Source organism: Diadema antillarum, unplaced genomic scaffold (genome assembly GCF_040938485.1).
Source record: "Diadema antillarum isolate AM-2024a unplaced genomic scaffold, OU_Dant_1.0 seq00000323_RagTag, whole genome shotgun sequence".
NCBI lineage: Eukaryota > Metazoa > Echinodermata > Echinoidea > Diadematoida > Diadematidae > Diadema > Diadema antillarum.
This window is the reverse complement of record NW_027271342.1, coordinates 436,375-580,553: the sequence shown is the minus strand read 5'-3', so window position 1 is coordinate 580,553 and position 144,179 is coordinate 436,375. Positions and strand designations below refer to the sequence as shown.

The window sequence follows — 144,179 nt, the reverse complement described above, 5'->3', positions numbered from 1 at the left end:
GATACCCTCTTTTTAGAGGTTGCCTGAAGATTTACTTTCACACTTTTCTTCCGTCTTCCAATGTCTTCCATCCATCTTACATTCATAATGTACTGTTTCACTGCCGAAAGTTGTGGACTCATTCATGTATGTGGTTTCTACCATTCAGACCGTTTTGAGTGTATATCATATTATATCGTAAAGTGTCATAATTACAGCCATACACTTCCCACTTCTTAATTTCATCACCAATTTAAGTTGAGAAAAGTCGGAAGTGTAAAATCTGCATGGCGCCTTCAGAGTTGTTATACTTGGGGCTTTTCTTTTTTGTTTGTCAGTGTTTTTGTCTCGCTAAATAAATCGATCTATATTGTATGACCGGAATGTTTCGTTCCTGTTGATCACGTACCCCATCCTGTGTTCCTAATGTATGATGTGTTTTTAGTAGAATGATTTTGACAACTATTAAAAAAAAACCTGTAAGTTGTTTGCCGTCGTGACATATAAAATACTGAGCTTAGAGTAGGTAATCGAGTTTGTCTTTTAAACCTTTCGAGGCAGTTAGACGTTTTGATGAAACTTGAAGGGTTGTTTACATAAAGAACAAGCAAAATTTTATAATGTACATTTTTGTATTCTGTTTTAAATACGGGGATGAACGTTGGGCGTTCCGTATCTGACTTGACGCCTACGTAGGCATAGGGCATAAATAAGATGGATCTAGTCCATGCAAAACTTACCATTATGTTATGTAATACTATTAAAGCAGTACTGATATTTTACAACTGAAATATTGCAAATACATGTTCACACAATGCAACAACAACAACAACAACAAGCAGGGCAGCATAGTTCATATACTCAGGTACTTTCAGACAAATGAAGTGAGATTTTCATCGTAAGGAAATGGGCTCTTCAAGCGGTATACGGCAAAATTAGATTTGTTTGTGACTCGAGCGTCAGGGGAGTAGGTTGGCGAATAATGCACAGGTCAGGTGTAGTGGCATGTGCAATAAGGCTTACTTAGAATCCAATATTAATAATGACGCCACCAAATATAAACTGACCAAAGCCTCCTTGTACAGATTCAACTAATTCGTCGAACGCCGCATGAAACACGCTGTAGCTGTGTTTAGTTACCATGATTGACATTTTATTGCACTAGAAAACTCATTTAAGTCACCAATGCTTACTGGTCAATTCTAATTGGCAAAATTCATCCTTAATGCTGAGGCATTTCCAGTTTACAATATCTATACATGTAAAAGTAAGACATAAAGAACGAACGAGCATATTCAAGCACCCAGCTGCCACAGCTTATTTGAAAAATTTATTTGAAAAATTACATAATTATGGCGTGAGAGGGATTACTTTGTCATGGTTTAGAAGTTATCTAAGTCATCGAAAACAATATGTTGCATTTAAATCCAGTCATTCGTTCCATTTGAACGTGTCATGTGGTGTCCCTCAGGGATCTATCCTCGGGCCCCTACTTTTTTTGATTTATATTAATGATATCATTAATTCCTCTCCTCGTTTAAACTTCATTTTATTTGCAGACGACACCAATGTTTTTTATTCCCACAAGGATATTGTAACATTGGTGGATACATTTAACATGGAATTGAGTAATATTTCGAAATGGTTTAGAAGTAATAAGCTTTCATTGAATATTGATAAAACATGTTTTATACATTTTCATACGCTTCAATCTCAACCCACCCTTCCTCAAAGTATTTCTATTGATGATATAAACATTGCTGAGAAACATTCAACCAAGTTCCTAGGAGTGACCCTAGATAACAATCTAACTTGGAATACTCATGTCCAGAATATTATAACAGCAATATCTAAGGCAACTGGTGTGTTAAGGAGAATAAAATACTTAATTAATGATCAAACTTTAATGATGTTATACAACACCTTATTTCTACCATATGTAATGTACTGTAATATTGTATGGGGCAACTGTAGCAAAACCAAATTGAACACAATTTTTCTTCTTCAGAAAAAGGCTCTTCGTATATGCACACATTCAAATTTTTTGGCTCACACTGATCCCATATTTTATCGCCTAAAAACCCTAAAGGCCCATGATATACATTCATATTTAACTGCTATATTTATGTACAAACACATTCGAAATTTATTACCATTTTTCCATAATGCCCTAGTTACTAATGATCATATTCACTCATACCCTACCCGTCGTTCCCATGATTTTCATTTAAGTAATCCAAAGCTTTTACTTGCTCAAAAGTCGATTAGATATCACGGTCCGGATACATGGAACACTCTTCCTGAAGAGTTGAAACAGTGTGCCTCCTTGTTTTCATTCAAAGCAAACTTAAAGAAGCATATTTTATCACAGTATACTTCAAATACGAATTAAGCCCGAATAATTTATATGACTTATGTTGGTCTCCCGATAGTAGCAACATCGTAAGTCATTCCCTCTTCCAGCAAACCAATTTTATCATTCCAAATCCCAGCCTATCTGCCCCTGTGCACTCTCAAGCACTCGCACGCACATTCACCACCTTCACACATCAGAGTTTATTTTCCCCTGCTATCCTCGCAGCAGAATTTGTATTGTTTACCAATTTACCTACCTACCTTTTCCTCGGGCCGGCCATCTTTTCAAGCAATGCTTACAATGGCGGCCCTCTGCATTATCATTTCCTAAATATAATATTGTTATTGTAATCCCAGCTGCATAGACATGCATACTGTAATATCATTAATTTCCTTTTATATCATTGTTTATGCAAGTCAAACGACTCTGTTTCAAATATACTTTGTATATTTCCCATGTTCACGATTATTCAGTTTATGTACAATGTATATTGATTTGCAGAAAATAAAGTATCTATCAAACATCAAACAGCATGAAAAAAAAATCAACAAACACGAAACAACTCTTTACCGACAATGCTCTTTTAATTGTCTATTTTTCCTGAGCCATTATTATTCTTCACTTATATCTGTATATCAACGAAATTCAAATGTCCTCAAACATAATCATTGCAGTTTTTACTATGAGCAGATAATTTCAATATACTTTTATCCCATTCCAGCCCTTCTGAACTTAAGAGAGAGTCCATTAATTTTGTATCCATCTACCCTTGAAGCATGCAGCCCTTTTTGCCCAAAACATCTTCACTTAACATGGACCCAAACTTTGGAACTCCCTTCTGGCTGAAATTATTCAGTAAGTCTTGCCGCATATGGGTTCTAAATGAGAGAAATCTATATAACCGTTATAGAAAGAGCGAATGTAACGGATCGCATTGCTTTCAAGACCTGTGATTACATAGGCCTAAACACTCCTCTTTCGTGGCTTTTACCTAAATAGTTATAATGTGCACTGCACTGACATGTTGAATTCAGCGTCTGTATCTTCGTCACAATGTAGTGACCCATTTGTTCTGTGCTGTTGGCTTTTATTTCCCCTGGTTTGTTTGTACATTTCTGTGTCTGTGTTCGTGGTGTGTGTGTGTGTGTGTGTGTGTGTGTGTGTGTCATTTTGTCCCGTTGGTTTAATTAAACTTTTTCCTCTTCTCTCTTCTGAATCGGAATGTCCATCAGATGGTGTATGCAAATACTTTGTAAATGATTGTGCACTACAAATAGGAAAGTAAATGTTTTGGTCTCATTTTGCTTAGGAAAATGCGAATTACACAAGTTTTCTTTTTTTTGTGTGTGCAAGTTCCCTGATCCATATTTCTTACAATTTGGTAGGCCTATATAATGCACTGATTTCACGAAGGTAAACATGATATTTGTATATTGTGTATGTATAGCGTGTTTCTGCCAGTGTAATACGTATACAGTTCAATTCATTTCAATCAAATTCATCTTATTTTTCATTCGTTTTGTTCCAACAAAACATAACGTTAAAGGGACTATTTGAAAAAATGAATGATAGTAAACAAATAAAGATGAAACATTTGTACGGCGAAAGTACAAAGTTATGTTTAGAGAAAAAAAAAAAGAACTGAGAGGTCTACTAAAAAGTATGCTTGTATATTGTGAACCACTTAAAGGATTTTTTGAAAATACTCGATTACAGATACTCAAATACAAAAATGATTTAAAACAGGACGGAAGAAAACAGGAGAAACAAAACAACATGAGATGATTTGACTGGGGGTATACAATTGGAAAGATTGAGAGCAAAACAGAAACAAGGGAAAAAGAACGAAAGGAAAGGAAGTGAACACGCTATACGCCCAACAAATCAAACCTTATATTTTGTTAAAATCTGTTAAAATCACGGCTAAGCGGCTTCATCCATCCACTACCTCTCGTCTTGTTATAATCTTCTATCTTTTTTTGTCCTTTATCTTCACTCCACGTAATAAGTTTCTCTCTCACCCTCACGCACCTCTCTCTTTCGGCATGACAGCGACTAAGTGTATAGGGATTTGTTCAGGGTGTTTGTTTAGGGTTAGTTAGGTTAGTTATAGGTCTCAATGTCTCAGTTGTTGTTGTTTTTTCTTCTACGTGTTATGTATATCAGACAATCAATCATATAATTTTTGTATTAAGTGGGGAAAATGCACCCTACAAGCACTGCTTTTTAGCATTCCTATATTTTGTAAGCTTATCCTTTATTTTGCATTATGATGAAATTTATGTATTCAATTTCTGTTAAATGTTTTTATGTTTCTATTGGAACTGGAAAAATGAATGAATGCGAATGGACACGCTGATCAAGGGAAACGAAATTAAGGGGGAATAAGCCAGTTTGCAGTTAGCTCGTGGGCAAATTGGTACAAATAACTTCTCTTTTTTTCTCAGTCAGTTAGGGAGCACTTCACTCGTTTTCAGACCGACATAATGCATACAATTTACGTAACAATTGTTGGATTCATCAACAGTTGTTCAAAGGAGGAAAGAACTTGCGTAGACCAGATGACCATAATTTTCAGTCAATTAGCACTTGGAAAAGCATCCGTTTTATTACTTTACATTGAATGTATTAACAAACTCTTTCTATCGACATTGTCAAATACCACTTTTGCTGTCAAGTGAACCTGCTCACAAGCAGCATTTATAAGGATTACATTTATTACATCATTACATCACAGATGCTTATCCCAGTGAATTTACAAACCAACATGCCTGTTGGTACGAGTGCCCTTTTTTCTACTTATGCGCAAAGTGCACGGAACTCCGAACTGGCTTATTAAAGGCCGTGTCACACCATAACACGGGCTTGTGGCGAGGAGGTAGTTTCCAGCACGTAGAAGATTTTCAGCGGGCGAACAAGAATGTTTGCAATTTTCATTCATGCCTTGTCATACCGTACGGGGGAACTTCTGCGGCTTGACTTGCGGGAAAACAAATTTACTCCAAGTAGCTCTCCGCAGTTGGTCCGCACCTGACAGTATCTAGCGCGTAGTTGCCCGGAGGTGCTCACGCAAGTCCGATTTAACCGCAGCCAAGTTTTGAGCATGACCAAAACTTTTTTCGGGTGAGTCGCGGGAATGCCCGTAGAGGTCCACGCAGAACGCCAGTAGGAGACCCGTAGCGGCAGTACTTCCCAGGCAATTCCCACGCAGGTACTTCGCAGTCCCGTATGCAGCCAAGATATTAGCCGGGTTCACACGTACAAATTAGCGGGATGACGATCGCGATGCTCATCCCGAGTTTTTTTGCGAGCGTCCACACGTACCAAATTAGCGGGATACCGATCGCGATCGCCATCCCGCTAATTTGGCGAGCGTCCACACGTACCGAATTATCCCGCTAATTGCCGATAGAGATAACAGCAAAGCCTGCAAACTGGGTCACACAGCGCCCTTCTCTATCACTGCCTGCGCGCACTTACCTTTGTCCATTGTCTTTTACGCGTCAGTGGTGTGGTTCGCGCGCTGTTGTTGTTGTGCTCCAAAGAGGTGAAGGACCTCTTCGCAGAGGCCTCGCTGTTGTCATGTGCGCATTGCATGATGGGATGTAAAAACTCGAGATTGTAATCCCGACCGTTCACACGTACCAGCGCGGGGCCAATTATCCCGCTAATTGACGAACCAGCGCAAGATTTCTTGGGATTAGCATCGCGATGCTTATCCCGCTAATTTTCGGGTTTTTTCTGTCCACACGTGCAAAAATCTCGGGATGACGATCGCGAAGCAAATCTCGAGATTTGTATCCCGCTAATTGCTGTACGTGTGAACCCGGCTAATGAAATTCTGTGAGATTTCAGCCATTCCATTAGAGGAATTCCTTCACTAAGTTGTCAGCCCCCACGCGACTGGTACAAAGGTCACACAGTATACTCGCAAGTATAACGCGTCCAGTAAGTAAGACACATGCGCTGACTCGCACAAATCCTTTTCCGCCCTCAGGAATGTCCGGTATGCTAGAAAATCCCTACACGTAACAAGCCCGAGTAGCTTGCCCGGAAAGGTGTGACAGGGCCTAAACACGGTTGCGGGTAAAAAAAAATATGCGTGCGCACCTCCGGGCGACTACTTTCGAGATACATGCTAGGTACTGTCATGTGCGGATATCTACGGGGACCTCCGGGTAGTCAAAATTGTTCTTTGCAAGTCGCACGCAAGGCTGATGTGACACGGCCTTGAGGAGGTGCTTCGGACGCAGTTATGGCAGCTGACCAAGGATTGCGCAGTGAAGATGACGTTTTTAATTACTTAATGATTTGATGATGTATTCAATGATGATGCCGAACCTTGAGATTGCTGTGACCCAGCTAATGATAATGAATAATATCTCAGCAGGAAATTACTCCCCATCAACCCTCCCCCCTCCCCCCCCCCCCCCCCCCCGACGGAGAGTATAAATTATTTCGCAGCTTAATGGATTGCAAAATATGGGCCGGTGTATATAAACGTGTTCAGAGCCAAGGTTCTCAGGAGGGGTAAATGAAATTCATAAGACCGCCTGGTGCGATAATTATAAAAAACAAAATGGTTTTGTGAAAACGTTGAATTGAAAATACGGGGAAGTGCACTTGCGTTATCATTGAACATAAACTGACCCAGCTTAAAGAAAAACAAATTTGTAATTTCTACTAAGATGTTTCAGGGCCGGCGCAGCCCAGGGGGCCGTGGGGGCTCGGGCCCCCACACTTTTTGTGCACCATACAAAGGAATACATAAGGTGTCATCACTTTGGGCCCCCACACTTTGTTCAACCCGGAAGTACGTAAGTGGCACTAAAATAGAAATAGATAGAGATCTTGAAGTATGGCGGCGGTAAGGTTATGTGTTTTCTCTGAAGACCTTGTTTTTATAACACCCGGAAATGGGAGGGGAGAGAATGAGCTGAGGACCTTTTTTTTCTTTCTTTTTTTTTTTTGCTTGTCAGCTGAAGAAACCCGGAAGTGGACGGGGAGAGATGAGCTGAAGACCTTTTTTTTTTTTGCTTGTTAGCTCATGAAACCCGAAAGTGGGCCCCCACACTTTTGAAAACACTGCGTCGGCCCTGTGTTATAGTTAGTAAAGAGTTGATCTGAATGGGAACGTGGCGGGACTCCACGTGCCTTTTTGTAAAAACAATAACTTATCTCGCATAATTTGATAAGCGCTATACCCCAAGCTAAAAGCTGTCATTGAGATAAGCTAATATAAAAAAAAAATACAACGTCAGCTAAGAGGAAAACGGAATTTTGAACTTAAGTCTGTTAATAATACCAATATTACGTGAAAGTGTAAATGATATGAGGCCTCCACGAAAGTTCATCGTCAAATAATTTCACAATAAAAGACAAAATAAAAGATGCAATCAAAGGTAAAGGTCCAAATAGACTACCCTGTGGAACGCGACATTTAATGTATTCAAGATTTAAGGGTTGATCTCGTTCAGAGATACTCCAAGCCCCCCCCCCCCCTTATACCCTAATGAGACAATTTGTGAAATAAAATTTCATGAATTGTACCGACGGCCTTGGAGAAGTCCAGGAAGATACCAATAAGGTGTGAATAATTTTCTATTGCGCGGCTTTATCAACAAACTTCAAAAGAGCATGAATGGTGCCCTGTTTCTGACGAAACCCAAATTGGAAACTTGTGAAAACATTATGTAAATTAAGACAGTTTATTGGCCTTTTGAATATTGATTTTTTCAGGAATTTTGGATTTAACCCTAGCTAGGCCGGGGGGGGGCCTTCGAGGCCCGCCCCCCCCCCCCCCTCGACGCTTCGCGCAATATATCGCTAACGCGAAAAGCTAACGCTGTGACGTTTCATGACTTTTTTCTTTAGAGTCTCCCGCATCTTTTGACACCAAATTTGCGATGCCCGGGCGCGCGGTTCCGAAGTTGCGCATTAATATGTACGTGCATGTCAGACCAAAAATTGCTCAAAAACGTGAATTCGTGTACAATTTCAATGCAAACTGTGCTTACAGGTAAATTTCATAAAAGCATGATTATTTTGGGGTTTTACTGATTAAAATCACTTAATAACATATTTTCTTGTTCGGAACAATGTTGCGAACAAATTTCATCGAAAAAACAATGAAAAACATAAAGTCGAAAAAACAACGAAATACATAAGAAATTCAAAAAACAATAAAATACTTAAGATTTTTTTTTTCAGATGACACAATCTTTTTCTCTTATATTTGCTCAGGACACTTAAAAGAATATTTACACAAAAAATGTGCTCATTTTGAGCTTTATTTAGTGATTCATACCAAATTGTCTGATTTCATGCATCATTATGCATGAATTAGCATAATTAAGCATAAATGATACTTTTTTAAAAATTTAACTTCATGGTACTTTAGATTACATCATAGGCAACGTGTGTGCGAATTTTCGTTGCGATCGTGCAGTCGACGGCCGAGATCTGGAGGGGGGGGGGGAGCTGGGAGCCCCCCCCCCCCCCGGGCTCTATGATCTACCTAAATAGCCCGTCCTAGTTAGGGTTAAGGTGAAAGCAAATAAATGAGTCTATAAACAATTACTTATATTAGAATTACGACTTGGCAACAACTGATGTACGGTATGCAAAGTGGATTCCATGATTGGAACGCAATTGTCGGGTAAAGGTGAAAAAAAAAACAGAAAAAAAAAGTTCGTTACCAGGTCTCAAGGGAAGAGTCATTCATAAAGTTGAATGAAAAAGTGAACCGGTCTATCATTCAAAGATAGAAAGGGAGAGAGAGAGAGAGAGATACAGTATAAGATATAGGTATCTCACCCTCCCCTGATTCAACCCTCCTGACATTGCCTGAAGTTCAACGCACGGGTTGTTTGGATTTAACTAATATGATTGAAAAGGTGATGTAACAACATCGGAATTTAAAGCGGTCACGTTGAGAACCAAAGTGCTTTGGATGAATAGGGCGAAGGTGAGGACTAAAGCTGTTTTAAATGTGATATCATAAAATGTTGAATAGATGGAGTGGGCTGCAGTTGCGTGCAACCAGTGCGAACAATTGACCTGCTCGGTAGAGCCTTACAGGGCATCGGTATACTAAAGAAGGGAAAAATGTGAAAACAGTTCACGTGTCATGTTACATAACAAATAGGGAAATATGATACAGATCGGATCAGAGTGCAGATTGATAATAAGTTTGACGAACTGACTCTGGTTGTTTGGCTACTGTGGCTATGGCGGCTGCCCTCGACTTGGGGGTGAGGAAGGAGAACATAGTCATTTCGCACTGGTCCTTTGGCTAAGGGTTGAAACAAGATAAACAAAACTTAAAAGAACGTTCCCATGGGTATTGTGAGAACGTACCACTTAAAGGACAAGTTCACCTTCTTAAACATAAGGATTGAGAGAATGCAACAATATTAGTAGATCACATCAGTGAAAGTTTGAGGAAAATTGGACAATCGATACAAAAGTTATGAATTTTTAACATTTTTGTGTTTGAACCGCTGGATGAGGAGACTACTACAACTTATGAGTCATATGCGTACAACAGTATAAAGAAAATGTAAAGAAAATTCAACATATTTTCACTTTTTTCGCATAATAAAAGAGCACTTGACTTGCCTCTTTTTAAAGGCAGGGGGAATAATATTACCCGTAACATAATGTCGGTAATGAGTCAGGGGAATGTGTACTTTTTTCAAAAGATGAAATTTTGTGAAATTTTCTTTATATTTTCCTTATATTGTTGTACGCATGTGACAGCTAAGTTATTCATACACTGCAGTAGTCTTCTCATCCAGCGGTTACTGCACAAAAACTTCAAAAATCCATAACTTTTGAATGGATTGTCCGATTTTCCTCAAACTTTCCATGATGTGTTCTACTAATATTACTACATTCTCTCAATCCTTATTTTTATGAAGGTGAACTTGTCCTTTAAAGGTTTATGTTGATTATAGGGAAAACGACATATTGATTTAATATCAAAGTACATATACATACAAACAAAAAGTAAGCAAAGAAATTGTTTTTTCCCATAAAACAAATGGCGCAGTCGACATATTCGCCTCTATAAGATGGGACACTTACGTTATTGATAGGACAAGCAAAATGTTCCAACAATGAACACCGTCGAACATCAATGGGTGTAAACCGTTGAAGTCATGATTTTCATTTGTTTACAGTTAGCTCCACTTTTACTCAAAGATCTGTCAGATTTAGCTTTCCTGTTGTCTGGATCTCATTACCAAATAACATTAGGTCATGTCAAATTTTAAGAGTGTTAAAAAAAAACCCTCAAAAGGTCTTTATTACTGAATTATTGAATGAGTCATGAAAAGATGATCTTTATTATTTGTATCTTTGTATCTTTGTTTCTTTGTATTTCGTGTGTGTGTTTTTAATGTGTTTCTTCATTAATCTATATGCCTGTAAAATACCTCATTAGAAGGACCAAGAGAACTTACCTTTTCACAAGGCTTTTAAGGCTTTCCTCCAAGTTCTCTTTTTGATTTCAAATTTAACTTTTACGAAAGGCTGTATTCCTCAGTGTAATATTTAAGTGTGTTATTTTGTTAATTTGTTAAATATGTCCATTATGTTATGCATTCTTATTGAATTGTGTGCTTTGTATTTATGTATGTATGAATAGCATTTTTTAATCTTAGAAATTAATGAGCGAGCTTGAACTTGAATACTTGAACCCCATAAAAGCAGCATGTATTATGGACGAGTTCTTCAAATGCAGAGGGGAAAAAAGTTTACACATCCGCACACGCATATCATACTGTATACATGGAAGTATACACTTATCAGTGTTATTATTTGTGTCTTCTAGTTTATGAGGTGTTTGCGTGAGAGGAACATCATAATAGATATCAATAGCACAGTCGAAAGACTTCACACTAAAAGTACATATTTGACAATAACTGGTAGGGTGTGTCCCCTTAAAAGCTTACAATGAACAAGATTATTTATTGTTTTTTTATATCGATATCATGTATATCTAATTACTTTATTGTATTATATCAATATGCCTTTTCACTTGCTTGTACAAAATTGATGATTAATGTTCCTCTGTAATAGATCTTTACTACTTTGGATTTGAAAAAAATTAAGAAATGAAATGGAAAATGAAATTTTGTGCAAGCTGAATGATTATTTATCACACAAGAGCACATGCTGGTATATAAAGTCCCTTCATCTTAAGAGCGTCAGAGTATTTTACTACAAATACGTGGAAGCAAACTTTGTTAAAGGCATTATTTACCCTTTGCAATTGAAACAAAAACCCTGCATTAGTGCTTTAAGATAGTTTTAAAATGTGAGTTAGGGCTTGAAACAACTATTGTGAAACTTAGAATCAGTATAATCAATGTTAAGTATTGTTAAACATACAAAATGTGAACAATAGTTATAATAAAATGTTTCCAGACTAAACCGTCAACAGTTATGGTTTATTGAGCAAAATACTGATATCTCCTTATATTTTAAGCTTTATTGCAAACATTTTGTATGATAGGATGTTTTGTAATACAACAGACCTACACATATGCATCAAATGAAATATCTTGAACATTTTTTAAAATCATTGCTCCTAAAGGTAAACAGGACCTTTAAGCGCCAATGCAATCATCGAAATCGGAACATAAACAAAGATAAGGGTCGTTATTCCGAAGGTTAACCAATCCGAAAATTGTATAAGGTCCGATAGTTCGAAAATGAAATAAGGATCGTTCATCAGAAAATGGGGGAGGAGCACATAATAACGAACCTTATTTCATTTTCGGTTTTACGAACCTTTGAATTGACGAATCTTTGGAATAACCTGTCTGTCATTACACACTGTACCTTACCTGTATCTGTACCTTACAAATGCCCCTATGACAGGCACCAGTAGCCGCGATACCATACAGTTGTTAAATTGAACATTACAAGAAAATACCATTTGGCACAAATCTATATGCTATGTGTATGCCAGAATCTTGGAAAGGACAAAATGTAAGACTTTTGCTCATTCCACAACAGGGAATGTAACAAGAGCAAAGAGAAAATTCATACGATGTCTGCAGTAATGCAAGCACTTCGGATGAATTCGGGAATGTTCGGTGAAGGTTTTACTGACGTTATAAGATGGACCAATCTTACAGCAACAGACGACGTGTTACAGCTAAAACACAAATTATAAATGTATTCATTGCTCCTGAAGAGGAGGTTGAATAACTTCGAATTTCGCTAATTGTGACAGTCTTCGAAAGAAAAAAGTGGCACAGAACGCTACTCTCACGGGACCAGTGTCCAGCTTAGAAACCATCCCTGGGAAGGCATATAGGTAGATTTTAGAATCCAGTTTTGAAAAGCCCGTCTAACAATGCTGAATGTGAATGAACAGCAAACCACCCGGCGGGGCAGTGCGGATGAATGCATGGCTCAAACATAGCAAGGCCGAGAGAATGCCAACAATGGCTTTTACCGAAGTCTTCGGGGCGGGCAAGTGCCTGAGAAACATGGAATTTTACCATGTATTTGAAAGATTGTCGTTCCTGTTAATGTTTTAAAGTAGATCATTCAAATGACACGAAAAGACGTTTGATTCACCTTGCATTGTTATGACATTTATGCAGGCCAAATACCAATAAAACGCTCACCGAAGAAAAACAGTTAAACCTTTGATCGTGTGCATTGTCTGTAGGACGTAGCCTGCTTTTGCTTGCTGATTCCATTTAGTGACGTCACAAATATCAGGCGTGTTCGGCGAGTTTCGGTAGGTTTTCTGAATACAAAGGAGAATGGGGACTCCTCGCATTATGTTGCACAAATCTTTCCCGAATTGGGAAACGGGAATTGTAATAACTGGGGCTGGCTTCTATGAAACTCTGTTTGCAATTTCATGAAATGTTATTCATGTTTAATATTTTTGAATTGGTAGTTTAAGCCCCTGAAGTACACTGTAAAAAATGCGACATGCGACATGTTTATGAACTAAACACAGTGTTAAAAATCTAAACACTTTGTTTAACATCTAAACACCCGGTGTGTATAGCACGTGTAAAGTATTGAGAGTTAAAGTGTTTAGCTTGGAGTGTTTAGTTGGAGTGTTTATTCTGGTCACGTTATGTTAATCTCAATATGTCCATATATATATATGGAGAAGTGTTGGAAATGGTGTGTAAATTGCAATTTCTAGTTTCCTTTTATCACGAGGAAGTGGAAACTGTTACGACATCAAGATGCACTATGAAATAATTCATGTTTTAGGCCTTTCATGGAAATGCCTAATCAATAAGGAAAAAGGATAACCTAAAAATATGTAATACAACTGTAATAAATTTATATTTTGGTTTCGCATGTACAGTCCTATATTTTAACTGCTAGAAAAAAATGGGAGTTGCCTTTGTTAATGATTTCGTTCATAGTTTAGGGCATTACCCAAATGTTTGTTGGTTAGGCCTAAACACTTCTACTGTCAGGATAAACAGGCGCGTTTACATTTAGAACGCCTCGTAAACACGTTCTAAACACCGCACATGTTTAACATAAACACTGTGATACTCGTACTCTACAAGTCAGCAGCGCATGTGACATGACGGCCGCGGCCACAACGCACGCAGTGGTGACCTGTGCGTGCGCTTCTAGCGCACACTCGTGCTGTGCATGATTATGACCATAATCAATGCACAATTGGCGGGAAAGGAGATGTGCGCGCGCGTACGTACCTGTACGGATGGATCTGTCTGATTGGCTGGCTGCTGGTGCATGCTGCGATTGCATGCCCCAGCAGCGTGATGTGCGTAGGCCTACAGTACGTGCGCATTCGTTCTAGGCTTGTCGTCCACTAGCACTACACTGCACTTACGACTCGATCGACTGCACTGTACTGCTGATAGCTGACTGCATGCACTTCATAAAGGAGCGGATCTAGCTAAGATGGCGTCGAAGGGATAAAGTTCTAGCCTGGCCGGCGCCTGCATGAAAGCGGTGAGTCTGCTAAGTCTGCTAAGTCGGTGAATAACAAGATTTATTGCAAAATCGCCCTCGTTTAATGTAAACCTGTAGTAGGCGTGGAAATAAGCTACGCCCTTGAAGATTTTGCTCGTTTGTTTTAGTTTTCTATTTCTAAATCTAACGACTAAGTTGTACATTAGAACGGGGAACGCTCTAGCGTTAAGTCTAACTGTAACGTGTTAGTGTTGTTTACGTTACAATATCTAACTTGCTAGGCCTACACTCTGCAAATTACCGGTACCGTAGTTATGGGTAAACTCGGCCTAGCGGGTCAACTCACTGTATCTTTATTTTACGAAGTTATGAAGTATCTTTCATGTGAATGACGATGGGTTAGTGACTATATTTTGAGTGAAATTCAGTTTTATTCCCTGTAAATTCTTCACTCAACAGGTGGTGAAAATTGAATGTACCTAAAGCCCATTAGGATGTCTTGGAAGGGGATGGCAATGGCACCAAAGTGGGTGACGATGATGTCCTGACGTGTACTGTATAAATCCTGCAAGACATTACCTCTGCTGGCAGAGAACGAGGCATGGTGCAGTCAGCAGAGTAAATCGACTGGGGATAGTATATCACTGTATACTACCCATGTGGAAAGTGGAAATCAAGTAAGTACATGTGTACTCAAAATTGCAGAGCCAAATCAATGAATATTATGCACTTAAAGGGCATGTAAATGAGTTTCTACAAAATGCAGATTTTAGATGCTTTAAGTTCTTCTGGGGTTTTTTTTTTGTGTGTGTTTTTGTTTTGTTTTTTTGTTTTTTTGTTTTGTTTTGTTTTGTTTTGTTTTGTTTTTTTTTTGTTTGTTTGTTTTTTTTTTTGGGGGGGGGGGATTACCTACTCCGGACTCCCGAATTCAATCCATTAGCTAAAATAAATACATGTATGGAAAATTGATTTATTGCAAATATTGTTGAAAGTGTAAATTACAGATGTGAAAATCTTCACCCAAGAGACAAAGGATACAGTATGGTCGTAACTCTGCTTGATAATGATGATGAATAAGAAAGAAGAAACAATAAAAAAGACTTGAATTATTTCCAGAAAATTCAGCAAAGTAAGTAAAAACCGACGCAAGACACTATGTGCTAATGTGATGAAGGGATTCTGTCATTCCTTTTAATTTGAACTTTGCTTATGGATTCAGTCAACTTCTTTGCTATCCATTCATTTTCAGAATCTATGGGAGCAGTTAAGTCCATTGTATTGCAAAGCCAACTGATTTATTTTCCTTGTGTAATCATTTCTTTTTACCAGCACCAGTACGTCATGGAAGAATTGATCAGGGATCACGCCAAACCTGTCTGGATTAGAATGAAAGATGCATGCGCTTACTTCTATACAACCCGTCTAAAAGTGCAAACATCTGAGGATTACAAGGACATCGCAAGATATACTGATATACAGTATATCTATAGGCCTACATGCCATATGAAGGAAATGAACCATGGATAATGATTTTGAATGTTAATAATCTTTTTCCCGCTAGCCATGTGATGTCTCACATCGTCATGATGCACTACAGACCTATTAGGAGGCATCCCACCTGTTAGAGCAACCTTTCTATTGTTTTTTTTTTTCTTCACTGACAGTGTGCATCTAAACCTGTATACATGTACTAGAATAAAGCAAATCATATAGGGGTTGATAGGGTTTTGTATGCGCTGGGGCTTCAGTTCTCCGTGTACGTGTATGCGTGTATTACATAATGACGAACCTCTAAAGAAATATGAAGGTAGGGGGCCTATATAATTCGAAGAGGAATTCAATGCTTATTTGATGAAAATTGGTTTTGAAATGGCAGGGATATCCAAAACAAAGCGATTCTATTGTCCTCTGTGCTTACGATAATGGTCACCTGTATTCTTATTGCTCATAGATATGGGTAATTGTCTTTTTTTAACAGCTGGTACGTAAAATTGTAATGTTATCTATTATGTAAAGACACTTGCTCGAAATCGTTTTGCACTAAGAAAAACAGTTTCATTCACTTCATTTTATTCATCAACCAATATCCTTGTAATTCACTGTTAAGATATTACTCAAGAATTTTGTTCGATTTGCTTTCTGTCATATTCTTGTGCAAAAAGGAATATAGAAATCAAAACAAATCAAATCAAAATATCAGCCATTTCATTTTTTTTCTCCCTCGGGTGCTTCAAATACAATCAGCAGATATTGGACGCAAATAAGAGGCCAGTAGTTGCATTTGTTTGGAATTCTTTGCAATTTTCTTGTAGACCTGATAGGAAATGCAGCATTCGGTAGTTAATATTTTCTTTCTGAGATATTCTTGAAATCGGTCACATGGAGAGAGGTATCAGAAATGTAGTACAACATGCATGGAGAATAGGGAGGAGTCTTGCGACTGACTGACAAATTGACAAGGGAGGAGTCTTGCTGATCACATCGCGTGTTCATGACAGCCTTGCATACCCTCCCGCCTCCAGTTGGAATGCATTATTTTTTCTTTGTTCATATCCTCTTGTCTTTACCAAAAATTCTGCTGTGTCGAGATTGAAAGTAGCCCTCCATACCATGATTATGTGGAGTGTGATGAGACTGATTAGACTCTAATAGACTATTCATGTATACCCATTGAGTTTGACTTCTTTCTCCAAGGTTCTAGCAAGGTAGAAGTTTTTTCTCACTCACCTTATGAAATCCGCTAACATTCTAAGATTTCTCTCGAAATAGCAAAAGTGAAAAATCAATACAGTACTGTTAGCCTACATGTACTTTCAGTGAATGTCGCAGTGAAAAGAACAATATCATGTATGTATTTAAGTTCCATTATTGGTACTGATCAGGGAGTGCAGATGTTCACCACAGGCTAAATACAGTAAAAACATTTTTTTTTTGGGGGGGGGGGGGTGGGGGGGGGGTCTCTTTATGATGAGTGCATCATCTACACTCCCTGATCAGTACCAATACGACCATAGTGTTGTGCATGGTATAATTTGCCGTGAGCCTAATTTGGTTCGGGTACACCCCAAAGCACTTTGCCAATAATTGATGCAATCTTCAAGGTCGGCATTGATTTGTTCACAGACTGCAGTTATGTTCCTGGAGGTGTTACATACATGTCAAGCTTCCGAAGCTTTGAGTTGCAATTCACAATCGACAAGTTTATTCGTTTGTTTTACAATACTAAGAATTAGTTACAGTAGAAAGACGGCAATTCTTGAAAGTAGGCTAAGAATTACATGTGACTGAAAAGTAATTGTTAAATGCAATATTTTTTTTTTCTCCAAAATGAGTTATGTGTCATTTCCTGCAAATACAAACTTTACTGTGTGTATAGGAGAGAATTCCATTTACGTCTTCGTGTACAGGCCAGTGACTCCCAGGTATCTTGCATTTAACTCAGTATGGTGTCGTATAGCAATAACATGGCAATATTTAAAGGGGAAATCCAGTCCAAATACAAGTTAGTCTGATAAGAAAGAATAAAATATTAAGAGTTCATTGGTAAAATTTTGATCGAAATCGGATGTAAAATAAGGAAGTTATGACATTTTGAAGTTTCGCTAATTTTTGAGGAAACAGTTCTTGAATGGTTGATATGAATATGCAAATGGCAACGTGGGCATGTCATTCCCTCACAACTTACTTAATTTCAAGTTTTTCATTCAAACGCAATTATTCCCGAGACTCAAGTCCTGATATATCTAACTGATCACTTTTCTGAAGTTATTCAACGAGCAATACCATAATGTTTCACATTTCATTAACATAAACATTGAATTTCATCATTTTTTTTTTTGGTACACGATCAATGGAAAATTGTGAGGTTATCGCATGGTCAACTCACTCATTTGCATATTCATATCCACTTTTAACTGCTTTGCAGAAATTAGCAAATCTTCACAATTTGATAACTTCCTTATTTTTCATCCGATTTCATTCAAATTTTTACTGTTAAACTGGTAAGGTTTTACTCTTTTTTATCAGACTTATTTATTGGACTCGATTTCCCCTTTAAAGGATTTTAACTTATTATTCATCAGATATTGCCCAAGCTTTGACTGATGTTTTGATAACTTGCATTCAGAGAATTGCCTTTAACTCTTGTAGCCAAAATATTTGTGAAAGCTAACGCAGGTCTTCCCTGGTATTATGCGATGTAAGTGTGCTGATGATTTGGTACATACTGGGTAAATTCTATATAATGTTATGCGTTTATCTTTTTTTCATGCAAAAAAGTGGAAACAATCCACTTTACATTAATAAATACATGGGAATTAACATGCATGATGATATGTCTCATTTAAATACGTAGAAAATAGCATGTATGAATGTATGATGTGTAAACATGTCTCATATAAACACGTGGAAATTACCATGTATGATGTGTAAACATGTCTCATATAAACACTCAGCATGTATAAGGTGTAAACATGTATCATATAAACACTGAGAAATTGCGATGTTTAGTATGTAAACATGTCACATGTTTAGTGTATGCAATTTTGTGATCGATCTAAAAATCAGACATGTGTTCTGAGAATAAACACTAAAATGGCAAATAAACATGTCGCAGTGTTTTTAATCTGTCACAGCGAATAAACATGTCGCAGTGTTTACAACGTAAACAGTGCGTCATGTTTATTTTTTGGTTCAGTGTTTAGATCTTAAACATTGTGGGTGATTATGTGAATGTGCGGTGTTTAGTATTTAAACACTGTGAGTGATTACGGTGTAAACGTTTGGTGTTTAGGCTATAAACACAGCAGGTGTTTAGTTTTTAAACATCAGAACCGTTTAAAACATAAACATGTGTGTGTGATAAACACCTAGGGTGTGCTGAAAATAAACACAGCATGTGTTTAGTTCATAAACATGTTTAATATATAAACACGTCGCAGTGTTTTTAAACTGTCACAGAAAAGTGTTTAGTTAGGTGTTTAGAAACTAAACAAATTTTTTACAGTGTAGTCCCCTTGAAAATATTCGCTACTGCCCGTACTTCACGCCTTGATGCTGCAACACTATCAAAGTGTGCATACAACTGGCTGTGTGTGTTTCTTGTGTGTGTGTGTGTGTGTGAGTGTGTGCGTGTGTGCGTGTGTGTGTGTGTGTGTGTGTGTGTGTATGTGTGTGTGTGTGTGTGTTTGGGGCTTTGTATTTGTGTTTGCTTTGCTTTGATTTTACTGAATCCGTGAATTAAAAGAGAGGAAAATAAAACAAACAACTACAAGTTACAACAAATTTATCCAAACAGCACATCTGTTCCCTGAAATTGTCATAATTGATAGGCGTTACCGGTACTTCACGGCTGCGCCTTTATGCCGGAACAGCTGACAATAAGGCTATTATTTATTTATTTATTAAATCTTCTTTAAAGGCAGGGTAGTCCCTTTCAGAGCCATAAAGTGTTGCTTTACACGGAAGCCCTGCGTTGATATACATTATATAACATGTGCACACAATAAAAAACGAGAACAAAACGAACATAGATATGGTTCGTAAGTAGACACATGAGAAAGAATATAAAACGAGCGAAAAAAAAAGAAATAAAACGAAAAAGATGATGCAATGGTATTTAACTGCATAGCTATAGTGTGAAGTGTTCATATCAAATGAGAGATTGATATTGTTGTACCCGATTCTAAATGTTTGTATTGAAAAGGCCGTTTAGAATAAAAATGGGTATAATTTAGAATGATTTCTTTTTGCAGCACAATTATAGAAGGGGCATTTCTTATATTCAGTTCTGGTTCGGGTATATGTAATTGGCAAGAAAGAGCATATCGAGTGGTATAAGTAGCAGAGCGTTTGATCACAAGTTTCACTTGTACCACGTACAGTGGGGCTAAATTGTGTAACAATTTGTACACCAGAAGACAAGTAATGGTATTGAATTCTCTGTACAATTGACTGCCATATTTTAGAGCATGAGTAAGAGATTGTGCTGACATGTAATAACCCCATTTATTATCAAACGATCATACTTATTTTGGCAACGTTGCAATCTGTTTAAATTTGTCTTTGTTAAAGACCCCCATACAGCACAATAGTAATCAATGTGTGGGAGTGTGGAAGAAAATACAACTGATTCATGACTTTACGTGTCAAACACGATTTGTATATACACAATAGAACGGGAAATTTTCATGACTACTTCATCGACATGGGAAGACCAGTCAAGAGTATGTTCAAAGATTACCCCAATGTTACCATAGTAACATCATAATTATTGGCTTTCAGGATCCCTGGTATAGTATGCCTTTCTGATGGCATCACGAACGCAAAACAAACACTTGTCACATATTTTGACTTTTTCTGCATGTCTTTTTTTCACATTAGTCAATGACTTTCGGACCAATTATGTACGTTTATACAGGGCCCCCAGGCCAAAGGCCGAATTAAAACACAAATACACAAAGATCTATCACACACACACACACACACACACACACACACACACACACACAAAGATTATCCCTCCATTTGTACTGCGAAGTTACTGATGAATACGATCACTGATGATGTATTGTCTGAATAAAACCTACGTGACGTAATAACCTCACACACTGCCCTCTGACATTCTATTAACGTACTCGACGCAATTTACGGCATGAGATGTTTTGAAAATTTAGCACTTGTGTATCTTTTTTTTTTTCTATTTCGGGGCATGCAAATTAAAAATCGATTTTTATCTGGAATCTTAAAATGTCAGCATACTCAAAAAGACTGGTAGGAGTTTACACAAGTCGGCACTTGCGTCATAAAGAGTAGCGCCAATTAGAGAGTGAAATTTGGAATAGAATAATATATCCAATAAGGGGTACACGTGATGAGAGACTGGCATCCTTTTTCGATTTTTTTTTTCAAATGCTCTACTCATTCGTTTGCTTCTTTTTTTTCCCCACACTTTGAGAAATACGTCATTAACTTCATGATTAATCAGTTATGAGGGAGAGTAATATTAGTCTCAATGTCAGTTTGCCACTGTTAATGTATTTCCTGTCACCTCATGTACTGTTGTGATACGTTTCCTTAAGTTAGTGTAAGTTAGTGTGGAAGGAATATCAAATCTGATGGAAAGCAACTTATATCATTGTGTCTTTTTTTTCATGAATAAGACTTTCAACGCAGAAACTGAAGATCATACATCAAATCTAACAAGACTAATATGATGGTACTTCTGAAACGCAGCTGAACATACAGCTGAACTGAACATACAGCTAAGTTGGACATGGATAGCAGCTTATGGACAAATAAAGCACGGAATCAAGTTCAATAAATTTAGTGCGTTTATCTCTTCCTTCTTTCAGTTAATGATCTATGCACGCATTATCTACCCAAGAAATTTCTTACGAATTTTTGTTTTAAAGTGAAACCTGACTTTAGAGGCTTAAATTTTCCTCTATGACATGATAAAGAGTAGACATTCTTGAAGAGCCCTGTATTGTTGGTCGGGAATTAATCAGTGAGAAACCCTGATAGGGTATTCATGAATAAAAACGGATATACAGTGAACACACAGTGCAAAGGTAAATCTTGGTTGGGTAAGTAACGCCAAACAATTTATTGTCAATCTTATGCATTATGCGGACTTATCTTATTTTTCATTTATATGTCGAAGACATGTGCATAAAATGTAACGCTGGTATGACATACGAATTTGACGTTGTAATTAAACATTTTATTGCATAAAAAACCGTGTATACAGTATATTAGTTGGATTCTCAATATATCACAGCCTAAGAAAACAAATTGTAATTGATGTCTACCCACCTGCATTGTAATGCAAATCCGTTGTACCACTGTATCTGTGTGTTGACAGTGTATGTGGGCGACACTTCGAGACAACACTGTGCGTCTAACTTGTGTCTGCATCCCTCGATCGTTATTACATTCTGTATTCTGGCTCGACAAAGATCTGATATTCTTTGACAGCCCAACCGTTATGTTACATAATGTTATGCTTCAAGAATATCAACACTACTTTCGTATTTGCTCTTATAGTGTCTGCAATTTTGTTCATTTTCATTTTGTGTATACTTCGTGGAGATAAACTTAAGTTAAGATTTAGATCAATTGTAGGTGACCACGTACGACACAAAAGGAAACTAAAATAGGCGTTGGCGATATTAAGTGGAATTACCAAATTCGTCATCTAGTTTATTTATCTTTTCGAAAAATTGTGTTTTTCTTGGTCCATGCACACCTACGCAACATTTCTGCGCTTTTGAAGGAAGAAATTCGTGATTTTATCATTTTCTTGTTTCCATTTGCATATATGAAGTCGTTGTCTTTAGCTGAATATGTCATTCCTACCAGGAGTGCCAAACATCATTTACACGTGGTCTTATCCAAACACGCGATGACACAACTGACAAGAAAGTAAGAGGAAAAATCGTTGTTTTTCAGAAATCGCCAAACCGCGTGTGGGCGAGTTTTTGGAGTGGAAAAAAAAACTGTATTCAGTTGCCATCTGCTATTCTCATCCCAAGGAGTATTTGACATTTATTCATACTCACACATATGACTCAGAAATGTAGGCCAGGTTATGTTGGAGGTCGAATAGAGTTCACTAGCACCAGAGAGCCAAGGTAGGATAGACAGATCGGTCCCCCGAGATATTGGTTGCGAGCGTGACATTTTGGAAATACAATATCCCGCAAAGCTTCGAACCTTTTAAGCCAGAATAAAAGATATAAACTGTGCACCCTTTATTTGGGGTATGGTGGCAGAGACAAAGAGAGAGGGAGTGTATCAAGAGAATGGAGTAGACAGCAAGAGAGCGCCCTTTCTCAGAACATCGTCATAACAAAATGCATCTATGTGATTTCACATGCAATGTGATAACTATTTTGCCAACGCGTTGAATAGGATTGTGACTGTTATGGAGAGGGGGCTCTGTTTACCAGCCTGCAAATGTCAGATAAATTTGATCATTGTTGTGATCGTTCTTCATCAAGAATGGCGTATTTACCTAACCAAACTACCCCATCCCCCCCCCAAAAAAAAAAAAAAAACAACAATAATCTCTCGAAATAATGCCACTATCTGCGATGTTGTCCTGTGCAATTAATTGAAAATTAATGCCTTGTTAAAACTAATGACAAGCAGACTTTATGATTTATAAACAAGAGAATGAATAAGGAGTATATAGAATTATAACATCCATTCTAGCCTGATTCCGTTTTGACAGTAAGAGACCCTTATTTTCATCATCATAGATTACAAGGTTGGGACAGAAGATGTATTTCAAGTTTCTATTATGCATTTATAGCAAGTATGCCAGTATTCACATGATTTGATTGATCCATTCAAATCAAACCGGCTGAATAGAGTCTAACAGTGTTTCTGATACTATAAAGGGAGCCACCGGTGTCAGTTTGACAGACAATTTCTCACTGAAGCGTCTCACGGTCTCTCAACTCTCATGAAGCCGCTAAATTTCAATTAAAGGATCTCGCAATAACTAGCTGGCAAAAGGATAGAGAGAATCGAGTGTCTGGACTGATTCTTAGGGCAAAGGAGAAACTCAGACAGTGGAATGTCTGGAGCAGGGCCTCATACCTACGCTAGAGGAGTCAGAAATGTACTGGTCCTCGTGGTGATAATATTTTCAAAATTTCCGTTCGCGTCATCGGCACCTCATCGACAATCGCACATGCCATGTCTAAAGTGCAAAGGCTTGGATATCCAACACGTCAGCTCACTTCCCAATAACGATACTATTTTTGCAGATTCGTCGTTCTCACTTTTGCCATCTCAATCGCAATCTGGAATATCCCCTAGTGGCAGCAACGCCGATCTGAACAGCACAGATATCTCCCCGAGGAATGTAGCCACGTATGTCAGCGCCAGGCCCGAACGGAGACAACTGCTCATTTCTCAAGATAGACATGCTCAGTACGAGATGGTGAGGAGGAAGATTCTTTCTCAACTGGGCATGGACAGGCCACCGACGGCTGAAGAGATAGCTCGTGCTAACATTTCCCAAGAACAGCTTCAGGAAATGTATCGTCTTTATTACAGGTCGGTACAGCAGTTGGCCACAAGAGACCACAATCAACGTGATCCGAATTTTGTTTCGCCTACGTATGTTAATCACATATATAGCTTCAAAAGCGCTGGTAAGTTACAGACCTATCTGATATTCTGTCTACCCAACACTCACGTCTCATATTTGATTGATCTTTTGTTTGTTTTACTTTCTTTCACAAAGTGAAATGTCATCATGCAGTCGAAGTTGCCCATGTAGAGAACTTCATTGTGTCAGCATTGACTTCTGTGAGGGCATAAAGTTTAATTTCAGGAATGTGAGCTATTCATTACATAATCATCATGCCATCAAAGAGCACAGGATTTTTTCTTTGTCATGGAAAATTAGCTCCTGTTTATCAATTCTGTATCTCAATCTAGGGGAAGTTCACTCTAAAATTCATACCTCCTCAGATCATCAACAATGAGAACCAGAATAGCTGGAGAATGATTCAGGAGTGTTTTCCTAATAATAACAAATTTGTTTTAACTTTACATCGATACATGGTCGACACCAACATTTCAGTAGAAGGAAACAGCACCTCCAAACATTGCAATTAGTGTTAGACCTACAGTGCGTATAAAAAAAAGGTAATCCAACTATTGTATGGAGGACTACTAAATCCTAATTGTCAGCAGTGGAGAGCGCAATGTTGGTTGTCAGGAAAGAACTCTTCTTCTTTCCTGTGATACCCTATGTTGACAAAATTATCATGTATGACTGAGCGTATGAACTTTAGAGAGAGAAAGACAACAATAACAAATTCCACTTTTTCCCAGTTTGAGTGTCACATGAAGGAACAATGAATGTCTCACTGAATGGATGAGGTCTTTCCATGAAAGTGGCCAAATAACTAGGCGAGCTTGCCCAACTGCAGGTTTGTGTTTAGGGTTTCTTCTAACATTTTATGGTCCATGACATCTTACATGACCACCTGTTCGATAACTTGGTCACTCCCACAAAGACCAACCCACACTCCATTTTCTCTTTTCATATTCAACACAGAGCTCTCAGCGACAAACCATTCTTGAATATAAAGAGAGAAAAAGGGATGCTGGGTTAGCCTTTGTGGGAGTAACCAAGTTATCGACAACGTGGTCATTTTGAAGGTTTAAATCTGCAGTCATGCAGGCTGGCCTGTTAATTTGACCACTTTCATTGACAGGTCTCATCCATTCATTGAGACATTCACTGTTCCTTCACGATAACGTTCAAACTTGGAAAAATGCCATTAGTCCTTGTTGTCATTAAAGTTCATGTGCTCAGTCATGCATGACATTTGCCAACATAATTACATATCAGTGGAAAGAGTTTCGTTTTCCTCACAATTTGCCCATTGGTTACAGTAAAAGTAGCCTTCCAAAGTTTTATTACCATTTTTTCTTTTCTTTTTTGATACGCACAATATAGTTTAGAATCAAGATGCATGGCTCGACAGCGACATTGAAATCTGATCACAAGTATACAACCTGGTGATTTCATTGTGAAGTGAAGTGATATATTTTTAAACATTGTGTTCACAACCCCGTTCATATCTATTCATCAATTCAGATAACCCTCCTATGAATGCTTCCACAAATGAGTGGTATTCATCAGGAAATCTTCGTGTCTACATTCCAATGCACTTTCCGACTATCATCCCACGTACTGTCTACAAGGCTACACTTCAGCTCTATCTCGTCCCTCCCAGCTTACCACCATCCGATGGAGGCGTTAACATTCGAATCTACCAGCTCTTGTCTCCCCTTCGGAAAGGAATCCGAACACCGCGAAGGCTCATTGCGAGCACCGAAGCACCGCTATCGCAGCAAGGCTGGCTGTTTTTCCCTGTTAAGGAAGCAGCCGTGATGTGGTTGTCGAACCCGAGCGTGAATTTTGGCTTTGAGGTCGTATGCGACGTTATGTTCTCCAAGACCCTGATCTTCAGCGGAAATGTCCACGGGCGCACTATCTATAGTAACGACGGTGAAGAATGGATACCACGCATAGATATCGTCGTTCGAGAAACCACTGTATCGACAATTGCTCAACGTCGCCGTCGTCGACGTCGAAGCGATGTCGACATTATTCAGCCAATCTGCGACCCAGAAGAACACGTTGAGGGGTGCTGCAAACGATACAATTTTACCATCTCATTTAGTGAGCTTGGATATGACTGGATTCTTGCTCCTCTCGAGTACAACGCATACTTTTGTGCTGGTGAATGTCCGCATCTGTACAACGTCGCTAATACTCACGCTATGATTCGTGCCTTGATGCGTAAAATCGATCCTGCATCATCACCCCAACCATGCTGTAACCCATCTGCCCTTAGTGTATTGCCTGTCCTACATTACCTGCGGACCAGAGATGGGCGAATCAGCGCCACTCTGACCCCGATGGAGGACATGGTTGTTGATCAATGCCGCTGTTCATGACATCTGATGCTTATCTCTGTCGTCACTACGTTGTAACTTGTAATTTATTTATTTGTAGAACAGTTAATTTTAATGTCCATTATATCTTTAAGATACACCAATCATATCATTGCTCTTTTTCAAGCTATACAATGTATGGAAAGCATGTCAGTCGAAGGTATAGCTCATTTCAGCTCAAACTCTGATATACTAGTAGTCCATTGCTTACGTGAACGTGGTGGTCGGGTCCGTCTCTACAACGGAAGATGGGATTATCGAATCTCATGAAAACGGGGAATTACTTTGGGTAATCATCGGATGTCAATACACTTCCCCTCAGAAGCAAACATATGCTATACAGCTGTAGGGAGACTCGGATGAAATCAAAGTTTTAAAATGGCAAAACGACTACCCTTGTTTCCCTTAAATAATAGATTTCTATAATATATCCACCTTTAATGACAAACATCAAATGGAATGACTGTAGAACAGTTGATAAAAGATGAGATCAATGAGATTCTCATCAATATGACATACCATAATTATAATGAAAGCGTATAAGAGTCTCTTAACAGTCCAAACAATCAAAATAAACCGTAAAACAAGTTATCATTGATACTTTTCGAACGCGGATGTCTGAGTGTTGAACCTTGTCACAGAATAGAGTGATACCGAGATGTGTGAAAAACACATTCAAGCATTGTGAAGCAGCTCTAGGATGACCTCTCAAAGGCATGAACGTTCATTCATAAATATGTGAGGTGGGTATTTCGAGCGTTGCGGCTTGTCGGCTCCTGGTAGGGGCCTACCTGGAAAGAAACTAGCCTAGAATTGAGGAGATGCATATTATGTAATATTGCATTTATGCACATCTTATTTATTCACCGTGTCACAGTTTATTCAGGAAAATGGATCAAAAATGAATTTGCAACCCGCGTAAAGAAACATTTTAGTGTCTTACCTTTCATCTGCTTTTCAAAACAAGAAGGATACAAAGAAGGTTTTTTTTTTAAACAAAATTCTTTGATCTCAATTATAATTATAATAATAATGATAATGATAATAATTGTATTTATATGGTACTTTATACTGGTGTTTCTAAGCGCACTGGTGCTATTCATACAAAAAGACTAGAAAATACAATAACATGGTTCTTTTTTTCGGGGGGGGGGTTGTTGTTAAGATTTGATGTTTATTACGATTTGTATATCGTTTTGAGGGTTATGGCTACCGAAAAAAGAGAAAAATAAATACAAACATTATTCTCTGTTCTGTCATTCCCTTTCCAACCGAGTAAAATGTTTCTTCTCCGTTCTCTTCCTATTCTTCACGGGAATATTTGCTGTCTTTTTTTCTGCACGTGGGGTTTAATTAACTACATGTACACAAAAGTAACTTTATTTCCATCTCTTACTTTGGGGATAGAACATCACAGACAATGAAGATACAGCATTCTTACCTCCATGTGACGAGCAACATGTAGCTCGATAAACATTACAGATGTTTATTATCGTGTTGTCGTTTGTCAACTGATCTTGAGAAAGAGTGTTCATTAGGGGCATGTCGGGTATACTAGTGCTCTGCCTCCATTACCTCGAATTCCAATCACCCATCAGTGTAATGTCAGTGTAATGCCAGAGTGAAATATGATGCGACTTGGCCCATTGTTTGACAATCTGTTTTCGATTTGTTTAGACAAAACATTTCAACGTTTGAAAAGTTAATCCTCGTTACAAGTTAACGTAACTGTTGTAGTCACTGGCTATAGGTGCCCAGGTGGGATTGAGGTGAACGAAAGAGGATCGAAAGTACATTTCATATCAACACGTACTTGATACTCATATTGGGAACAATGATAAAAAAATTAAGCACCTATAAAGCGTTGTATCCACTGTGAGTGTTCATTGCAAAAATGGAGTCTAATGTATCTCCACGCTTTTCTACAGGTTGCAGGTTAATGCGGGCTCTTTCTGTCTTGCAGATGATTCCCGTCATTTGGTGGGTGTGCAGACGGACTGATGCGCAGTCGACTTTATTCATTTCACTTGATACATGTATATATTTGCGTGTCACGCTGACTTAGAATAAAATTTGACCATAGATATATGTCAAAGTAAGTGAAAGTTAAATGCCTCGTGATTATGACTGCACGCCGTCGGGCTCACCCCAAGCGCAAAATGAACGATGTTTCACGAGAAATCTGCGGTCAGCGTCTTGTAGCGACAAAGATCTTCATTTACTTCAATAGGCATGACTTACACGGTAATCAAATTAGGATGATATTCTGATTCCTTTTTGCATAGTTGGGGTGAACTTCGGGACAACCCCTAGGCAAATGATTTCTGACGTGTTAGAGAAGACAGGAAAACCACTCAATTCTTAACAGCCATATGTTGAAACTATATCACTTGACAAAGGGCAGGGAGCCCGAAAATTTGTGTGTTCTTCAAATAAACTGTTGGTATTGCCAGCATGATGCATTACTTGAGTTCTGTTCTATTCTTCGTATAATTGTACCAACACACGGACTACGAATTACTTAACATTAATGCATATATATATATATATATATATATATATATATAGTAAAAGAAGTAGTAGAAAAACGCCGTATTTGAGAGCTATGCTCCGATCTTCAAGATCTATGATTTATTTTTTTACGGCGTTCTCCTTCTACTAATTCTTTTACCTATTATCATCAAGATGCCGAGCAGACCAATCTTCTTATATATATATATATATATATATATATATATATATATATATATATATATAGAATATAGAGGAATGTATTAAATGCCAGTTGTCTTGATTTTAATTAAAAATCCGAATTTTCTCGGGTCCTCCCCTTTCGTCAGGGATGACAGTGCGAATACTACTGCCAATACGCGGAGCAACTACAATATATATATATATATATATATATATATATATATATATATATATATATATACAATACCTGATATTCATACCTAGTACTTGACTCCAGACATTTTGCCTTTCTTTAGTAGTCATTTTTAAGAGCAAATCCCTATATGCTTGAGTTTACTCAAATGAATGAAGTAATGTGAAAGTACGTAAGGGTTGACGTTTTATTGAACTCATACATAATATAAGAGACGTAAGGGATCTTGAAGTTTTCTAGTTCAGAAAACAGTGACATTGGTCGCCAACATAAAACCAAATTAGATTTCATGATGCTGCCAACATCAAATTATTATGTTCATTCATATAAACCGTATATGACATCAATGGGGTTATTTTGAGTAGTTTGTATTAAGTCGTTCAGGTGCTGTGTTGCTATAACATTATGGCGATGATGGCCTCCAAGGGGGTGGGGGTGTTATTTGCTGAATCATCGATCATAAACTTAAAGTTCATGACGGCTCTTTGTGTTGTTGCTTTGGAATGGCTTGCGGCATCGTGCATGTGGCAGTCCTGAGAAAATTGTTTGATTTCTTTGTGGGTAGATCTAAAAAAAGATAAGCAAGCTTAACCGAAGTTCTACTGTTCTAGGAACTGAGTAACTGTTCATATGTTCGACGCTTCGGAGATTGTCTATTGTCAGGATTTAAGTGCATATTGTATTCCTTCTTAGGACTCTAACATGCTGACACCGCAAACTCTCTACACATCCTCATTTAACCGTGCGTACCCCTCCTTCAAACAACACAGGTGATTACATTATTAGCTAATCTACTTTGCGTACTTTTTCCCCTCATGGCTGTGACCGATATCACTGTTATGGGAAAATAAATGTGTAGAAATTTCATAACTCGTGTAAATTTTCTTATGACTCTAATCATTTTGTTGGTAGTAGTTTTGAATGGTATTTAACTTGCACTGAAACCCAAACTGCCGATTCGGTTTGATAGGCAACGTGTGTCATTTCATATCCGAAAACCGAACTGTGACCTACTCTCCTCGTGGAAGTGTTCAAGTGGGGACATGTGATAAATGTGTGCAAAAAAAAAAATGCTCAAAAATTGCTTTGACCAAGCGGAAATAATAGTACCCTACGCCATTACTGGACAGGTCCATCGACTCTGCATAATCACACTTTCACTAGCAAGGAAATATCCAGGGCAGATTACTATACACAATTATAGAAAAAGAAACCCCCCCCCCCCCCACAAATTTATACATTTGCTGGTGGAGGTCAGAAAGTCCCACAGTGAGAGTAGAGGCGTAATTATCGAGGTAATAACGTCCGCTGATGTAACCCTGGTATGATGGATGTGGAAATGGGTTCAGGAGAGGTTTACCCCTCCCCCTCACATTCTACAGCTTTTTCTTTATTAGAACTGAAATTCAACGATGTTGTGCACACTTTGGGTGGAATATTCAGGAAATTTTCAGTCAAAAAAGTAAGACGATACGATTCAAATTGCGGAAAAATAAAACAAAGAAATGCTTTTTTTTTTGTTAAACTGTTGATGTCATATTGTACATATCAAATTCCTTAAAATTCTAAAATCCAAACGCAGCGACCGAGCAGGGGAGGGTGTGGAGGGGGTTTCCCTCCTCCGACAAGAAGGAGCTTTTGCCCTTTTAGAAATTCAAATATTTGGGGCACATTTTTTCCCTTTAAATTATTTGGAAAATTTTAACTCAAAAGTGAAAGATGATAAGATGGTTATCTATTTAGATCGGAAAATGGGGACCCGAAAAGAAACATCATTCGTTATTGTTGCATATTATCTCATTTACCGATCAAATCATTTATACATCAAATATCTAAGCTACGGGGGGGGGGGGGGGGGGAGCTGGAAGGGGGAAATCCATCCTCCCACACTAGGGAACTTTTGCTTTAATTTACAATTGAATTTCAACGATCTGCTGTACACTTGGGGTGATTAATTTGAAACAAAATAACAAAAACATCGATTACATCAGACGATATACGGTGTTTATCTATTTCAGTTGCAGAAGTTTAAGTTGCTATTAACCGAGTTTAGAGTTCGAACCAGCGAATGAATGTCTGTATTAGTAGGGCCTATGAGACTTGTTCTATATGACGAGCACTCACCGAAATATGATAGAACCACCGCACCGAGGAGTGAGAGGGTGGGGGTGGATAATCGACGATAATTCATCACATAATTGGCTTGAGTATAAGCCCACACGCACACGCGCGCGATGTGCACGTATAAACATTAAATGAAATGAAGAAAATGAAATATTATTATGGACATTTATTTCATTTTGATAAACGCCTGGGACAATATTTTCATAGGGGAAGGGCAACTGCCCCTTTCAACTCGTAGGATCGACGTCCCTCATCATCCATGTGTATTCCCATCTGCATACCTATACACCATAGATGTATCCTAACTGGGTCATCATCGTTTGCTCAATGATTCAGGAAATGGAGACATACCTTGGGAAGGGGGAGGGGATATGGGGTTCACACCTGTAAATATAATGCAATATCCCTGACCCCATCACAAAATCGTACCAAAGATACTAGAATAGATGAAGAAAAATATTAATTAAAAATCAGAAATGCAATTTGGCAACAAAACAAAAAAAAAACCTGAATAGCTGCAGATTATTGAGTATGACTTTCTCTACAAACTGCCTTTTGGTTGGAAGATGAAAGCTTTTCTCATGGAATTTGAAGGGACTATATTTCATTGGGTGCATTTACAGAAAATAGGTGATTTTCTGATTGACAAGAATTCGTAGTCTGGCTTTGCGAACCCTTGGACAGAGTTTGAGCTGAAGACCCCCCCCCCCCCCCCTGGAAATTTGATGGATGAAAGGGTATATCTCACTTTTTAAGGTTACCAAAGACGAAATACCTCATTTCTCCCAGCTATTTAACAGAATTTTTTTTATTTTGAATTTTAACACACGTTTCTATGGGGAAATATTTGCCCTTGTGAGCCCTGACAGAGTATGCATGTAATGCACACAAGTCAATGGAAAATATTCATCCCATACAAGCTCGGCTGGTTTATGTTGATCTATTCTGTAAAATTCCTTCCTCCCCCCCCCCCCCCTCTCTCTCTCTCTCTCTCTCTCAAAATCTGCTTAACTACACTTTGTTTTCATATTATCTAGATATTTTATAAATCAAAGTCTTTTAAAGTACTTTGTAGACAATAAGGTGATGATGCTACCCCCTTACGCAAGGATAACTGTATGTATTCATATATTCATCTAATATAGAACTATATCAACACTGCAAGATTTATTTTTGAAAAAACCCAGTGGCATCAATTTCAAAAGTGTCCCTTTGAACAGGTCTACAACCCTTCAATGTGCAGTTTTGTTTTTTACATGATGTAGCCGGGGTAAATATCATCACAAACACATTTATTATTCTAAAAAATCATTTAATAAATGTGTCCTTTATCATAGGTCAGTGCGTACGGAGTACGTACATGTGGGAAGGGAAGGGAGTTCAATTCTGGCCCTTTTGTGTGTGTGTGTGTGTGTGTGTGTGTACGTTATTTGTAGATGGTCTCCAATGGTGCGCGTCATAGCAGGTATGTGGTATTTTACTGTTTCAACATCTGAATTATGCTCCAAGCTGATATTACTATTTGCGAACGAGCAAAGTGAGCGAGCACTTGAGAAAATTATGTCTAAAAATCCTGAAAGATAGAAGTGTACTGTTACGCTCTTAAGCTCTCACTAGGCGGGCGTGCGAACGTTATGCATTGTGTCGAAGTTAATACAATCACATTCTTCTTCATTTTTTTTTTGTGATTTCAGGGCGTGTTTGTACAGGCCACTACCCCCTCCCCCTTCCAATAGCGAGGGAATGCATCCCTCCACACCCCCCCCCCCTCCCGGGATTTACGCCCCTGAATAGAATCATATGTCATCTATAATTGTTGTTTAAGCCGCAAATATTAACCCACATGATTTTATGCCATATGTGACCGTGCACCTCAAAACGAACATAAAGTCGCACACACTGATTTTGCGTGAGGACTGAAAATAAGTGAAATGGGTCAACCTAACCGAACTTGACTTTTTCATATTTTCTGAAAGAGCGGGTCTTCTTTTACATTATGCTAAAATTTGGTATCATGAAACAAGCAGGAGAGCACAGCCAGCATGGTTTGGTAAAGATTAAACGCTTGAATAGACACTGTACTTCAGAGCCTCTTTTCTCAGTTCACACTTTTCCTGAGTTTGTGCATTCTTTCCAATATTTAGATAGGTTAGGAGAATCCATTTGATTTGAGTTATACATCATTTTAAAGCTTAAAGTCTGCTCTTTCAGAATATGGTCTTAACTAAAAATTCATGTCTGGCGACTTTTTGTTTGTTTTGAGGTGCAGGGTCACATATGCTCTCACACTGAATCAATACACTAAATGACACTCGCACCTGGACACAGACAAGGGAATCTGACTATTTCTACTTTCACAGCTGCCTCTATGCTAATTTTTCAACTTATAGATTTTTATCAGACTTACTCATGAATTACTTGTGTCCGTGTGTCATTATCTGCTGAATGGAATGCTGATTTACCAGGCAATAAAACGTGGACTTTTCTTGCATTCTTTTTCACTGAAGTGTATTGTGCTCATTGCTCATTACAAATTTCGTTCTCACGTTGAAATTTGTCATTTCCCTCCCCCCCCCCCCCCAAAAAAGGAAACTCACAAAACTTTCCAACAATCAGTCTCAATTTTCAGAATCGGCTCTTAAAGTTCAACCACAGTGTGATGGTCGCACCCTTAAGCAGACATGATAGGTCTAACCGAGGGATGATAAAAAGAGGAATTGGGAAAACCAAGATGTCAAATGTTTTATATCTTTCTTCAAAACTAAAGAAAACGAAACCGCAACACGCGAGTGGTTGCCCTAGGTTAGAGTAGTCTAGCAAACAAGAACACTTCGTGGAAAAATTATTGAACACATATTAAACTGGTCAGAGTGGATCACCTCCGATTCCCGGTGAAGATGAGTTCCATCAAATATGACACTTACTTGCAAAACTTGAACCTTGTGTGGTGCTTGAATGAATGTCAGTGGCATATTCACAGTTTGATAGGACGACATTGGATGTTTGCACCCTCAAACAAACACCTCTCATGAAAGGAAAATGGTCCAAAACCTACTTCACAATGAATAGTGAGTCTGTCAAAGTTTAGATATATCAAAAGTCGTGTGAATCAGATATGGGATTCGAAATGGTTTGTGAGTTATATAGTATAATTGTAGAAGTACGAAGACTTGTATTATGACAATACTGATATACTACTACTAGTACTTAACTTTCTTAATATCCTTATATTTGTTTTATCACTGTGAATTTCAGTACTGATATGCTTGATTTGCGGACCGGAAATATACCTGCTATAACAATCATCATTTTTTTTTTTTTTTTTTTTTTGCTTTGAACGGAAATTAACGGAGTGATGGTAAAGGAATGGATTTGGTTTAATCTGCCATTAAACAGTATCAATGCTCTTTGACGACGACAAAAAAAAAGTGGGTACAGAAATCAAAATTGAAACTTCTAGAGTCTCAGATCCGGTGATGTGAGCCACACACTTGTAAAATAATAGAATTTACTCTCCCGAACTATGTTATTTTTGTTTCGAATCTGGATTTCAGGAATGCAGTGAAAGTAGTCGTGTTCGTTGGTCATCATAATCATATGACAGAGTTTTTTTTTCCCTTTATCATCATTCTTTTCCACTTGTGTCTTCGGGAAATGCATGACAGCTATGATACCAATGCAGTATCTACAAATTTGAGAAGGTTATTTTGGAAAGACATTTACTATCATTTGTATAATGACCACTAACATTTTTTTTTCATTGGGGGATATAAGTTTTATTCTTTGAAAACAAATATTATCATACCGAACATTTTGGTAATTTAGCTGTCAAAGATAAACAGCATTTAGCATCTATACCTATTTTCTACGAGTTAGGCTGTCATTGTATTACCATTAACAATGCAGTGTTAAACATTCACTGACAAAATAGCAATGATGTCAGTCAGATTTGTTTTGTTTAAAGTTATCTTAATCCACCTATTCTCGGGGATGGGGTCTTCATTTTGGGAAGGTATCATTTTGTTATTGTTGTTCGTCCTTCATTTTTTCTTTGAAAAGTCGAACGTTTTGGTTAAATGTTCTTGAAAAGTCGAACGTTTTGGTTAAATGTTCAAGTTAACCTGTGTTCTCAAGTGAACAGCAGGTGAGGGGTGGTGAGAAGGATGGTAAAGGGAAGGGTCTGGAAGGAACTGAAGGTGACGTGGATTTCCATTCAATAACCACCTCCCTGTTTTCTACAATTTCTTTTAAAGCTACAGTAGTATAATTTATAAGCTGGACATAATCACTTCGATGCTTAACAACACTGGCAGTGACCATTGAACGTCTGCGGTCTTGTACAGAAGGGGCAACTAGACGAAGCTGTATAATCAATATTATTACTTACATTTTCAACGTGCAGTTTCAGGGTATACCTAAAGTAGATGCCGCCGTTTAACCAAAAAGGCAAAATGGCAGCTAATGTCTACAATGATTATTCCGCTAAATATCACAGCTGAAAAGGGGAAAATCCGGGCTTTTGAATTTTTATAAAACTATTCACCAAAAGAAAAGAGAGAATGTATGTCATTCCTTCAAGAACTACACTAAAAGTTTTGATAGTACACCTGAGTACTAAATTTCAGCAATATCCGTCTCGAAGCGCCACCTTTATACGGCACACACATGACCCCCACCAAACTTGTGACCCATGATCATTTGAAAGGTGGAATACTAGGGCAGCATTACCAGAGAGAAAAAAAAAAACCAAAAGGGGTCTGATTTTCACCATGATGCAGGTCCATACGATTTTTTGTAAACCAATAAATCAAGAAATGTGGATGGTACAGCACACACAAGAAATAATATGACATATAGCGGCCTTATAGCTCATAGGATACAGCCTTTTTTCTGCAATATATTGCCCCCCCCCCGCCCTTAGATTGTACCTTTAGATTATTTTCCTTTATCATTAATGTACCGTGTAATTTGGATCAAGCAATTGTCAGTATTTTGTATTCATCAAGTTTATCGATTCTTTTTCAAAAATCCTATGTGTCACGAGTGGAGTGACAGACGCTCTCCTTCACTGAGGTCAATTTGCATTGAATTTGTAAATAAGCACTTAAGCATATTACGCTTGTCGTGGAATTGCAGAAATAAATAAATATCAAAATCAAAATCAGATAAAGAGTGAACAAGCGAGGGCGCTACCACCAACAGCGATAGGTGGCGGAGGCGGCGTAGGCGGCGTAAAACACTGGTGATTCCAAAGCATCATCCGGTACACGTCACGTACTATGGAATACAATTAAAAAACAATTATGATTGCTTGGCATTTTGCAGCCTAGGCCTATGTTAATGAGACTGATACTGTAACGATTAGTTGACGAAGATGTCATCATGTAATTTCTTTTCTCACTGCAATTGTTAGAATACTCTCCAATATTAAGTAATATGTGATCATTCACAGACTTGTTAAGAATGGCACCATTGCTACCCGACGCCATATATTATTTGCGACATATTTGTGACTTAATTGCCTGTTTATTCGGGTTAGCCTATGTTCGTTGTTCCGAAGGTTCATTATCCCAAGACACACAAATGCCCATACCTATAGCCTTAAAAAAAACCAAAACACACACAAAAAATGAAATTGGAATAGGGTTCGTTAATCTCACCATTCGTGGCGTTATTTCAAAGGTTCGCTATTCCGAAGGTTTGTTTATCAGAAAATGCATCTCCGGAATTATGCGAACCTTTGATCGTGTAAAGATAACCCACTGTAGCCGTTTATTCAAGACTTGGGGAAATTTATTTCCAGAATTTTTTTTTTTTTTTTTTTACGTGCAACCTTCACTGATCTGTAAGTAAACTTACAAAGTTGTTCGAAATCAACTTGAAATATGCAGGAGTTTTTGTCTGTTTGTTTCTTGTTATTTGAATATTATTGTCAGTGCCCGATAGGCGTTATGAAATTAAAGGATCTGCCTACCGGTTGTTGAATGGGATCAGCGTTTGTGATAAATGTAATGGTGCAATCAAAGGCATTAAAACATATATAAGGTTTGTTGGGAACGTGACACATGTAACATGTTACCGTGCATCATAAAAACCAATAAGAAGTCTCTAGACCAGACTTTACGTGAGGACTCATAATTGATAAAATGGGCAAAGGTAATCAAATATTAGCTTTCTATATTTTCTTTTTAAAAAGCAATTCTTCTGATTCTAAAATTTGGGATCCTAAAATGACTTGGAAATCGTCTTTTTAGCAGTTCTGTTTTTTAAATCAAGCATTACTTTCTATTCTAAATCTGAGGGATTAGGTATACTTGAGGTTCCAGTTCATTTTCTTATTACATGTACTAAGATAACCTTTTACACAAGTACTCTTCACGTTCAACTCTCATAACTTTTGAAAAGATGATGCTTTTGCATACAGATGTGCAAAAATTTTAGTCTAATCCAGTATTCCCTCTTACGGTATAATGGTTGCTATAGGGTTTTGTATCCTGTTTTGTGTCCTATTCATTGCACAGGGGACTTTCTTTCCGATATTTAAATGAGTTAGGAAAATCTATTTGCATTGAGATAATGCTTTCAAATCACCAGTGTTTTACGCCGCCTCCGCCGCCTATCGCTGTTGGTGGTAGCGCCCTCGCTTGTTCCCTCTTTATTCGTAAGAATGGTTGATCTTTCGAGACTTTGCTCTTTCAGAATCTGCCATTTGACAACTAGAAGCCATTGTTTGGCGACTTCTTGTTGTTTTTATCTATGCAGGGTTACGTAAAGTAGCATAAAAACGCATATGAATGTGAATAGGATAATAGGAAAGGGTGAAACATTACTTAACTTAGCTTTTGGAAGCTGTATCCGCTGTATCCAGTGTCTATGTCCCCCATATTTGATTATTAAGGTTTTCAATCATATAAGTGTAGAATGTGCTCCACACTGTTTTCCTTCAAATACCCTGCTCATGACATGTGTATACAGCAGACATGCAACGGGGTAGGGTTCTTTCGGGGTCATTCCACTAGACCGACACACACGAGTCATACAGCCCACGAGTTCAACATTGAAAAAAGGGCCATGAGTTATACAGCTCACGAGTCACACAGCCCATGAGTTCGACACTAGGTTAACACAGCCCACGAGTTCGACAGATACAACACGGGGTTAATGTGTCGGTCTCGTAGGCCTTGTTAGCTCAGTGTCGAACTCATGGGCTGTATAACTCGTGAGCTGTATAACTCGTAGGCTGTATGACTCGTGGGTGTCGGTCTCGTGACGTGCACCCATTCTTTCAAGGGCTGTGCTAATTTTCTGTAAACTGATGATTTGAACAACAATCGCCTCGGTTCAAATTCATAAAATTCTTCCGTCAAGTTGTTTTTATTTCAACTGCTTAACAAATTGCCCTACATCGACGTAAACAAGCACTGAATTGATAAGTGGTCTAGTAGTATAATGACAAAAGAAATCATGGTCATACATACTTGGGCAGGATTCGAACCTAAGATATCCTGATCTAGTGGATAAGACGCCTGTCCGGATACCAGGAGGTCGTAGGTTCGAATCCTTGCCTAGTATGTATGCCCATGATTTCTTTTGTCATGTCTACACTGATTAATTCACTGCTTATTTGTTCGCTTAGAAACACCCATAAAAAGTGCCGTATAAATGCAATTATCATTGTAATCATCATTATTACAATTTTACGTCGATGTGGGCAATTGTTTAATCAGTTGCGTGCAACAATCGTCTCATTCAGCATTCCGAATCACAAGCTGGAGAATTTTGTTTTCAAATGTGTTGCAGTATCCTTCTTTTTTTTTTCAAACTGACGATAATGTTAAAATCATGAAATTTAATAATTACTAAAAGCTCATATTTAACCAAACATGGATGATAAGTGATACGTGTAACATGTATCATAATGCATAAGATAAGTTGACATTGATCCCCTGTCCGCAAACTGATATACCATCATGATGACGGCTGCACAAAACATGACTGTGTCTAGTAAATGATTGCATTCAAATTGCTTCGGTTCATTTCCATTTCTGTAAGTGAAAAAGAATGAGTTTGACCAATCACCATGTCACCTTGATGAAAAAGGAAATGTTAAAAGTCAAGCTATCGAACGATATTCTGCAAAAAAAGAAGAAGAAGAAGAAGAGAAAACAATGACACCAGTTCGTTTCAACGACGCACGGTGGTGCAGTGTGAATCTTTTAAAATTCATGCACGTTTGGCTGGATATAAGCTTCACAACTTCTCTTTTATAACCGTATGTTCTTATCCGGTTGCCATTTCGCTTACGATAGATGCATTACTCATAGTTTCATCTGTACTTGTGTAGTTTAGTCATTAGGTGATTGTGTTGACTCTGTACATATACTAGCCTCAAGGTAGAAAAGATATAGGGACTTAAAAGTTAATGTAGAGGGCGCTCCTCACTCATTGCTCATTGACTCGCCAATGCCGTTACCTCTCCGCAGAGTCTCAACGAAGATTCTCTCCCTCTCTCTCCCTCTCTTTCAAATCACCAGCAGTCAATTGTCTTTTTTTTTTCTCCAGGCTACTGTGGGCATTAGCGGTCATTAGATCATGCACATAATCTGACAGTAAATAGATTGATCTAAATTGAATACGCAGACCTTGACCATCGCATTGTGTAGTGATGTTTCCTATTTTGTTCTTTAAAGCAAGAATTTCTCTTCCGCCACTTTTCATGGTTTGCCATCGCCACCTTCTTCACCCATTTGTTTACATTTGTAACCTTAACTACCTTTTTAAAGGTCAATAAGCCAAAAGATTGACCATAATCCATAGTGTAAAACTGGCTTTCTCTTAACTCTTTTCATGCTGAGGCCTGATTATACATTAACCTGGTTTTTGTTCCCTTATTCTTTTTTAATCAAGGAAACTCAATCATACACCAGATGATAGTAGGTGTAAGGCCACTTTATCATGCTTTCGAGGTGGCATAATAGATGTGACAGTTGATGCAAATAGAGCACATCAAACAAACCGAACACTTAAAAAGGTTAATGCTTAGACACATTCACTCTTCACCAATCAAAAGTAAGTGCCAAACAAAAGGCAGGAAATGTAAATTAACAACAAACAAAGAGATCCCAGTTTCTTGCTGTCTTTCTACCCAAGGGATTTTGTGCATAAATCATAAATTTTCATGATGGCTACGATGCGTCAGATCACCATTAAGCGATAAGCCAAAATATAAAACAAAAGTGCTCCATCATGGAGTATTCATGTATATTCATTTCATCATAATAATAATATATCGTCTTTATCAAAAAAAAAGTTTTAGAAACAGTGTAAAGTCTGTGGTACAATAAAGGATAATGTCGACATGGAATACAAATATACGATCATAATAATAATTATCATCACGAAAAAGTTAAGTTCAGTGGCAGTTCGGTTATTTTTATTCAGTAACGGCATTTTGCTTCAGAAAAGCAGTTCTTGTGCAAAAGACCAGCAATACCTAACAAGTTGAATTAAGTCAAGTTACAAAATAAAACACCAAAGAGTAAAACAAAAACTATGTCAATTAACATTAGATAAGATAAAAGTAAAAGTACAACACATTCCAAGACAGTTGTTTAAACTAACACAGTAGTCAACACGCACTCACACTCTCACACTCACACACATGTACACACGGCAACACGTGATACTCCTGCGCTCTGAACCTTTAAATCAGAACATGAGCGTGCTGGCAGTTTGAGGATTTGTCATCATGTTGCATTAAACAATGTAGCAAAATTTATCCTACACTATATAAGCTCACTCTCTGATGACATATTAATCTATTATAAATAACATTCTTACATGTTTTTACATATCGACATTCGTAATCTCTAGTTGTTGTTTTTTTAATTTCACAGTTCTATGATAATGATGACATATAATTTGCATGAAATGAAAAAAGACGTAGAATTCGATGTCGCTTATATCATTTTGATAATAGTCCCAAAGTGATTTTTTTTTCAGGTGTAGGGTGGGGTGGCTGCTCGTAATATCTGGAGAAAACAGTCTTTAGAAGACATGATGTATGTAATATCCTTGGTCCTTGATCGTTTATTCTTTCTGCCATAATGTAACAAACTGAGGTACAGCCTCGTCAGAGCAGGCCTGGTCGAAGATATTCCAAGAAAACCAGTCACAGAAAGCGATTAAATTGTCTGCCTGTGAAGCTAGCTGTATTTAGGGTTACCCATCGGTGATGACGTGATATTCATATAGGAAATTCTTGATCTGAGGTTATCGGTTAAAGCTATAAATTGGAGGAGATGATGGGATCAAGTCGTCGGCCTCTTGCCAAAAGGGCCCTAATAGTGTACAAAGTCTAGGGTGTTAAGGCCCTTTTGGCATGAGGCCGACGAAGTGATACCAGTGACATCACTTTCTCCACGAACATTCATTAACGTTTTCTTTTCTTCTTTTTTTTTTTGGGGGGGGGGGGGGGGATATACAGAGTTTTATCTTTCCTTGTCCGAATATGAAACTACTTAATAGAGGCCATCATTCTGAAACTGAAATGCATAGATGCGCCTGTAATACACATTGTGAGAGTATGTGACACTGAACGGCAACACCCACGAAAAGTTGCGTGAATAGGTATTTCCAGTAGGAATATACTGTACTTCTCTCAAAATATCTCTCAACTGGAGTTGCCAGGAAGTAACCAATACACCAGACGCAATGAAGGCCCTTTTCAAAAAGTGGCACTTTGAATTGTCTGATTGCCAATCACTCATTCATTTTTATTCATTAATTCATTTTTTTTCCATTTCCAACAGAAACATATAGCTATTTTACAGAAATTGAATACATAGATTACGTCACAGTACATAATGAATATTCTAAGTATGTGGAAATGCGTACTATGGAGAGAAATGCTAAAAGGAAGTGCTTGTTGGGTGCATTTCCCCACACGTAATACAACAAATCATATGATTGATACTATGTTACCAGAAAAAACGGAAATACAAAAGAAACTAAGATATGGACACCTATAACTAAACCTACCCGATAAAAAGACACTGAACAAATCCATACACTAATTTGCTTTCATGCAAGAGGAGAAAGTAAAGAGAGAAAGTGCGTGTGTGAGAGAGAAACTTATTACATGTTGTGAAGATAGAAGATAAACAAGAAAGAATGATAGATCATTCTTTTGTTGAAATGAAGATTCCGAATTTTAATAAGTAACAAAGCCTTCTAAAGCTGAAAAATTTCCTCCATCTGACCTTATAGAATGCTATCCGATGATTTTTACATCTGATCATGTTATTATGCAGGGTTATTACACGCACACACACGGGCCCACACACGTGCTAATAATATAAAGTCTCTTGTGGCATATATATGTATATATATATATATATATATATATATATACACTCAGCAAAAAGAAAAGGAAAGAAAAGAAAGTGAACACTTTTTTCAAGTTAATATTTATTTTCTCATAGACTATTTGGCTAAAAGTTAATGTATTATACACGTATACCAGAGGAAAGGTAATAATTTGGCTATAAAAAGTCAAAGCATGAAAAAAAAAGAAACTTTACGCATGAGTGATCATCTTTGTTTTCTATTCTAAGGCACAAAAGTAAAAATTGCAAAAATGAACAATGTCATTCATGCGCAAGTGCTCTTCCACAAAACAATAGGAATAAAAGACAAATTTAACTCAATAAAAAACATGAATGAAATAGCAAAAACAAATCTGTGATCTTTATAATTATGTTTGAAGCCCAAAAGATCAAAATTAAAAGTAATGACGAAAAATGAAGAATCTTCTGTCAAATCCAATTTCAAATGAAAGTGAGAAAAGAGGCAATATTAACAAATATGGTAAGAATTTGAATTGGTTTCTCAAGTTAGGAAAATTATAAATAATATTTGGTTCTCGAATTTGTCTCATGAATTCTTGAATTACTAAATTAAAAGAACAAGATAAAGATAAAGTGTTCATTTAATCATTTTTGTGCCTTACTCCCTATGTCATGTGACGTTTGAGTTGATATAAAATTCGTATTATCCCCTTTAGTTTCCCACTTTAATTTGTGTTTGAGGTTATAAAGAGATAAAGAAAACGGAAACTTATTTTTGCTATGTCATTCATGTCTCTCATTGTTTTAAACAATATTGTTTAAACTTTTAAGATAAATTCTAAAAACTTTTGTTATCATTGTTATCTTTAAGGGTATTTGCACTTGAAAAAAAAAATCATGCTAATTTTTGCAATTTTTACTTCTGTGACTTGGAGGACAAAAATGAATGTGTTCACTCCAAGCATAAAGTTTTTCTTTGTATCAACCTATTAGGTTGATAGCCAAATAAATTATCTGTAATATGGTGTATTATGATACATTGATTTTCATCTGTAATATGGTATATTATAATACACTGACTTTAATCAAAACCTTCTATGAAAAATGTGAACACGTAAAAGTGTTTACTTTCTTCTTCTTCTTTTTTGCTGAATATATACTAATATGTGAAACGATTCAGCACTTTCCTATGTGAATGCGAATGATGCCAAGCTCGTGGTATTGTACGAAAATCGAGAACTCTGTATTCATGCCATGAGCCTGGGAAGGAACGCTTGTGTCAAAATAGTGATAAGGAACACGCTGAACCGTCGAGTCTAGCTTCAAAGGGAAGGGCCAAAATCCATAGAGATGTGTTTCCTCGCACAGCTGTATCGACTCATGAACAATTAGAAATCCTGCAGACATAAAAAGAGAGAAAAAAAGACAATGTAATCTTGTTTTTTTCAGTACACGTATCCGATTTTTATTTTATTTATTTATTTTTGTTTTTGCTGTCATAAATTTCACATAACTATTGTTATGCTCAAACATTATAAACTGCATTAAGGTCACATAGGCTGGAAAGGGGGTGTCATGTTGCAGAAATATTCATTTCTGATTTTTTTTTTTCATTTTGTATTGGTTTTCTGGGGTTGGGGTGGTTCGCGGGGAATTTGGGTCGAACTTAGAAATTAGGATTGGCTAGGAATTGAGGTGTGCCACTGGTTTCCCTGTTGAGTTTTGTTGGTTTGGTAATGACCTGCTTTAAATTGTCATTAATGTTCGTATAATTTTTGTTTTGTTTTCTTTTGTCTTGTCTTGTGTTGTTAATTTTCATTGGAGGGCGGGGCAGCATTGGAGACACACTGTTTTTTGGTCATTCTTGGGTTTTGGGATCGACTTGGCTTCTTTGTGAAGCAGGCCCCATATCTCCTTTCAAGTTTTATTTCATGGTTCATTTCAATTTCACAGACAGTGTATTTTACAGTGCCAGCTTGTGTTTTTGAATCACATCGAATATATATATATATATATATATGTGTGTATATATATATATATATATATATTTATTTTTTTTTCAATTATGAACTTTGGTTTGAGGTGTTTTGTGGGTTGAGAGAATTCCAGCTGGTATATTGTAGTGTTTTCCTAGTTGATAAATGATTTGGTACGTAGGTTTTATGGTGAATGTAATGGATTGTGTGTGTGTGTGTGGGGGGGGGGGGGAGGGGGTTGGGGGTTAGAGACACATACCCAGGGTTTTTTTTTTATGAATAGATATTTTTGTGAGGTATAATATGATTGGGGGGGGGGACTGGCGGTTAAATTCTTTTTGTGATCGGATTTTGAATTTGGAGGGCGTGAGGGGAGGATTGGGAGAGTAAAAGGATTTCTTTTTGTAACTGTGTCACCCTTTTATCGGAGTGATCATGAGTTTGTAAATTGTGATTTGATATTGTGAAATAAGCGCTTGTCGAGCCATTGATTTTACACGGGATCTGGGTGTGATCAAGTAGTTTGAGGTACACATGCGTCATCGAAGATGACAATCAGCGTCGTCATCCACAAAACATCATGATTTTCAATATATTTTGTGATTTATAGAATAAAAACAGTCAACAATATTCCTAAATAGAGTACACTTGTAAGTGATAAAAACAGCCTATGATTATTTACATCAAATTACATTCTACATTGAATAACATGTTGGATTAAAGAATTCGTTAAAGAAACAGAAATACATATCAACAAAAATTGCATAAATCCGTAGGTAAGGATATAAGCATGATCAAGTATTAGCACGATACTAACATTTGTATCTGTAATGATGATCACCTCAGTCATCATCGGGGGATACTCACCGATTAAAACAATGTTATTAAACAATAAACTACCTGCGTTACATTCAAAAATATGTGCTTTAGGAAATGGACTTGCTTGCTGAAATGGAACGACAAACCTGTTGAAGGTCTTTTGAGTGTCTTCATATTTTTCCAGTAATTCCACAAGTTGACAATTTCGCTTGGATGAGCAATGGTCAGCTTTGGATCAGTAAAGGTTCTGTGTTCCAGCGATTCAGCGCATGTGTTGAATGACTGTGCAGCCCCAAAGCAGGTCATCATGATAATACCGCTGTACTGCCTCATATCGCTATTAAATCTGTCCAAGTCATCCGTCTGTGATAAACTGTTATACCTGGGATGCAGGATTGTCAATAGGGGGTGGTTACTTGTGGACAGTGGATGGAAAAAAAAAAAAGATGTCAACATGACAGAAAGTCAGCGTTGCTTCGTCATCATTATTTGTTTATCTCTGTGTGACCAGTCTATGATGAGTCATCTTGTTGAACCAAAGTCGTCTTTTCAGGCATGATACTAGCATAATACTGTCTTAAATTACTTATCGCCTCACGACAGGAGCAATTGGTCGATCTCATTTCAAATGTCCTTTAAAGCAAAAATATTGACTACAGCCGAGGGACGACGAAATATTTGTGTGACAAAGCTCCGTTCAGGTTTCTACTTCATCTTCGTATTTAATTGATTTCTTTCAAAGAAATTACTTTAGCCTATCGCTCCTAACTTAATTTGGTCAGATCATTTCCAGATATCAACAAAGGAATGTGTACTTCACACCAATTTACGAACATAGCATATCAATACTCCATTGCGCGTCTCTACGTCTGAAAACGGAAAGCCAATTGTCGAAAAGCCTGAAAGTCAAATCCTTCTTGAATCTCACATTCCTTGGTCAGTGTTGGTGAAGAAAGCTTAGGTTTCTAGTTCAGGCTTCCAATTCATGTTTGTACAAGTTGAATTCTTTAAATTATATGAATTACGCTAAGCACTCCTAACTTTGGACAGATTATTTCAAGGTATCAATCAACGAATGCTTACTTCACACCAATTTTACCGTCATTGCATAACGTAACTTCATTGTACGTCTCTACGTTTAGAACAGAAAGTCAACTGCCGAAAGGCCTGAAAGTGGAACCCTTCTTTGGTCTTACATTCCTTGATCAAGATAGCTTATCTCGGATTTTCCCCTTGATCCAGCTTAAAGAGAGTGAATGCCTTGCAATCATCAATCCCGCAGTTCCTCTTTGAACTTTATTTTCAATGAAATAATGTTCTACTGTCGAAATAATAGTGTAACTGACAAAGTCAGACAAGTGTTGGTTGCAGAAGAAACAGTGCAAGTGCTAGAAGCAAAGTTTACCATTGGACAGACATTGATTCAAGAAAGTATCGACAAGATTAGACTAATATCTGGTTGGCTGTCGATTACATGTACATGTATTTTTCTCTTACCTGGTAACAAATATACTTGGGTTAAACGTTGTCAAGTTCGTTTTTCTCCCAGCGTCTTCAGCAAATTTTTCAATAGGGGCAGCATTACATCTGATGTCAAAACATAATACGGAGAAAGTGTTGGTGAAGGGATATAAGTCACCCTCATGAAGAAATGGAGTAGATAATAGGATATGAAATTTATTAGAAGTACCAATACTGAGGGAGTATGCCCTCCAAATCTGGAATCGACTTAAGAACGAATCTACTTCAATTATTCTTTTTGACATGATTTTCCACTTCTGGTGCATTTATGTATCGTCTTAGTTTCATTATTGTAGAATGATCTCTTCATTGAGGTGAGTGAGTCCAGACTACGTAGACATCTTATGGAAAAATACAAAAGTTATTCCTTTTGGAATTGATATTCTCTTTTGAAACAACCATGGGGTCGGATGGGGATATGCTTGATGGTGAAGCAGATTTGTGGACTTGCTTTCTCGTCAAATCTTTGACACGTTTTTGACAGTTTTACGTTGTCGTCTCGATTTTAACTCAGTTCCTACGCAGGCTGGATGTATCATATATCATGGTACGATTATTGAATTCGTGGCGCTGTCAGAATCAACTGTGTGTGAACGTTTTTTTGTTTGTTTGTTTGTTTGTTTGTTTGTTTCCTGCGCATCACATGATACTGTTTACAATCCCCTCTCTAGGTTTAATAGATAGAATAGAATAAAATCAATCTGTAACACACACACACACACACACAGTTTTTGTCATTAACTCTTTATGTGCCACGTTCGCACGCCTGAGTCAGTCGAGGTCGTGCAAACTTCGCATATTCTGCTCAAACGCACAAACCCGCCCAAACCGATCGTACACCCGCCCAAACCGATCGTTAAATCGCCAAATGTTGCTGTACAATGAATTCGTTTCTCGCGATTCAATTCCTACCACATGTAGTTTTCACTTTATGTGGTAATTGACTATCGAGGGGTATTCACTACTGGTCTGAGAGTAAATTCTTGGTTTCTGTCACTGTTTTGTGTGCAAAAGTCATTTCTCTACAATGTAGCTACTGGTCACCTGAAAGAAAAGCAACCATAGATTTGTCATACAATTATATATTCAAATCAAAGCAAAACTTGACATTTTCTGTACAACTTTATCATAACGTTACGTAGATTTTAAAAAACAGAACATTTTCCCAGAGCACGACTACGTTGCAAACTCAGAATAATGTGGCAAACAGATGGTTTACACAATGGCACATGAAGAGTTAACAACATCTTCGTTTGTCACAATATGGTTACCAAATAGGAATAAATCTTACCTAAAGACCATGTCAAATGAATCAATTTCTTTCCCACATCTGCTATTTCGAAGAATTCCACTGTTTCCAACTACCGCACATTTTCTGTACCTTTGTCCTTTAAACGGTGATACCTGACAGATAAAAATGAGAATGCAAGAAGAAAAAAAAAAGGAATCAAGTCATTTGTGAAAACACATTGGACTTGATTATAATCATTTGTCTGAAAGAGGAATGGGGAGAAAAATAGAGACATGATGACAGACACACACGAGCTCAAATAAAGAAAATCATTTATTTACGTTCAACTTGAAAAGTGTTATTACAATAGAATCAAATAAAGCGTCTGACTAAGTTACCCTGAATTCAACTCAACTTTCATCGGCTGTTAAAAAAGATAGAGGAATAATCATATCGCCAGCTCATCCAACATCATTCGAGTTCCATGCAAGTTTTGATTCCTTCCAACGAGACTCAACATTTTCTAGAAAGATGGGGGGACCCATCATAAAGAAAAAATGGCAGGTAAGAAAAAATAGTAATCCCAACGCAGATGGTTTAAAGCAAAAAGTAAATCTAATACATTAGCTATACGCAACACCGTGGACTTTCAAAACAGGTAGGTCCTGCATCGAGCATTAAAAAGAGATTCAATATGACGTAAATACTAATAAACCATCTATGAAAACAGGTTTACAATTAAAAAAAAAGCATACTTTCCCTTACCGAAAGTTGTTCATTTGACGTTACACATAATACACACACATGCATATATGTGTCATAATATTATATGGAACTTCGAATGTTTTTATTATAAGAAGAAGGAGTCTCGAATACGCCATCTGTAGTTCCAACAAGAAGGTTTTGTATACTACACTGACAAAGGCCCAAGGTGTATTAAAATAAAAACCTTCTTGTTGGCGCTGCACAGCATGGCGTTTTCGAGACCAACCCATCTTTGGTGGTAACGAGAAAAACCCAGATTGTTTTTTTTTTTTTTTTTTTTGCATGCATGCTTTTAAGAGTTTTCATGCAATTACGTTGTGTCCTATGATAGCACCCTATAATGGCAAAAATAAAATGTGCCTGGGAAAAATCTATGTGACTGTACTGAATTTTATTTTTTTTTAAAGAATTGATGTTGTTTAGATTCTTAGGACTTAGCACCTTCTGGAAAAAAAATTAACAAAGTGATGTACAACAAGTACATGTTGTTGTAATGATTAATTATGTGACTTTTTGTATTTTTTCTTGGTTGCTTTGGTGTCTCTCTACATTTTCCTCCTGTTCCCCCCCCCTCTCCAAATAAGTCATTTTATGCATAAAAATGAATCATTTCGCAGCAAATAATAAAGTATTACGTGGGTCGTCTGGACAGCTACACATAAGCTATAGCCAGCTTGGCCTTACTCTGGGATCTGTCTAGATCTTGCTAGATTTAGCGCCTTTTGGAACAAAAAGAAATAGATTTTCCCCTTTTGTCACCTTTTCCCCAAAAACTTCTTTTTCATTGCCTGAATTCTTCATTTTCTTGCGAGAATTGCAATACTTTGAAGAGTGTACCGTATGGGGCTACTGCAAATGAATACATTTCCGTCAAACAGTCTAATTTGATTAAAAATGGATCTAGTACCTTTTGGAAAGGAACTCTTCTACATATTTTATAATAAAAAATATGTGTGCAACCACATATTTATGTTCGACATACACGCACACACACACACCACAAATACAATCTGTCTATGATGTGTATATATGTATGTATGTGGTAGGCCTATGGTTACAGTTCGATAGTCTGAAGGTTCGCATGACTATGATAATCCAGGAAACACTGGGTAACGGAACATCATTTTGCGGAGTAACACAGTACGGATTTTATTCGAAGATTGTGCATTTGCCATATCCGTGTCTTCGTCCGGAGTGGCAGCTGCAGAATCATACTGGCCACAGCAATGCGTCAAACGAATTATATCATTGGAATGGTAAAAGCGCAGAACGAATCTTCATACGCTTCCTAATTCCATAGAAGGACTTACATCTGGAAGATGTCGTCTAAATGTTTCTGTCGCATTAAAGTATGGCACACGTCGCTTCGTTTTGTTCACTACGACCTTTGTTGAAATGTAGAAGGGGAGGCCAATATTTGGCGGAGTATTTTGACGTGTTGCCAGCAGGTTCTCTTCTGCATTCATTCCTATCCCTCTCAGCTCTTCCCTGTGGGAGGAAAATAATGGAAAAAAGCTTGAAGTACATAGATGTGAAAGATGTATATGTAAGTAGGAATGCATTACACCAGGCTCTTGAGAAGTTCTCACGGAGTAGGTCAAGATGTAAAAGTTTTCCATCATTCAAAATGAACTGAGACGCTCTTGCTCATGATTGTTATTCAGAAGTTAAAGAAATAGAACAAGCTTGAATAAGATTGAATAAAGGTATGCATGATGTCCATAATTTTAGTTAACTGCTCATGAGACCTTGATTCGTCATACATGAATTTATTCAAATTGGGTTTGAAAAATGTTCTCCAGTAAAGTTATACGTTTTCACAATTAGAATCAATTTCAAACAGTCCGATGATCCGGAGTGGTCTACAATGATACAGTACGATTCTCGTGTTTTTGTTTGTTTGTTTGTGTGTTTGTTTGTTCGTTTTTTGTTCTTCCGAGTATCAATTGTTTTTAAAGTATATACTGAAATTCTACGTTAAAAAAAAAACGGATTTGCAATGCCATGCAAAGGATATTGTCATAATCACTTTAATCTGTCTTTTTTAAATTCTCCATCATTTTCGTGGACAGTGTTATTGGCAAATAAAGTGTATACCTTAGTACAGCCTAAATCATTTTCCGGTGATGACCCGGAGTGCTCCTTGAAACTAGGATTCAGTGATACAGGTACGATGCCTGTTTTTTTCGAGTATTCAATGTTTTGAAAACATATATTTATAAGCATTTTTAATGTTATGTGAAAAATAATGTCTAATTACTTTCTTCTGCCTGTTTTGTAAGTCTCCACCATTTTCGTGGAGAGTATTATTGACAAATGAACTGTAGGCATCTATGTTAGTCCAGGTTAAATCAATTACTGGCTATACCACGAGGATTCGACATGTCATAGCAAAGTTTCAAGCTGTGAACTCACCGGAGACGTCTAGTATTGGTCTTGTTCTGTTGCCAATTATGCTGAAATAGTTTGCCATACAGGAACAATCTCTCCGACGTTTGGTCTGCGAATTCCCACAGGTCGTCTGTAAGAATAAGGCTGGAACAAATTTTATGGACAAAAAGTATACAAACTTTAACACGATGACGCTCATAGACCGAAGACGTACGCATGGTTTCAGCCTCTTAGTGGTTTGAAGACTAAGGTTTGTTCGGGTTTTTTTAATGTAATTTCGTGATTACCACCGCTTAGTCTTGGTACCTAAGGCTGAAGCTTGTAGGCCTACTAGGGTCCGCCGAATATTTAGTTTTACCCTTTTTTGAACGTGCTGAATCCAAATCTGGATGATGTAACTTGCATACTTGAGGGTTTTGTGATGTTCAAGACATTCAAGATATTCAGAATATTCAAGTAGTGCAAATTGTGTGACCTGTTGATATAAACATTGTCGCATATTCTGATAAGGTAATTAGAAATTTCTGCAACTATAATGACTACTATCGTAAAAATGCAAGTGATATCTTAAACATTCTGATTGATCATAACACTCGTGAGTACTGGATCATTAACTGTACTTGTTCTTGTTTTGTTTCGTAACCGCACGTTACTTGTATTTATTTTCTTTAAATAATACAGAAATATTCAAGGACAAAGAAAAAAACATACAAATAAAAGTACCAAACTGGTTTCTTAAGCAATGTCTATAAGACCATCAACATTAGCAGAATGACCAGTTTTATTTTTTTATCGTATCATAAAGACGATTCATTCTCAGTAATCTCAGTATTCCCTTCTTCTCAGCACTGTTATCGTTATAACTGAGGTCAACATTATTAGTGTTTAGCACTACTGCATGCAGAGAAAACAGTAGATGATGATCATGAAATCATTGAACCACATATGGTGGTCTTGCAAGGTTTATTGCTGGCGCACGCCTTATCGTATCATCTCCAAGATATCTGTTGGAGTTGGCAGTTCGTGTACAATTTCAAACTGGGGTTGAATACCTACAGTACTCCTCTGTGTTCCTGCGGAGGGGAGTTAGGTATATATCATAAAAGTTTTCATTTTTGCAGTGTTCCGAGCATACCAGCTCAGATTAGGACACGTCTGAATTTTTCTCCTTGTTCCTAGTTTATCCGCCAATCACATATGAAACGGGCAACGTGGTACCTTCCCAAAACAAGCTTGTATAACTTCCTAAACCTACTGTAGAAATTGGAAGATATCACACTAAAACTGTATTTGTTTGCAAAAACGTGTCCTCCCCAGTAACATCTTTCAAATGCGATTTAATTCGCATGGATAGATAGTTGTACAAATTAGCTTGGTCGATGAATACAAGCTGTGCTGTTTCCTTGTTATGACTTCTGCACATAATTACTATTAATTAGATCGGAAACCGACAGACATAGCAGTTTGAGAAAGCGCTCTCAAACTGCTATGTTTGTCATGTTATTTCATCATAACTACGTATAATAGTGGAATATGGATATTTTTATATCAGAGAGTTTATCTTTCGAAAAACTTATACAATTTGAAATTTGTACTTAAAATCCATCTTTACAAAATGCTTTAAGCTAGAGATGTAATGGAATTAAATTGCTACATTTCTGAATGTGAGCCTCCTATTTCATCATCCTTGTTCAGTGTAATTTGTTTTGGGGTTTCAGAGTATTGGTCTTTAAGCTAAAGGACCACAATAAATTCCAAAAATCTATACATAGAGTTGTCAATCTATATAGTATATGATAGTGGGATTCACACGTACGTGAAATAGCGGGATACAAATCTCGATATTTGCGTCGCGTGTTCGAAATCTCGACATTTTTGCCCGTGTGGACAAAAAAAACCAACAATCTCACTTATTATCGCGATCAGCATCGCAATACAAATCCCGAGAAATACTGCGCTTGTCCAGCGGTAACCGCGTGAACGCTGGATCAAATAATTTCGAGATTTAAAGCCCCGGTCAAACAGCACTCCGCGTCTAAATTACGTACAAAAAGTTATCTGGTGGACGTGGTCGTAAGTGGTAATTTTTTTGGTCAATTTTGGTTTGGCCGTGCTTTGTACGGGGTATGGCCGTTGGCGGCTGTTCCACTGCTGAAGCACTGCCTAAGCACAGCTAACCACGTCCAGCCACGTGTATGTACGCGGAAAATCCATTTGTCAGTGATAAGCCGCTAAACACACGCTATTTCCCGTGATACCAACGCGTAACACGCGTCAGATGACCGTGCTCAGCCCGTGACAGATCGCTAAACTTTCGCGTCTTTGCTCACGTCTTACCACGTCTCCCCACGTTTTAATCACTGCCGGAACACGGATTATCAGGTGTGTTTCACGTGTTTTGCACGTCTTTACCAAATGTGCCGCCCGTGGTTGTCCGCGGAATAAAGTTTTGAGCAGTTCAAAACTTTTTACCGCGTCCGACGCCGTTTCGATTTTTCCCCGCGTCCTGCCATGTCTATAAATCGACCGTATAACCGGGGGGCCAAAAGCTAAAAACAGAGGTCGAGTTGCACTCTCTCTACAAACTAAGTAGACCATTTTCAAGTTTTTATTGTAACAAACAACATTCCACTGGTCTACCTCAAAAAAATTTGTTGCGAAAGCCTCCAAATCCAAGATGGCGTCCAAGATGGCCGCCATATTTACTGAATTTCAGTTCAAATTCAGTTCAAATTTATTTCATATTTCCATTTTCTCAATGATGGCATTACAAAATTATTGACAACAAAACAAGAGTACAAAATATATACAATCATGTCTTTTGATTGTAGAAGAAAAAGAAAAAGAAAATATACTTGACACAAATGTACATGGTCACATCGTATGAAAATGTCACTAGTAAGTATAAGAAATATGATGGGGCCTACATAAAAGCTTAAAGCTTGTAAAACTGTAGGTTTCCGAGTTCATAGGCATATAATTTTACACGGAGAACGGATATGTTTGTCTTGACCAACTAAAATTACACCAGTTCAAAAAAATAGATGAGTAATAAACTAATGAACCACATAGATATCGCACAAACCAGACTGCATACAAATCTCGCAGTGTTTGAATAACAACAATGCTGTATTATTAAAAGATGTATCGGTACCATGAAATAACTTAAGTAACTTGGTGCTGCGGACAAGGACAAAAGACTGGGAGCATAAAAAGGTTGCTAAAGGCTTGGTAGTGTGTATCCACTAAGTAATAACTGTTTTAATTTGCGTTTGAAGGTGAATAAAGATAAGGAAGAAGTGATATCTAGAGGGAGATCATTCCAATATCTGGGTCCAGTAAATATAATTGTCTTCTTTGCAAAAATAGTGCGAGTACGGGGAAGGTGATAGGCGTCACTCTGGCGAGTGGGATAACAGTGGATAGAACGATTCCTTTTGAACATGTGGATAAAAACAGATGGTAATTCATTAGTTGTTAGTTTATACATGAAAATTCCGAGATTATAATGAAATAAGTCTGAAATTTTCAGAATTCTGTTTTGATGGAAAAAACAATTGGTATGGGCAAAATATCCGGCGTGGTTTATGATTCTTATTGCACGCTTTTGAATACGGAGAAGGGAATCTAGTAATGAGTGAATTGCATTTCCCCACGCCAAAAATTCCATAATTGAGGTGTGGAGATATTAAACAAGAATATATACTCTGCAAAATATGAACAGGAAAAAAAATGTTTTAGCTTATTCAAAATCCCAATATTTCTAGACAAAATTTTACTTACAAAATTAACATGAGTTTTCCAGGATAATTCTTGGTCAATCCAAAGCCCTAAAAACTTTTGTGTTATTAACCTGCTTTAAACATAAATCATTTATTTTGATATCATATGGAACAACATTCAAAGAATTACTAAATACCATATAATGAGTTTTTTCTATGTTCAAGGACAATTTGTTCGCATAAATCCAGGATTGCACGGACCTGAGCTCAGTATTCATCATATTTATTAATGCATTAGGGTCTCGATGTGAAAAAACAAGCTTGTGTCATCGGCGAAACAAATGAATGACAAAATTTGCGATGATTTTGGAAGATCGTTTATGTATACTATAAATAAAAGTGGGCCCAAGAGGGAGCCCTGCGGGACTCCACATGAAATAGGCTTTAATTGCGAATCATGGCTATTGATATTAACAAATTGCTTTCTTTCTGTTAAATAACTCTTAAACCATTCTAAGGGGGGTACCGCGGATTCCATAGTGACACAATTTATAAAACAAGATTTCATGATCTATCGTGTCGAAAGCTTTAGAAAAATCAAGAAAAACTCCAATTGTATGTTCAAAACTATCTATAGCATGAGCTACCTTGTCTATAAAAGTAAGTAAAGCACGGGTTGTGTTGTAATGTTTTCTAAAACCAAACTGAGAATCCGACAGAATGTTATGATTTGTGAGAAATTTTAATAATCGTGTGTAAACCACCCTTTCGAGAATTTTAGAGATTGAAGTCAACAAAGAAATTGGTCGGTAATTATTCACCAAATCTTTCTGTCCCTTCTTAAAGATAGGGACAACTTTTGCGACCTTCATCTTATTGGGGACTTTGCCATTAAATAAGGATTGATTGAAAATGTATGTAAGAGGAGTAATGATTTCGTTTAAAACATTTTTTAAAAGAAAATTTGTAATTCCATCATATCCTGAACTTTTTTTATCGTTCAAATTCTTAATAATATCTATAATTTCTTCTTCAGCAATAGGTTCAAAAAATATTGATTGAGAATTCCTATTACCTAAGTATCTATAAAATTCAGTTGATGATTTCGGGATTTTACTGGCAAGATGTGGACCAAGAGTTGCAAAATAATCATTGAAAGATTCCGCCATATTGACCGGGTCGTTAATCTGGCGGCCGTCCACTGAAATATATTTAGGAGGATCAGTATTGTTTTTATGTTTGAGCGCCTCATTAATCACCTTCCACGTACTCTTCACATCAGATTTATATTTAACAAACTGTCGGGAAAAATAATTTCGCTTGGCTATACGTATTATGGATGTCAATATATTCCGATAACGAACATATCTTAATTTGTTTAAAGGGGATGGATCTTTACGATACTTATGAAAAAAATTATTCTTGCGGTTAATGGACCTGAGAAGAGATTTTGTAACCCATGGTTGTCGTGGTACTTTTTTATAATTAGAATGGTGAGGTCTTCGGAGAGGAACACAAGAATCATAATTAGCAATCAAAATATTCATAAAATTTTCAAAGGCTAAATCAATGTCGCTTTGACTGTATACGGTGGACCAATCCTCTGAACTTAATTTCTCCCTAAGTTTATTAAGGTTGGATTCCGACATTACACGAATACCTGGGTTATGGGTGTGAGAAGCATTAGCAGTCATAAAACTGGACACAAGGGCGTAAATTGGGAAATGATCAGTAACGTCAGAAACTATTATGCCAGATGTAATGTCAGAAAATGAATCATTTACAAAAATGTTGTCAATAAGAGTAGATACATCATCAGTTATTCGAGTCGGTTTCCTTATAAGGGGAATAAATGATTTCGACAACATAAGATTAAGAAAATCTGCGCATAAGGGATTATCACTGTAATTAAGGAGATTGAGATTAAAATCACCCATGACAAAACATGTCTTACTGTCAAAGTAAGTGTTCGAGATAAGGCCGCAGAATAACTCTAAAAATTCAGCAGGGTTTGAGCTTGGGGGTCGATAAATCTCCCCAATTGTAATATTACCTTTGTTTGAAGTTTTGACCTCGATAAATACACTCTCAAATGTATCTGACATCACGCTGTATTTTTCTAAGAAGACACAGTCTAAATTCTGTGACACATAAAATCCGACTCCCCCACCTTTCTTCCATGTTCTATTATTTGTTATGAGTTTAAAACCGTCTATAGTAAGCAGCGAAGAGGGTGATGTCTCCTTCAACCAAGTTTCACTGAGCCCGATAATATTATATTTGGATTTTAATATACTCACAAAAGAAAGAAATTGATCAAAGTTTTTATTTAAGCTTCTGATATTAAAATGTGAAATAAACAGTTGATTTTCGTCGGTATGAGTGAGTGAAGTAAGCTAATCCTCTGTGTGGTAGTGAGTGAATACATTTTGGACTGCTGTATCGCTACAGTCAAAATCCAGTCTTAATTCAGGAGTTTGCATATTTAAGAAAGTGACGATGTCGGAATCCTCACCCTCTTCGCTGTCTACTGAAATTACTGGTGTCATATCAGCAAATGAGTGAGGATAAAGGGTGGCAACTGATGCGGCATTCGAGTTTACAGTAGTATTTGAATTCATCATTGTGACTGATACAAGGCAGGTGAATATGAAGACAGGCTGTAAACAGGAAATAACTTCTTAAAAACACATCTGCTGCTTGGTTTTATAGGGAGACAAGTGTGAGAACATTCACCCTGATAATATATGGGAAAAGAATGTCCAATGGCCATACATAAAACAATGCATGCCAAAAATTCAAAGGTAACTGCACCAGTATAGTAAGTATGGAATGAGGTTGTTGCTAGGCTATATGAGGCCAGAATTGCATTGAAGAGTTCAGAGAAGCGAATGCCAGAGCAAACAGACAACAAATAATTGGGGGTGAACAAAAACACCATAGCAACACATTTATGCCTACACAATGATAACAGTTTGCGGAGGGTAGAAGGCAAATTACGTAGAGGAGTCAGAAGCACCGGGATGACACATTTTTGCATAAACATTGATAACAAATCACTGAGAGGAGTCGGGAGTACCGTGGTAACACGTCTTTGCATGTACAATAACAAATAGCTGAGAACAGGTAGTGAATTGATTTGCGAGGTCAAAAACACCAGAATAATGCATTTTTGGATACACAAGGATGACAGATTGCTCAAAGCTGATGACAAATTGATAGCGGTCGAGAGCACCGGCATAACACATTTTTGCATACACAATAGGAAGTTCAATAACACTGTTATGTAAATTTTTGTGAATTTCGCCAGGAGAGAAAGCACTGTGAGCGTGCATAGAACAATGTAAAAAGGTATACCGAATACTGGTTCTTTACATAGTGGATATGGTAATACAGTTCTCAGTTCAAATCTAAACATACGAGTGGTTATACGTACGTTCATAAGTATGCACTTGGCACAATTGTGAAAAATCAAATTAATATATCCAGGTAAGACAGATTTTGATGTTGCGTACATGGAATGTATGTCAAGGCAAAATGCAAACACTGCTGAGCACATAACAAAATCTAAGTTGAAATGAAAATCAATTGCTGTGTCGTGTGCGTACTTAAAGCACACAGAAAGATACATAATCAATAAAAAATTACTTACATACATGTCTTCTTTAGACCGTTTTCTCCAGATGTTACCCGCAGCCACCCTCCCTCCCTCACCCTTGAAAAATCCCTTTGCAATCAAAGTACAGACATTATTGCGATTTACTTCTTTTCGCATCACGTGTAAATTATAATTTTGTTATCATTTTCATGGAATTGTGAAGAAAAAAGACAAAAGGTTATAATAGTTTCAGTCATAACACAGTACAGACTATTTCATGTCGGATATACTATAATCACAGATTGCGATAAAAAGCATATCACATTTTACATGTTTTTTCTCCAAAAGCCGAGTATTGGGACATAATGGGAAAAAAATAGAGGAATTAAGAAACATTCTTTCTACCAGTAAACAGACCAAATCTGTTGAACAGTAAATTAGATCATTACTTTTCAATCACATAATTTAAACGTGTTATGAAGTCAGAGGTTAAGTTCCAGTCGTAGCATAGTACAAGCCATCTCATGCTGGATATGGTAGTCTAAGATTACGAGAAAAACAATTTTCCATTTGCCGAATATTAGAGCAGATGTAGAAGAAAGAAAGAAAATGTAGAGGAAGACGCTTACTTCCAATCAATATATATACCAAATCTGTTCTGCAGTAAACTTCCGAGTTCAATCATTGCCATTCAATCCCATAAACGTATAATGAGCGCACTGTTTATATTTAAAATCAATTCAACCAAAATGAATAATTGACTGTGTGAGCCGCTGCATCGGCCTCATACACTTAGTATAATTGTTGAGTGCTTTGTTTGAATAACATGACACAAAAAAGAAGGAAAAGGAACGAACACAACTCGTGGTAGCTATTTGAAATTTGCGAGTGGTGCTATATCAGTGAGAATAAATTTACGTAGTTGGTAAAAGGATTCGGAATTGTAACTCAGAGGTGATAACAATAATAATGGGTAATAACGGGTACTTTGGAAGAAAGAAACACTAATGTAACTGATAAGAGCTTTGATGGGTACTAAAGCTTACCAATCAAGTCGCAAGAGGTATTTTAACTTAAAGGCGCACATAGGAGCTGAAGATCGCATGAGACTCGCGGCTTTCAGTTTCAGTCACGGTACAGATTCCAAGTCGCAGAGCCTTTTTCTTTCCATTTAAGGAGTACTTCTGTGCCAGCTAGGTGTATCTTGGTAGAAGCGTTTTTTTGCTTTCTGAGGTCGTAGGCCGTTTTCGCGAGAAAGCTTCTCCTGGCTTTGAGGGCAGGGGGCAGATCCGTGCGGACCGTGATCCGTCGAGATTCCTGACCGGGACCGGTGTTGGCTCGCGGCTGGCTGTTTTGGCGCTGGCGCTGGTCAAACGATTCAAGAACACGATCCCTGTCGCGAATGTAGACGAACTTTGCAATTATGGCTCGTGGAACACGGTCTCCAGATGGGGCTCCGTTGGCCTGGCCGGAAGCAGCGTTGGCGTTGTCGCGTCGGGGGAGCCGGTGAACGTTCACGAGGGCAATATTGGCGGCATCATCTGCGTTTATCCCGAGGTAGCAAAACGTGTCGCGAAGTGTGCGCTCAACATTTTCGTTTGGCGTTTCCTTTACTCCGTAAAAGAGCAGGTTTGCGCGACGGCAGTAAATCTCCATTGCCGTGAGCTTGTTATGGAGCTTGGTAATTTCGGCAGCCATCTTGCTTTCCATTTCTGGAAGTTTCTTGTTCTCAATCTCTATTATCTTGTCAGAGTTCATGCTTACGGAGTCTTCTAGCTCTGACAGTTTGGTGTTGATTGAAGCAACCTCTCGCGAAAGAACGTCAAGTTTTGCGCAAACTGTAGAGGAAGAACGAGTTATACTTTGTTGTATGTCCGCCAAGGTCAAGTCATCGCCGTCATTGCCGTCATCGCTCCTTGAGTGAGACTGACCGCCGTCGGCACGGCTGGGTTGCGGGGCGTGGGTGGGAACAGTCCGGTCTTTACTGGTAGCTCGGGTAAGGCGGGTCGCCATCTGCACTGATAATGCGCGTTCAGAAGTTGCAAATAAATTCCAGTTTTGGTGAATTTCAAAGCTTATGTTCAAAGCTTCGTCGAAACAGGTTGAAACCAAAGTTACTTTTCGGCTTAAGGTGAAAAGTTATGCAGGAAGAGTCAGAAAATAATCCATGAAGTGGTGGTGAGGGAAAAGGGCGGTGGCTGCAGAATCAAGAGAGCCATGGCGGCACGTCCGTCTCCATCGAGCGCTTTCGACTGTTATTCGACTGTTTCGATTTGTTATTTAAATGATAGAATTCGATAGAAACATTAGATTTCAACAAATGTGATGTCATATGAAAGAGAATAAAATTGTCTACAAGTTGATACCATTTTTGTGGGTTATTGTGATAACTGGATTGAGATTTTAAGGAAAAACACTCATTTTTTGATATTTTTTTTGAAAAAAGGAAAATCATGAAAATGCTTGATTCAGCATAAATCAAAGAGAGACAAAGGGATTATCTTGAAACGTTTCCAAAATTTTGTTTGACATATAATTAATATTTGGAGAAAATTAAGGGTCAGTACCATTTTCGGTTCAGGAGTTATAATGTCTCAAACTTGAAAACTCACTACGTAAAAACGGCCACTTTAGTTGTGACCAAGACCTTGTTGGTCATAAAAAATGTCTGCGCGCGCCAAGACTACTACACGCACCACTGGCACTGGCGCTTGTAGCAGTGCCAGTGGTGCGTGTCGTAGTCTTAGCAAATGCAGACTTTTTCTTTGACAAACAAGGGTTTGTGCCTGCAAACTAACTTTTCATACCAAGTGGTAGCTCAGGTGATACTGATCGCTATTACTTCAAAGTAGATTGTTCTGAAGCAGATGAGATGAAACCAAAAAAAAAATTCAAATAGAGGTAGTAGCTTGAAACTTGGCACCAATGTTGTTGTAGAGAGTTCAAGGCAGAATTTAGATCAACCGCTCAAAAAAAAAAATCATGATGACAGCCATCAAAGTTGACATAGTGTATTGCGCCAAATTAAATGTATTATTTCGATTTTGATACAATTTTGTCTGTTGCGCTATCTTAAACCGTCTAAGGTTTTTATGGACATATTTTTAAAACCATTGATATTCTACTCTCCGAAAAAGAAAAAAAAAACAAATCGAGTGGAAGTTTTTACTTTTGATGTGAGGAGTGAATAACAGAAAACGGTGAATTTAGAGTGAAATTGGAGTGACTTTTGAGTGAAAATGTTCATTTTCACTCATTTTAGAGTGACCTTAGGCAGGGCCCCACACTAACTTTTATTTTTGGTGGCCCAAAGGCAAATATCCGACCTTTTTCGGTGGCCCGATCAGGCAACCAAATTCTTCATTTCTGACATTTTAGTGTCGAGCCCTGCCTTAGGGATCACTCGTCACTCTTCGAGTAATCCCCGAGGTCACTCCAAAATGAATGAAAATGAACATTTTCACTCTCGAGAGATCCTTATATCTAATATGGGAAAGCATCTACCAATGGCATAAGTTCAGATCAATTGTGACACTATAACCCACATGAAATCAGCCTAAAAACAATGTAAGAAAATCTGATAACAGTATACAGTTTCAGCATGCTTACTTGTAAATGTGAATATAGAGCACGAATAATCAATTTTGACAATTTTATTCGAACAATATACTGAAAAGTAATTTCGCACAACACATTTAGGAGCAAATTTGAGAAATTGCCGCCATGTCGGATTCTTTTTTTCTTTTTTTTTTGGGGGGGGGGGTCGGATCAGAAGGGCTTTCAAGGACATCTGCGGATCAGACATTATTACACATATGCCATCATCATTCACGTTTCTACAACAGCAGAGTAACATACAAGTAAAAACGCATATCTTTGATACAGAAGCATTTCTTTTTTATCATAGATTGGGCCTTACCCAAACACTGAAATGAGCTCCACCCCCCCCCCCCCCAAAAAAAAAAGACTCTCAATATGGTTTTCACTAGTACAATATCGTTCGGATGTATAGAAACATGTAATAGACAGCAATATAAGAAGATTAAAAAATATATCAAATTATAAGTTACAGTGTATAAGTTGAGATTTAACTTTCACGCAACACACTAAAGGTATTGTTTACCATTGGGAGAGATATCACATTCGATTTATTTGTGCAGGTTAGTTGTATCACAAAACATTCTACCATGTAAAAAAAAATTACAATAAAGCCTAAAACATACGGAAATAACACCATTTCTTATCAAGAAACCATAACCATGATAACTGTTAACAATTTAGTGTATAAAAAACATTCTTATCAGATCTATTTAGTATATCTAACAATATTTAGCATTAATTATACTGATTTAAGTTTGTCCATTAGTTGTTCTATCCCTAACTCACAGGTTAGAACTAGTTTGTGGAATGAACTAAAGCTGGGTTTTTGTTTTACGTGCACTAATGGTAAATAATGCCTTGAACGACAACCTTGATTAATTACCGAGTGTGGATACTCTTTTTATCGCTAAATATTACACATTGGCAAAATTTGTGCCAAATTCCAAGCTCCTATCTCTTTTTGGAAATTACTTTCTGTTCAATCTTATCTGCCTCAGAATAATCTACGATGATGAAATGCTACAGTAATAGTGACACCTATATACCACTTGGCATGAAAAGTTAGTTTGCAGGTACTTGCAAGTCACTAGATCATAATAATATTGCATGTGACCATGTAAACACATTGTATGCAAAATTTATTATGCATAAATATAATTGTTTTCAAGTTTTAGATGTTAACTTGTCAACAGTGTATGATATTGCCTATAATTCCAGAAATATGAATTATGTCTCAATCTCAGTAAATTTCTATCTCAATCGCAGGTTTCAAAACAATTCTTCAGTTTTTCTTTAAAATTTATCACAATACACAGCAAAGTGGTATCAACTTTTATGAAGTTTTGCTCTCCTTCATATGACATCAAATTTGTTGCAATCCAATGTCTCTATCAAAATTTTATGTTTGAAATGTTAAATTCAATAAAAATGGCGGCCCTATTGGACCGCATCTGTACTTTGGAGGTTTTCGCAACAAATCTACTGAGGTGTACTTACGGAACATTGCTTAGTATACTTAATTATGGTCTTGTTTATAGAGAGAGTGGAACTCGAAAAGTAAGCACGATCTTGGATGTGACCCTCTGTGACGTCTTTGGGAACAGATGCGTGCAAATATATATCATGTAAAATTGGATATCAAGTTTGAGACATTATAACTCCTCAACCAAATACAATACTGACCCCTAATTTTCTCCAAATATTGATTATATTATGGGAAAGATGTTAATTTCTGCATGGTTTTCATAGCATTTTTAATTTAATCTTTTTTTTTTTTACTTTTTAGAGAAATATTCATGGTGCATTCTGAAAAATGTCTCCATAAAAACCTAAGATGGTGTTTGAAATACCATTAAAATGTTCAGAATATATAAAAACCATATAAATAGACAGCAAAACAGACAAAATTGTATCAAAATCAAAATGATACATTTACTTTGGCGCAATACACTATGTCAGCTCTGATGGCCTGCAATCTTGAATTTTTTGAGTGATTGATCAAAATTTTGTTTTAAACTTTCTATAGCAAGGTTAGTGTTTCAAGCTTCTACCTCTATATATATTTGAAAGATGTTTTTGCTTCATCTCATCTGCTTCAGAACAATCTGCTTTGAAATAATAGCAATCAGCGTCACCTGAGCTACCACTTGGTATGAAAAGTAAGTTTACAGGCACAAACCCTTGTTTGTCAAAGAAAAAGTCTGCGTTTGCCAAGACTACTACACTTTTTGAGGTAGACCAGTGGAATGTTGTTTGTTACAATAAAAACTTGAAAATAAGCATGGTCTACTTAGTTTGTAGAGAGAGTGCAACTCACTCGTTAAGGAAGCGACTTTTTGAGGTTTGGCCCTCCGGTTAGTAGCTCGTCTTAAACTCGCCATCAACGCGAACAACATCGTCTGCTTTACGGGAGACCACTTTTTGACGTGTTTTGGCCGTGATTATTAAAGTCGCAAAGCGCTGTGTGACCGAGCTTTTATATCCACAGTTCAAAGCGCCCATCACAACAGCGTGCGCCGCACCACGCCACTGTGACACGCAAGAACAAAGGGCAAATAGAAGCGCACGCAGTGAAGCGCACTGTGTGCGCCAATTGGCGGGATATTTCTGTCCGTGTGAACGCTCCCCCCCCCCCCTAAAAAAAAAAAGAAAAAAAAAGAAAAATCGAGATATGGATCACGATCGTTATGCTGCTATTTTGTACTTGTGAATACAGTTGATGTGAAATTTTGAAAATTTTCAATATACTTAATATATGTCAGTCCTTTTAAAATCTAATGACATTTTGGAATTCTCTTTTAATATCTTCCCTATATCGTTTTTCATACCTGACGTCACGAAGTCTTCTCAGTTTTTAAACAACAATTTTGCCATCAAATTCAATTAAAAATTTTGATTTAATTTTCCCATAGTCATTCCATTCCGCATTTTCGTACAAATTTTTCATTCCATTTGATTTTGAAGAAAAAAAATTCGTTTAACATAACAGTCAATTTGAGATATCAATCCAAATGTATAAGGACATAATAGATGATGTGTACTATGATGAACCTACTAAAAAGCAAAGCTTGTATAATGTAGGCTCCAAAGTTAATATTAGCGTTCAGAATGTAATACATGTATATCGAGAAAGTAACATAAACTTTACGGAATGTACAGAATACTATATAATGCTCTCAATCAATCTTAAGGAATTAATGCTGAATAAAGTAGAAATTTGATCCAAAAAAAAATATAGTCACCCGAACGAGGCATCATTGTGAGTACGCAGAAATATTTCAGGTGATCACGGCTAAATAATTAAACGTTGATATAGAAATAGAAACATTGTCTGGTGGTATATTTATTGAAATAATAATATAAATTTTGCCTGGTGATATATATACTTATTAATTTCATTTCTCTTGAGGAAGTCAATATAGGTTTTCCCATTTATTTTCAAACTTTTTCATTCAATTTCACAAATTTTTACTTCAATTTTATCCCGTGATTAAATAAAATAAAACAAACAAACAAACAAACAATTTCGTCGCGGAATGTCGGGAGTAGGCCAATCTTACTTTCAAATTCGTCTTTCGTCGTTCATTTTCAAATAAAGTCCATTCAATTTAGTCATTTGGCATACATTTTCGTTATTTACAGATCAAATTCTCACTCGCAGCACTCAAAACAGCAGAATCGATTTCGTCTATTGTCAGTCATTTTCGTTAAGGCCGTGCCACACCATAACGCGGGCTTGTGGCGAGGAGGTAATTTCCAGCACGTAGAAGATTTTCAGCGGGCGAACAAGAATGTTTGCAATTTTCATTCATGCTTTGTCATACCAAACGGGGAAACTTCTGCGGCTTGACTTGTGGGGAAACAAATTTACTCCAAGGAGCTCTCCGCAGTTGGTCCGCACCTGACAGTATCTAGCGCGTAGTTGCCCGGAGGTGCTCACGCAAGTCCGATTTAACCGCAGCCAAGTTTTGAGCATGACCAAAACTTTTTCCGGGTGAGTCGCGGGAATGCCCGTAGAGGTCCACGCAGAACGCCAGTAGGAGACCCTTAGCGGCAGTACTTCCCAGGCAATTCCCACGCAGGTACTTCGCAGTCCCGTATGCAGCCAAGATAATGAAATTCTGTGACATTTCAGCCATTCCATTAGAGGAATTCCTTCACTAAGTTGTCAGCCCCCACGCGACTGTTACAAAGGTCACACAGTATACTCGCAAGTATAACGCGTCCAGCAAGTAAGACACATGCGCTGACTCGCACAAATCCTTTTCCGCCCTCAGGAATGTCCGGTATGCTAGAAAATCCCTACACGTTACAAGCCCGAGTAGCTTGCCCGGAAAGGTGTGACAGGGCCTAAACACGGTTGCGGGTAAAAAAATATGCGTGCGCACCTCCGGGCGACTACTTTTGAGATACATGCTAGGTACTGTCATGTGCGGATATCTACGGGGACCTCCGGGTAGTCAAAATCCTTTTCCGCCCTTTAAATCCTTTTCCGCACAAATCCTTTTCCGCCCTCAGGAATGTCCGGTATGCTAGAAAATCCCTACACGTAACAAGCCCGAGTAGCTTGCCCGGAAAGGTGTGACAGGGCCTAAACACGGTTGCGGGTAAAAAAATAGGCGTGCGCACCTCCGGGCGACTACTTTTGAGATACATGCTAGGTACTGTCATGTGCGGATATCTACGGGGACCTCCGGGTAGTCAAAATTGTTCTTTGCAAGTCGCACGCACGGCTGGTGTGACACGGCCTTTAATTTTTCATTCATATTCGTCTCATATCTCTACCCGGTGTGATTTTCCAGTCATTCATGTATTGTTTTTTTTTTTCTGTAACCGTTCACATTTTACATTCAGGAGTTAACATGCACACAAGTGCCCCCCCCCCCCACACACACACAGAACCACAGATACAGACACACACACAAGCAATCCGAGTACATACTGATACAAACATACGTATACCGTCTCGCAAACGAAAACACTGACAAACGATTTCTAGGCAAACATGATTTAAGACAAAATTTAAGTGTAGAATTGTCGCCTGTTTAATGTCAAAAAATTAATAACATAATTATGTTTGCTGCTTTCAATGGTATAAAAATTTAAACTTTGCTTCATGCATTATGACGCGAAAACTTGAACATTACGAGTTAAAGTTCAAAATGTGACCTGACATACTGTCCTGGGTTATGACTTTTGACTGTCGTTTATCTTTCAATCATTTTCGTTGGCAGTGATTTTTTGTGTGTGTATTGTTAAAGCACATGCTAAGGGAATAGTGTGTAACTATACAGTTTACGAGAGAAACTAAAAATACGGCATCGAGACAAATAGGACAAATCTCGCCACATAATCCTCTACAAAGAATCCTTCATGATCAAGAAACGGAAAACACTGACCCCAATGGTATTTGGGTTGACCATTGAACCCTACACAACCCTTTTCCAAACTTCTTGACTTTAACACCATAATTGCAGAGAAATACGTAGTCCCTTGACCTTATTATAAAGGCCCTGTCACGCCTTTCCGGGGCAAGCCGTGCGTGCGACTTGCGAAGAACAATTTTTACTACCCGGAGGTCCCCGATGACAGGGGCAATCTCTGCGACTCACCCGGAAAAAGTTTTAGTCATGCTCAAAACTTGGCTGCGAGTAAATCGGACTTGCGTGCGCACCTCCGGGCAATTACAGGCGAGATACGCGCTAGGTACTGTGAGTTGCAGGCCAACTGCTGGGAGGTCCGGGTAGCAAAAATTTTTGCTACCCGGAATGAATAGATCAAATCAAATCAAATCAAATATGATTCCGTTATCTTTTTTAATGCGTATTATCCCAAATGTATAATGAACAATAACAGTGATGATTTCGCATTATACATTGTAACACCTTTGATTTCTTCGTAGGCCTTCATGCTTCACAATGAGACAGCGCATACGTTTCGGTCAAGATCGATATCTCTCATTACATAATAAAAAATGTATTTAAGTAAATATATATGCATATGTTTAATTTTCCCATATAAATTATAAATCATAAGTTTGTTTGTTCATTGTCCATCTGAGAAGATGGCTGGATAGCCCATATTCAGCTACGCTAAGCTGGTCTTCCATGGGGTCCAGTTGGATGGGAGGCGGGACCACTTCACCGGGTTAAACACCCTGCTCTTTGCGAAGCGGGATCTTTTACGTGCATGAGTTGTGACTTCCTCACACACGGGACCTCCATTTTATGACGCTAGAGGGGACGGTATGATTACACACAACATTGCTCAGTCCAGACTTCGAACCCGGGTCATATGGGTCGGAGGCAGCCGCGCTACCGACTGAGCCAGCTCACCGCCCTATGTGACCGTGCATCACAAAAACAACAAAATATCGCACGCCTTGATTTTACGTGAGGCCTCAAAAATGGTGAAACGGGTCAACCAAGTCAATCTTAAATTTTCTTAAGTTTGGTAGTAACATCATAAAATGAATGGGGAAGTGTTTGCAACAATTTTCTACAGCCCTTTTTTTGTAGAGTATAGTGTGATCTGGTATGTCTTAGAGGCCTCTTTCATTTCTTGAAAATTCTTTGTACACTCTTCCCTTTCAACTCTTATAAATTTTTTGAAGGAAAATGCTACTGCTTTGAAAATTGGTATTAATCATGGACAGAATGTGTTGACAGACCGTGTCAAATTTCAACTTAATCGGATAATCGCTTCATTGTTGTTGCTCCAAAGGTTTACATCCTGCTTTTTGTCCCATCCATTCCACAGCTTGTACGGCTTGTTAGAGATTAAAGCGCTTGAATAGACCCTGTACTTCAGAGCCTCTTTTCTATCGAAAGTTCACACTTTTCCAGAGTGTGTGCTTTCTTTCCAATCTTAGATAGGTTAGGAGAGTCCATTTGAATTAAGTTATGCATCATTTTAAAGCTGAGAGTTTTTTTTTTTCAGAATCAGCCCTTAACTAAAAATCCCTGTCTGGTGACTTTTTTATTGGTTTTGTGATGAAGGGTCACATATATCGTATATACATAATACATATATCATATATAATATATAGCGCATGAGTATGGAGGTTCAAGAGATGGAGTAACAACAGTGTTACTCCCTTTTGATCCAATATTTGATGCCGCCACTAAGAAATATTTGAAGTATGTGCTAAACTGGAGCTGCCTCACAGATAGGAAGAGAATTGATTCATGTGGCATTGCATCATGACTCGTCACTCTGAATGGAAGTTATGTCTTTATGATGGTAATTACTTTTCGCTGTCCCTTCTTATGAATCATGAGCGGTACATAAAGGTACAGACACAGGGATGTGCGAATAAAAATTCCACAAAAATTGATGAAATAAGAATTAAATTACCAGCATGTTTTTACACCAATCTAGCATATAAATGAATAAAGAACTACACTTGAAGATTATACCACATCAGTTTCATTTGTCGGAAGTAATCGGAAAGATGATAAAATCGACTTTCCAGTAAGGGAACAGTCTGAATATTTTCACAACGTACGGCTCAGATTTACACTCTATGACATAATCCTGAACAGGAGTTACTTTCTTTTTCATAAACCTTATCATAAGCTAAAATTTAATTCCTTTTAATACAAAAACAAACAAAATATAGCCGACATTATGTTAGTGTTCCAAATGAATCATCTCTTTGCTCGGAAAGATGGCGGCATCGAACCCCGATCATCAAAGTCACAAATGCACCTGTGTAATCCTTTTGTACGTTAAAAGAAAACCGACAGCTGTTTGAATGTTTACAGCTAGTTGGAACTCCCATTTCTAAAACATCCTTGGTTATACGGTCATATGAGTGAATGAAATGGCCGTTTCATTTCTTGTTAAAGCGAAAACACCACTGAATACAACGACATAAGTAATGTAGCTGCCTCCGGATTTCGAGCTCAATTTTTAAGTATTGCGATTACATCTGGTTTTATTATGTTTTCTTAAATGTCATTTTAGAAGTTTAAACAAGTGGGAGGGTCCCTTTCTCGTCATTCCTGCGGACGCTCAAATGAGGGGCCAAAGCCTTGTTTGGCCATAAAGCAAGTGAGTTCCTGAACTGCATTCTATTTTTTTTTTGTCTTATTCATGAATGTGCACAAAAAAAAAACATACATATAAGTGAAATAAAATTTCGTCTGAAGGAAAACAAAATGACTCAACTCTGATCTAGTATAAAAGAATATCTTCAGATAATATGTATGATTTTTACACACACACACACACACAAAATGTGTTTAGCCATAGGGAAAAAATGTTCTTCACCATAGATTTGCTATCTTGACTATTATTTTCTCTCCTTTTTTTCTGAATCATACATTGCGATCAAAGGTTGACTTCAGCACAACATTGTAATGTTTGTATTTTCATCTGGTATTTTTATGGGGAAATACAATTGTGGACGCAGCCAGTCGTGCTACTACTTTAGAACGTTGCTAGTCCAAAGGTCAAGGAAGCCAAATGAGTGGAAATACTCTTTGCATGACTTACTACACTTGCTTGGTTGCATATACACGGACTCAAAGCAGGGGCGGATCCAGGAATTCCGTAAAGAGGGGCGCGTTTACAAAATTTAAAGGGGGGGGGCGCACGCACCCCTCCCCCATTTTTTCTTTTTATTTCTTTTGTTTCAACAAAAAATAAAGGGGGCGTGCGCCGGTTGCGGTCCTCCCTGGATCCGCCCCTGCAAAGTATATGTTCCACGAACAAAAGGTAGAAATGTTAAACACATGACCTTTTTGAAAACGATAATTCAGACATAGTGAATTTGTCTGTATTTCTTCTTAATCCAATATTCTTAACGGGTGATATCTAGTTTGTACAATGTGTTCTCTTTTCAATCACTTCGGCACGAGTTTAAAAATTTGTCTCCGCCGGGAATAGAACTCGTAATATATATATATGTGACATCGAGGAAATTTGTTGTCACTAGAAAACTTTGAAATCCATTTTCTGGGTTTGTTTGTTGTTGTTGTTTTTTTCTTCTCCCTTTTCCTGTGAATAAAAATGGAGTACATGCTGATGTCATACGTCTGATTAAGTCCCGTTTGCAGGAATCTTAAAGACAGTAATCACTTTGTTTTGACTATTGCAGAAGGCTGTATAAAAACAATAGTGACCATGCGAATGAAAAGGTGCAAATACTGTTCTAGTAGATGTGTGGAATCAGAATGTAGATGATATAATACATCATTATGTGTAGAAAGTTTCTTGTTACGTGGCAACGTGCAGCACAGGGCCGTTGCTTCAATGGTGAACTCTAGCCAGAGGGGAAGCCAAGGTTTATTTTTCTATGATTACGATGTTTGTATAGTTTACTCTTTTCAAGCACCACACTCACCTTGATATTCGTCATATTTCCCATAATCATCCGCCAATATTTAAACATATCTTCAACCAAAATGAATGGCGCAAATATTAGGATAAGCAACTCAAACAGCAGACAGACATCTTTCAAGATGAACACAATGAATCTGCATTTTACGCCAGGCAATGAATAGCTCGATATATGTTACGTACGAGAAGCACGATAAAGTCATCTTCTCAATACTAAAGGTTTCAAATCGATATAATTTATGAAACGATGTATGTAATTCGTTTTCTCTTATTTTAAAATGGATTTGCTTCGTCAAAGTCCTGAAAAAAACCCAAAATAAATTCGATATGATGACAGAGCATACAATTAGTTATGCTGCCTGACAAGATATACTTGTCTGCATGAAAATCACACAGGAAACATATTCCTTACTAATTGAATATCATTTTATCCGTCAGTACCTGCACAGCTCATTGAAAATGTCCCTTGTATAAAGTAGTAGAAAGTTTATATTTCTTTTGTGCCAAAGGCATGTTAGTGCACGGGGCGATAATATTTTACACCATCTATTACATTACGAATGATCCGACAAGGCCTACCTTATTCTTTCAGAGTGTTTTTCTTTTTCACTTTGGTATTTCTTTTTTCTTGCTGACAAAATAATACTCCATATCTTGTGTCATCCGTAATTCAGATGCAGATTCAAGAGCAAATTATATGGTGTTAAAGAAAGGCGATAGCAATACAATGTAATCACTTAGCTTGGTCGCCAGTTATTGAATAATCAAAATAATGTCTGTTAAGAAGTCGTGACACAGTTATCACCACAACCAGATCTGTAGACGTAATTATGCAGGGCCTTTCAAGAAAATTTTATTGTTTACTTTCCAGCTAAAGGCGAAGTTTATCATGACCATTACCAGGAAACGTCCCTTCTGCCGTGACATTTGTCACGCCATTGTTGTCCAGAAGCAATCGCAAATGATTTTGAAAATACAGTACACCAACACCCATGAGACTTCCAGAAATCCCGTACATTATGACTTGTATAGTTTGATTCAGTTCATGACTTGTACAGCTCGACTCAAGTGAACTAAGTAACTTCCATGACAAAACCCTTCCTGTAATATCCCTTCAATTATGAAACAAGTGGGTCAACGATAAAAGAAAGTGCAACACCAGTCATTTTTTTCCCCTTTTGAAGCAGCAACCTTAACACCATTAAAACTATCTACAAAATTAATGACTGAAACTGGTTCGTGTTCTATTGGTAATTTTCATGAATGACTGCTACTTATCCTACTTATTCAGGGTTAATAATAATATCGTCATTTCATCATTGGCAACATCCCATCCCCCTTCCGAGTAAAAAGTCTATTTCGTTAATATATCTAAGCTGTGTTATTAAGCCGATATCGCCAGTAAGTTCTGATTTGATGCTCGTTCAGTCATACATTCTAGCCCTCATTTTCACGATTTAAAAAAAAAATAATAATCTGTCACAGAAATACAGCCCGGCCCGTGAAAACATGGAATGTCTTTGATTATTCCACAAATATATGCCCCAAAATGTAAACATTAGTTTCTTTCTGATTTAGCACGTACATACACACACACACACACACACACACACACACACACGCCAGATGTGACTGAATTCTATTACATAACACTTCGTACAAGCTTTCAGAGGGTTAGCATATTCCTGCGTGCTTTGGCAGAGAGATCACACCAAGGAAATTCAAAGTCTTTTGTTATGATAATGAGTTTGGCACCCCAGTCCCTATAATAGCAGGTATTCCCACTATTCGACATCTTTTCTTCGTGTGTTCGGCAGAGAGTTAGCTTGCACAGTGCAACTGTGCGTTATAAGCTTCGCTTACTGATCTTTTTCGACGTGTGACAAACCTGAGTGATACAGAAGACAACGGTTCACAGCCGCCGGTAACGGGGCTGTATATCAGGTAGAGCTGCGGTCTAATCTTTCGGCGCAGAAGAGTGAGATTCAACGTTTATCGGCCCAATTATCTCGCTTTATGGATGGACAGATGTCTGTCTCCAAAACCTCTGAGCCAGCCCGCCATGCGCTGCATGCGGGAGCACTTCAGACTGGCTCCTTCGCGGTGTGACCGCGAAGTTGATTTACTGAGCACTTTGTGGAGCCAATCAGCCAGAATTCTGCAACCACTCACCCGCTCAGCTCCGACCCGAAGGCGGAGTTCGAGAGCTTAGTGCAGGCAGCACAGCCCGTGGAAGGCAGTGCAAACGCCGCTTCGGCGACCAGCTCATATAGCTGGAAGCAGACAATTTGTATGAAGGCCCTGAGGAATTCGGCCTCGCAGTTTCTGATGGATTGACCGCTCAGCTGACAAGGCGGTCACATTGCCCCCGTGAAAGGAGAGCGTGGAAAAAAGAATCCATACACTACAGTACATGACGCCCTCGACGCCCCCTTTCGGTGTGTGCACCGAGAGTCGAGGAGCAAATGTGCACCTCGATCCCCGGGAAAACCGTCCAGCTGACAGAAGTGCAAAAGACGGTTATTCAGTGAATGTTCCCTTGTAATAGTAAATGCTAAAATCACCCGGGAGCTGCAGACAGCAGCTAGGGAGCAACGGTCAGTCCATTCAGCCCCCGTTGCTTGACTGGCGGTCAACGGAGTTACTCTGTGCGGTAACATCCTCGTATGAGATGAACATGAGACCCGAGAGGAGCTCAAACTTGTTTTCAATCAGAAGTACAGGGGCATAATAATTTATGCAGTAGATCGATCTCCATAGGGAAAACGCTATTTGAGAAAGACTTGCAAACAACATGAAAAATGCTGGCGAGTCGCCCCTCGTGCGTGGGCCAAAAAGTCACCTTCTCCGACCGACCGCGTCGTCGGTCGTTCGGTAGCACGCGGATAGAACATACCGTCATATTTTCCAGCATCGCACCATCTAATGTAGAAAAACTAGTAAGTCCCCGTTTACATGCGGGACGACTCAGATTTTTCAAAGAGACGTGGTCTCTCATTATTTCTGATCCCTGGATTTCAGACACTATTTGTTGTTACAAGATCTTATTTGACGGTTATCCCAACAAAAATTATTCCTCCTCAATTACTACTGTCGGAGGAAGGAAAATGCGGCAATTAATTTGGAATTTCTTTCGTTGTTAACCAGAAAGGGGCAACATCAGAAATTTCCCCAGGGGAAGTGTCATTTCTGTCCACTATATTCACAATTCCAAAGAAAACCGAGGATCTCAGATCCTTCATTGATTTGAAAAATCTGAACTCGTTCGTTCAGTATGAGCATTTCAAGATGGAAATTTTTCGAAATGTTAAAGAAATAATCAATGTAATCCGACTACTTAACGCCACTGGATCTCAAGGATGCATACTTTTCCATTCCTATTCATGAAGATTATCAAAGTAATTGTTCTACGTGGAATGGTCGTTTTTATTGTCTTACTTGCTTACCCTCTGGGTTAAGCTCAGCGCCAAGGGTATTTACTAAAGGAATGAAACCCGTTATTGCTTCTCTTAAAAGCACAGGCATGAGAATAATGATTTATTTGGACGATATTTTAATTGTTTGCCCGCTCTAAAGAGGAGAGTATTGCTAACACGAACTGTGTTTTGGATTTACTGGCATCATTGGGATTGTCATTAATTTTGGGAAGTCACAACATCTCCGACCTACTCAGGCTTTAATTTGGTGGCGAGCCATCTAGACAAAAAAAAATTGACAAGATAAGGAATCTTGGGCATCCCATTTTGTCGTCTCCCTCGACAAAAATTCGAGATTTAGCAAAGTTCATTGGTTTCTTTCTTCTCCATTTGACCCCGTACCGGCGGGTCGTTGGCATTATCGTGTTCTAGAGTCGTGCAGAACCAAAGCAGTGCAAGAATCAGGTGGTAATTTTGATGCATCTCTTTAATTCAATAAACAATAATGCCATTGAAGAAATTCGTTGGTGGCTTCCCTTGCCATGCAAGGAATTTGGGTCCTGCATCGACATTCCTGTCATCCATTGACAATATTCGTACAGATGCCAGCACCTCAAGATGGGGTACACTCTGTGTAAATGATAATTCCTTTGCTCAAGGTGTCTGGTCTCGAGAGGAAGCTAATCTGCATATCAATGCGCTAGAATTACTGGCTATTCATCGAGGCCTTGCCTCCCTGTGCGACACCTCCCATAAGCAACACATTCATATTAAGTCAGATAACAGTGCAGCTGTCAGTTACGTCAGGAAAATGAGTGGTAGTATTCCATTACTTAATAAGTTGTCATATGACATTTGGGCGTGGTCGCTGGGTCGCTACTCTTGGCTATCTGTTTCCCACTTGGCTGGTGTTGCTCATATAGAAGCAGATAATTAATCTATCTCGGAGAGATATGAAGAATTAAGTCTTCGTCCTGATATAAAACCTCGGATAAGTCGACGTCGAGTGAGTCGAAAATCACTTAACTCGAAGCAAAATAAAAAGTCCCGATTTTTCCCCATGTACTTTTCTCTAAGAAATATTCGGATAAGCCGAAGTACGAGAGTCGAATTTCGGCTGTGTCGAAGTAAAACATTCAGTCCCTTTAGTACGAAATACACATAGTTTACATCACTTGAGTCGAAGGAGATTTCTCTGGCATTCTCATTACATTTAGAGGAGAACAAAAAAATTGGCATGTCGCAGAACCCCGTCCCTGACCTGCTGCAGGTACGGTAAGCATGCACACTCACCGTACCGCTCGCACGCGCTGTCGAATACGTATACACGTACACATGTATACATGTATACACACAGCACATCGATCCATACTTTATCCATACACACAGCACATCCATACTAAATTTATCCATGTCAAGCCAGAACTCCTTGGTCAACCAATCGCTGCTTTAATATTTTAGTGACAGGCCAAGTGGGCGGAGTATTTTCGTTGCTCTTATCTATACCTTCCTTCAGACCCGAAATTGATCTTTTCGCGTCCAATGCCAATAGGAAATTGGTTACGTACTTGTCTTGGGAACAAGACCTCTAAGGCTATCGATGCCTTTTCAATATCATGGGAATTTTTACATCCCTCCTATGTTTTTCCTCCACTTTGTTTTTGCCTACTTTCCAGGGTCCTTCCCAAGTCCGCAGGGACAATATTAACTGCCAGAGAGCAGTCTCGATCACCCCCTTTGTGGAGGACACAATCGTGGCTCCCGCTCACCCGCGATCCTGGCAGCCCTACCCCTCCTACCAGGGGACTGCCTGGTTCCCCTTCCCATTCCAATGCCCGAGCTGAGGTTACTCGCCTGACCCAGGGAGATATCTCTTCCCACCTCCCTGCCTGACCTATCTCAGCAAACGTTGGCGAGCATTAGGAATTTCAGAGCACACTTCCGAGCTCATCGCAAATTCATGGCACAACACCAAAAAACATTATAACTCAGCTTGAAAGCAGCGGATTAGTTGATGCCGCAAACAATCGCTTGAGCCATTTAGTTCATCTATCACCAATATCGTGATGTTTGTCTGACCAGCATGTGTTAGGGAAAAATACAATAAGGTAGATTCGTATCGATCAGCCTTGTCATCTGTGTTGCCCTCTTCTGACGGGTTTTCCGTGGGAAAGCACCCGTTTGTAGTACCTGTGTTGAAAGGTAGAACTTCCCAAACCACGGTACAACACCACATTTCTTAAGTTTCTCAATTATGTTCATTAGGTAATGATGCAAGACTGTTACTTCTAAGCGAGAATTTGATTGCCCTGGCGACTCTTGTTTCAACACAGAGATTGCAGACTCTGAGTTTTTTGGACATTACATAAAGTCAATTCCTAATGACAGTACAGTCTTTCAAGTGGTTGAGTTATTGAAAACAACTACAGAAGAAGGGTACTGCCAGCCAATCTATTAAATTGTCTTCTTTCCTCACAAACGAGAAGTTGTGTGTTTTATCAGTGCTCATGGAGTACTTAAGTCGAAAAGAACCCTTGCGTCAGGTTCACGTTGTGACTAAACTTTTTATTTCTACTAGAAAACCTCACAAAGAAGTAATCACTTCTACCCTGTCTAGGTGCTAAAAGGGCACATTGAATAAGCAGGCATAAATACATCGGTTTTCTGCTCACATTTACCGCAGTGCCTCGAGTACTGCAGCTTTTAATCAAGGCGTTACCATGGAGGAGTGGCCAATGCCAAAACCTTTCGAGATTTTTATTCTAAGCCAGTTCAAGAAGCAAAATTCGCTTCAACCATTCTCAGCTCATCTTCACAAGTTATAAGGAAGATGGGGGACACGATACGTATGTAACTCAGTTACTATACTGTTACAAAACTATACTGTTCTTTCCTCCTTGTGATCATGTGTTCATACGGAACATACACCTTGTCATGGTACTACTCAGATTGCTCATGAATAAAATTTGACCTATCATGAACGCTCATGTGCAGCAGTTTTTTGTTTCATTTGCCTGAAACATATCTCAATTGACAGTTTCTGCGTATTACTTTGAAGATGCTAACCCTCTGAAAGCTTGTACGAAGTGTTATGTAATAGAATTCCTAAATTATGCGAATAATATTATGAAGTATAATTAGAATTCTATTAATAACAATGAAGTACAAGATGAAGAGGGTCCCACCCAACGCGTTGCGGGTTCATAACATATTGTTTGATAACCCCCCTCTCTCTTCTCGTCACAGAAACTGTCAACTCATTTGCCATACTATATTATACTATACTTCCGTAACCAGGCTCATTACTTTACTGTCTGGCTTCATGCCTGTAAGATATATATGACTGAGCCGGATGAATGATTGTTGATACGTATTCTGTTCAATGTTAGTGGAGACTGACGTTGAGTGATCGTGTGAATGTTTGGATACTGCCTCGTATACTTTAAAAAGATGTCGAATAGTGGGAATACCTGCTATTTATAGGGACTGGGGTGCCAAACTCATTATCATAACAAAAGACTTTGAATTTCCTTGGTGTGATCTCTCTGCCAAAGCACGCAGGAATATGCTAACCCTCTTCATCTTGTACTTCATTGTTATTAATAGAATTCTAATTATACTTCATAATATTATTCGCATAATTTAGGAATTGTAGACCTTGGATGAATGAAAATACCCCGCCGCCTGACTGCTGAATCTTTCTTCTTTTCTCCATTTCTAATGCAGTTTAAGAAGAACTGAACTGGCATACTATGTAAGGTAGAGATTCGTATCAGAGTGAAGGCCGTGTCACACCTTTCCGGGCAAGCTACGCGGGCTTGTGGCGAGGAGGGTTTTCCAGCGGGCGAACAAGAATGTTTGCAATTTTCGCATTTGTTTTTTACCTACTAGACGCGTGCTACTTAGCTTCTACTTGCGTGCATTCCGTGTGACCTGCGTGAGAGCCAACTCCTGCAAGGTGCTGCCGGTAAGAGTCTCCTACTGGTGTTCTGCGTGTACCTCTGCGAGCGAACCCCACGACTCACTCGGAACAAGATTTGAGCATGCTCAAGGCCTTGTTATACCGTGTCTCGGGAAGTTTTGCGGCTTGACTTGCGGGGAAACAAATTTGCTCCATGGAGCTCTCCGCAGTTGGTCCGCACCTGACAGTACCTAGCGCGTATCTCGCTTGTACTTGCCCAGAGGTGCTCACGCAAGTCCGATTTAACCGCAGCCAAGTTTTGAGCATGACCAAAACTTTTTCCGGGTGAGTCGCGGGGATGCCCGTAGAGGTCCACGCAGAACGCCAGTAGGAGGCCCTTAGCGGCAGCACTTCGCAGGCAACTCCCACGCAGGTACTTCGCAGTCCCCGTATGCAGCCAAGATAATGACATTCCATGGGACTTCAGTCATTCCTTCAGAAGAATTCCTTCACTGAGTTGTCAGGCCCCACGCGACTGGTACAAAGGTCACACAGTATGCCCGCAAGTAGAATTTAAGTAGAACGCTTCCAGCAAGTATTACACATGCACAGACTCGCCAAAATTCTTGTTCGCCCTCAGAAATTCCCGGTATGCTGGAAAATCTCTACACGCAACAGAATGCATAGCTTGCCCGGAAAGGTGTGACAGTTCCTAAACATGGTTTCGGGTAAAAAGATTTGCGTGCACACCTCCGGGTGGCTACGGGTGAGATACGTGCTAGGTACTGTCATGTGCGGTTCATTCCGGGGACCTCCGGGTAGTACAAATTGTTCTTTGCAAGTCGCACGCAAGGCTTGCCCGGAAAGGTGTGACACGGCCTTAACAAGACAATGAAACGACGTCATAATACAATGTAAGTATTAGGCTCATACATGCAGTGGCGTATCTAGGGGGTGGGGGGGGGGGGGGCAAGGGGGGAACGTGCCCCGGGCGCCACTCCTTGGGGGCGCCGAAAACGAGAAAACGAGAAAAAAAACGAAGAGGAAAAAGAAAAAAACGAAGAAAAAAGAAGAAGAAGAAGAAGAAGAAGAAAAAAACTCGCCCGGACCGGGAAGGGGGAGGGGGGGGGGGGGGGGGGAGGGAGAAAACCAAATCAAACAAGACACAAACACAAAATGACAATGTTTATTGTGTTCACACAAGAATTCCATGTTTTGTAAGCTGAAATTTCGGCTGGCTCGTTGCGCTCGCTTGCCAAAATGTATATACATAAAAAAGAAGATAAGAACAAAACGTGATGATGACGCGCACAAAATGACAAGGTGTTCAAACATGCCATCGTTAGAAAGCAAAATGTTACACCGAGCAGCGACTGCAATTTTATTTCTTTCGTTCTGAAGCGATTGCCCACTGGATCAAACGAGGGCGCCAAAGGTATCGAACATACGGGGGGGGGGGGGGCGCAGAAAACCCAAATCAAACAAGATAAGAACAAAACGTAATGATGACGCGGAAATATACAAATTTCAGCTCAATCGCGCGTACTAATTTAGAGTATTTTTTTCAAGTCCTCAGTCCTCAGGCCGTCACTATATTTTGATTAGATTTGTAAGATTTAATAAGCAAAAAATGACAAGAATTCCATGTTTTGTAAGCTGAAATACAGAAATTTTTAGCTCGCTCGCTGCGCTCGCTCGCTTAAATTTATCAACAAAAAAAAAAGAAGAAGAAGAAGATAAGAACAAAGCGCGATGATGGCGCGGAAATATACAATTTTCGGCTCACTCGTGCGTAGTAATTTGGAGTATTTTTCAAGTCCTCAGTTTGTTGGAATAAATCGTTATCTATAAGGCCGTCACTATATTTTAATTAGAATTGCACACTGCATACATGTATCTACTAGTCCCAATGCTTACGTCCTTCTACAAGATGTTTTTACCCACCATCTCCCTCTCGACCCTGGTGTATTAATGGGTACCTGGAAAAGCTGGGGTAATAATAATGGCAGGGTCTTCTAGAAGATCAGTGCATGGCAACCATGAAGAGTTGTTATTTATTGTTATTATTGTCATTATTATCTACTTATTTCGGTTATTATTATTATCTACTTATTTTGAATGCCTTCTCAATTTGATTGCCAATGGTAATGATGAATTAGAAAATAATATGTTAGAACATGTCTCCGTTTGCCTTATCGTGTATTTGGATTTTCGTATTTCTTTCCTTGGTTGCTTTTCCTGAGTTTTCTTTATGTTTGGTTTTTTTTTGTGCTCTAAGTACTATGAATTGGGCGACTTGGAAAAAAGAGTCTGACTTACCTATCACCAGGCGAAGTGTTCGTAAGTTGCAGTTTAGCTGCTGTCAGGCTACGGTTGACTCCATACCATGACTTAATGTAGGCGTTCTCGATGTCCACTTCCTGGTTGTGCATCGTGCGCACGCCGACCACTTCTTCTCGAATGGTTTTTCCTCGACGCATGATCCTTCTAATTATCTTCACCTTCCTTGTGCTCAGTGTTTTATTGCGGCTTTCCTGCCCCTTGTTTTCTGGCAACTTGACATGATTTCTTTTCCGAAAAGCACCATCAGGTGATTGGTTGTTTTTAGCGTTGGTCTGATTGGAATCTATTCCATTTAAAGTGTGATTCGCGGTATGTTCAAACAGTTGGGAATCATTGATTCCTAAAGTCAGCACTTTTTTTTCACTGTCCCGCTCTTTGTCAGACGGATTTTCGCGTGATGCTCTGTTCTTTACATTGTTTTGGCTTCTCCTGTGTCTAGCTTCAACACCATCAACTGAGATTGCATGATATTCAGACACGTCCATCACGTTACTATGGCATGAGCAAACAACATAACTTAAACATTATTAATGTTGCCAAACCGGTACTTGGACATGGCATATATACAGCGAACGCAAAAATGTATCTAATAGTAATTACGCTCAAGTTACAACAGTCACGCAATATGATAGATAGATCATGTCACATACATACGCAGAAATAATTATGTGTAACAACACTTCGTCAGGTACTCGTATTTTCAGCGAATCTTTATCATTATCATATCTGCATGTAGGTTATGATAATCAATCAATTAATGCAAAGAGTAAATCAGGTGTTATGACAATATTGCTGTCATTATTAATGAGTCATCATTAGATATTGTATATATGATTATTCACGTTCAAAAATCACTATTGAACAACGATTTTTTCTTCATGTTTGCTTGCAACTGTTAAAGTTGCAGGGTAAGCCTAATCAACCATCTCCTAACAGATGCAATGTGTTCGAAAGAGCTTGCAAGTAATTTCTTGTCCGAAGGACGACCATTGTGTTTTCACGTTATATACATGTAGTGTAAGTTACAGTTCGTTATTCAAAAGGTTCGTTAATCAGGAAATGAAACAAGGCTCGTTATTCCAAACGTTCGTTAGTCCGGAAATGAAATAAGTTTCATATCTCCGAAAATGAAAAAGGGTTCTTTCATCCTAAAATCAAGTGGGTTTTCTTATTCCAAAAATATGTTAGTCCGAAAATAAAAATGAAGGTCTTTTAATCCGAAGGTTCGTCAAATCAAAAATGAAAGGTTTATAGCGATTCCTAATGTTCGTTGATCAGGAAATGAAATAAGATTCATGATTCCGAAAATGGCATTTATTTAAGTTCCAAAATACGATGTTGTAGTAAAAAAAATGGTAGGATATTACACAATGAAAAGTGGGAATGGTGTCATGTGAGGATGATACAACATCGGACAAAGGGCGTGTGCAAGAAAGTGCAAGAAGTGGCGTAGATCAAGAATCTTCTCATGCCTGAATAGATTTAGATAATGACAAAATAATTATATATAATAGTGATAAGTCTGCTGATGAAAAGCAGTATAGGGGCTGATAGTGATCCGAACCGTGGTATGGGATTGAAGACTTCTTCACGCGCTGCTGGCTTCTGGATCGTCTTACGATTGTGCCTCCAGAATTTGGAATGCTTTGCGGCAGCAAACTCACTTGGCGTATTAACGTTCATCCATTGTATCATAGTAATCAGCAGTGAGAGAAAGACAACCAAGCAGCAGTACTTCACCAGTGACACGTGTCGCAGTAGAAAACGCCCCTTCAGTTGAGTACCTAAATCAACAGCAAAGGTCATGATATACAACCAAAACAATTGATGCAAACTTTCTCTATTAAAAAAAAAAACCCAAACATACAAACATTGCTATCATCTTATCACGTACTACAGGACAATATGAATTCCTATCTATGCCCTTTGAGTTTTCAGCAAGTGCCATGCAGCCTTTTAATCTGCCAGAGGCAGATCAATGTTAAAATTATGAAAAGAAGATAACAAGCGCCACTAAATGATTTCTGAACAGGCAAAATAGGGAACATGGCACACTAATAACTAACTATGGGAATAGACGATAGAGTTAATGTAGGTCCTAGTCAAGCTTCAAGAATCGATCACACACATACAGATTTCTCGCAGTATTTAGGCACGTCAAATGATAATTCATTATTTTTCTGACCAACAGATTTTAGTGAGATCCTTGATATTGTACATTCTTTAAAATCAAGTTATACAAATTGGCATGATGAAATGAGCACGTCTCTTTTATAAAACAAATTGTTTAGGGTATAATGACACCATTAGTACATATTTCCGAACGCATTTAAATTTGAAAAAAAAAGTTATCCCAATATACAAAGAAAAAGAAGATGACTCCTCTCTTGTCCTATCTGTATAATTACTAGTCTTTCTTAAGTCATAGAAAGGTTTGTTTATAACAGATTTTATGATTTTTTATACAAAATGAAATAGTGAATCAAGACCAGTACAGTTTCAGGAAATTTCATTCTATACAAATATGGCACTAGCCCAATTGTACGACGGAGTGTCGACTGCCTTAGCTGAATAAAAATATGTCATCGGTGTGTTCGTGGACCTAAGCAAGCCATTCGACGCTCTTGTCCACATTATCCTTTTACGCAGATTACATTATTATGGAGTTCGCAGCATTCCACTGGAATGGTTTGAAGATTACTTATCAAATAGAAAGCAGTACGTATACTATGAATCTGTAAACTCTGAAGGTTTACCTATACAATGTGACATCCCACAAGGATCTATATTAGGACCGCTACTACTTCTAGTGTATATAAATGATATTACAAATTCATCTTAGTTAATGCAATATATTCTGTTTACCGATGACAAAAATGTATTTTGTTCCAATTCTGATTCTCAGTCGCTTCTAAGAACTCTAATACTGAATTACAGAAATTATCTACATAGCTTAAGAGCAATAGATTATCACTCAACTCAATAAAGACACATTCCATTTATTTTCATAATAGGAAGCATAAAATAATAAAATCTAAATATTATGGTGGATAATAATAAATGGAGCAAAAAGAAAGTGCCAACTTTTTTTGGAATACATGTAAATGAAAATATGAAATGGAACGCCCATGTGCAATACATCTCTGATAAAGTGTCTCGTAACGTTGGCATACTCCACAAAGAATATTTAATAAAATAATATTTACGCATGATTTATAAGTAACTCGTTTTATCTCGTACATCTCATATTGTAACATTGTTTCGGCAAGTCACATTGATAGTTAATTGCTTCTACAAAGAAGGCTATACGTATGCACTAACTCAGGTTATCAGGACCATTCATATTCTTTTTTTTTTTGCAGAATTCAAAAAATACCCAAGGTAAGCGACATAATTGTTTTGCTGTTGTTGTTTTTTTTTGCAAAACTCACTCTTTATGTTTCGCTTATATAACGGTCAGTTGCCATCTTCTTCTTTTTTTTATTACTTAAGCTAAACAAGGACATACATTCTTATCTCACTAGACAATCTGATAAATGTCATTAACATTATCCTAAAACTGTGATGACTCTGAAATCTGTCAGACACACCGGACCCGATATTTTGAACTCTCTTCCTTCTGAAATTCGAACTTTAAGTCAATGTACTCGTATAAGAAAACTGTAAAAAAAAAAAAAAAAAACAATGCTGCTCTCTGGATGTCGGTGATCTCACAATGTCATTGTACTTGTATTGTATATGAAATTCCCTCGTGGAAATATCGCCCTTCTTGATTTATTACGTAATGTTATGTAACCGACCATGACCTAAAACTAGCATTGATACGAACAATAGCTGAATAGTGTACAGTTTTGTTGGAGGTAATTTGAAAATGAAAGCATGATTCAGTTTCGTTAAATTCAACATTAATATTACTCATTTTTCATTTGGTTTCAGTTTTTGCTCTATTTTCAACCCTCTGTACAAAACTTCAACTTTGCACAGGGGGTTATTGGTGTGTATAGGAGTGTGTTGTTGATACCCAGACAATGGTCCTGGACAATGGCCAGGATTGGAATGCTCTAATTTATGAGGAATTCCACTTTCCCAGCTAGTCTTTATTCATTCTAAAATGCGGTGTATGCATGCACATGGAAGCATGTGCTCACTTTTTTTTCATGTGCATGCATTTCACCCTGTGTCATGAATTAGTCCATGGGCCAGGCCAGATATTGGTACCATCTGAGGTGGCAAAACCTTTTTGGTGTCATTTTGTTTGTCGGGCATAGATATGCTTATCAAGCTATGATAGCATTTCCAAATGAGTAGCTTAGTCATAGTAAATGAATTTTTAACCAATTTGGTCTCGTTGTTATATCCCCATACTTCTGAATCGAAACTAACCGCCATACAAAGAAGAGCACAGTCTTCTGTATGTTCTATAGAGCTGTAAAATGCAGCTCTATGGTATGTTCACAGGTGTTCTGTTGTAAACGCGGTGCGCTTAGTCTTTATTCAAGGCAGCGAAGGGAATATCCAAAGGTTATGATGTCCACAGCGCTTAGTCTTTATTCTAGACGGCGAAGGGAATAACCAAAGCGTATGATACAGTGTATGAATCCTTTTATCTAAAAACAACAACAACAACAAAAGCAATTCCTTGTGAATTTTACCGTATTTTTTCAATCATTTATCATTTTCCTGTGAAAACGCTACGGTGAAAATGCTGATACCACGCCAATGTCGCTTTATTTCCCTCCAACAATATAAGATAATGCAAAAACAATGTACCGGTACACTACGATACATTATAATGAATGATATTGTAAATGAACAGAGTGATTTTTGTTTAAAACTGATGTATTTGTTGATAGGGTAGTATAAAAACAGTACAGATAATCCCTTTTATGAGGAACTTTAGATATGATAACGGTACATTGGTCTAGATAAAGAACTAAGCGCACCGCGTGACAGCTATGGACATCATAACCCTTTGGATATTCCCTTCGCTGCCTTGAATAAAGACTAAGCGCACCGCGTTTACAACAGAACACCTGTGGACATACAGAAGGCAGTGCTCTTCTTTGTATAGCGGTTTAGTTTCGATTCAGAAGTACAAGTTGTGTATAGGGATATAAATACGAGACCAAATTGGTTAAAAATTCATTTATTATGACTAAGCTACTCATTTGGAAATGCTATCATAGCTTGATAAGCATATCTATGCCCGACAAACAAAATGACACCAAAAAGGTTGTGCCACCTCAGATGGTACCAACAACCCATTTTTCGGGCCTTGGCCCATGGACTAAATTCAAACTAGCAGTGCTCAGGGCAATCCACATGAATAACCAATAAAACATTCATGTGCCTTGCAGCAGAGCTCTGAACAGGTGGTGGCCTGTCCATTGTTCAGGGTCATTGTAAGCACGCACTCACAAACACATCATTGGTTCCTGTGAAAAGTTCAATTTTTGTGCAGAGGGTTAAAATTTGCTCAAAATCTGGAACCTAACATCGGAATGAATCACTGATTTCATGAAACTAATATAGGCTTTCATATTCAAATCACCTAAAACTAAGTTGTACACTATTCAGCTAAAGTCTTATCAATGACAGTTTTATCTGAAATATAGTTTTTGAACTATTTTTAAGAATCAAAAGTGGGAAATGTTTTTGTGATACCTAGTATTTTTCATATATGCTATGTAAGTATAATATACGAGGGCTGCATGCAATCAAGGGACGCTTAAGCTGTAGCCCTCCTCTTTTATTCATTTTATCGCTGATATGTTTTGTTGTACATTGTAAAGGTTATGAAGAAATTGTATTGCTGTATATTGTAAAGTCAATGAAGAAACTTACTTTGTTAACAAGTAGTGTTTATGTATATTGTAATATAACCGGATTTCTCCAGTTATTGTGTGGGTTCTTTTTTGGGTAAGTTCGCGGACACCTCACGCAGACTCACAAGGATCACATCATATCGCATCATCACGTAGAGAAAGCATCAATAATTCACCGAGATGACAATCGAAGTGCGTGCGAAGAAGAACTTTATTACCGTACTCGCCAATCCGTCTACCCGTCAGGACCAGTCGCCCGACACGATGCACCACTGTATCGCCGCACGAATGGCCGATACACACAGCGTTACAAGACTTTAGTGTACAATACACTACGAAACCACGGGGGGACTCCGCGGACACGTCCGCCCCCGACGAGCGTCAGCTCACCACTCCTCGCTCCTTCTACCCGAGCGAGAGTATAACCACGTGCGACCCGTGACCCCCATCGAAACTCATACGGTCATGGGGTCACCGCACGCCCCCTACGTCCTAACCAGACGTACCAGAGACACCAACTTCAGTGCTCTAACCTCAGTTCATTACACAGCCCCTCCCTAAGACTAGTCAGTCCCTTGACTAGGGCAACTCGGGCTTTACATAAACAATGAAATGACCAAAACCGGATACTACAATCCCGTATCCCACACAAACAGAAAGATAAACAATAACGCGAGAACAACATTTTTACATAAACTTCACAGATTAGCAAGCACATTTACCTATTCTTACACGCTAAAACAACCAAGTGTATGACATACATACGCGAAACACTGGTTCGCAACTTTGCATTTACATAATATATTTACATAACTTAATAAACACAAAAAAGATGTGAAAACCGCATCATTACTGAACAAGCGAGGTATTTATCACTAGGCCTATGCATCATTGTCTCCCGCCTAGCTTAAACAACGAACGCAGAAGTTACCTTCCAAAAGTATAGCTTTTCCGATAGTTTACATTGTATTTACACGTATTTACACACACACACACACACAAAATAAACAAAGCTCTCTTAATAGCAGTCCACATTTTAAAGACAAATAGAACACTGGATAGCGTCATAAGTCGTTGCGCCTTCCGCTAGGGGTTCCCGTCCTGCACTCCAACCATAGCGTCTCCGGAGAATTCCTTGCGCCGTCCCACTTGGTGTACCAGATATCCTTATCGTAAGTCATCTCGCAGACCACATGACAGATATGACAATACGTCACTGCTGGTGTCAACCTGTCGAGGTAGCAATGGCGTTGCAGGTATGGTGCACCTATTGCAGGTATCCCGCAGTTTCCTACATTATATACATTAAGTTGCGGCTGTACACGAGTCACTACAATCACCTGGCGCTCTACCCAGCATCCCTGATACAAGTCATCGCATCGCTGAGGAGAGTTTCGCTTCCTTGGTTGATTGCGCCGGAGATCAGTATGGAAAACGTCGGAGAAATGGATTCATCTTTGCCGGTGTGCAAATCGATAGGGTCAGACTCTGGTCGAACGTCTGCAGCTTCGTTGAGGAACTTCCGAGGTGAATGGTGCCACGAGGACATGACGATCCGGCTCCTGTAAAGGAGCATCAATACCTCCACCAACCTCGATCCAAGACTGTAACAACGGCTCACCAAAGCACTGTTTCATTCGAGCCAGGTGCATAAAGCTTTTCTTTCCGATGTTTTCTCTTGTGTTCGGCAGGTCACGTCCGACAACCTTCCTACAACCAGGAACGGACCTTGTCATTTCCGTTGTCAGGATGTGTAGCAACGCAGAATTGCATTAAAATGCACCAGGAATAGAGTTTCGGTCTGATCCTGAAAACATGCATGTGCACGCATAGCAGGCATTCGATTTGAAGGCACTACTAACGACACTGCAGGCATGGCAGGCATTCAAGGTGAAGGCACCGCTGGCACTACAGGCGCTACTATTTCTTCTTGACGAGTAGGGTCCTACTGTATTTTCTTCCGGCGTAGACTTCTGCCTCTCAAACAACTTCAACTTCATGATGTCGGTATTGACAGATGAACTTGCAGGCATACTGGGCATTCAATTTAAAGGCACCGCTGACACTGCATGCGCTATAGGGTCCTCTTGACAGGCGCTATTCTCTCTTTATCTTCTCCAGGCTGCGTAAAGTCTAAAACAATACAGGCGCCTTCGCCGGCAAGCGCCTTTCCCCTGCAGGCGCCTTCGCTCGCAGGCGCCTTTCCCCTGCAGGCGCCTCCGCCTGCAGGCGTCCTTCACTGCAGGCGCCTTTCACCTGCAGGAGCCTTTCAACTTCAACTGCAGGCGCCTTTCACCTGCAAGCGTCTTTCACCTGCAGGACGAAATATACGCAAGATGAATTTACTGATCCAGACTCACCCTGCAGGCAATGAAAAGTATAGTAGGCATTCGTAACGAGGGCACTACTATAGCACTGCAGGATAAATCCTCTCTCCTCTAATTTATTAATGCAAAACAATTTTACATTAACATGATTTAGCAGTCACCTGGTCCACGAAACCCATCCCACCGCTGCCACCAATGTAATATAACCGGATTTCTCCAGTTATTGTGTGGGTTCTTTTTGGGTAAGTTCGCGGACACCTCACGCAGACTCACAAGGATCACATCATATCGCATCATCACGTAGAGAAAGCATCAATAATTCACCGAGATGACAATCGAAGTGCGTGCGAAGAAGAACTTTATTACCGTACTCGCCAATCCGTCTACCCGTCAGGACCAGTCGCCCGACACGATGCACCACTGTATCGCCGCACGAATGGCCGATACACACAGCGTTACAAGACTTTAGTGTACAATACACTACAAAACCACGGGGGGACTCCGCGGACACGTCCGCCCCCGACGAGCGTCAGCTCACCACTCCTCGCTCCTTCTACCCGAGCGAGAGTATAACCACGTGCGACCCGTGACCACAGAACTCTTACACATAGAAGAATCACACCCATTCACAACCCGCTGAGCTCGGTGTCGCCACCGCGCGCCCCGGATGTGACGCCTCAGTGCACACGCCGCCATGTTGCTTAGCGGAACCTCCGCAGCTCCTCGCGAGTACGGTACGGTCAACTCACTGATCGGGCAGTATGACAGCCGCTATAGCCCTTGATATTTACTTGAACTTGTAAACTGTCAAACTGGTACTTCTCAATCCAGCGTTGACCACAGATTCATGTACTCATTTATGTTATTTATTTCACACTCTGCCCTGAAAGTTGTCTGTATTGAAACAGGTGTTTTTTCCCCTTTTGGATAGATCTATTTGACTTCGGAGACGTGATCTGCTTTGGTATAAAATAATCTAAGACGCGCGCCTGTCCTTGTCTGTGTCCTGCCATTTTTCTGATACCCCTCTCAACCTATATGTCTTGCATTTTCCCCCCTCCAATGATATTGTAAGAAGATGTGTGTTCGTGCTTTTGATTTTTCTCCCATTAAACAGGTCAAATTAAATTTCCAGTCAGTCCAGTTGTAAAAATCAATGATTTGTGGATATGATCATGTAATACATCTTCCCCATCTGACATATACTCGTTCAACATTTTAGAAATTTGGAAGACAACATCACCTTAATTATATATATTCCTGCTGTTATCATTATCATTAGTAGTGTGTAGTACAATGTAGTTTTCACTATTGCACATATTGGTATAGGAAGCAATAGGCCTATAGGCATATATACACTTTATATCTGTATACATGAAATAAAACAGAAATCGAGTTCATGCTAATCACCGACAATTTATTTCACCACACCAATTTTTGAGCGATTTGCAACAACACTTGAGAAAGAGCGAATCGCTCAAATATTTTTGTGCTGTAAATAAATTGTTGGTGATCAACATGAACTTGGTTCCTGTTTTACTTTCGATATCATGATATTGCTGCACCAACATGTAGACTACCCAGTACTCAATCAATATATATATATATATATATATATATATACTCCTAGATGGGTCATTTGGAAGACATTTCCATTTGTTTTATATGCAAATTTTAAAATACATGTTCAATGGCAATTTACGCAATGGAGACACGAAAATTGTCTCCTTAATGACCAGTTGTCTCCCTAATGAAGACACTTCCCCCCAATATGTCTCCCTAAGGTGCCAACTAGGGATATATATATACATATATATAATTATCTATGTATATATATATATATATATATATATATACTAGTTACATATTATATATATACATATATATATATATGGATTCACACACTCACACACACACACACACATTACAAACATGAACTCCTTTCAAGATTGTCTTCCCACAAAAAAACAGGAAGTTAAGTTGGACAGAGTCAATTTTCCTGATTTTTTACAATTTATTTGACATTTATCAAGGTCAAAGTTGATTGCTGAGAATCAACCACAGTACAGTGATATACCATTTGCTTGAAGTACACGTACCATTATCATACCTAATACGGCGGCTATAATCACAGGCAGTACATGCGTCAGGAACATGTTATGCAAATGATAGGCAAGACCACCAGTGTCCCAAATTTGTGACAACTATTGTAATCACAAAAGCAAATGCATATATACATCTATAATGGACATGCACTAGGGCAACAACATAAAATTCATGAATAATGAACACTGTCTGGCAAGATTATCTAAGGCAATACATCAATATAGTGCACAATTTCACTTGCCCTTGATAGCTTCAAGCGTGATTCAAAAAGAAAATCCTAATGAGTGTAAAAACGCACTATGGTATAGTATGAAAACATATTGTGTTGATCCGCATGCACTATGGCAATATAAATCTACGAATTATGGACACTGAAAAGAACACCAAAGGCATTCCTGGTAACAGTATTAAAGGCAATACATTTGTAAATGTAAGATTTCACTTGTACTTGTTAGCTCAGCATGATTCAAAATTAAATCCTTAGTAATGAGTTTAACAAAAACTACCCCATACACTGTATAGTATGAAAATATAATTTGGTAACAACATGTAGGCAAAACAAGTATCACAGATATATACAACAAATGTTGTATATCACGAAAGCAAATGCCTGTATAATCAACTATCATGCAATATAGCAACAACATAAAATCCATAAATAATGAACACTGTCGGGCAAGAATATCAAATGCATTCTTGGCATAACAATATCAACTAAAGGCAATACGTGAACATCTGTATAATGCAAGATTTCACACACACCCGTTTGCTTCAAACGAAATTCAAAGTGAAATCTAAAGAGTGTGAAAACATACTACACTATATCTCAAAGTATGTACATGTAGGCAAAACAAGTGTCACAAATATGACAACTACATGTCTTGTATATCATAAAAGCAAATGCATGTACAATCACTTAGCATACAATATGGCAGCAAAATAAAACCATGAATAATGGACACTGGCAAGAATATAAAAAAAAAATCAAAGGCAATACTGTATAATCCATGATTTCACTTGCACTTGTTCGCTTCAAGCGCAATTCAAAGTGAAATCCTTATGAGTGTGAAAACATACCATGGTATAGTACGAAATGTTAACGTGGCAACAATATGTAGGCAAGACAAGTCTCGCAAATACATGTATGAAAAATATTGGATATTGCGAAAGCAATGTTTCATGAACATGCATTAAATTGGCAATGTGGCAACAACATAAAAATAAATCCATGAATAATGGACACTGTCTGGCAAGAATATGAAAGGCATTCTTGGCAATGATAACAAAGGCAATACATTCATATACACATGTAGTGCAAAATTGCACTTGCTCTTGTTAGGTTAAGCACCATTTAAAATGAAATCCTGCAATATAGTTTGAAAGAACAGAAGTGAATGTGATAAAAACCTAAAATGGCAATAGATCTCAAAACGCTTTATCCTGGCAAGGAAAGCGCATTATTTAGAAACAAGACACCAAACAGGTTAGTCATCGCATTCTTTATCAGCGACCAGGATGCGATGTGATGGTAGATTAAAATCCGTTTCTGAAGCAGACATACACAGAAGGGTATATGTCTGCTCCTGGTCGGACGGATTCCAAAACTAAAACTCAAATTTCAAACACCTAACATGCAAAATTAAAATTTGTTCTTTGGCATGTACCCTCATGAGATGTTGTGGAAAGTTGAATAAAGTTGGTACAGCATCTGCCCGCAGCCTTGTTATCTGGCCGGTGTGATCGAAGTACTTCTCTTCAAAGTGGTCAGAACACAAGGTAGAGTATGGTTTGGGAATCCAGTGGTCTCTTCTCATGTTCACAATCCATCTTTGGCGAAGAGCAACACCCCTTCTTGGAAATCTAGGATTTTTAACACACAGAGAACATATGATACATGTGAAAATTATTACCATATCAGATTTGTATAGACCTCATATTCATAATCATAAAACATGTGTCCCTACAATACAACTATGGCAAGCATGATGATGATTGCATGCATGGACATGGTCCATGGAAAGCTCCTGATAATACTAGAGTACACAGTCAGTCTAGACAATCTAGTATCTAAACGACTGCAGAGTGTTGTCACTGACACTGACCCACCACTACTGGCACTAGTACTGTGACTCTAGCTAGACAAGAATAAATCTACATGTAAAGTTTACACCTAAGCTCAAATTTACATAAATAGATTTTTTTTTTCCATGTACAAAGCTGCTTGCCCCAACACACAACGTACAGAGTATATAGCCCCAGGGCCTAAATTAGGCCTAAAGTACTTGATCTTTTTTATTTTGCATATTTTGGTAGTTGGTGGTAAACAGATATGTCGACGGCAAACACAAAATCCAGTGTCTGGGACTACCTTTGCTACTGCGCTCACAAGAAAGCCAACATACGACCGATCCGCCTAATTGTAACGTTACTTGGAAAATTAATTACTTGTTATTCTCATCATGGCTTGGTGTCAAACTTACCTGTTTCCAAATCCTTTTGTCAAGTGATTTGTGCAGTTTACAGCCGCACAATACGGCATTTTAATGCCTCGTTCAGGGTCTCGGAACGTCAGAAAAACACGGTGCAACATGCAGTCACTGTATGTGGATGGCGTCTGCTGGGATTTGCACGCAAAAAAGTTCCGCTAAGCAAAATGGCGGACGTCACGTGACAATGAGTCGAGCGACGGCGACAAAACGGGTGGCGAGTTATTCTTCTATGTGTAAGAGTTCTGTGCCCGTGACCCCCATCGAAACTCATACGGTCATGGGGTCACCGCACGCCCCCTACGTCCTAACCAGACGTACCAGAGACACCAACTTCAGTGCTCTAACCTCAGTTCATTACAATATGTATGGCACCAACAATGCTATATACATGTGTATGTACCTGCGTTTGCAATGATAATGCAGGAACTAATAAATCAAATCAAAATAATCAAATCAAATCAAATATTTCTATCAAACGTCCTTTTAAAATCCTGTATGTTCATTATGCACATGTATGAATAGCCTGATAATCATGATGTGTGAATTCAAACCGTAGATATGATGACTCTGCCCTATCATGTCATGACTTCCCTGATGCTCACTTGTTTGCGCAAGATAGTTGATATTGATATTTGATTTATATTACTGAGCATTGTCTACCTTTCCAGATTAATATTGTAATTCAAGCCACTGTATTATCTTGATATTGCGAGAAACTATTACCACCAGAACGCACTTGAGCAAGGTAGTACAGGAAATCAGTTGGATACACGAATTCTGAATATACTTTTGGAATATCTATAGACACGGAATCCTGCTAAAGAAGGGTCACCTCGCCAATGTGGGTTTGGGCACCGGTGGTTCCATAGTATCGTCAAAAATAATACGACTACTATTTTTTTTCCGTCGCTTACCTACAGACGAAATGAAACTTTTACCTTTCCGTTGATGTCACATTCAGGTTATGATTCCTAGAACAATCAATTCTTATACACCATAATTTTTTTTTCTAAATACAGCGTACTTCAAAAATATTCAAAAAAAGATATCACAGGGAACTATTCAACGGCCACTTGACTACAAAACCTTTGGACTTTGTCGTCTCTGAAACTGTCTCTCTACATCAAGGGATCCTTTTGAGTTGCACCTTTTTATTGTGGACTGCTACGTGTTGACGTAGTTTTTATGATTTGTAATTAATGCTCTCCGTTGCCCCGCTTGTCCAGTTCCTGAGTAAGTACACGCCCGTGGGACACAATAGTATTGCAAAATTCAGGAAAAACATTGCCTTTACACAAACAGCTGTCTTCACTTCTTTGATACTCTGATCAGAGGGTTTTACTCTCCGCACGCGACAGAAAAAAAAAAAATACAACTGCTGAACAAGGATTTTAATGATGCACGAACAGCCGGAAATTGCCGACCAGTGATCAGGTGGTCAGAGGTTTCATTTTGTACGTGTATCAGGAGAGTATAGAAGCCCCTTATTATCATGTAATGCACAATGCAAAACAAATGATTAATCGTTTAAAGTCTGCACAAGCAAACGCATTCCTCTACTAAATACGGGTTTCTACTCTGCAAGCACAATGTAAAACCACTGATTATCATTCTTTACGCTGCACGCGCCTAGAAAACAAACAAACAAACAAACTTCAATCAAAATAACTCTAGTAAATCGAGTAAAACAAAGTAAGGTTTCTTCAAATTCAACGAGAGCTATCACACTGATCTTCATGGGACATTTGATTCAGAAAAGCTATACAATCTTTAGAGGCTGGAAGTCACTGATGAAAGAAAAAATCGATTTCCTTTTTCGAAGGTGATTGTCATCTGGAGCATCGCATGCATCTGCAAGGCATGTGGGTGTAGCGGGTACGGAATAAGCACAGTCGTTGGGCGACCATTGTATACAGTTAAAGATAAAGAGGACCCGAGAGGGAAAGTAAATAAAAACAATTTATCGTCTTGGAAGGCAACAGTGACTGTATTTGTAGAGGACGGTCCGTTTGATTGATTATGACTTTGATAATGAAGGTGAGAAATTCCAATGTAGCCGTGTTCGATAAGAACATATTGGGTAGATAAAGGCGAAAAGATAATTCCTTACCAGTTCAGGAATCTATATTTCTGAAGATCTCGAAAAAAAAATGTATGTATAGTATGCAGAGCAAGGAAGTTCAAGAGAATGGAGTCACAACCGTCTTATTTCCTTTGCTAGATGTTCGATGCCGCCACTCGAAAATATGTGAAGCATGAGCCAAACTGGATCTGCCGAGCAGATTGGAAGACTACCCTAACCATAACCCTAGTACTCACCACAGCACAGTATTATAATAGAAAAAATGCCTATTGATATAAGATAAATAAAATCATAACTTTTTTTTTTGTTTTCCCCTCTATTCTTTCTGACATCACAAATTACTACGATATTTCCCCTCTATTCTTTCTGACATCACAAATTACGATATTTTGGAGTTGATTATTGATTCTATTTTGTAGCCACGTCCGTTTTACAGTTATGTAAGTCGAATTTAAGTTTCGAATTTTACCTCGAGGCCTCGATCCGTGTCAAGCTGCTGCTTATGGTCGCAGTCTCCTGATTTTCTGTGATTGCAATGTCTACACTGTAAAAACATCGGTGTTAGATTTAACACCATGGGTGTTAAATCTAACATCGATCAAACTTCAATAGAGGACCACACCCACAAATGTTGAAAATGTATTGTGACGGTGTTAAAAAGTGTTTGCCTGGCACTTCGTGGTGTTAATTTGACACTGTGACTGGTGATATTTTTGACACTGCGCTAGAGTTAATTCAATAATGACACCGCATGGTGTTGATTTGATATTGATGGTGTTAATTTCAATGGTATAACACCCGTCCAGCTTCAATAGAGGACCACACCAACTGGTGTTACTGTGGTGTAAATGTGTTTACACATTTTTTCAAAAATCAAGTACTTAATCGGATAATTCTTTATCGTCTTGTTGAAGTTCAAAATAAACAAGAAGTGCAGTAACTAAGAAACTATTAAAAAAAAAAAACAATTTTAAATTTTGAAATGACACCCGGAGGTGTAATCTAACACTATGAATGAGCACCGGAAATTTAACACCAGCTCGGTGTTTCATATCTTTAAGGCCCCCTCACACCTGAGCGAATTGCCTGAAATATGACTTGCGATGGCTGGCGAAAGGCATTTATGGAAAAATCGTTTTCAGTGGTAATTGATAGTAAGTCACATTTACCCTTCGTGTTTGGGTTCGTGCACCTTCTGAACTAACAGTTGCGATTATTCAAATTCGCACGGGATTTTTGAACGTATTTAAAATTTCCCGACGAATTGAAAAATCGTCTGTCATTTGCATCTCTTATTTAGTCTGCGGTAATCGTTCGTTTATCGTTCGTGTGCTATTGTCACGCATAGTCCCTCATCGCGCTTTTGCCAAGGTGGACCGATCTCGAAAGAACCCTAAACGAAGCAACACGATGACTAAATATGACTTGCGCATAGAAACGAAGATACTATGACAAACGTATTTTCGCTTGCCATCTTCTATGCGAAGGGAAACTAAGATTGACTTTTACTAAATTTGAAAGGCGATGCATACACGAAGGCAAGTCTAAGAGATACTATGACAAACTATGGATTGCGAAGTGATACGAATACGAGCGAATGACCTAAAGCAAAAAATGGCGAATGCTGAGCTGCTCTCTGTGACCAGCCACTCGCCACGCTACTCATATATGAACATTCCACCTGAAAGTTTCAAAGTTTCTTCAGAAAAATGGAAGATGCAGCCCGCCTCAGAGTCCAGTATTTACTGGCAATGGCTCAAAATGATATCATACATCAGCAGCTGAACCTACACCAGTTCATCAGAGGCCGATTGAGGACGTGGCTGAACCCTGCCAGAAGAAGGGCTTTTGGAATCTACGACCAGCTGTTGGTTGAGCTCCGAAGAGAAGACCCTTCGACTTTCAAGAAATTTTTCTGCATGCCCCTTGAACTCTACGATGAAATCCTGGAGAGGGTCAGAGGAAGAATCACGATGCAGTACACCTGGTACAGGGAGCCGCTGGAAGAAGGTCTCAAGTTGGTAGCTACTCTCCGTCATCTTGTGTCTGGCACCAAGTACTCCGACATGCAGTATGGGTGGAGGGTGCCTGAAAACACCCTATCTGTAGTGGCCAGGGAAGTGTGTCAGGCCATATGTGACGAGTATGCAGATGAAGTCATGACAGCTCCTTCAACCCCTGATGGATGGAAACAACTTGCTGGTGGATTGTACAAGCGGTGGAATCTTCCCCACTGTGTGGCAGCTATTGATGGCAAGTATGTGGCCGTCAGAGAGCCTCCTCTGTCCGGCTCGCTATGCTGCAACTACAAGGGCTTTTTTAGTATAATCCTGTTGGCTATTATAGTGGACAGAGACTACAAATGTATCTGGTGCGATGTTGGTGGTAGGCATGATACAATAGGGGAAAGGGGGTAGGTCGAGTCATTTTAGGGGTACGTCAGATTTGTTATCACTTCACCTCCATTGTTACTGTTTCAATATTTATTTTTTTGCTAAAATGATAGCAATGGGGGCAATTCATCTCAGTTTTTGCTTGATACCTTTTTCTTCTTCAAAAACGTGCTTTAAGAATAATTAATAATATTAGATATTCATTTCACACAAATGATCTTTTGTGTGGAACCAAAAATCTGAAATTGATTGATTTGTTTCATTTTAATGTTGGTATTTTTATGTATAAATTTTAAATTGATGAGCTTCCTGACATTTTTGCACATATATGTATTATGTTCATAAGAAATAACTCTCTTCATATCTACCCAACTCGTCATCGTGATGACTATCCCCTTCCACGTACTCGCACAATTTTTGCGAAAAATACTGGAATCTTCCGGCTGATTTTACTGTTTATCTTTGTCGTCCTTTAAATGTAAATGTTGCGTGGATGATTTCTCTGGCCGCACTGAAATCTGGACGGACCTGGTCGCTTTTATACTCCCCAAGGAGCGCACACACACGTACGAGAACGCCTGATCTATTCTTTCGTCTTCATTTCCAATCGCACGCCATATCAAACCATTGCTCATTGTTCGTTCGTCTTCTCGGGTCAAATCAACCCTTCGCTCGCCTTCGGACGCAATTTACTCAAAGAAGTGAACCGAAAAATCGTTATCCTTCGCATGTCATATTTATCCTTCGCTTACCGTTCGTTAATCATATTTGACTTCAGTTTATAATCGGATGATTAGAAGGCAATTTTACTTGAAATCGTTGAATTCGCGCGCATTTCTTGCGTTTTCCCCATTCGTCCCCCTTCGTCCCCCTACATTCGCTCAGGTGTGAGGGGGCTTTAACACCGAACTTTTTGCAGTGTAGAAATACACAATTCTAAAATCAATTCATCTAAATTCCCGGGTTTTTTTCTCTCTATATGTCGTCATGACATATTCTGAATTAACAATCAATCATAATTTAGATAATTTACAACAGTTATTTTCATGATTTCCTTCTGAACCTTTTTTTAGGTGATATTACACGTCTTATACATCGAACACTGTCATGTTCTTAGTGTATGTATGTACTAGGTGTTTCAAAAAAACATTTCCCACTTTTGATTCTTAATACTTCATAAACTATATATCAGATAACACTGCAATTGATATGAGTAATAGCTGAATAGTGTACAATTTGGTCGAAGGTGGTTCGAATATGAAAACATAAATCAGTTTCATGAAATTCATGATTAATTTCACAGTTAGGTTCCAGATTTTGCTCTATTTTCAACCCTCTGTACAAAATTTCACTTTGAACAGGGGTCTACATGGGAGTGTGTGGTTAACACCCTGACAATGGTCCTAAACAATGGTTAGGGTTTGAATGCTTCATTATTTATTCATGATAAATTCCACTATCACAACTAGTCTTTATTCAGCCTCTGGCAGTATCCGTGTCAAGTCAAACGCCTGCCGATACTGTCGTTGGGTCTCGACAGTGCTCTCCCTACTTCTGAAAAACGAAATTACAATGAATACCTTCTGTTCTATCGTACACATGGTGACAGGAGGCAAAGAAAATCAATTAGAGTATACACTTGTGTAAATGGAGCCTTAAATAAATCTACTGTGAAACATATCGCCCCAATGATAAATGCTGCTGAACTCTTTACCAAAAATGATTTTTTATCAAAAAGCGAAAAATTTGTCAGACTATTTAATTAGTAGACAGTTGTATTAAAATGAGGAACTTTAGATCATTTTTGCGTATTTATATCCCAAATTTAGTGATATGTGAGGCAAAAATTGAAAATGATTGCCAGCTGGAATGGAATGTGGTGTTTGCAAGCACATGGAAACGTGTGCTTCCTCTTTCCATGTGCATGCAATTTACCCTTTACCGTGCTTGAATCCAGACTAGCAGTGCCCAGGGCAATCCACATGAATTATTGATTAAGCATTCATATGCCTGGGAGCACGAGACTGACGCCTAGTCAACAGGTGGTTCAGGCATGTCCATTGTTAAGGGCCATTGTCAGCACACACTCACATACACATCATTGGTTCCTGTGCAAGGTTCAATTTTTGTACAGAGGGTTGAAAATTGACCACAATCTGAAATCTTTAATACTTCAAAATCAATCTTAAATTTAATGAAACTGATTTATGCCTTCAAATTCAAATTACCTTCAACCAAATTGTACACTATTAAGCTATTTTTTATATCAATGACAGTTTTATCGAATGAATAGTTTTTGAGCTATTAATGATCAAAAGTGGGAAATGTTTTTTGAAACACCTAGTACTTTTAATTTTGATTGTAAGACAGTATGCTAAGTTTATGCGTCGTTTAACGTTATTTTCTATATGCATGTTTTCTTTTGTTATGTGTGATTCTGATCTAAAAAAAAAGGCAGAAAATAAAACCAAATCAAACAAATGACTCGTGTCTTATTGCATAATCACCAGCCACTTTCCAAGGAAGATATGTCTTTGTGATGGTTATTACTTTTCGCCATGTTCGCTATCCCTTCTTATAAAAGGTAGGTGAAATATAATGATAAAGATACGGGGATGCGCGAATAGAATTTGCGCAAAAAAAAAATAATGAAAATAAAAATAAGAATTACTCAACTGGGGATGCCCGGGCAGCAATCTGATATACGTATCAATAATGAATGATACTTGAAGATTATTCCATATCATGTTTATTTGTGGGAATTAAGTGGAAAAATGATTAAACCGGCTTTCCAGGATGGAACAGCTTTAAACACTTTCACATGATACAGCTCAGATTTACACTTTTGCAAAAATTTCTGGACGAGATTGACTTATGTGATACATGTAGGCCTATATGCCTTATTAAGTTAGATTTCATCTTAATTTAGGAAATAAACAAGCAAAATATAGCCAACATTATGTTAAAGGAGTACGTAATTCAATGAGAAATTCAACGTTTATTTTGATGAAAATTGGTCTTGAAATGGCTGAAATACCCAAAACAGAGCAATTTTAATAAAAAGTGGGACCCACCTTTTATTCCGACTGCTTTGTTTTACTTTGTTTTTGGATGTCTCGGCCATTCCAAAACAGATTTTCATCAAATAAACTTTGAATTCCTCTTAGAATGGTATGCTCTGTACTATTTCACAAGTGGTTTTTTGATATCTCGCATAAAGTTAAAAGCCCATTTCTCATCTTCACCAATACCAAACCATCCCTTTGACGTTCACAATGAATCTTCAGACTGCTCAGCAAGACGGCGGAATCGAACATCCATCATCGACGGCTAATAATGCACCTGTAGAATTCTTTAGTACATCAATAGTAAACTGACAACTGTTAAACAATTACGGCTAGTAGGCCATGGGGTGAAGCTGAAAAAGAGGCTTAGAAAATGGGTTTCGTTCCAGCAACACTGGCACTACTTTCTGAATGCGGAAATGTGATGTTTTGTACATCCTAAATATACTGTAAAAAGTTCTCCTCGAAATATCCTGTAGTTTTTGCGAAAATCCATATTTTATAAACTGCGACCAGCAGCCCAATACACATATTGTAATGGGGCTGCGGATTGTAGCATTTAGAATTATGACAGAATAGTATCGCGGACAAATGTCAACCTTAAATCGAACAAAAATTCTTCAATTTGAAGACTTACAAGTAAGGTTGAAGTATTGACAACAGGGTTCGTGCAAGGTTTGGTTCTACAAATAGTCATTTTCTGTTCGAATTGATGACTTAATATGACTAGGTCGAGAGGAATCTGGGAGAGCTACGCAGAATTGACGGTCAGCGCAGGCGCACACATCACTGCGCACAAATTTCGAATCCATTGACTGGATGTAGATGTCTGTGTGTGCATGCGCTGGCCGTCAATTCAGTGTAGGTCTGCCAGTTTCCTCTCGACCGAGTCACATTTAGTCATCAATTTGAACAGAAAGGGACTATTTGCAGAAGCAAACCTTGCACGAACTCTGTTATCAACACTTCAAATTTATTAATAAGTCTTCAAATTGAAGATTTTTTCTCGATTTTAAGTTGATATTTGTCCGCGATAAAACATCCGTCATGATCCTGTATGCTACAGTTCACAGCCCCATGACGCTATGCGTGTGGGGCTGCTGGCCGCAGTTATGCGTATGGGGCTGCTAGCCGCAGTATAGTTCCCATAGTGTTTCTAAGCTGAAATACATATGCACATTTGTAAAGCACTGCTTTTAGCCATATACCTAGAAAAAAAGTGAAGTTTTGGTTTAATAGTTGCATTATATCTCATGTTTCAGTTTTTCCTGATGCTGGCTATGCAAAGGAGGACAAGAGCAAAGTGGTTCGAGACCGTATGAGAGAGAGCACTGACTGACCGTCAGAGGTCAAGGCAAATGCCTTATATTCTGTTCAAAGACATGTTATTAATCAAATGACTAATCATTCAAGGCAAAAAAAGAAAGAAAAAAAAATCAGTGCGTTTGTTTGTGTGTGTGTCCGCGTGCATGTGGGAGAATCTTATTGTACACACACACACACACACACACACACACCCTCACATGCACACACACATACGCACACACATAGTTATGAAGATTCAATATACCCAAGTGTATTAAAATATTATTCTACATGCCTTTGCCATTTATCACATCAGCATCATAAAAAAGATTATCATAAACATGAACACACACAATGATATAATACATGTATTGATCAGTGCATTACACATACACAGGTGCATAAAAACGCTGACATATTATATACACTCACACGCACACATACAAACTCATTTACACACATGAGACATTACTATTAAACAGATCACATTGTTTATCAGTAAACATGTTTTTATTTTCTTCTTCTTCTTCTTCTTAAGAAACTTTAATATACTTAGATCACATAGCAATCACGTTGTTCATGAAATATTATACAGTACTTTAGAAAATTTAATCTTCATAAAATTTCCTGAAGTTTTCATTGCTATTATTAGGTTACAACATGGTGGGACACTACCTCCTTTCATGTAAGATAGCTCAAAATGATAATCAGTCAAATTTTCTAGTTTTAATAAATTTCCTGGAACATTCCATGGTCCAAATATCCTTGAAAGGGTGTAAAAGTTTTGAAAAATGCCAATATACAAAATAAAGGCAAAATTATAGTTTACCCATTCATGAGTGAAACATGTTGGATTCTGTATTGGAGGCAATGTGTACCTGAAAATCTTGGAGAGAATAAAACAGGTTTGGCATTAAAAATTATGATAACATTGCAATTAACTTCCAATATCAGAGGATCTGTGCAAAATTGACTCAACTCATGCACAATTTTCATTTGGCTGGTATTAGTTTTAGCAAACTGATTTTGTACTCACACCTACATTGTACTGACCTTTCTACATGAACATTCTGTTTCAGTATTAATAATAGTTACATTTTTTTTCCCCAGAGTGGGAGAAACAAATTTTAATCGTAGTCATTCAGTTTTATGAAAAAAACCACACTTAGGAAAACATCTTTGTTCTTAGAATAATTCAACCCTAATCAAATCATAATAGTGGACAGAAATGTTTGCTAAAGGGCGAACAATCACATACTGAGGCAAGGAGTCAAAACATGTTGCATAAACATTGGCATTCAAAATACAGGAAGCAATCTGTATTACAAAGACATTTTATCATGCACAACTTTGGTAAGATGTCAATTCTTGAATATCAATCACATTGACCAAAGCATTGGTGCATATACAGTACATTCTGTTGTTTCTGAACTTTGCACTGAAGTTCTTTGTGTATGTGTGTGAATGTTTCAGTGGTGTATATATATATTGCTCCATTTTATCAAGGACAACTTATAGTAACATGGCAATGTTTTCATGCTTCAATATCAATCATATTAACCTATTTCCCTTGGCAAGTACCGGTAATGAGCAGGTTGACTCTGTTGCAAATGATGCATTTTACAGGCAACACAGCAGAACCTGAACAGCTTCCAGAGGAAAATCTTGATCTTGCTGTGAGCGTCTTAGGGGAGGAAACAGATGCTCCTGCTGACGGACCAGGCTCCTCCTTCAGCTTTCGTTTCCTAGCGAGATTCAGGCGTTTGCTATGTATAAACCTCTTGTAGCACGTTTCATGGAATCCTATTTAATACAATGGAGAAATGAACAGCAATGATTAGCCGTTGGATTTTGTTAGGGGGAAAAAAAGGCTAAACGCTAGAGGGAGGGGTTGAACATTACACTCAATATATCATTAAATGTACAGTAGACTATTGACTGCAAATATATTTGAATCTTGTAATTACCAATAAGCCCTAGTACTATGCCAGGTAATCATTAACACCTCATGATCATTGTCATCATCAACTACTTCAACTTGTACTTGCAGTGCAATTACTGATTTTAAATTACATCTACAGCTTTCAGCACCTGATCACATGCAATATCAATTATCATAATTATGAATACAACTGCCTTATCATCATTAATACTAGTAATCCTTGGCCTTTCACTATCACCACCACCCACTGCTTTATAGTTTGGCACAACATAATGGTAATCATATGTTTTAGGGAGTTTAATTGTTGAAATTATGTTATTGTCATTGTTGGTTTTTTAGACCTATTTATATCAAATATTAATAAGTTAATTTAATGAGATGCTAAATGTGTGTTTTGAGGGGAGATTCGCCAATTTCGGGGTGAGAGAAACAGGATAGATATTTAATATTAATACTCCATGGCCATGATTATGAAAATATAAATTTACATGCAGTTTAGACCTTTTTCAATCCAGTCCTGTGTGTCAAGGTTTTTACAAAACAATATCACCGATCAGCTACATCAACCTACAACCTGGGCTGTACATAGAACAACATGTAAAATTACATCTAGGCTACATTATAACGGGGCTATGCCAGCGCATGCCAAGGTGAAATTCAAGATAATTTATCTAAAATGTAACAGACACGCTAACGGCTAAGCTACTGCATTAGCGCCCATTATAACATACACAAGCAACGTTCATAACATAGCTAACGTTGTATTTGTAGTCATCATGGTCATTAACATTATGCATATGAGAGAGACTGCACTGCAGTGTCGACTGCTGCGACTGTACGCACGTAAACTAACCTGTAAATTATCCTACGTAGGTTGCAGTCAGTCCCCCTGAGCAGCTGAATCACTTCGTTCTGGTCTGCGATTTCACGGTCTCCCCCACTCAATTTGATCCACTCTTTGGCACACAAAATAGGTTTCGTCTATCTTAGGTTTGTCATAGCCGTGAAATTTTCAAACTTCATCGATGTTACATGCATAATAACGCATCTTAAAAAGTTTCGGCAGAGCAGACGACGTAGACGCGTCGACAGGCTCACAGGGGGCGGCCATTTTGACTCGTAAACAATAATTCTCGATTCGGATTGGATAACATACATCACATGATCGTTCGCGAATGAATATCGTACGCGGCAAAGTGTACATATTCAGCTCCTCAGTGACAAAAAAGTTCACTGTTTCCCCCTAAATTACCAAAATACTGCAGGAGGGTTTGTGTCGAACTTTTTCCTGTAGCCTTTTTGGTTATTTGTTTACATGTAGCTGTGGAGAAATTTTAGTGCCGCAATTGTCGGAACGAAACAAGCGAAAAAACCAGCTCACCCCATGGCCTATAGTTGGAATCCTAACTCTTAAAAATCCTTGTGCAGACTTAGCGACAGACAATTGAGCGACCAACGCAAAGTGTGTTGAAAGCGGCGTACACGCAATGGCGCGCTATTAAAATAAACAATGCTAGAGCCGTGCCTAGTAACGAAGCGGAGATTACAGTTTGTAACAGGCACGAGGAAATGACATTTTCTGTACCAGAATGTCGATACCGCAGGCGACAAAGGTTGATGTTTTCCGTGCAACAGTTTTCTATGACATGAATTGTAATAAAATGTGACCCTCCACCACAAAACAAACAAACAGTTGCCAGACATGGATTTTTAATTAAGGACAGATCCTGAAAGAACAGATTCTAAGCTCTGAAATGATGTATTACTCAAATTCAAATGAAATGGACTCTCCTAACCTATCTAAATATTGGAAAGAAAGCGCACACTCTGGAAAAGTGTGAACCGAGAAAAGAGGCTATGACGGTATGAAGCACAGGGTCTATTTGTCTATTCAAGCGCTTAATCTTAATACCAAACCGCGCTTGCTCTGTGATGAATGGGACAAAAAAAAAAACAGGATGTAAACCACTGGAGCAACAACAATTACGGGATTATCAGATTAAATTGAAATTGAGCATGCTCTATTAATTAACACATTCTGTCCATGATTAATGCCAACTTTCAAAGCTGTACATCAAAAGTTATGTGACTTGAAAGTGAAGAGTGTGCAAAGGGTTATAAAGAAATGAAAAGGGATCTCTATGACGTACCTGATCGCACTACTCTACAAAAAAAGGGTTGTAGAAAAACTATTGAAAATGCACTTTTCCATTCATTTTATGACCCCAAACTTAAGAATAATGTAGAAGAAGGGTAGCTCTTTAAGAAAATTTGACAAACTAAATATTGACTTGGTTGACCCGTTTCACCTTTTTTGTGTCCTCATGTGAAATCAAGGGGTGCAACTTTTTGATCGTTTTGTGATGCACGGTCACAAATATAAAATATATTGTTGTCTGTCCATCGACTGCAACAAAACGACATGGGTCTCCTTTAACTTCATAGTGACATGCAATGTTCGCAATGTACAGCGCAGCTTATAGTAGAGGCTACTATGTAATCCAGTGAGATTTTTGTGCCAAAATTGATTTTTAATTTTTTAGCTAACTTTGTCAATTTGGGGGTGCTGAATCCAAAAAACTTTAGTTCCATTTTTTCAAACCACATCTTCATCCGCCATTTTGAAATTCAAAATGGCCGCCATAGCAAACTGTATTTTGACCCATATTTCATAAAGTGAGCATTGTTGAAGCTTCAAATTTTGTGCAAAATGCATGAGTGTGATGTCTGACACTCTGATATATCTTCTTCTGATATTGTGGATTGTTTTGATACAATTTGTAGGCTGCCATCTTGAATTTCAAAATGGCCGCCATGGGAAACTGTAATTTGACCCATATCTCATAGAGTGCGCATTGTACAATCTTCAAATTTGGTTCAAAATGCCTCGTTGTGATGTCAGACACTCTGATATATCTATTTCTAATATTGTGGATTGTTTTGTACAGTTAGTAGGCTGCCATCTCGAATTTCAAAATGGCCGCCGTAGTGTTTTCACCCATATCTTAGGTTGCAATCATCAAATTTTCAAGAATGCGCGTGCTTGTGGTGTCCAACGTTCCAATACAGCTGTTTCCTAATATTATTGTGGATCATTAGACAGGTAACCATGTTGAAATTCAAGATGGCTGCTATATAGAAAACATATAATACTGTTGTAAGCGCTTATATAAATATGCCAAAATAGTTGAAGAGTTTGTTCGCAAAAAACCGATAAGTACATATTTGCCAAATGGAGATATTTGCGATTAATAAAGGTCAAGAAAAATAAAGAGAATAATACTAAAATTTTTCATTCTTTTGACCATAACTTAAAAAATGTACCTTTATATGTAGTGACCAATATATAATTTAAAAGGTATTATTTTGTACTTTATGACAGAGACCGTACTTTAAAATCTTCAAAAATGGACTTAATAATAATAATAATAATTGCATTTATATGGCGCTTCATACTGACGTTTCTAAGCGCACTTTGCTACTCATACAAATAGGCTAGAAAACACAATAACATTAACAAAATTAACGTTAACAGTAACAAAAGAAGAAGAAAGAAAAGAAAAGAAAAGAAAAATACATGTGATACAATGGTACAATAATTGATAACTGTGTGCGCCTCCAGAAAAAAAAATTACAGCTGATTAAACAGGTGAGTTTTAAGAAGAATTTTAAATGATTCGACAGATGAGGCATTCTGAATATAAAGAGGGAGTTTATTCCAAAGAGTGGGAGCAATGGAAGAGAAAGCTCGGTCACCATAACGGGTTTTTGTACGTGGGCCATGAAGTAATTGGAGAGAGGAAGATGAACGGAGGGGTCTGGCAGAAGAGGAGGAGCGGAGAGAGACTAGGTTTTGAAGATATATGGGTGCAAGATTACGTGTGATTTTGTACGTCAGAAGTAGGATCTTGAAAGTAATACGGGAATGTACTGGAAGCCAATGGAGTGAGCGGAGAACAGGAGATATATGGTCATGTCTCCTACTAAGGGAGACTAATCTAGCGGCTGAATTTTGGATACGTTGGAGAGGGGATATGTGAGAAAGAGGGAGGCCGGCAAGGAGGGAGTTGCAGTAGTCCAGATAGGAGGAGGCGAAGGCATGGACGAGCCGCTCAGCTGATGATTGATCAAGCAGACGCCTGATCTTCCCTATTTTGAAAATACCCCATGATGCAGACTTACAAATGTTTGTGATATGGTGTTTAAGAGTTAAGTGTTTGTCCAAAGTAAAGCCAAGGTCTCTAACACAGTCAGAGACCTTAATAATCCCATCCCGAGTAGTTAGATCTGGTAGAGGAACTGTGCTCCTAAACTGTGATGAGAAATGGATGAGTTCAGACTTGTCTTCATTCAGACGGAGTCTGTTGGCAGTGGACCAGGCTTTGATGTCGTTGAGACATTCTCTCAGTGAATTAACAGCAGCAATCCTATCGCCAGGTGACATAGTTATGTAAATTTGAGTGTCGTCAGCATACATAGCGTAGTTGACTCCATGATGACAATTGATGATTCTGGTGAGTGGACCTGTATAGAGGAGAAAAAGAAGGGGGCCGGCAACGTATCCTTGCGGAACTCCGCAGCTGATAGGACTAGGACGTGACCAGGTCCCATTGATTATCACCCTCTGCGTGCGATCTTGAAGATATGACTTGATCCATTGGATGGCAGTGCCTGTGATGGAATAGTCATTACTAAGTCGTTGTAGTAGCAATGTGTGGTCGAGCGTGTCAAACGCAGCCGAATAGTCAAGAAGAAGAAGAGCAGCCTCATTGCCCTTGTCGACAGCAAGAAGGAGATCGTTGAGCACTTTCAACAAGGCAGTTTCTGTTGAGTGGAGGTTGCGGTATGCCGACTGGTTTGTGGGAAGCAGATGATTACTGTCAACATAAGACATTAACTGTGTAGACACAATCCTTTCAAGAAGCTTACTCACAAATGGCAGATTGGCAATTGGTCGGAAATTGCTCAGGACATCGGGATCTAGGTTCGGTTTCTTCAACAGAGGGGAAACAAGAGATGTCTTGAAAGGTATTGGAACTATACCCGATGACAATGATGTGTTAATGATGTTTTTTACGAACAAACTCTTCAGTTCTAGTTAGACCGAATTCATTTCCAGGTCAAGCAGAATGACAGCCAACTCTCAATTCAAAATGACAGCCTTCTCTCAAAATGGTCGCCATAAATTCAAAATGTAAGGACGAGGTTCCAATGACGTCATCAAGCCATGCTGAGGGGCAAAAACTGAGCATTGGGGGGGGGGGGGGGGGTGGCATACCCCTGTCCCATACATGTGGGCAAGCAAGCATGTAAGCATTACATCCCATATAGCCAGGCGGGTATATGCGGTTCCCGAATTGCGCGCTAAAGCGGTTTGTTTTTGCCTCTCAGGGAACACATCACTTTGCATCGTAGAACCTCGTTAATGGTTACATTTAATCCCAGTCAGTTAGATATTTGTACAAAAGCAACCGTTGATACAATTGAAGGTGATCTTCAAAAACTTGATGCTGCCTCGAGAGACTGAAGACAAACAAGGAAAAGTCTCGCAATGGCAAGAAATGCCACGGTCACCCTACCAGGCATCCCATTCACAAGCTTGTTTGTTGGCCACAAACTGAAACAAGATTTGCTAGACACTACATATATTTCTGGACTAATGCAGAATGAATAAGCAATGTGTAGCCTCTTTCCTGATTGCCCTTGAGTGGGTCTAATTTGTGCCTCTACTACAGGGAAATATGATGTATTACATTGTAGCTATTTCCAGAGGGTATCCATAAACTGTTAAATTAAATACTTGGAGCTTCCTACACCAACGGTGGCCACAAAATTAATTATCATGCTCATAGCAAGAACTGCAAAAGTCGTTGTTTCTGGAAGAATTTTATAGAACCAGTCCTCCCCGTGTACAGCCTAAAAGTGTTGTGACTTCAAAAACTCATGCAAGGAATGAGCCTAGAAGACATTATATCTATTAAAGTGACTATATGCAAGGAATGAGCCTAGAAGACATATCTATCAAAGTGACTATCCCACAATTTTTTAGAATATAGGGCTAATATTGTAAACTCTACAACCAAATCGTCTAATTGGGGCATTTAGTCACTCAGACACAGTTATTAAAGGTTCTTTTGAAAGTCATTTGTTTTGACGTCAAAATCACATGATTTCCCATTCACAATTTTTACCTAAACGCTACGCTTAAAGGAATGTTTCTCATGGCAGCCATTTTGCATTTCAACATTGCAGTGTACCTACGGAACAGGAAGCAGTCCCGCCTACGCAATTCACTGAAGTAATTGACTTACACATGAATGTTCCAGCATGCTTGGGTTTGCAGTTTAATGATCTTACAGCACCAAATGGTCAGAATCCATCTTGAATTTCAAGAGTGGCGGCCAATGCGAATAATCCATTATTAGAGAATGTATAGGCCCTATGTGTGTGTCTTTAAAAGAATGTGTACGCCACCATAGACATTCATTGCTTGTAACCAGAGATATTAGCTGAAAAGCAGCCATTTTGAATGTTAAGATGATCGCCTCGAAAGTGATCTGCAATTTCAGGGAGGGGAAAGTGCATTTGAATGTTCAATATTATAAGCCTGGTTTATGCACGAAATGTGAATTTTCTTTATTGCTTACAACAGCCCCTAGCAACATGAGATATTGGTGAAAATATACGTATTTGTATGGCGTCCATTTTGAATTTCAAGATGGACACCTTCAATATCAAAATGAACCATCGTTTCAGAAAAAGATGTTTCAGAATGTCTGAGAGCATACGCATAGGGCACGCTCTTTGCCCCGAATTACAACCTTACTCAATGTATACGATATGAGATACAGGCCCGATTACATTTGTTATGGAGGCCATTATGAATTTCAAGATGGCCGCCAATAAAATGATCCATCATTTAAAAAAATATATATGTTAGTATGCCTGACATCACAAGCATGCTTTTTACCCCGAATTTATACTTTCCATAATGCTTACAACCTTAGATATGGGTAAAATATATTTAGCTATGGCGGCCATTTTGAATTTCAAGATGGCTCCCTAAAAAAATATTGAGCCTTCTATAATGCTCACATTATGAGAATTGGGTCAAAATACAGTTTGCTATGGCGGCCATTTTGAAATTCAAAATGGCGGCTGAAGACGTGGTCGGAAAAAATGGAACTAAAGTTTTTTGGATTCAGCACCCCCAAGTTGACCAAGTTAGCCAAAAAAAAAAATCAATTTTGGCACGAAAATCTCACGGGACCCAATATTTCGACATAGCAGACTGTACTATTACATCTATTGTTCGCTTATAAAAAAAAAAACAACAACCTTGAACACCTCTTTCGGGTATACGATACGGAACATTGGATAGTGCTAGCAAACTATGGTCGTGCAGCAAGAGATGACGCCAGTGCGGCTGTGATTATCAGCAGCAGCTTACTAACATTAACAAGTGATTAAAAAATCGCCGCTTTTTAAAATTGCTAATGAACTGTGATACACGTATCTGCCTATCAATGTCAAGCAATTCCCTCTTCCCTTATTTCTAAAGAATTTTCAACGCCCTACTCACCATACTGGTGACAATTGGCAAAACAGCTCGCAGACGAAGTACTTCTGGCACACACAAAAAAATAGATGAATAAGTATATAGATGAAAAAACTATTTCTATCATGTAGAATACAGAGAAAAAACTATTTCTATCATGTAGAATACAGAATTTTGCCTATTGCATTTTATACCCTCGCAGAGAGCAGACGCGTAAATCCTATCCTCATAGCCTCTCTTTGACAGCGCGGACTATGACGATATCGGTTAGAAATTCAGGACGTCCCGAATTTCTAATCGATATCCTCATAATACCTCACCAGGGATTCAGTTAGGTCTTGTCTTAAATTGAGTAATCTGATTTGACCAATATCTGTACTTAGCTAGCAGGCCTACATGCATTTATCGATGTGTTTGTACGTCTCTAACTTTCATCAAGCGACCTTTCATTATCTCATGACAGTCTCTAGACAGACTTAAATTATCCTCCATATCAAGATTGCAGATACTAGAGTAGAAAACAGTAAATAGGTGCCAACATTCTGTTTCTTATACGTGTACTTTTGGTACCTCATGGGGGGATTGATGGAAAATTGAATACGTGATAGCTATTGTTATAATTATGCATTCATGATGTACACGTCACTTTAAGCAGAGCAAGTTTGTGCCACAGAGAAAGCTGAAAAGCAGAGAGAAATCAAAGTAATCTTGCAGTCTGGGATTTCGGCGCACAGAGATGGAGGGTTCAGTCTTTAATAGCTGGCGTATTTTTCGATATGGACGAGCGCACATATCTTGCTTAATACTCTACTATACCCTTTATGAAAAAAAAATCCATAACTAAATTACGGTTTGAAATGATATGGTCAGCAGCGGGGAAGTTATCGCGACAAATATTCGAACAACTTGTTTCATTTGTCGCTAATGGTATATAGCATTGGAATTGTGGAGGTCAAAATAATCCGTTCCTTTTCATGGTGTTCATGTCAAAACACAATATCAAAACCTGTTCATGGATTTTACATTCTAGCTCTACACTCACACCGTGACATCCTTCATTCATTAAACTTGTTCATATGTGTATATTGCTCGCTGATTTTATATTCGCTATCAAAACCTGTAAATTGAATTTAATTGAATTTATTTGTTCAGCATAAAAACAACAACAGAGAAAGACATTGATGAACAATCATGACAGACAGAGTGAAAACAGAACTTTGGAATACATAAAGCTGAAGGGAAGTAGCCGACGAGGAATTAATAATTTCCTTATAATCTGGCCGACCCAGATACTCAATGAAAAAAAAATGCATTGGTGGAAAATTATTTCATGTTCATTAAAAAACGAGATGAACAAATATACAGTTGCAAGAGCAAAACAAAAATCAATATAGCATGATACACAAAACACTACATTTACATTATAAAGACAGTACAAACAAAGTGAGTTACAATCATTAGATATAATACCGTATGTACATGTAATGCCAGCCAAACATGTCAAGAACTTTACGTTTGAATACATTAAAAGAAGTAACTTTACGAATATCTTCTGGTATTGAATTCCATATAAGCGGACCTTGATAAAACACAGATTTCTGAAATAACGATGTTCTTATTTTTGGCATGTGATTTTTCTCAGCGTTTGTGGTATGATATGAATGAATATTGCAATTTAAGGTGAAATAATGCATCAGAGAATTGGGTAAAAGCTTTCTATGCCATAACAACGTAAGATTACCTAAAATATACTTATATCTATCATACAACGTTAGAATCTTTTGGGAATTAAGATTTGTGAAGTGTGAGCTAAATAAGTTGAATGGTTGACAACCCTTATTGCACGTTTTTGTAGTTTAAAAAGACTGTCTAAATACATTTTTGCAGCACAACCCCAAGCAGAAAGACCATTTCAAAGGGCGCAACAATTGCATTAAGAACAAATGCCTCTTTGTTTGCTTGCTTGTTTTTCATTTGCAGAAAAATAACTCGTAAACATTCATTATTCAAGAAAAATATTCCAAATAATATTGTGGAACTAAACTCACGTCCTTAAGGTTACTCATTATAGGCTTGAAGTTTTCACAGATCAGTTAAGCTGCATTTCCGGAACGCCATATTGGATTAGGTGCCTCATCACAGAAACCCTGCTTGATTTGTGCAACTGTATGCTAGCCAGTTGCTAAACCATTAGAAACATTCACACAATGTCTACAGGAAAAAATTCATGTACTTACCCATAGTTATTTAAGTGCTTCGAAGGAGCTTGCTTCCAGTACCTCTTTAATTTCTGATAACGGAATGACGAATAACGAATCTATTGGTGAAATTTGCTTCCTATCTACATGCATGTACATGCCTCTTCACTAACCTTCTCCGGATTGAGCGTTTAGTTGCTGGTGCAATCGTTATGAAAATTAATCTGTGTGAGGGGTATCCTCAATTCCAGTCGTTTTGCACTGTTTCAACATTTCGGGATGATAAGCTTCTGCTGAAGCCGAGCGACTCAAACTGTCGAAGACGCCTGTTACAGTCATGCACTGCGACATAGTTTAACGTCAAAGCTTCTGAAAGCACACTTCAAACGTGCTCGTCGATTACGTCCGCTCTTTCACGAGTATTAGGGAGCTTTAGATTTTAGACGCGCGGACGTTCAAAGGAAAAAAACATGATCTGAGCTTGCGCAGTAGCGCGCGTAAAGTCAATCTAATTTTAGCTTGCGTCGCCCGAGTTGTTTACTACGCGTACTGGGCTGTTTTCACGTCCGCACAGTTTGCGACGTAGAGAGCTTCTTCATGCACTGATCATATGGGGGCGTGATTTTATTTTTTATACGCTGCGTCCCAGCGGAATCTAAAGCTACTTTTCCACACGACGCAGGGAGAGGAGAACGTCCAGCGCAAGCGACGTCCGCGCGTCAAAATCTAAAGCTCCCTAATGCCGTAACATCTAAGCGTCGCCAGTCACTGACAAGATACATGTGTTGTCATTTCGATTTCATGTCAGCATCTTTGGGATAAAATTCCACTTTTCCAAATTTGGAAATCAAACGCCAGAATCGCAGGTTCTATCACGTAGTCAATCGGGGTTTTCTTTTACCCATATCCATTCAACATTCAACAACAACAACAACAGCAACAACAGCAACGACGACAACAACAACAACAACAACAAAAGTCATTTTCAATATCTTATGTTAGATTATGTCTAGTCATGTCTAGTTATGTCAGTGTTTTTTTTGTTTGTTTGTTTGTTTGTTTGTTTTTGTTTTTGTTTTTGTTTTTGTTTTTGTTTTTGCTTTTGCTTTTGCTTTTGCTTTTGCTTTTGCTTTTGCTTTTGTTTTTGTTTTTGTTTTTGTTTTTGTTTTGTTTGTTTGTTTGTTTGTTTGTTTGTTTTTTTGGGGGGGGGCTCTGCGTGTGAGACCATGCAAGCCACTATGTTCATTCAATATCACCAAACTTAAAAATGACTCGTACCAGTAACTCAGTATTTCATATTCCCCTAATGCAGTTATTCTATACACCAACATTTTCTTTGAATAACGTGAATAAACTATGATTGCTGCACTTTTTGTCTAACATGAGTTTTAGTGCCAATTTCTGAGGAGTATAAATGGGTCTAGCTGATTAGTGGATACAATTTTTTGTATATGATACATAATACACAATCATGTATATCACACAAGGCTCTACGATACTTTGTGTGTGTGTGTGTGTATGTGTACCCGAATCATAAAGGAAATATTTAAAGAAATAAGGACAATTTGATATCATGTCAACAGTACAATAAAACATGCTTATTATGTAAAAATTGTCAGGTATGATAAAATGCTTAAATTACCACATGTACTGTAACTTAAAAAAAGTATATTGAGCGCTTACAAAATTTTACAGCGGTATTATTCCATGGGCCAAGACCCGAAAAATGGGTTATTGGTACCACCTGAGGTGGCAAGTTCTAGTTTTGCATTTTGAAATGGCACATATCTAAGGACCCCTATTTGCTATGATAGCATTTCGTTCCGTGACCAAAGACAGGCACAGTTTTCCCCTTGATAATTTCCAGATTTTTTAACCAATCCCTCTGAAATTTGGCACATATGTACAGTATATGATGCTCTACGAAATGACACCATCAACATTTCACTAAAAGCACCGGATGGGGTGCACTCGGTCAAAATATGCTGAAAACAAAGAAAAAAATACAAGATAATATTCAATTGTTTTGTTGTAAATCCTGAATTGGACATGTGGAGTAAAATTGAATCAAATTGTGCTGTTGTTTTAAATCTACAAAGACAAAGGAACATATTTTTAGCCTTGTTTTGACAAATTTACTGCATTTAAAGGTCCATAGCTTATTGAAAACAGTGCTTACCACATTCGAAGTAAAGACAAAATTCAAGAGGGCGCTATAACCGTTTTAACAGTTAATGAATATTTCCTTAAAACAACCTTTGTTATGGTTACGATTCTACATATCATGTATTGTTTTGAAGCAAATTAGCAGGTGCTATCGCAATTTCTATGGAGAGGCTACTAAAAACTAGTATTAGGCCCAAAAAAAAATCGCTTAAAAAATATAAAACAAACACACAAAACTTATCAAATCATGTTTCTTATCTTACGTGAAGAAATTATATCGAGCCATGTTAGTGACTTTTCTCAACCATACATCATTGGGAAAGCACTTTAAAGTTGTATGCTGGTTGCAGTGATAACCAGAATGGGTTAAGAAACATATTTTGTTTGAAAAAAATTTTCAGGAAATTCACCACACTTGGAGGTCATCGGACAAGAAACTTAGCAAGGGACGTATGTATGGTAGAAAAGGAGCCCCTCATTTCGGTGCCATTGATTCGATAAGCATTTAAACGTTCTTTTAATTTCGCTTTTGAGCAAGTGACTGTCGTGATACAAGACTACATCTGATTATCTATCAATAAGTAAGAGTGATTATGTCCAAGTAATTATTGATTGAAACTTTTACTTTTCATCTTACAGATTTTCATCATCATGATCAGCAATAGTTGTTTTGAATATCCATTTTTTTTCTTTATCCAAAACACGTTATGTTATCTATAGTAATAATAGTCCCCATTACATATTATTATAAACTTCTTTATCTCTAATATTCATCTGTAATCGCATTATGAACTTCATATTGTGTTTATATTCTGAATTGACATCTTTAGTTTTGATCCGGATCACCAAAATTCCCTATTAGTGATATTCATTTAAAATACTTATTTGAATCATGTGTAATCCGCGTGTAGACTCTTCAACATTCAATTTAAGTTCATGTAAAGTACTTTTCTGATGGACAGGTTTAATTTGAATATTCTTTTTATAAAGTTTTTTTTTTATTCATTGAAATTGAATACTCAGAAAAAAATGGGGACAGGTGCAGAAGGAGTTGAATATCCTTTGCTGAAAATGTACGAGCATTCTGCCATCAATAATTCAGAGTGCGCAAATCGGTTAATTATTATTAGTTGATTTGAACAATGACAAACGGTTTTGAATGACACTATTTGATGCCTGAGCAAATGTAGCAACGTTGAATGCTCAGTCTAATATGAAGCTGAATGACAAAACAACGAAATTAGCCGAAAAACCTATAATATCATAAAGAACATTTACTATATCACTTCACTCATTCACAATACATTTACTCATTCACTTCACACAATACACAATACACAATACACAATACACAATACACAATACACAATACACAATACACAATACACAATACACACAACACAATACACACAACACAATACACACAACACAATACACACAACACAATACACACAACACAATACACACAACACAATACACACAACACAATACACACAACACAATACACACAACACAATACACACAACACAATACACACAACACAAAACAACCTCTAATTCTAAACAGATAAATATGGATACGATATTGGTGCAATGCTTTTTGAGTGGATCCACCCTTCACAAGCCTTGTTTTGCAGTAGATCAATCTTTCTACGTCACGATATTTATTTGCCATATAATTTAACATACTATATGTAAGGCCTGTTGTAGTGTGCATTGTATTTGTATTATCTTTCGTTGTTGGCTAGAAATAAAGCGAAATTGAATGACATGGAATTGGCGTTTTCGCCTGAAAATGATGACTAGTCGAAAAGTATCAAAATGCGGCAATATTTACATCAGAAGAAATTGTTCTTATTTTCTTTATTTTGTTTTGTTTTTTAGAGGCAGTGATAAACGTTGTTTCCTAACCTTTGAATATTCCCTTCGCTGTCTTGAATACAGACTAAGCGCACGGCGTTTACAGCAGAACACCTGTGGACAGGGATCTTCGTTGTATTGGATTAGTCTCGATTCAGAAGTATAGGGATATAAAAACGAGACCAAATTGGTAAAAAGTACTTATATCATGACTAAGCTACTCATTTGGAAATGCTATCATAACTTAATAAGCATAACTATGCCCAACAAACAAAATGACACCACCAAGGTTTTGCCACCTTAGGTGGTACCAATATCTGCCCTGGCCCATGGACTATATGAACAGGACAACGACGGCTGCAACTGAGCATATAAGGGGGCCAGTTGGAATGCCTTCTGAATCATTTCAGCGTGCTATATCCCGTCGTATGATTGCAGAATGGATAGGCTCCAGTGAAATCCTACTTATAGCCAAAAACTCACATTTCGGTTAATCATTAGTTGATCAAACATTATTTTGCAACATGAGCCTGCCAGAAAGCGTTAATGACACACGTCCTGAAGAAGTATACCTATGCTCTGTTTTCACATAGATACAATTTGGTCATGGAAAATTTATTGTTCAGCCGAATTTGGCCGTAAAGAGTAGTGGCCATCTGGCAACCCTGGGTGCGGCAGCTATGAAATGCATGCAGTTTGCAACACTGGTTAACAAGCCATGAGTTATTCTTCCCTTTTCTAAATGAGGATATATTGTATATGACATGTATATTAACAAAAAAATACATGTACTTACAAACTTTTCGAGTGGGGCCATCGAAACATATTTCTTTAAAACTTGTGGCCGACATCTATACCTGGTGGCACCAAGCAAATGGACCACCGTTATTATCGAGCCTTGTATGTACAACGGTATGCATGTATGTATGAATGTATGTAATACATTTGTACATACATAAATATGATTTATTGTCCATGCAAGTTCATGGCGTCAATTCATGCAAACAACTAGATGCCATTGCAAATAAAACTGAAGCACAAAATTCTTTGCTTCATGCCTTTGGCGATTTTAACCATTCTTGTTGATACATCTTGAGGTATTATATGGAGCGAATACATCTACATGTAATGTACCTTGTAACTTATGTACTAGAATCTAATTATGCAATACCCGCTGCATGTTATAAAGATAAGAACCTGTCTGGCGGAAACTCGGTGGTCTAGTGGATAGGATGCGTGTCCGTTGATCAGGAAGTCGTAGGTTCGAATCCTTCTCGAATATGTATGCCAATGACTTCTTTGTCATTGCCACTACTAAAACACTGCGTTGATGTAGCTACAATATGTCATTCAGTTGCCATAAAATCAAAATGGACTGATATTGATTGGACGAGCGCACTGTAAACTGATCAAACCATCTTTATGATGCCAAAGGGCGTGAAGCTGGAATATTTCATAATCATGACACAACCATTCTTTGGACTATAAGTTATAAATCGGTGATATTTAGATATAATGAGAGCCACATCTCACACGCGTTTCCACTTGTTTGAACCACAAGTCTTGCTTGAAACTAGCAAACATTGGCTTCTGTCTTGTAAATATTTTGTTCGCTGAATTAATTATAATAACTCTACGATTGGCGATTGCATTCGAAAGTTGTATCTAAAGATTCAAAATGGTTTTTTTTTTCTAACTTGGATAATTATCATAATGATAATCGTGAAAAAAAAATCCAGTTTTATGGCCCCTGTAATGATAACTTTTGTTTGATCATATACACAATGAACAATGAGAATTTGTTTTGTTTCTAATAGATGTTTTAGTTAGCTAAGTTTTACCATTTATACGGCAGTAAATTATAATTTCCCGTCTGATCTGCCGCATTATTGTCCAATAATTCCTATGAACACGGAATATAACCGAAATAAGTAATGCTGAAAGATTATCTTACCACAGTGTTGACAAATTGCAAGCTAGTGATCAATAGTAGCTTTGCTGTGCTTCTCAGAATAACGGCCAATTCGCAACTATTAGACCATCGGCCTTGTAAGGAGTATTTGGGGGGAGGCAAAAACATGTTCAATATTTTGGGAACATGCAAGTGAGGGAGCGCAGCGACCGAGTGGGGGGGGGGGGGGAGGGGGTGCAAAATGGGTACCCCCTCTTACACGAGGATGGTTTCGCACCTACAGAACTGATATTCTACGATTTAGTGTTTAGTTTTATGTGGGATGTTTGGAAGATTGTGAATTAGAAAACACGAGAATTGACTATTCAAGGGCAATGTGAATGGCTTCAGTGTGGTATCTGTCGCTTCTTTTTCTGAGTCTTCTGAGACTTCACTGTGTATAGATCTATGAATATGGACTTTCCCCCCTTCTACATGAGTGAGCTTTCCCATTTCTTGAGCTGAAATTCACTGATGTGGAACACTTTTAGGAGAAAATCGGGAGAATTACAAAAAAGGTAGAAATAATAATTGCGACCGTGCATCACAAAACCAACAAAAGTCGCATTCCTGAATTTTACGTTAGGACTGAAAATAAGTGGAATGGGTCAACCAAGTCAATCTGGAATTTTTCATATTTTCTGAAAGGGCGATTCTCCCTCTTCATTATTCCTTACGTTCTGACGATAAAACAAATAGGAACTTATGTTTGTATCAGTTTTTCTGCAACACTTCTCTTTTGTAGAATAGTGTGATTAGGTATGACTTAGAGGACCCTTAAAAAATCCGTTACACACTCTTTACTTTCACTTTCAATAACTTCTGAGGATGACGCTATACTGCTTGAAGAGTAAGTATTGGTAATAGGTTGAGCGTGTTAATATCATAGCATGCTTGATTTCAGCTTAATCTGAAAATCCCTTCATTGTTGTTGTTATAGTGTTAAACATATCTTCTTCTTTTTCATTCATTGCACAGCTATGCACGGCGTGGTATCATTAGGCACTTTAATACACCCTATACTTCGGAGCCTCTTTTCTTAGTACATACTTTTACAGAGTGTGTGCTTTGTTTCCAATATTTAGGTAGGTTAGGAGAGTCCATTTAGATTGAGTTATATATCATAACTTGAAGTCTGCTCTTTCATAATCTGCCTTTAACCCAAAATCTACTCCTAGCGACTTTTTTGTTGGTTTTGTGATGCAGGATCACAATTAATATGTAAGGGAAATGTGAATTCCTATTGAAATAGATGTATCTGTCACCACCTTTTCTTCGTGTGCGTCTCCACTGCGTATTAAAGTCTATGGAAATGGCGCACACCTTTGAGAGAATATCAAGGAAATCTATGAAAACTGAAGAACAATTTGAACGCCTATATCATGGTATCTGTGATTTTTTTTTATATATTTTGTTTATGTTTTGGTTTGTTTTTCGCTTGCTTGTCTTCACTAAAGATTATGTACGTGCATAGCAATCGCCGGCAATGACAATACAGCGTGTCCCAGAAAAAACGAAACCGGGTTTCCATACAACTTTTTACTATCGAAATCATACATTTTCTTTATGAGTTATACATCAATGAAAAGATAAAATTTTCTTCTTTCATTTGATGTACAACTTGATGTTCATCGTTCATGCATGACTGAGTTAGAACAATGAACATTGATGCTACCAAATTTTCATTTGCAAGTGCAAATCGTGACTTGAGGTGAATTTTTCAGACTTTAAACATAACGTTTTCGAAAAACAAAGTTCATAACCCAAATATTCATATTTTCTTCTTTCATATGAGACCTTATGCGTCAAATATGAATAAGGCATGCTTGAGAAAAGCTTGCAAGAAAATATGCTTCATTTCTACAAATTCCTACAAATAGTCGAAAAACAGGCATTCAGCTTTCCCGACTTAGCATTAGACAATGGGCTCACCTGCACCATTGAATTCACACAAAACAACCGTAGTGCGCAAGTGAATGTTGGTCGTGGGGGGGGGGGGGGGGGGGGGAGGTATATTACAGAGAATGCTGCATGAGACGGAAAGCCCTTTGTTGTCATTTATTTGGAATAAGCTATGAGACATAACCAATAATTTAATACTAATGTCGTGAGTATTCTCAGGCTGCCCACAGTCCAATGGCTACGGGAAATCAACTTTACAACAATGATACACATTTTGATGATTTCGTACCTTAAACTTATTTCACTGTTTTCATTCATTTTTACATTTCCATCACGAGTGGTTAGTCCTTCATGACTGACAGAGTTTTGAAGTTTTTGAAGGGGGAGGTGAAGCAGAAAGAGAGGGTTTAACACTTCATTTATCACTGAACTGCGCTTTTAACATTTCAAAGGGGCAAGTGCAGGGCAGAAAGTCGTCTCTTTTTTTTGGGGGGGGGAGGGGGGGGGGGGGGGAGGGGGGGGTGGGGCGGGCTTGGAGTTTTTTTTTTTCTGTCCGTTACTCCCACCCCCACCTTCCAAAACATTCCTATGTTGCACACCCTTTGCTCTGTAGTTAGCTGCATGGTCAGACAAGTTCATTTACTCATTTACGACCGTATTCACAACTGAACAGTCTGTAACAATCGCTTTTATCCCCTTCCTTCATGTTTGTGTAAATTCATTGACGCATGAAGGCCATTATTATCTACTAAGTTGGGCAGGTGTCGGGAAAGCTAACTGGCTCCTCATTTACTATCTATCTATCTATCTGGGTAAAATGGAAGCATATTTTCAAATTAAGTTTTCTCTAACAGGCGTTGATCATTTTTTATGCGCGGTATTATGAAAGGAAAAAGAGTGGATATTAAGGCTATGATTTATTTTTTTTTGCAAAAGATTGCTGAAAAAGTCTGAAAAACTCATTCAAAAATGAGAATTTAGTAGCACTACTATCTATTGTTCTTACTCAGTATTACATGAATTTTGAACAATGCATTGTGCATCAAATGAAAGAAGAGAAGTATATTAGGGTCTCTTCCACCTCCCTGAGTATAATTATCTTTCAATCCATGCATATCTCATAAAACATGATTATGATCGCAAAGAATTGCAATGAAACTCGATTTGGTTTTTTCTGGGACACGATGTATAAAGAGCACTGCATAAAGTGGTCACAGATGATTATCACGATGTGACCCCCCCCCCCCCTCAAAAAAAAAAAAAACCTCCAACACAACACAAAACAAAACAAAACAAAAACAAAAAAAGTGTGAGCATGACGACATCGATAGCGTTGTTTTGAAAAATATTGTGGATTATATTTTTGATAAGCTGGTACATGTGTTCTAACTATCCTCAAGTGATGATATTGTCCCGTTGGTATATATTTTCAAAGGTAATTCCAGTCGATAACAAAGAGGATAGGGAAGATGTATTTAATTATAGGTCTATATCCTTACTCTTCTATTTCGAAATTATTTCAAAAAGTTGTTTACTAAGACCAGGCGTCCACTAGGGCGCGGACAAGACGCGGACAAGACCCGGAATGCAAATTTGGTATTCCCCACTCCTTCGGCAACCTGTCCGCACGTTCCTGAACGTGTCCGCTCACTGTCCTAAACATGTCCGGGCGTTTCCGCACCTTCGGGAGAGAGAAAAATTTCCGCGTCCAATTTTTAGTCCAGGCGCAGGGACCCAGAAAAAATGACTTCGTTCAACCCACCCCGCAGAAAAGGTTTGACTGCATAGGGTGGTCGGTTGGACTCTCTGGAACACCCCTAGGTAGTATGTGATTCGAAATTGTGGTATCAATAAAATTTTACAGGCCATTTTAGTTGCGACAAGACCTTATTGTTCGAAAAAGAGTCTGCGCACGCCAAGACTACTACACGCACCACTAGCACTGCTACAGGCGCCAGTGCCAGTGGTGCGTGTAGTAGTCTTAGCGCACGCAGACTTTTTCCTCGGCAAACAAGGGTTTTTGCCTGCAAACTCACTAGCTGGGGTCAGTGTAGTTTAGTTTCTAGTCGTTTTTATTTCGTGTTTATTTCTCCCGAGTTGCGAGTAAAGTTGCATACCAAGCGATTGTGACCCCAAACCGTTCGGGCGTCGTAATCACTTGGTATGCGCCTTCGCTCGGCTTAGCACAATAAAGTGGGCTTCTACACATGCGCAAGCTGCAACTCGGAGAGATGAAAACGAAATAAAAACGACTAGAAACTAGACTGAGGTCGGTTACGGCTGGCACTGAAAATTACAACATAATCACAGTTTTTTGCAGTTATTTCATGAATAATTCCTCAAAACACCGTAAAAACCATATATGTGACCCTGCACCTCAAAACAAACAAAAAGTCGCCAGACATGAATTTTTAGTGAAGACCATATTCTGAAAGAACAGACTTTAAGCTTTAAAATGATGTATAACTCAAATCAAATGGACTCTCCTAACCTATCCAAATAGTGGAAAGAAAGCAGAAACTCAGGAAAAGTGTGAACTGAGAAAAGAGGCTCTGAAGTACAGTGTCTATTCAAGCGCTTAATCTTTACCAAACCGTGCTGGCTGTGCGATGAATGGGACAAAAAACAGGAAGTAAACCACCAGAGTAACAACAGTGAAAGGATTATCAGATTAAACTGAAATTAGGCATGCCTCATTAACACATTCTGTCCATAATTAATGCCAACTTTCAAAGCAGTAACACTATCCTTTCAAAAGTTATTAGAGTTGAAAGTGAAGAGTGTGGACAAGGTTTTTCAGAAATGAAAAAGGGATTCTAAAGACACACTCAATCACACTATTCTACCAAAAATGTTCGAGATAAACTGCTAAAAAATCACCCTTTCCTGCCAGTTTTATGATACCAAATTTTAGCATAATGTGAAAGAAGACCCGCTCTTTCAGAAAATATGAAAAAGTCAAGTTCGGCTAGGTTGACCCATTTCACTTATTTTCAGTCCTCACGCAAAATCAGTGTGTGCGACTTTATGTTCGTTTTGAGGTGCACGGTCACATATATATATATATGTTGCTAGAGATGTCAGCAAAACAATGGGATACATTGTAAGTTAAAATATTGTGCATGGTTACCATGGTAACCAGATGTATACAGGTGATTGATAATCCAAAAAATGCCTCCAACTGCCGCAAACTTTGGTATTTTTTGTTCAGTTTTTTTTTTTTGTAGATAGGTGAATTAAAAACAAACATTTCTATCGATTATTGTTCAAAAAAGTTTTTTCCTGTTGCCATGGCAACCAGTAATATCCAATCAGGATTCAGCTGTCAATACTTAAGAACTAATGCCCATATTTTCAAAAAGCTCAATAAGCATGTCATTCTGCATAATTGTACCATTTACCGTACTTTTAACACATATTTGACTTCAAATTACAGGCAAATGTTGTTTTCACCAATGTATGGACACAAAATTCCCTTCAAAATCTATGTTAATACAGAGAGCAAAGCCGACGATATTCTGATATTAGCTTTTTAGAGTATATATTTACAGAGAAATGGTTATTCGAAACAACCTTGGAAAAGAGCAGAAGAAAGCAATTGATTGTTCTTGTTCTTAAAGGAAATTTATTCAAGAATGCAGATAAATTCCTTTCTAAAGAAGGAATATACACGTACACTGCCTTATCCATCAATGCAATTAAAAGCGTACTTTTCGTTGGTAAGCTATATACATTTGGACAACTTGTGGTGATATTTCATAATCAAGTTCGAATTACCAATTCTTTGTTAAATATGAATTCAATTTTTCATTTCTTGTTAAGCCTGTTACTACAGCTCACAGTGTGATGGATTGACTTTCAGTTCTTCGTTATACATATATATATATATATATATATATATATACAAGTATTTTAGCTTTATTTTCAACAAGTTTATTTGTGGATCGAGGTATTTGTGAATCAGGATATTTTAAGGACGTCTCAGGGTCAGACAATTCAGACAATCAGACAACTTCTGTCTCAAATATACCATCAGCATTTATGTTTGTACCACACCAGCGTGCGATAAAAGTAAAAAAAAAAAAATATCTCGAGTGTAAATACTTTTTCGTGCTTTTCGTGGACTGCAAGTGCACGAAATTTGAATCACTCTGTTTGTTGTAGGCTATATCTAAAGTGTAGATACATTTCTTTTGTGCTTTTCGTGGACTGTAAGTGCACGAAATTTAATTCATTCTGTCGATATAGGGTATCATTATTTGGACAACTTATGGTGATATTTCATAACCAAGTTCGAATCGTCAGTTCTTTGTTAGATATGAATATCTTGTTATGCCTGTTACTAGAGCTCACAGTGTGACTGACTTTCAGTTCTTTGTTATACATTACAGTACAAGTTTTGTAACTTTTTTGTTCAACAATTTTATTTGTGGATCAGGGTATTTTAAGGACATTTCGGGCTCAGATAACTTTCTATTTTCCACAGTCATTTATAAGTTTGCCACAACAAAGTAGCATAAAGTGAAAAAAAATATCTGGAATCCAGACACGTTTGTTTATTTTGCCTTACGTGCTCATGATCACCCATTGTAGGTCGGGTCTTAACCCCATAAAGCCCAAGCTATTTTGACCCCTTCCAGGCCCAAGGGGGGGGGGGGGGGGGCGGCACATTGTGCTCCCTACATAACTTCTTTATTATATGATGTATGACCGTCATATTTGGCACATGGGTAGAGCAACTCATGCTCTACATGACCCAACATTTCTCAAGGTTACCCACTCAGGGCACTATTTCCCAAAATATAAAAAATACATAGAAAATATGCTAAAATCATGTTTTTTCTTTCTATTTCTTTATCCCCAGTAAATATGTTGTTATCTTATATTAATCATTTTCATATTTACTACAAAGGAAGAGCAAGTCAACGTTCACTATTTGTTAGGGTTGAAATTTCTCAAGGTCAACATGTGGGGGCGTAATTCATTACAATATAAAGAAATATATGAAACCTATTACGTATTGCTTGGAATGGGTGCATATATTTGTATCACATTTCATATTTCCAAAATACTGAAATTTTAAGTTTACAGATTAATATTATGATAAACAAATGATATTCCAGGCAAAGCTTGTGTGAAGATAACACAAAATAAAAAGGTAATCTTTGAAAAATGCTGTATTTTCGATTATTTCTATTATATCTATTGTTTGATGCCTATGTTATATAGAAAATAAAGGAAATAATAAGAAGACCATTTCAGGGTAATTCTCAACCATAATTATTTCACATTTCTTTCCTCTAGCAAACTATAGCCAAGAAAACCCCAATTTCATCCATAATTATATTGTTACCTGAAATTGAAACAGAAAATCATACAAAATCTGACTAACATGGTTGTCAGTTTACGGTTGCCATAGCAAACAGGAATATGGGACATACCTAAATTATATATCAAAATGTTTGTAATAAGATTTTAGGAAAAGCCACCAAATTTGGTTGAAATCGGGTAAAGGGTTTAGGAGCGGCAAATGAAGATATGGTAGGGGGCACAATGTGCCCCCCCCCCCTTGGGCTTTATAGGGTTAAACTACCCACCTCAACACTTGTTTGTTTGTTTGTTTGTTTGTTCATTTTCCATCTGAGAAGATGGCTGGATAGCCCATATTCAGCTACGTTAAGCTGGTCTTGCATGGGGTCCAGTTGGATTTGAGGTGGGACCACTTCACCGGGTTAAACACCCTGCTCTTTACGATGAATGAATGAAGCGGGATCTTTTACTCTACAAAGTTAACCTGGATAAAACGGATAGGACCCCTAAGATTTTCCCTCATTCTCTCCTTAATAGCATTAATTCATTACTGCACGTTTTAATACAAATTTACATGTCATGACTTTCCATTTTATTTTTTTATTTTGAACCCTAGCTTACCAACGAAAAAGTACGCTTTTAATTGCATTGATGGATAATGCAGTGTACGTGTATATTCCTTCTTTAGAAAGGAATTTATCTGCATTCTTGAATAAATTTCCTTTAAGAACAAGAACAATCAATTGCTTTCTTCTGCTCTTTCCAAGGTTGTTTCGAATAACCATTTCTCTGTAAATATATATTCTAAAAAGCTAATATCAGAATATCGTCGGCTTTGCTCTCTGTATTAACATAGATTTTGAAGGGAATTTTGTGTCCATACATTGGTGGAAACAACATTTGCCTGTAATTTGAAGTCAAATATGTGTTAAAAGTACGGTAAATGGTACAATTATGCAGAATGACATGCTTATTGAGCTTTTTGAAAATATGGGCATGAATAGTTCTTAAGTATTGACAGCTGAATCCTGATTGGATATTACTGGTTGCCATGGCAACAGGAAAAAAAAACTTTTTTGAACAATAACCAATAGAAATGTTTGTTTTTAATTCACCTATCTACAAAAAAAAAAAACTGAACAAAAAATACCAAAGTTTGCAGCAGTTGGAGGCATTTTTTGGATTATCAATCACCTGTATACATCTGGTTACCATGGTAACCATGCACAATATTTTAACTTACAATGTATCCCATTGTTTTGCTGACGTCTCTAGCAACATATATATATATATGGTTTTACGGTGTTTTGAGGAATTATTCATGAAATAACTGCAAAAAACTGTGATTATGTTGTAATTTTCAGTGCCAGCCGTAACCGACCCCAGTCTAGTTTCGAGTCGTTTTTATTTCGTTTTCATCCCTCCGAGTTGCAGCTTGCGCATGTGTAGAAGCCCACTTTATTGTGCTAAGCCGAGCGAAGGCGCATACCAAGTGATTGCGACGCCCGAACGGTTTGGGGTCACAATCACTGGGTATGCAACCTCACTCGGCTTGCTGCAACTCGGAAAAAATATACACGAAATAAAAACGGCTAGAAACTAAACTACACTGACCTCAGCTAGTGAGTTTGCTGGCAAAAACCCTTGTTTGCCGAGGAAAAAGTCTGCGTACGCTAAGACTACTACACGCACCACTGGCACTGGCGCCTGTAGCAGTGCTAGTGGTGCGTGTAGTAGTCTTGGCGTGCGCAGACTCTTTTTCGAAGAATAAGGTCTTGTCGCAACTAAAATGGCCTGTAAAATTTTATTGATACCACAATTTCGACTCACATACTACCTGGGGGTGTTCCTGGAGGTCCCATCTACCACTCTGCGTGGTCAAACCTTTTCTGCGGGGTGGGTTGAACGAACTCCTTAATTAAGGCCCGTACAGGAATTAGCGCCTTGACTATTTTGATCGAGACCAAAATTTGGACGCGGAAATGAACTTCCTGACACCTTCGGCGACTTGTCCTGACGATGTCCTGAGGATGTCCCGCTTGTCCGGAACCCTTCCGCTCCTTCCGCACACGCTCCTGAGACCAGGCGTCCACTAGGGCGCGGACAAGACGCGGACAAGCCCCGGAATGCAAATTTGGTATTCCGCACTCCTTCGGGAACCTGTCCGCACGTTCCTGAACGTGTCCGCTCACTGTCCTAAACATGTCCGGGCGTTTCCGCACCTTCGGGAGAGAGAAAAATTTCCGCGTCCAAATTTTGATCGAGACCAAAATTTGGACGCGGAAATGAACTTCCTGACACCTTCGGCGACTTGTCCTGACGTTGTCCTGAGGATGTCCCGCTTGTCCGGAACCCTTCCGCTCCTTCCGCACACGCTCCGGAAAGAATCCCACGGTGTGGGGAAGCTTCCCGAATGAAAGCGGAAGACACCAGGAATGTTTTAGGACAGCGCGGAGCCGATGCGGATCTATATATGCCAGTGTCCGGAACCGATGCGGAAATTTTGTGATCCAGACACGAAAATGTCGACACTTCATGCCAATGAAACGCAAAATGAGCAAGAAGGGAGGCGAGGCCCCCATGCAAATATCCCCATCACAGGCACACCTTTCGTCTAGTGATGAAGAACAGGTAAATCTAAGGAATTTCCGGTCCCAGAAGGCAAAGAAGAAGGTAGTAGAGACTGTGCCAAAAGCAACCAGAAAGAAGTGAAATCAGTCCCCTAACTTCCTAGTAAGTTTGTTTTGATTTGATCTTTTCAGAAATTGTTTTTCATCTGAGTGACTTTCCTGGTTCCTATTACTTACTATAGTACATTTTCCTTTATGTTGTTTTCGTATTTTATTTGCAAACAAACTAGGTTGTCCCATGTGACAGCCCAGCTGAAAAATCACAAAAGTAGGTGGAAGTACACTCAGAAAAAAAGCATAGAATTTTTGGCTGAATGTTAATGTATTATATAAACATGAACAAGTTGTTATATGTAAATGCTTTCTACTGATACAACATATTAGAACAAAAGACAAATTCATCACACTACAAAGCATGAATTCAATTGCAAAGATATACCTGTGGTCTCAATACAATGTAATATCTTTGAAGCCCAAAATAATGAAAGGTAAAGATGATGGAGGAAAATGAAGAATTTTCTGTCACTTCAAAACTCAAGTGAAATGAGAGAAAAAGCAATAAATCATGAACTCGAAAAAGTGTTAAATTTTTGTCTTTCTTTTGCTTTGTTTTTTGCTGAGTGTATACTGTATATTCAAGTACACATTAAGCATCACAAATCATTTCAGAAACATTCTTTAACTAAATGATTTTCGTAGTTGTTATTACCTAATACTTTTTCTTCTTTTTGTTTTAGTTGCAAACAAACTCGATGGTCCAATTTGACAGCCCAGCTGAACCCCCCCCCCAAAAAAAAAAGTATAATAAAGTAGGTTACAAATATTTCCCCATTTTTACACTTCATTAGCAATAGGCTAGTAAGCTCTAAGCATGAAAAAAAAAATTCTCGGACTTGAAAATGTTCAAAAGTGATCAAAATAAGAGAGGGTTAGAGATGCACAAGGGTAAAAATCAGAGAAAGAAAAACAAATTTAATGATTAGGATCATTTTGGCATGCTCTACAGAAGTATCAGACAAAACATGTATATACTTCACGATGGATAAAGCACATGTCTAAAAAAAAGGGAATAAGGAATATATATATATATATATATATATATATATATGTATATACATATACATTTATAAATAAATAAATAAATAAATAAATATATATATATATATATATAAATATATATATATATATATATATATATATATATATATATATATATAGTAACATAAGTAACAGTTAGTAATATAAGTAACAAAACTGCAACAAAGTTCATGCCGTATTCACCAACGGTTTATTTCTTGTGAAGAAATAAATCGTTGGTGAATACAGCATGAACTTTGTTGCAGTTTTGTTACTTATCTTTTTATCTTGCCCACACGTGGACTACCTTATCAACATGATTATATATACATATATATATATGTATATACATTTACATTTTTATGCATATATATATATATATATATATATATAGATATATAGATATAGATATATATATATGGTTCAAAAAGTTTGCGAATATCATCCATGTGACTGTAGGCAGAGAAAAATTGTTCTCCCAGATGAGACAAATCAGAAATTAAAAAAATGAGTCGTCAGCCGACATGCAGACAATCCTATTCTTCGACTTTTGGTGGTCACATTTATGAAATGATATTAACCAATCATATTAATATAATATCAGCCGCTACTGCGGAAGCAAAACAAGGAGCATCAATGACGGCTAGCAGTCAAATGAGGAAAAGTTAAAGTCAGCGCCAAATTTATACCTTTCCATCTTCCTGGTATTGTCCGCAGTTTGTCCGCATGCCGAACTTTTGTTGTCCGGAAGGCATCCTGATTGTCCGCGTTCATTCCTGGTGTAATCCTAGATGTTTCCGCGCTGCCCGGCTACGATTAGCATATTCCGAGGTATTTCGCGCTCTTCCGGAGTGATTCCTAGGAATGTCCGCAGTCAGTCCGCGGACAGTCCGCGGACAGTCCGCGGACAGTCCTAGGAATGTCCCAGGACAAGTCGATTCACAAAGTTATTCCGCGTTTGTCGCGGACAGGATGCCGAAATAACAGATTTTGCTTCCGCAACCCTTCCGGGGCTTGTCCGCGCCCAAGTGGACGTCCGCCTTGAAAGAATCCCGCGGTGTGGGGAAGCTTCGCGAATAAAAGCGGAAGACACCAGGAATGTTTTAGGACAGCGCGGAGCGGATGCGGATCTATATATGCAAGTGTCCGGAACCGATGCGGAAATTTTGCGATCCAGACACAAAAATGTCGACACTTTCCGCGAGCGTCATGCCAATGAAACGTAAAATGAGCAAGAAGGGAGGTGAGGCCCCCATGCAAATATCCCCATCACAGGCACACCTTTCGTCTAGTGATGAAGAACAGGTAAATCTAAGGAATTTCCGGCCCCAGAAGGCAAAGAAGAAGGTAGTAGAGACTGTGCCAAAAGCAACCAGAAAGAAGTGAAATCAGCCCCCTAACTTCCTAATAAGTTTATGTTGTTTTGATCTTTACAGAAATTATTTTTTATCTGAGTGACTTTCCTGGTTCCTATTTCTTACTATGGTACATTTTCCTTTATGTTGTTTTCGTATTTTATTTGCAAACAAACTAGGTTGTCCCATGTGACAGCCCAGCTGAAAAATCACAAAAGTAGGTGGAAGTACACTCTGAAAAACAAAGTATAGAATTTTTAGCTAAATGTTAATGTATTATATAAACATGAACAAGCTGTTATTCATACGTAAATGCTTTCTAATGATACATCATATTAGAGCAAAAGACAAATTCATCACACTAAAAAGCATGAATTCAATTGCAAAGATATACCTGTGGTCTCATTACAATGTAACATCTTTGAAGCCCAAAATAACAATGAAAGCTAAAGATGATGGAGGAAAATGAAGAATTTTCTGTCAATTCAAAATTCAAGTGAAATGAGAGAAAAAGCAATAACTTATGAACTCGAAAAAGTGTTAAATTTCTCTCTTTCTTTTTTTTTTTGCTGAGTGTATACTAATTATATTTAAGTACACATTAAGCACCACAAATCGTTTGAGAAATATTCTTTACTTGAATGATTTTCGTAGTTGTTATTACCTAATGATTTTATCTTCTCTTTTTGTTTTTGTTGCAAATAAACTCGATAGTCCAATTTGACAGCCCAGCTGAACCCCCCCCCCCAAAAAAAAAAAGTAAATTAAAGTAGGTTAAAAATACTTCCCCATTTTTACATTTCATTGACAATAGGCTAGTAAGCTCTAAGCATGAAAAAAAAAATAACTTCTCGGACTTGAATCATTGCAAAATGTTCAAAAGTGATCAAAATAAGAGAGAGTTAGAGATGCACAAGGCTAAAAATGAGAGAAAGAAAAACAAATTGAATGGTTAGGATCATTTTGACATGCTCTGCAGAAGTATCAGACAAAACATGTATATACTTCACGATGGATAAAGCACAGGTCTAGAAAAGGGAATAAAGAATATATATATATAAGTAACAGAACTGCAACAAAGTTCATTCTGTATTCACCAACGGTTTATTTCTTGTGAAGAAATAAACCGTTGGTGAATACAGCATTAACTTTGTTGCAGTTTTGTTACTTATCTTTTTATCTTGCCAATACGTGGACTACCTTATCAACATATATATATATATATATATATATATATATATATATATATATATATGGTTCAAAAAGTTTGCGAATATCATCCATGTGACTGTAGGCAGAAAAAAGATTGTCTTCCCAGATGAGAAAAACTATAAAAAAAATGAGTCGTCAGCCGACATGCAGACAATCCTATTCTTCGACTTTTGGTGGTCACATTTATCAAATGATATTGACCAATCATATATAATATCAGCAGCTACTGCGGAATCACAACAAGGAGCATCAATGACGGCTAGCAGTCAAATGAGGAAAAGTCAAAGTCAGCGCCAAATTTATACCTTTCCATTTTCCTGGTACTGTCTGCAGTTTGTCCGCATGCCTAACTTGTGTTGTCCGGAAGGCATCCTGATTGTCCGCGTTCATTCCTTGTGTAATCCTAGATGTTTCCGCGCTGCCCGGCTACTATTAGCATATTCCGAGGTATTTCGCGCTCTTCCGGAGTGATTCCTAGGAATGTCCGCAGTCAGTCCGCGGACAGTCCGCGGACAGTCCGCGGACAGTTCTAGGAATGTCCCAGGACAAGCCGATTCACAAAGTTATTCCGCGTCTGTCGCGGACAGGATGCCGAAATGACAAAATTTGCTTCCGCAACCCTTCCGGGGCTTGTCCGCGCCCAAGTGGACGTCCGCCCTAAAGGCTTTTGAAGTTTTTGGAAACTCATAAAATTATTTCCGATTATCAATTTGATTTCGCCAGAGCACAGTACCATACAATCCAACGCAAAAGCGTGGCAGTTGTCGTTTTTTACATGTAAAGTTTAATTTTGATTTAAAGACTGCTAGTCAAACCATACCACACTTGCTTTTTCACTCCGCCAGGTTCTGCCAAAAGGTCTTAAATGGACGCGTCTATTATAATGCAAATGGTGACGCGACATTTACTCCTGCGACAATTGCTTTAGTCTTATTTTCTCAATAGAGTTATAGGGTTAGGGTTAGGGTTATGTTTGTGGGCAGAATTCATGTTTGGATTAGTGCGCAGGTTTTACATGGGGGCAATTGTCGCATAAGAAAATGTCATGGGACCAAGCAAAAGCCTCTAGTCGGCTTCATTACTTAATTCTCATCGATTTTCAGCAGCAGGTTTTACGACCTTCATCTGAGACAATTGATCATTACTTTCCTTGGCAAAAAGGAAAGGAAAGAAGGCCACCTCATCTACGATTTCAGCATTATGATATTGTCTTAACGGGGCTGTTAATAATACTTTTTCGTTTCGTCTCGTTTTGTTTTGGGTTGTTTTTGCTTTTACGAAGGGGAGATGACTTTGTACCAAGAAATTTAAGGGACATGGACACGGGAAGGGCGTCGTGCTTCGGTTGGGTATACTGCAGTCAACCTTACACCCATTTGTAGTTGAAAAATATGTTGTACAAATTTACATGCTGCTTAGCTGTTAGTGACTAACGTTAAGCAAGGGAATTTATAGAGGCGCGCTAAGTACTCATTAACCGCTTATTTATCCACTGAGCTGTTGTGGCTCAGTGAGTAAGAACACGAAATATCAAATCAGAGGCATGTTGCGGCACTTTGGTAACTGCACGTTTTGGTAAGAAAAATTTGTTACCAAAATGTGCCGATAGTGCACCTATACCTGACGGGATCAACTGTTACCAAAGTATGCAGTTAAAAGTGGATTTGCCTGCACATTTTGGACAATCTGCACATTTTGGTAACTGAACTAAAAACCCATGCATGGGCTTGAGAGTTATTATACGGTCAAGGACTTAAGGTGATAATGGTCCTGCAGTAAAGACAGGCAAGACACTTTTTTTTTATCTCACTCGAGCCAAAGGCTCGAGTGAGCTATTGCGATCGCTTTTCGTCCGCCGTCCGTCGTGCGTCGTGCATAAACTGTTTAAGCCCCTGTCACACTTTGCCGGATAGGCCCAACGTGCAAAAAACGGGCGCTATTTTGCTCATCCGTTGTTCAAATCGTCAATCCGGTGGACAAAGTGCAAAGTTTCCGTTTTAGAGGAGAGTACGTGCACGGTATGGTAGCCGAACCAAACGAAGAAACAACGAACCTGGGGCGATTGTGTACAGGACAGTGAAACGTGCGCAAACGAATGAGAAACGAATATGAACTGCTTGCCCACAGGACAAAACGCACGAGGAACAAATAGGTGACGCATGAGACGTATACATCGAACGTCAGAGATCCATTGGCATTACGGCTATCGGGCTATGCATCTATTACATCATCTAGGAGCGTCTAGTCTGGTAGGAATGGGGGGTCCCCATGCACCCCCCGAACACATTTTTTTTTTAACTTACTTTTTTGTAACCCTTAGGGTGTCTAGTTAATGATTTTTTTTTTGTTCCCAAGAAAAAATCGTGTCCCATGGGGGTCATTGGCGGCCATCTTGGCAGCCATCTTGGATTTTCAGGGAAAATCATTATCTTCCATAACTTTTGAACTACACAGCATAAAATTATAAATAAAGCATTTCTTCAGGGTAAACGTGACACGAGGATTCGATTGCAATGGTTATTTACGTGATTAAAGCAAGAAAAGCCTAAAAATATGCAAATTTCAGTGTCATTTTCGCCAAAAAATACCTAAATAGTTTAAATTTTGAATTACACAACATACAGGGACAAATAAAACAGTAATTCAGAGTTAATATGGCATGAGGAATCGTTTGAGAGAGTTATTTACATGATTAAAGCAAGTTACATACAAGAAAAGTCCAAACATGTGAGGAAAACCAGTGTCGTTTACTCTAGAAATATTCCCAAGTAGTCTATAACAATCTCATATCTCCTATCATGAGTAAACTAACCTCTTTTTCTTAACAGTCTGGTAGGATTGGGGTGGGGGTCCCATGCACCCTCCTTTTGTATCCCTTAGGGTGTCTATTTGTTTCTTTTTGTCTCCAAGTGAAAATCGTGTCACATGGGGGTCATTGGCAGCCATATTGGATTTGCGAGGAAAATCATTAATTTCTATAACTTTTGAACTTTCCAACATACAAGGACAAATAAATAATTCCTCCAGGGTAAATTTGGCATGGGGAATCGATTGACATTGTTATTTACATGATTAAAACAATTATGATACATGAAAAATTCAAACATGCGAATAAAAAAACAGTGTTGTTTGCTCTGCCCAAATAGTCCATATACATACATGACAATTATATACCTCATATGATTGACTAACCACTAAAGTCTAGGAATGGGGGATCCTCATGCACCCTAAATGTTTGTATCGCTTATGGTGTCTATTTGATGATTATTTTTTTTTTGTTTCCAAGTAAAAATCGTGTCGGGGGGGGGGGGGGGAGTCATTGGCGGCCATTTTTTATTTGAGAGGAAAATCAGTAAATTCTGTAACTTTTGAATTTCACAACATACAGGGATAAATATAACATTTCCTTCAGGGTAACTGTGTCATGAGGAATCGATTGAGATGATTATTTATATGATTAAAGCAAGTTTGATACAAAAAGTCCAAAATACGAAAAATTTGGTGTCATTTACACCGTAGAGTACCCAAAATCCGTATACATACATGACAAACTACTTCACAAAAGTGACTTGGCACTTTGTCTTTAGATCATAGCTCAAATATGGTGTTTTGTATGTTAAAAAAAATATGCAACATGCAACTCCAAGCATTTTGACGCCTCACTTGTTGAAATCAAATGAAAAATGTAAGCACGATGGCAATGCATATGCAGATACCCCTAAAAAAGCAGATCGAAAGAGGTGAACATACAAATTTTGATCACAACATGTGAAAGTGACTAATCGACAAAATTCAAACCTAAAATGTAATTGAACACTTTTTGTGTGCATCTTCTATTTCATACAATTTTGCATTTGAAGAGTTTGAGTAAGTGTATTTTCATAAAGGAAATCACTGTACCAAAATGCTCTGTCGGTTTCACCAATTTAGGTGTCAGATTGTTATCATTAAACTTATTTAAGATTAAGTTAAAAATGGTTCATTCAAACGTATTTGTTTAAAGCCCTCCTGTCTGAAAATAAACATATGAAAATCACTTGACAGTCAGAAATCCACTCTCTCTCTATGACTTTAATTTGTCTAACATATTCTTAATTCTCATTCTATGCAATTATACAAACCACAGATTCGGTAAGCGATAATATGTTAGCTTTTGGTTTTACACTTCTGGTAATTTCCAGTCATCATCAAAACGATCATTGTAATCAATGTCTGGCCCCTCCTCTTCATCCTCCTCCGTCTACGGAGTAACTTTCTGAAGCAAATCAATGAGGGAAGTGGGAAGGATAGGGCCACTTGACCACACCGGATCCATGATACCGAAGGCTGTCTTATGCCACCTTTGTCCAGGATTAAAGAGGTAGCGCACCAGAAGATTGGCTAGTCAGATCGCTTGAAGATGGCAGGATGGTACCCATGGTTCACACATTGAAAGTGTGTAATAAGGTTGCCTCTGCCAGGTGGGAGCAAGGAGAAATCCACCTTGGATTTGGTCATCAGTTGCTCGCCCTCTCCCACCATCTGTTTCAGCATGATGCTACGAACGCCATTATGATAGACTTCTCCCGGGCCTCGCTATACATTTTAGGCATGTGAATGCTTCAATGTCATCTGTCACCTCTGGCTCCACAGACCACCCATCACCAAGAATTGTGAGGAAAAAACACTCAACTTGGCATATTGTAAAGTCATATTCTAAGATTTTAGTAGTGTTTATTATGATATAATACTGAGCAACTTATTAGATTTCAGTAAAATACTTCTGAAATCATGAAATCAAACAACTCTCACCTGAATGCTATGTGGTATATGGGATGGCTTTTGTAGATTCTTTAGGGGTCCAACTTTTCCCAACCCATTAAGGCACTTTAATTGTTACATCTTCCCCGGTAAACACATACCGTCCAGGTATCTTGGTATACAGTATATGAGCTCCCGTTGATTCTATATAAATGCAAGTTAATTGACATTGACAACCTGGCAATACGTGACAGTCCGTTTATTAACTCTTTATGTGCCATGGCGGAAACCCCCTGTGTGCCACGTTATTCTGAGACACTAAGGTATTCATGCTTTGAGAAAGAATTATGTTTTTCCAATTTGTATAACTTCTACAAATTTCTGTTAAGATGGGCATAATAGTAGGCATAGTTAAAGAGCAATGCCAAGCTTTGTTTTGATATAGATTGCCTGACGAATCTATTTCAAATTTTTCTTTTGAATTACAAGTTGCTACATTACTGTAAAGGCATGACTTTTGCACATAAAACCGTGACAGAAACATAGAATGCACGAGCAAATCTAGTTGGGAACACCGCTTGATAGCCAATTACCGCAGAGAATGCAAGCCGTATGTGAGAGGAACAAAAGCACGAGAGACGCTTTCATTGTGCCGCGGGATTAGCAGTGATTAGCGATTTATCGATCGGTTTTTCGCGGCTTTGTTTGTTGAGCAGAATATGCGAAGTTGGCACGCCGTCGACTGAGTCGGACGTGCGAACGTGGCACATAAAGAGTTAAGAAAGATACTACATTGTAGAATGGATTAAGCAAGGACCAAGGGGATCAAGAAAATGTGTGTCTGGATTCCTCACCAAAGCTACCTTGTACCCAAGTTTAGCAGCGCACTTGAGGTAGAGCACGATCCTGGTGTCCGTCTTCTTATACTGGTTAGACAGTCACTCATGGATATCGCGCCATTGTCTCTTGGAACATATCATTGTGTAAACAAAAGGAATGTAACAGAAATCACATTCTCTGAAGCTTAAGTGATTCCTGTTACATTCTTTTTGTTCACCTAATTATTCATCCCAGGAGACAATAAGCTCTATCCATGAGCTGCCGTCTAACCAGGAGAAGGACACCAGGGTAGCGCTCTACCTCGAATATTCCACTATTAAGCTTGGGTACAAAGCAGCTGTGGTAAGGACACCAGACACAGACATTTTCTTTATCTTCTTGCACCATGCTTACTCCGTCACCCTCACTATCCTCCTTGATAAATGGACTGTCGAGCATTGCCAGATTGTGAATGTTGAGGTGGCATACAGAATCAAAGGGAGCTGTACCACAATACTTGGACGACATGTGTTTACAGGGGAAGATGTAACAAGTGCCTTCAAGAGTAGGGGCAAAGTCGGACCCCTAAAGAATCTACAAAGCCACCCCATGTACCATACAGCATTCAGGAGAGAGTAGTATGACATTATAATCTCTGCAATATTGTACTGAACTGTGGTAAATTGTTCAATATTACATTATAATGAACACTGCTGAAATCTTACAACATGACTTTGAAATGTGCCAATGTTTTTTGTCCCCCTCTTAAACCTTGGAGATGGGTGGTCTGTAGAGCCAATAAGAGGTGACAGAAGACATTGGAGCATTCACATGCCTAAAGTATGACCATTAGAGCTGGAGAAGTCTACAATTGTATTTACAGCAGCATCATCCAAAGCAGATGAGAGAGGGCGAACAAATGACGACAAACTCCAATGTGGATTTCTTCATGCTCCCACCTTGCAGAGACAACCTTATCCCACACATTAAATGTGTGACCCATCGCCTTGCCATCCTAAAGAGAGCTGACCAACCAATCTTCTGGTGCTCTGTATATGACTCCTGTGATTCTGGACAAGGATGGCAGAAGGTAGCCTTTGTTATGATGGAGCCAGTGTGGTCAAGTGGCCCTATCTTTCCGACTTCCTTCATTGACTTGCTTCAGAAAATTACTGAGGAAATGAAGGAGGATGAAGAAGAGGAGCCAGACATTGATTACAATGATCGTTTTGATGATGACTACCGGTATAGAAATTAAAGAAGTGTGAAGTGAAAACCTGATATATCGCATAACCGCTTCTGTGGTTTGTACAGTTACACAGGATGAGCATTCAGAATACTTTTCAAGAAAAGTGAAGTCATATTGTGTTACTTTATATTTTTTCAATATACGTTAATTCCATACTTCATGAAAAGCATATACACATGTCACAAACGTTGAAATATATAGATGATGACTGGCGGCTGAGGGAACATACCCAATGTTCCACCCGAAGGGTTTGAAATGCTATTGAGGGTATGTTATAAGTGCGGGTGCGGTCCTAGGCCTTAATTCTGTCATTTGTCACGTGGAAATGTTTTCCCATGGGAGAACATTTCAAGAATGTTCGCCCTACTGGGCGAAGTATAACGAATGTACTTCCATCACGTGACTGTGTTCAGCCAATCATCTAATCGGTATGTGACTAACCCTTTCAAAATATCATTATGTCTTTTGATAATAGCTTGAATATTGCGTCTTATATCAGACAACTTTTAACAGAATTCGAAAGGAAACTTAATTCCAATCAATGTGAACTTGAATTGAATGCATACAGGATGTAAGCACAAAAGCGATTCATATGCAAATATTTCTAAATTAAAGTAAGCAGCAATCCACATTGATATACAGTCCCTATTCACAGGCTGATATCCGGCTGTCAAATGAAAAGTTTCTCTTTTTGTTTCGGACAATAAACTTTAAACAAATACATTTGAATGAACTGCTTTTTTAACCTGAGAATAAATGAAACCATTTTGGCATCTAATTTTTTTTAATCGGCTCGACATGTTGACAGAGTGATTGTTTTCTTGAATATATCCCAACTCAAACTCGTTTTTAAATATAAAATGAAACAAAACTGAACGCGCATAAAGAGTGTTAAATTTCAGTTCAAGTTTAATATTTGTCCATTAGTCACTTTTAAGTGTTGTGATCAACATTATTATCATGTGTCACCTCTTTTTAAGGGTATTTGCATATGAATTACCACAGTGCTTACATTCTTATTCTATTTCACCAAGTGAGGGGGTGACAATGCTTGAAATGAATTTTCTCTTCAGATTCTATTTTAATGTTTTTTATACAAAACAAAAAGGCCTATTTGGGCAATGATCTAAAGACAGAGTTGTTAGTCACTTTTGTGAGGTATGCAATTTGTCATGTATGTAGCATGAAATATTTGGGCCATTTCCAGAGTAACAGCACTTAATTTTTCATTTTTGGGACATTTCTTGTATCAAATTTGCTTTCATCATGTAAATGACAATCTCAATTGATTCACTCATGCTGGTGTTTCGTCTGAAGAAATGTTTTATTTGTCCCTGTTTGTTGTGTATAGTTCAAAAGTTGAAATATTTGGGTACTTTTCAGTGTAACCGACACAGAAATTTTTCATATTTTGGACTTTTCTTGTATCAAGCATTTTTAATCATGTAAATAACCATCTCAATCGATTCCTCATGTCACATTTACCCTGAAAAAATGTTTTATTTTTCCTTGTATGTTGGAAACTTCAAAAGTTATAGAAACTAATGATTTTTCCTTGCAAATCCAAGATGGCTGCCAATGACCCCCATGTGACACGATTTTTGCTTGGAGACAAAAAAAAATATCAAATAGACACCCTAAGGATACAAAAAGGAGTGTGCACGGACCCCCCCCCCCCCCCTTTCCTACCAGACTGTTAAGAAAAAGAGGTAAGTTTACTCTTAGGATGTATGAGATTGTCATGTATATATGTACATAGACTACTTGGGAATATTTCTAGAGTAAACGACACTGGTTTTCCTCGCATGTCTGGACTTTTCTTGTATGTAACTTGCTTTAATCATATAAATAACTCTCTCAAACGATTCCTCATGCCGTATTAACTCTGAATGACTGTTTTATTTGTCCCTGTATGTTATGTAACTCAAAAGTTAAACTACTTGGGTAGTTTTCGGTGAAAATGACACCGAAATTTGCATGTTGTCAGGCTTTTCTTGTTTCAGCCTTGCTTTAATCATGTAAATAACCATTGCAATCGATTCCTCGTGTCATGTTTACTCTGCAGAAATGCTTTATTTATAATTTTATGCTGTGTAGTTCAAAAGTTATGGAAGATAATGATTTTCCCTGAAAATCCAAGATGGCTGCCAAGATGGCCGCCAATGACCCCCATGGGACACGATTTTTTCTTGGGAACAACAAAAAAATCATGAACTAGACACCCTAAGGTTTACCAAAAAAGTAAGTTAAAAAATGTGTTCGGGGGTGCATGGGGACCCCCCATTCCTACCAGACTAGTCCACCACTCGGCCACTTCTGCTTCTACTACCTGTACACTTCACTTTACATCTCATATCAGCTCCCATCAATATGCCAAGGGATCGAAGGCCAAGACTTAGCCTCCTTCTCAATATGTTGGCTATAAACTTGTTGCTAGACGTATGACACCGCTTTCATCATTTTGGTCCTAAATATCACTTACATGCAGATTTACCCAAAGGTTTCTCACTTTTAATACACAAAATCACTTTCATTCGTGCCCGATGTTACTTCACAAATTCAACTTTCTCTATTTTTTGTTTCCGATTGATTTTTTTTTTCAGATGTTCTTTATAATGATTAACAGCCAGATGAACGCAAGTAAAGGCACATAATTATTCTTCATTGAACTCATCCATTGTATTTGAAGATCCTGAAGTCATAAAACACTATTTTGACTGCATTCAGAATATCAATGTCGGCAATACATTTTTCAAATTTGGACATTGACTCAAGGTTTGAAGCAGTCTCTATTCTCTCTCAAACAGTTTCTGTTATACATCAAATCAAATGCATCACAGTCACATGACAGTAAGATGGCTCACTTAGAA

The 144,179-nt window shown here is 38.1% G+C and overlaps 3 protein-coding genes across 3 annotated transcripts; 1 reads left to right on the top strand and 2 right to left on the bottom strand.

Annotated features, from left to right (window-relative positions):
• Nucleotides 1-23,972: 23,972 nt before the first annotated feature.
• Nucleotides 23,973-26,764, top strand: LOC139730623 (growth/differentiation factor 8-like). Its single transcript, XM_071641480.1, has 2 exons — nucleotides 23,973-24,438; nucleotides 25,899-26,764. The coding sequence occupies exons 1-2, from the start codon at nucleotides 23,973-23,975 to the stop codon at nucleotides 26,762-26,764; spliced, it is 1,332 nt and encodes a 443-aa protein (XP_071497581.1).
• Nucleotides 26,765-44,013: 17,249 nt separating this feature from the next.
• LOC139730621 (alpha-N-acetylneuraminate alpha-2,8-sialyltransferase ST8SIA3-like) lies at nucleotides 44,014-49,377 on the bottom strand. The gene is made up of 4 exons (XM_071641478.1): nucleotides 48,728-49,377; nucleotides 47,413-47,502; nucleotides 46,062-46,297; nucleotides 44,014-44,517 (listed from the first exon to the last, which is right to left on the bottom strand). Exons 1-4 carry the CDS (start codon nucleotides 48,736-48,738, stop codon nucleotides 44,297-44,299), a joined length of 558 nt encoding a protein of 185 aa, XP_071497579.1. The 5' UTR covers nucleotides 48,739-49,377; the 3' UTR covers nucleotides 44,014-44,296.
• Nucleotides 49,378-50,709: 1,332 nt separating this feature from the next.
• On the bottom strand, nucleotides 50,710-115,327 carry LOC139730622 (uncharacterized). The gene is made up of 5 exons (XM_071641479.1): nucleotides 115,079-115,327; nucleotides 83,313-83,532; nucleotides 81,725-82,240; nucleotides 51,848-51,967; nucleotides 50,710-50,920 (listed from the first exon to the last, which is right to left on the bottom strand). The coding sequence occupies exons 1-5, from the start codon at nucleotides 115,080-115,082 to the stop codon at nucleotides 50,710-50,712; spliced, it is 1,071 nt and encodes a 356-aa protein (XP_071497580.1). The 5' UTR covers nucleotides 115,083-115,327.
• Between the last annotated feature and the right edge of the window lie 28,852 nt (nucleotides 115,328-144,179).

What these genes read in the sequence shown, in the direction of transcription:
- LOC139730622 (XM_071641479.1), bottom strand. An exon ending in AACACTTCGCCTGGTGATAG is followed by an intron (nt 51,968 to 81,724) that starts GTAAGTCAGACT and finishes AATTTGTTCCAG; the next exon opens with CCTTATTCTTACAGACGACC. An exon ending in ACCAATACTAGACGTCTCCG is followed by an intron (nt 50,921 to 51,847) that starts GTGAGTTCACAG and finishes TTCCTCCCACAG; the next exon opens with GGAAGAGCTGAGAGGGATAG.
- LOC139730623 (XM_071641480.1), top strand. Translation starts at nt 23,973, where the DNA reads ATGCCATGTCTAAAGTGCAAAGGCTTGGATATCCAACACGTCAGCTCA. An exon ending in ATATAGCTTCAAAAGCGCTG is followed by an intron (nt 24,439 to 25,898) that starts GTAAGTTACAGA and finishes TCATCAATTCAG; the next exon opens with ATAACCCTCCTATGAATGCT.
- LOC139730621 (XM_071641478.1), bottom strand. An exon ending in CCAAGTATATTTGTTACCAG is followed by an intron (nt 46,298 to 47,412) that starts GTAAGAGAAAAA and finishes CCTGCATCCCAG; the next exon opens with GTATAACAGTTTATCACAGA. An exon ending in ACTCAAAAGACCTTCAACAG is followed by an intron (nt 44,518 to 46,061) that starts GTTTGTCGTTCC and finishes TTATGTCTGCAG; the next exon opens with GATTTCTAATTGTTCATGAG.